Source organism: Salvelinus alpinus, chromosome 4, assembly GCF_045679555.1.
Source record: "Salvelinus alpinus chromosome 4, SLU_Salpinus.1, whole genome shotgun sequence".
Classification (NCBI taxonomy): domain Eukaryota; kingdom Metazoa; phylum Chordata; class Actinopteri; order Salmoniformes; family Salmonidae; genus Salvelinus; species Salvelinus alpinus.
Window position 1 is genome coordinate 70,792,487 of NC_092089.1, and position 144,179 is coordinate 70,936,665.

Below are 144,179 nucleotides of genomic sequence, written 5' to 3' on the forward strand. Positions count from 1 at the left end.
GCTCCACCCTCTCATCTGCTCTCACACTCTCTTTATCCCTCCCTCCCTCCCTCCCTCCCTCCCTGGGGCTGGGGTAGGTCTGTCTGTCACACACAGGGATTACCCCACATAAGGAGGCTGTCTGTCTCTGAGCAAAAAGCATTGGCCATTATTACAATGAAATAAACACACAGAAACGCACTCACACAAACACACAAGCGTCTGCACACACATACCTTACTGTCACGTTCCTGACCTGTTTTCTCTTGTTTTGTATGTCTTTATTGGTCAGGGCGTGAGTGTTGGGTGGGCAGTCTATGTTTTCTATTTCTATGTTGGGTTTTGTGTTCGGCCTGGTATGATTCTCAATTAGAGACAGGTGTGTATCGTTTGTCTCTGATTGAGAGTCATACTAAGGCAGCCAGGGTTTCACTGGTGTTTTGTGGGTGTTTGTTTCCTGTGTTAGCGTTTGGGCCACACAGGACTGTTGCAGGTTAGTCACGTTTGTTGTTTTGTTAATTTGTAGTGTTTGTTGGTTTGTCATTAAAATCATGAATACCTCCTACTCCGCATCTTGGTCCGATCCATGCTCCTCCTCGTCTGAGGAGGAGAACGACAATGACAGCCGTTACACTTACGACACACACACACACACACACACACGCCAAGTCTTATATTCATCAGATGATCTGTGATTTTACGATTATCCGTATCAGTAAAACTGCCCTTTATTACTCTTTATTACTTTATTACTCTTTATTGCTTTATTACTCTTTATTACTCATTATTGCTTTATTACTCTTTATTACTCGTTATTACTTTATTACTCTTTATTACTCAAAATTCCCTCCTTCTCAATCTCTCTCTCTCTCTCTTTCTCTGCCCCTCTCCCCATCTCCCCCCTCTCTCTCTTTTGCTATCTCCCATCTGTCTTCATCTCCCCCTCTCTTTTTCTCTATCCCCATTCCTTCCCACCTTTCTTTCTTTCTCTCCCCTCTCCCTCTTTACATCTTTCTCATGCATCATCTGTGGTGTTGGGGAGGGAGGGAGGGAGTAAATCTTAAGATACAACACATTCTGTCATTTGGCTGGTAAACCCTCCACCACTCATAAACACAGAGCCTTTAAAACACTTTTAAAACATCATCCATATCTGTCTTACACACACACACCACAAACACACGGACACACATGGGCACACAAACACAGTCATAAACACACACAATCCTCTACAATGAAATGATCAGTGATGGTGATTTTGGAACACAAAGATCAACGGTATACACAGAGTATTTCCTATAAACTTAGAGGCTTGGCATATAATACACTCTAATGACTGGGCCTAGAATTGCTGGACAGTCACATCAACTTCTCTAAACATACTGTATACGGCCATGGCTGAAATTGTCTTTCAGTTCTCGGCTATCGATAAGCCCTCTCAGCTCGCTAAGCTACTTTATACGGCATTTATACGGTATTACCATTAGAGGGCTGCTAAGCTTTGAACCATTTAAGTGGTTTGAATAGACAAAAACCTGAAAGGTCCATGAATATCTCCAATAGTGCAGAACCTAACTTTAACAGAACTGGGCCAAATAGAACAGATTGGAGTTGCACAGAGGTAGAACAGAACCAAGGTGATGTCAGAGGTCATAGAAATAGAGCGGACAGAAAAAGCACAGTGGATCAGGATGTTGTTGCATATATAATACTGAGAAATGTTGTGCTGATCCATCATAGGGTTACTGTGTGAGCTTTGATGAACCGCACAGCCATGGCATAGGCGACCACAGGGTTCACACATCTCAAACTGCCGTTTTCATCTCCATAGACTTCACTCAGTTTGCATTTCGAGATCTGAGCAGTGAGGCCTTGCATTTCAAGTGGAACAATTACGCCCTCCCTCTCATGTCCATGCTCTCGCCCTCCACTCTGATGCTGTAGTAATTAATCAGAGGGACAGTGTAGATGGTAGAAGCCAGCAACTCTAGAGAGGAGAGCCCCACGTGCGTAGCTGTCCCAGTGCTCGTTGCACTATTGTGCCCTCAGAAGCACCCTGAAGGCTGACATTCACACCAACAACACAAAGACGGGCCGCAACCCCAGGGGGTAAACTTACCATGCATGTTCAACTTGTCATCACTTCTCACTCGTTCTATCTTCCCCCTCTCTTGTGAAGAAGCTGTGTCACGTTATGGACTCTGAACTCATATACTGCCTTCCACATAGTCCCTCTCTCCCACCATCCTCTCTCTCTTTACCCCTTTCACTGTCTCAGCCAAAGAACATCTCACTCTTACCATTTTGCTTAAATATTCTATTTATCTTGAAGATGGATCAGCAGAACTAAGTGCAACAGAAGTATTGGTATTGGTGAACGTGTTGCAAGACACACGGATGGTCAGGTAGCAGCCAGAGTACAATGTAGAGAGCCCTTGGACATATCATATTTCAGTGGTCTAAGAAGTAACCTTTGGGTCCCTTCTGCTTACGGGGTTGGGGTGCAGCCAGGTCAGATGTCAAAGTCAGCTAAACCCCTCCCGTTACCAACCTCCACGTCCCCTCTTAATAATGGCAGTCAGCACATTCCAATCGTCTGCAGGGACCTCATGATGACAAATTCAGAGTGCTAAAAACGAATTCTAAAAACAGACAGGCACTCTGCCCTGAGCGTTCCTTCTAAAATAAACACAAACACCTTGTGGCTAATATTTCCCCTCACTAAGAGTTATCAAATAGGATTCGGCCAATGTTCCACTTTTATAAGTATTAACAGAACAGCATTTCTTATCTCTTTATCTCTTTCCTGGCTATAAGCCTTGAATGGGGGTTGAATGATAAAATATCAATGAACAAACCTGTGAGATACCAAGATCACTGACAAAATACTTATTTCATCCCAATTCTCTGGGACCCAAAACAGTAATCTAACTCACCCCCATATACACCCAGTCAGCCCATATACACCCAGTCAGCCCATATACACCCAGTCAGCCCATATACACCCAGTCAGAGCATATACACCCAATTAGCCCATATACACCCAATTAGCCCATAAACACCCAGTCAGCCCATATCCACCCAGTCAGCCCATATACACCCAGTCAGCCCATATCCACCCAGTCAGACCATATACACCCAATTAGCCCATAAACACCCAGTCAGCCCATATCCACCCAGTCAGCCCATATACACCCAGTCAGCCCATATACACCCAGTCAGCCCATATACACCCAGTCAGACCATATACACCCAATTAGCCCATATACACCCAATTAGCCCATAAACACCCAGTCAGCCCATATCCACCCAGTCAGCCCATATCCACCCAGTCAGCCCATATACACCCAGTCAGACCATATACACCCAATTAGCCCATATACACCCAGTCAACCCATATACACCCAGTCAGCCCATATACACCCAGTCAGCCCATATACACCCAGTCAGCCCATATACACCCAGTCAACCCATATACACCCAGTCAGCCCATATACACCCAGTCAGCCTATATCCACCCAGTCAACCCATATCCACCCAGTCAGCCCATATCCACCCAGTCAGCCCATATACACCCAGTCAGACCATATACACCCAATTAGCCCATATACACCCAGTCAGCCCATATACACCCAATTAGCCCATATACACCCAATTAGCCCATAAACACCCAGTCAGCCCATATCCACCCAGTCAGCCCATATCCACCCAGTCAGCCCATATACACCCAGTCAACCCATATCCACCCAGTCAGCCCATATCCACCCAGTCAGCCCATATACACCCAGTCAGCCCATATCCACCCAGTCAGACCATATACACCCAATTAGCCCATAAACACCCAGTCAGCCCATATCCACCCAGTCAGCCCATATACACCCAGTCAGCCCATATACACCCAGTCAGCCCATATACACCCAGTCAGACCATATACACTCAATTAGCCCATATACACCCAATTAGCCCATAAACACCCAGTCTGCCCATATCCACCCAGTCAGCCCATATCCACCCAGTCAGCCCATATACACCCAGTCAGCCCATATACACCCAGTCAGCCCATATCCACCCAGTCAGCCCATATACACCCAGTCAGCCCATATACACCCAGTCAGCCCATATACACCCAGTCAGCCCATATACACCCAGTCAACCCATATACACCCAGTCAGCCCATATACACCCAGTCAGCCCATATACACCCAGTCAGCCCATATCCACCCAGTCAACCCATATCCACCCAGTCAGCCCATATACACCCAGTCAGACCATATACACCCAATTAGCCCATATACACCCAGTCAGCCCATATACACCCAGTCAGACCATATACACCCAATTAGCCCATATACACCCAATTAGCCCATAAACACCCAGTCAGCCCATATCCACCCAGTCAGCCCATATCCACCCAGTCAGCCCATATACACCCAGTCAACCCATATCCACCCAGTCAGCCCATATCCACCCAGTCAGCCCATATACACCCAGTCAGCCCATATACACCCAGTCAGCCCATATCCACCCAGTCAGCCCATATCCACCCAGTCAGCCCATATCCACCCAGTCAGCCCATATACACCCAGTCAGCCCATATACACCCAGTCAGTCCATATACACCCAGTCAGCCCATAAACACCCAGTCAGCCCATATCCACCCAGTCAACCCATATCCACCCAGTCAGCCCATGTCCACCCAGTCAGCCCATATACACCCAGTCAGCCCCTCTCCTATCCAATTCATGTCCATATGAGTAGTCCAGGTTGATCTTATCTTAGGCTATATGGGATATTTATTAGGTAAGAGCAAAAAAATCACAGGAAGAAGAGGACAGCAGTGTGACAACAACAGCTACAACAGAGGAGGACTCTGACTGTGGGGTGGGGGGGGTATGTTCAGTATACAGTAACAATGATAATTCATAGAAAAACATAGATGCACGGACTAACTCTCTAACATGACAGGCAGTTTAGTTCAGTTACTTACAATATCGACTGTCTGGCCTGAGGGCTTCCATATACCATGGTCTTTATGCCTAATTAGTAAAACCACATTATGTTTCAATCAATATCAACAGGAAGAATATCTTGATCTTTAGTCATAATAACCTCCCTGGGGTTGTTGTGTTCTCCATGTAACCTTTACATTTAGGTTAGATATCATCACAACAGACAGACACAGAGATCCTCCATGTTAATGTAACACCACCATATCCATTCCCCTATATGCAGCACAGATACATTTATGTCATATAAACTGATTACACCTACTAATGATAACAGATGGATAATGGATCAATAATGGATCTACAGTAATTCTCCAATATATGGTGGGATTACGTGTCCATATTAGCACAGGCCCAGTCTCAGCAGGAGTTGTTTCAGGCTAGCAGCCAGTGCAGTTCTTCAGTATCCACTTGTCCAGTTGCTTGTTTCAATAGCTCTTGTTGTTTCAGGTTGTTGCAGGCCGATTCCTCTTCTAACGTGCAGGTGAGTCTTACATGACGATGTCACTATTCTGTCTATGAATCATTCCAGGTTTTCACAGTGGCACCGTCAACGTCAAGCAGTTACTACCGTGACAACAATGTCAACTGGGACCAAGAGAACACATCACTTCTACAACCGTGACAGAGTTAGATGCTATTTAGCTTCGACCATCAAAAAGTAAACGGTGTGTACATACAAACTTACAATACAGTGAAAGTAAAACAGTCAAAAAACAATAAGAAGCTCATAAAGTCACAGTGAAACATCTCTGTATATAGACAGTTACCTTAACCACACTACATAATGCTGACAACAGTCCAGAACGTCCAAGACAGTTCAAAGTTCTAAAGGTCGTGGATTGGAGGTCCAGGAATCCAAAGTTCAAACGGCGAGTTGATATTATAATGAGATATCTGGATGGCAAGGCAACACACAGGAACAACCTCAGTTAAGCTGGATCTAAGGAGAGGAAAGGGACTATGGACAACCCTTGCATTGATACATCTACAGTATACATCTATTTACATGAAATCAATTTTTCTCAAATATACTCCAGAGTAATCTGGATAGAACATAAGGTTGGTTTCCCATACACAGAGAAAGCCTAGTCGTGTACTAAAAAGCATGGTAAGTGGTTCTTAGTCCGGGCCTAGGCTTAATCTGTGTCCGGGAAACTGGCATATATGGTTGAACATATTGACACTATTTCTTTAAATAGTCCTTGGTGACGGCCTCTAAGAAGTTGGGAGCAGACATGAGAATGGTGAAGGTGCCGACGATGGAGAAGAGAGTGAAGGCCACCAGACACAGTCTGTCCACCACGGCAGCAGCAAACTTCCACTCGCTGCAGATCGCCACTTCCTCATCCTGGTCCCTGAAGCGCTGGGCAATATACGACACCTCCTCCAGGATCTGAAGGACCTCCGGAGGAGGAGTAAAGATCAACCCCCTTCCTCCTCCTCCAGCACCTCCCCCTGGGGGCTCAGCCTCCTCGCAGGGGGTCCCTTGGGCCCGCCCCCCCAACGCCACGCCTGAATCACTGGAGGGGGGGCAACGGGGGCTCTCCATGGCATGGTAGCTGAAGTAGAGGCTCATGCTGCCGTTGGAGGTGCCGGTGGGGCATGTGGCGCAGGGGGCCTGGGAGAGGGGCGTGGTGAGGCCCGTCATGGTGCCCATGGGTCCCATCTCGATGGAGCTGGCGCTGGAGTGGTGCTGTGGAGTGTGGCGGTATTTGTAGCCTGCTGGTTTACGCTCCTCGCCTGGCTGTTTCATACGCAGGAACCAAGCACACCAGTTCAACAGCACTACCCTGACCTAGAGAGAGAGAGAGAGGGATGGAGAGGGGATTGAGACTGCAACACACATATACACACAATATGTGATGGTTGATGAGTGATGTGAATGACAATGATGACGACGACAACGATGATGACAACAATGATTACGACAATGATGTGGACGAAGACGACGATGATGACAACAATGATGAGGATGAAGATGACGATGATGATGACAACAATGTGATTACGAAGACGACAATAATGAGGACGAAGACAACGATGATGACAACAACGATGAGGATGAAGACGACGATGATGATGACAACAATGATGAAGATGAAGACGACGATGATGACAACGATGATGACAACAATAATGAGGATGAAGACGACGATGATGACAACGATGATGACAACAATAATGAGGATGAAGACGACGATGATGACAACGATGATGACAACAATAATGAGGATGAAGACGACGATGATGACAGCAACGATGAGGGTGAAGACGACGATGAGAACGAATACGACGATGATAACAACAATGATGATGACGATGATGACAACAATGATGAGGACGAAGACGATGATGACGATGTGGACGAAGACGACGATGATAACAACAACAAGAATGATGAGGGATATGATGAAGATTGGGAGCGGGACTCACCCATCTGGGCATTTTTCCGCCCTGAGGGTCATGGTGATGAAACTGCAGGACCAGAACAGTCACCACTACAGACAGACCCACTATCATCATGGTGCTGGCAAAGTACTGAGCTACAAAACACAAACCACAAACAGATCAAACATTAACACCGTGACATCATACATCACACAGACACTGACCAACAGAAGGGAGAGACGGTGCATCCAAAATGGCACTGGGCAGGGTCTGTTCAAAAGCAGCAAACTAAAGAGGGAATAGGTTGCCATTAGGACACAGCCAGAGTCTTGTCTTCGTAGTTGTAGTGTGGTTTCAGTTGAATGTGTCTTTGTATATCAGTGGAAAATCAAGCAGCCCGATAATATAACACTTTGGTAAAACACCGCCGAGGGTGGGGGCAAACACCGCCGAGGGTGGAGGCAAACACCACCGAGGGTGGAGGCAAACACCACTGAGCTTAAGAGCACATCATGGATGTGTTCTCTCAGGGGAGGGACTGAAGGAAGGAAGGGAAGAAGGGAGAGAGGGAAGGGAGCTCCACTCCACTCGAGCGTTAACTCAACACTGCTCTTTCCCAAATATCTCAGCTATGTAACTGTCTCACAGGCCAGACACACCCCTTCCCTCTCTCTGTTAGCAAACAACCGCTAAATGCTTCAGACATGAACAAACGCTAGCAGGAGGCTAGCAGGGCAAAGGGCACATGACCCACTGTGCGATCAGGGGTACGGATGATCCCTGGTCGGCTTATGAGGAGGAGGCTGGGAAGGAGTAGGGATTCATATTTTCCAGAAAATCTACCAAGTTTCAATACTGGGAATACTTCATATTTATCACGGGAATCCCAGGAAATACCGCAAAAATCAGAAGTGGCCATTCAAAGCATTTTTTTTTTTTTCAATTTAAAGTTTTATTAAGTTTTCAATCAACCAACCAAACACATTCCACATTCACAGATGTGACAGACTTAAAAAAAAATATATATATATTAATAATAATAATTTAAAAAAAAAATGTATATATACATATATACATACATACATATACATACATACACACATACACACAAATAATAATTATAACAAAATTTAAAATATAGAACTTGCAGCAGCACTATCAAGGTTCTTATTAGCTATTTCCAGCCTTAGCTGAGATGACGAGCCAATGATTAGTTTTTAGATTTTACAGCACCTTACACAACACGCATCTGCTCACCTCCCCGATCCCCCCCATTCACTCTGTCCAATTTGAGATATAGTGGAGTAGTGGAGACCAGAGTCTATCAAACTTGGGCTGTCTCTTGTGGAGGTCATAAGTGAGTTTTTCAAGAGGGAGAAAGTCAACAATCTGGTCAATCCACATTTTAAATGTAGGAGAGGTACTAGAGGCCCACAATAGAAGGATACATTTCTTAGCAAAGTATGTAATGGTCATGAGCAAATTTTCTCTGTCAGGATCAAGAACAAAGTCCTGCTGGGCATTAAGAAGATAGAGACACGGGGTCATATCAAACTGTACATCTAGTATTTTCTGTGCAGCAGTATGTATAGATTGCCAAAATCTGGCAATCTCTCTACAGCTCCAAAATACATGCATATAGGTTCCACTTTCAGAGGTACATCTTTTACAGTTAGGAGAAATGTCTGTTTTCATTTTATGGAGTCTCAAGGGAGTGTAATAAAATTTGTACAAAAATTTGTAATTCGATTCTTTCATTTTTACATTAGTAGAGGAGCAGTATACCCTGTCGCAAACCTCCGCCCATAACTCATCACTGATAGTCAGACCAAGGTCCTTTTCCCAGATTATTTTCAAAGGAGTAAAGGAGGAGCCTCCTTTCTCAGAAAGGAGTCTATAGATATAGGATATTTTGCCTTTAATGGATTGTGCTGTGACAAGAAGGGTTTCAACTTCGTTCAACTGAGTTCTAAACCTCCTCTTGGAAGTAAATGAGGAGATGACATGTCTAATTTGAAGATATTTAAAAAAATGGGATCTTGGCACATTGAATTCACTGCAGAGCTCTTGAAAGGATTTCAGTGTAGTGGTCTTCTGATGAAATAGGTCTGAAAAGGTCCTGATTCCTAGAGTATGCCAAAGATTAAAGTTGGCATCCCTCAGGGCTTTTGGCAAGTCTGGGTTGCCTACTATAGGCGAGTGAGAGCATATTTGGGAGGAGATGCCCAGGTATTTCTTACAGTCCCTCCACGCTAGTAGGGTGCTGTAAATCACAAATGTTTTGGCTATGTTGCCCACTTCACTAAAGTTATTAATGAATATAGTTGAGCTTAGTGGCAATGAACCACAGGATTGGGCTTCTATCTGGATCCACGTTGACTCTTGTCTGTTTGTGATCCATGTTAGCATGTTGCGGATTTGGGCAGACCAGTAGTACAATTGAAGGGAGGGAAGGGCAAGACCGCCCTTAGATTCAGGTTTCGATAGAGTGGAGAGCTTGATCCTAGGTTTTTTATTGCCCCATATAAATTTGGTGATGCTTTGGTTAATTGTTTTGAAAAAGGAAGCTGGGAGATAGCATGGGAGCATCTGAAATAAATAGTTCAGTCTAGGGAGGATGTTCATACAGATTACATTAATTCTTCCTACTAAGCTAATTGGGGGGAGATCCAGGTTTGGAGGTTGTTTTTGATTCGATCCAGGAGTGGAAGATAATTTTCCTTGAAAAGCCTATTCAGATCTGGTGTTATGAATATCCCAAGGTATTGAAACCCCTGTGTCTTCCATTGGAATGGGCATAGTGTCTTCATAGAACTGGTGAGTGTAATATTGAGAGGGCAGACAGTGGATTTGTTAAAATTAATCTTATAACCTGAAAACGTGCCATACTGAGCAATTGTGTCTAAAATGGGAGGAAGGGATTTCTCAGGGTTGGATATGTAGAGCAAGACATCATCCGCGTAAAGCGAAATCTTGTGCTGCAGGCCGCCTGCAGGAACACCTGTAATACTTGGATTGCTCCTTATCAACTCTGCCAGAGGCTCCGCCCCCAACAAGTAGAGCAGGGGGGATAGCGAGCACCCTTGTCTTGTGCCCCGTCCCAAAGGGAATCTGTCAGAGTTCAGTCCGTTAGTAGTCACCATGGCATTTGGATGAGAGTATAGTGATTTGATCCATTTAATAAAGTTTGGGCCCATATTGAACTTTTCTAAGACTGAGAACAGAAAGCTCCACTCCATCCTGTCGAACGCCTTCTCAGCATCCAGTGAAGCCAGCAGGACAGGGGTCTTCTGTGCGTTTACTTGATCAATAATATCAAAAAGACGGCGAATGTTATCAGAAGAGTATCTGTCTCTAATAAATCCAGTTTGGTCCGCTTTTATTATTTTGGGAAGAAGAGTGTTTAGTCTTTTGGCCAGCAATTTGGTAATTATTTTGTAGTCGAAATCCAACAAGCTTATGGGCCGGAAGGAGGAGCAGGATAGGGGGTCCTTGTCTTTTTTGAGCAACACTGTAATGCGAGCTGTGTGCATTGAGTCTGGGAGAACTCCGTTTTTGCAAAAATCCTCCAGCATTGGCATGAAAATAGGGCTAAGCTGGGGCCAAAAAGCTTTGTAGAACTCTCTGGGGAATCCATCTGGGCCTGGGGACTTGTTAGGTGGCATGGAGGTAATTGCCTCCAGGATCTCCTCAGGAGTGAAGGGGGAGTTGAGATCTTCTTGGTCGGTCTCTGATAGTTTAGGTAGCGAGATTCCCTCTAGGAAGGACTGGAGTTCTGCCTCCGTGTGTTTTCTCTCAGAGGTATATAGTTTGCAGTAAAAATCATGAAAAGTTAAATTGATCTTTTTTGGGTCATATGTGACCTCGTCCTCTGCTGTTCGGATAGCCATAATTGTACGCTCTGACTGCTCTTTTTTTAATTGATAAGCAAGCAATCTACTAGGCCTATTGCTATACTCATGGTATTTCTGTTTAGTAAAGAAAACTTTTTTTTTAATCTCCCGAGTATAGTCCAAATTCAGTTTGGCTTTGGCTGCTTTAAGTTGACTCCAGGAGGTGCTGTCTGGGGATTGTTTATGTACTTTTTCACAGCGTTCCAGCTCCCTCTCCAGATCTAGCCTGTGTGCTTCCATTACTTTTTTCTTAGAGGAAGCATATGCAATTAGCTGCCCTCTTAGTGTGGCTTTAGCAGCGTCCCACATTGTGGCCGGAGAAACAGGAGAATCTTTGTTGTCTTGTGTGTAGTTGTCTATCCATGTAGTTACCAATGTATGGAATGCTTCGTTTGATAGCATGGAGGTGTTGAATTTCCAGCTCTTTGACCTCGGGATGTTTTTGCAGAGGTCAAAGCGGAGGTGGACAAAGGCGTGATCCGAAAGCGCTATGGGTCCGATTCTACACGTGGCTGAATTTATGAAACTCTTTGGGATAAAAATGTAATCTATACGGGAGTAGGTGTTATGGACATTAGAGTAGTATGTATAGTCCATAGATGAGCTATTAGTCTCTCTCCAGATATCTATCAGTCCCATCTCTTTAGTAAGAGAGTTCAACATCTTTGCAGATCTAGGATTTGTGGTGGGGACTTGAGATGATTTGTCTAGGGTTGGGTTCAGGGTACAATTAAAATCTCCGGCCAACACTCCAAAGGAAACACAATGCTCATTGAACAGGGTTATCATTTTCGACATAAAAGCAGGAGTATCTGTGTTAGGGGCGTATATGTTTAAGATAGTAATTGGTTGCCCATACAGTGACCCAGTTATCAAAATAAATCTCCCCTCCGGATCAGATATGTTTTTGTCAATTATGAATGGAACATTCTTATGGATAAGTATGGCTGTGCCTCTACTGTTGGATTTGAAAGATGAGAAATACACCTGTCCCACCCAAGCTCTGCGGAGTTTGGCATGTTCAGCATCACAGAGGTGTGTCTCTTGCAATAGCGCGATGTCTGCTTTTTCCTTTTTTAGAGCACATAGTATCTTTTTCCGTTTTATTGCATGACCTAGACCATGGCAGTTCCATGTCAATAGATTTAAGGTACTAGTCATCGTCATCGAACAGTAATCGAACTTTAGTGCAAGTCATCTCTGGGTAAAGGTGGATAGTAGTTACAGCTGCGTTCACATAAAAGGAAAATACATGGTTTACATAAAATAACAGTCTCTGAACACCCCAGCCGAGTTCCCAAACAACTCGACATATCCCGTTGGATCTATTACCTCCCCGCTCAGTCACAATTCTGTGTTCCAACAACAACAAAAAAACCGGGAACAGTTAGCAACGCACAACGTCTCCCCCTCCCCACCAAAGAAATGCCTCATCCTCTCCGCCCCGCATTGGGTAAATGACAACGTAGCCCCCGTCCAGACCACATTAAAAATGGGAGAAAATAAAATCAATATGCCAGCCTACATATAGTAGGCCTAGGTTATGATATGGAGCCTATCCCTCTCAGTTAAAGGAACATAAATATAGATTAGACGGCTATAATGACATTTAGCAGGGCGGGTGGGTCTTTGGATATCGGCTATATGTTGTCTTACCTCCTTTAGTAATAATAGTAATCGTATTTAGTCATTGGTCCATTTCTCATTGACCGGGGTTGTCTTTCAAAAAACGTTTTGCCTCTTCGGGAGTTTTGAAGTGTCGCAGGGCTCCTTGGTGAAGAATCCTGAGCTCGTTTGGGTATTTGAATCCCCTAAAGATGCCTCGGTCAATGGAGCATTTCTTCACCTCGTCAAACTCTCGGCGCTTTCGGCGTATTCCAGCTGACAGGTCCTGGAGTAAGGTGAGTTTGGCGTTTCCCACTGTAATGGTGTTGGTTTTCGCCGCCTGTAGGACTCGTTCCTTGTCGGTGAATCTCAAGAAACGTATGGTGATTGGGCGCGGTGGTTGTCTGGCTGCTGGTGGGGGCCTCAGTGCTCGGTGAGCTCTCTCGAGTTCTATGGGTCTGTCGGTGGACAGGTGGAGCCACTCGGGAAGTTTGTCTTGCAGGTAGCGGATCAGTGGCATGTTTCCCTCTTCTTTTTCGCCCAGATTTAATAGAACACAATTATTCCTTCGCCCCCTGTTTTCCAGGTCCTCTGTTTTCTCTTCCAGCTGCTCTATTTTTTTTTAGCATATGCTATTGTTTCCATGGCGTTTGTCAATAAGTTTTCCGTGGATAGGATTCGCCCCTCTGCCTCGTCCAGGCGCCCCGCGTTTATGGTTATCTTGTTGTTTATGTCAGGCAAAGCATTTTCCAGGATTGTCACCTTGCCCCTTATCGCACTGAGCTGAGCGTTAATGGCATCTAGTTTAGTGTTGAGTTCTGTACGTTGGGATCTCAGCTCAGAAAAGATGTCTTCGACAGAGTGCGAGGTTGGCCTTCGTTGGGCCTCGGGGGGGAACGGGTCCTCTTGCTCCTGGCTAATGGCGCTAGCTTTTTCTGAAGCTAGCTGCTTCTTGGAGGCTTTTTCCGTCGCTAGTGCTCCAGTCCGGGTAAAAATGTCACCTGTAGTGTCGCCTTTTGTAGCCGCCATGACTTTTTGACTAAAGCTAAATGAGTTTAAACTTGAAGTGGAGGTAAGATTAGGAATTGGAAACTACTTGTGCGGAGCTCCTAGTTCATGCGGCCATCTCGTTCAGGGGTCACGTGATCCCCTCCATTCAAAGCATTTTTTAAAAATGATATGGTCACTGTGCCAGGGTTCTCCCCAAATAAGAGGGGCGCTGCACCACATTGCCGGCTTGGCTGCGCCACTATGTAAAGATTTCAGAGCAAATGAAACTGATATTTAGTAATGATAAAGTAACTATCGCCAATGGCATTGTTATGAATTGCGAAACAGGCCGTTCATAAATGCAGAGCATTATCATGTTCCTCAATTAATTCAGCCCATTTCAGCAGTAGGCTGAACACAGAGCGCGCTCAGGGCACCCGGAGCACACAACGAGTATAGCGTTGTCGAATTATACAAATTTTGTAACGGCAGTCAAACAAAAGTCAAAGGACCAAAGTTGCTAAGCTTTCGAGATAACATACTTCAACGAATGACAAAATATCTCCTATATTTGGCAAAACCTAGTTGATGATTATACAGATAGATATCTACAGATAGATAGATATACAGGTAGAGTCCATGGTAGAGTCCATGCCCACGAGTAATTGAGGCTGTTCTGAGGGCAAGGGGGGGAGGGGTGGAACTCAATATTAGGAAGGTGTTCCTAATGTTTTGTATACTCAGTGTAGTTTAAATATCAAGGTATCTTAAAGGGGGACTAGCTGCTCTATGTAAAGCTGAAGGATTACAGATTCCGCGATATAAATCTTAGTGGTGTGAAGTACTTAAGTAAAAATACTTGAAAGTACTACTTAAGTCGTTTTTTGGGGTACCTGTACTTTACTTTACTATTTATATTTTTGAAAACTTTTACTTTTACTTCACCACATTCCTAAAGAAAATGCTGTACTTTTTCCTCCATACACTTACCCTGACACCCAAAAGTACTCGTTACATTTTGATTGCTTAGCAGGACAGGAAAATGGTCTAATTCACACACTTATCAAGAGAACATCCCTGGTCATCCCTACTGCCTCTGACCTAGCGGACTCACTAAACCCACATGCTTAGTTTGTAAATGATGTCTGAGTGTTGGAACGTGCCCCTGGCTATCAGTAAATAAACAAAAAAACAAGAAAATGGTGTCGTATGGTTTGCTTAATATAAGGAATTTAATACTTTTACTTTTACTTTTGATACTTAAGTATATTTTAGCAATTACATTTACTTTTGATACTTAAGTATATTTAAAACCAAATACTTTTTGACTTTTACTCAAGTAGGAATTTTACTGGGTGACTTTCACTTTTACTTGAGTCATTTTCTATTAAGGTATCTTTACTTTTACTCAAGTATGACAATTGGGCACTTTTTCCACCACTGAGAAATGTAAAGGTCATTTGCGATTGAGCCGACATATGCAGCGTCTACCATGAATGCAGTCTCCGTGAATGCAGTCTCCGTGAATGCAGTCTCCTTATACTGTTTGCTGATCACACATTCCCTACCGAAGCTCTCATATGGGCACCAAGTACGAGACAGCGCAGACAAGCCCGGGAAATGTTACAGCGGTATTTTGACATGCATAGGCGAGAGATGTGCTTTGATAATTCAACCTATGGATTACAGAATAGAGTTAGGAAATGTCATGTGAGACAGGAGTCAGGATTTAGGGTTTCAGTGGGATTGGGACTGGATAGGAAAATAGCCTAGGATTTAGGACAGGAGATACCTATGTAGTGAACTGTTCATAGGCCTATCAAATTTGAAGGGTCACAGTGACAGCTCAAAGAGGCTCTGGTTATTTTAGATAAAGGCTTCCATAAAACAACCTGTTTGGATAATGTGCTATTTTATTTTTCGTTAATCTTCTGCTGCGCATGTTGTGTATTTTGTGGAATTGCATTAGTGCCACATTGGAGAATATTAGCACCGCATCCCGGGATCCCGGTTTCCCGTGTTAATCCCTAGGAAGGAGTATTGAAGAAGAGGAGGAAATGGAGAAGACAGAGGAAGAGTATGGTGAAGAGGAGGAGGAAGAGGAGGAAAATACTGAAGTAGAACAAAAATTAAGATGATAAGTACGAGAAAGAGGAGGTCGAGACAGGAGAAGAGTGGGATTCTAATTAGGAGGAAGAGTTGGATGAAGAAACCAGATAGGAGCACTGCCAGAGGGTGTAATCCAGCAGAGTGGAGGTGGGAAGTGCAGAGATGACCCTACATAGTGCTGACTAACACTGCCCTTTCACTTATAATTCTACACAGCCCATGCCCATCTGAGCCTGTCAGCATCTTCACACACACACACACACACACACACACACACACACACACACACACACACACACACACACACACACACACGAAAATGAGATGAAGCAGAGACAGAGAGACGAGAGACAAGAGAGAGAGAGATGAGAGAGAGACGAGAGATGAGAGTGATGAGAGACGAGAGAGACATACGAGAGAGACGATAGAGACGAGAGAGAGAGAGAGAGACGAGAGACAGAGACGAGAGAGACGAGAGAGAGATGAGATATGAGAGCGAGACGAGAGAGAGAGAGAGAGATGAGAGATGAGAGATGAGAGAAAGACGAGAGAGAGAGAGACAGAGACGAGAGAGAGACGAGAGAGAGAGAGACAGAGACGAGAGAGAGACGAGAGACGAGAGCGATGAGAGAGACAAGAGAGACATACGAGAGAGACGATAGAGACGAGAGAGAGAGAGACGAGAGACAAAAACGAGAGAGAGAGACGAGAGAGAGATGAGATATGAGAGAGAGACGAGAGAGAGAGATGAGATATGAGAGAGAGACGAGAGAGAGAGAGAGACAGAGACGAGAGAGAGAGAGACGAGAGAGAGAGAGAGAGACAGAGACGAGAGAGAGACGAGAGACGAGAGCGATGAGAGAGACGAGAGAGACATACGAGAGAGACGATAGAGACGAGAGAGAGAGAGGGAGACGAGAGACAGAGACGAGAGAGAGAGAGAGACGAGAGAGAGATGAGATATGAGAGAGAGACGAGAGAGAGAGATGAGATATGAGAGAGAGACGAGAGAGTGAGATGAGAGACAGACACACACACACACTCCTCCCAGGCCTCCACTCCATGAAAGTGATGTGATGGGCTGAACTTGTGAGCACTATCATGAGTGTCTCATCACAGCAGCGGAAGCCTTTAAACTTCTCTCTCTCAGAACGTTACCCACTAAAGGTTACTCATCTCACGCCATCCATCCATTTATCAATCCTGCCTTCTGTTCTGCTCGTCTTCCTCTCCTCACAGGGAGCCTGGCTTGTCACGACCCACTAATAATGTTGCCAGTATCATCCTCAATGTCAGCCTGTTCCGACACCACCCTGCTCAAACATGACATTAGGGTATTGAGACTGACATTAAAGACATGTACAGTGAATTTGGAAAGTCATTCATAGCCCTTGACTTTTTCCACAGCCTCATTTTGAAATGGATTAAATCGTTTTTCCCCCCTCATCAATCAACACACTATACCCCATAATGACAAAGCAAAAATTGTTTTTTGAGAAATATTAGCTAATTTATAAAAATAAAAAATATATATATTTACATAAGTATTTAGACCCTTTACTCAGTACTTTGTTGAAGCACCTTCGGCAGTGATTACAGCCTCGAGTCTTCTTGGATATGACGCTACACGCTTGGCACACCTGTATTTGGGGAGTTTCTCCCATTATTCTCTGCAGATCCTCTCAAGCTCTGTCAGGTTGGATGGAAAGCGTCTCTGCACAGCTATTTTCAGTTCTAGGAGCAGGTTTTCATCAAGGATCTCTCTGTACTTTGCTCCATTCATCTTTCCCTCGATCCTGACTAGTCTCCCAGTCCCTGCCGCTGAAAAACATCCCCACAGCATGATGCTGTCACCACCATGCTTCACTGTAAGGTTGGTGCCAGGTTTTCTCCAGACGTGACGCTTGGCATTCAGGCCAACGAGTTCATTCTTGGTTTCATCAGACTAGAGAATCTTGTTCCTCATGGTCTGAGTGTCCTTTAGGTACCTTTTGGCAAACTCCAAGCGGCTGTGATGTGCCTTTTACTGAGGAGTGTCTTCCGTCTGGCTACTCTACCATAAAGGCCTGATTGGTGGAGTGCTGCAGAGATGGTTGTCCTTCTGAAAGGTTCTCTCATCTCCACAGAGGAACTCTGGAGCTCTGTCAGAGTGACCATCAGGTTCCTGGTCACCCTGACCTAGGCCCTTCTCCCCCGATTGCTCAGTTTGGCTGGGCAGCCAGCTTTAGGAAGAGTCTTGATGGTTCCAAAATTCTTCCATTTAAGAATGATGGAAACCACTGGGTTCTTGGGGACCTTTTTTTGCTACCTTTCTCCAAGTCTGTGCCTCGACACACTTCTGTCTTGGAGCTCTACGTACAATTCCTTCGACATCATGGCTTGGTTTTTGCTCTGACATGCACTGTCAACTGTGGGACCTTACATAGACAAGTGTGTGCCTTTCCAAATCATGTCCAATCAATTGAATTTACCACAGGTGGACAATCAAGTTGTAGAAACATCTCAAGGATGATCAATGGAAACAGGATGCACCTGAGCTCAATTTAGTCTCATAGCAAAGGGTCTGAATACTTATGTAAATAAGGTATTTCTGTTTTTATTTTTTTTATAAATTTGCAAAAATGTCTAAAAACCTGTCTTCGCTTTGTCATTATGGGGTATTGTGTGTAGATTGATGAGGGTAAAAAATTATTTCATCAATTTTAAAATAAGGCTGTAATACACTGCTCAAAAAAATAAAGGGAACACTTAAACAACACAATGTAACTCCAATTCAATCACACTTCTGTGAAATCAAACTGTCCACTTAGGAAGCAATACTGATTGACAATAAATTTCACATGCTGTTGTGCAAATGGAATAGACAAAAGGTGGAAATTATAGGCAATTAGCAAGACACCCCCAATAAAGGAGTGGTTCTGCAGGTGGTGACCACAGACCACTTCTCAGTTCCTATGCTTCCTGGCTGATGTTTTGGTCACTTTTGAATGCTGGCGGTGCTTTCACTCTAGTGGTAGCATGAGACGGAGTCTACAACCCACACAAGTGGCTCAGGTAGTGCAGCTCATATAGGATGGCACATCAATGCGAGCTGTGGCAAGAAGGTTTGCTGTGTCTGTCAGCGTAGTGTCCAAAGCATGGAGGCGCTACCAGGAGACAGGCCAGTACATCAGGAGACGTGGAGGAGGCCGTAGGAGGGCAACAACCCAGCAGCAGGACCGCTACCTCCGCCTTTGTGCAAGGAGGAGCAGGAGGAGCACTGCCAGAGCCCTGTAAAATGACCTCCAGCAGGCCACAAATGTGCATGTGTCTGCTCAAACGGTCAGAAACAGACTCCATGAGGGTGGTATGAGGGCCCGACGTCCACAGGTGGGGGTTGTGCTTACAGCCCAACACCGTGCAGGACGTTTGGCATTTGCCAGAGAACACCAAGATTGGCAAATTCGCCACTGGCGCCCTGTGCTCTTCACAGATGAAAGCAGGTTCACACGCACATGTGACAGACGTGACAGAGTCCGGAGACGCCGTGGAGAACGTTCTGCTGCCTGCAACATCCTCCAGCATGACCGGTTTGGCGGTGGGTCAGTCATGGTGTGGGGTGGCATTTCTTTGGGGGGCCGCACAGCCCTCCATGTGCTCGCCAGAGGTAGCCTGACTGCCATTAGGTACCGAGATGAGATCCTCAGACCCCTTGTGAGACCATATGCTGGTGCGGTTGGCCCTGGGTTCCTCCTAATGCAAGACAATGCTAGACCTCATGTGGCTGGAGTGTGTCAGCAGTTCCTGCAAGAAGAAGGCATTGATGCTATGGACTGGCCCGCCCGTTCCCCAGACCTGAATCCAATTGAGCACATCTGGGACATCATGTCTCGCTCTATCCACCACCGCCACGTTGCACCACAGACTGTCCAGGAGTTGGCGGATGCTTTAGTCCAGGTCTGGGAGGAGATCCCTCAGGAGACCATCCGCCACCTCATCAGGAGCATGCCCATGCGTTGTAGGGAGGTCATACAGGCACGTGGAGGCCACACACACTACTGAGCCTCATTTTGACTTGTTTTAAGGACATTACATCAAAGTTGGATCAGCCTGTAGTGTGGTTTTCCACTTTAATTTTGAGTGTGACTCCAAATCCAGACCTCCATGGGTTGATAAATTTGATTTCCATTGATCATTTTTGTGTGATTTTGTTGTCAGCACATTCAACTATGTAAAGAAAAAAGTATTTAATAAGAATATTTAATTCATTCAGATCTAGGATGTGTTATTTTAGTGTTCCCTTTATTTCTTTGAGCAGTGTATAACAAAATGTGGAAAAAGTCAAGGGGTCTGAATACTTTCCGAATGCACTGTATACAGCTAGTCAAACCAAACCTAGCCAGGCCATGAGAGGATAACAGACTGTACTGACATACACATTAACACAAGGTTTACACACACACACACACACACACACACACACACACACACACACACTCACACTCACACGCACTCTCTCTGGCTTAACATTCACTAACGCACAGCCAATCAAACCAAACCATAAGAGGAAAGAAGATCATGTATAATAAACACGTGCACGTATACACACACACATACACACACACACACAGAACCCACCGATGAGAGGCACAGAGTCTGAGGTGGCAGGCATGATCTCAGCAACCAGTAGCATGAAGACCGTTAGAGAGAGCAGGACTGTGATACCTGGAGAGAGAGAGAGAGAGAGAGAGAGAGAGAGAGAGAGAGAGAGAGAGAGAGAGAGAGAGAGAGAGAGAGAGAGAGAGAGAGAGAGAGAGAGAGAGAGAGAGAGAGAGAGAGAGAGAGAGAGAGAGAGAGAGAGAGAGAGAGAGAGAGAGAGAGAGAGAGAGAGAGAGAGAGAGAGAGAGAGAGAGAGTCATCTGAAATTATTCGTTACGTTACGCTAGTGATCAGTTATAACCTCTTGGCTAAACCAATTTGTTACACTGGTGGTTTCTCTGACATGTCCGAGGCAAGTTACCAATTGGAAGCAATTACAGTTAACTGCTCCCCCTTTGATATCTATTAATCAAGCCTAATATCCCTGACCGAATTTCAGGAAGGAGAGGATTCCAGAATGTGTGTTCAGACGTTCCCATCTGAACACAGCAGGAAGATAACCCATCATCCCAAGACATCCATCAATCAACCCAAATAATACACACGTTTGGTATGGATAGAATTCCATAATGGACGGACTTTCCAAGACGGCTTCCCAGCGTTCCTTCCTTACCCAGGGAGATCTTCTCTCCAGAGTCGGCGGGCAGCAGGAAGACCAGCAGGGCCAGGCCAGAGATGAGGACACAGGGGATGAGAAGGTTGAGACCGTAGTAGAGGGTTCGTCTTCGCATGGTGACCGTGAAGGTGACGTCAGGGTAGGGCTCCTTACAGCAGTCATAGTACAGCTCATTACGCTTGGCTGGGACTCCTAGGAGACACACACACACGCACACACACGATGAAACACTGTTAGGGGTAATTCCAAATCAATGCATTTACATTGATTCATCGATGACCTGTTCACATGTTCTTTGACATACACACACACACACACACACACACACACACACACACACACACGAGTAGGAACCACACACTTCAAAAGACGGTCTTACACACGCCGAAGATCTACACACTCTCAAACACTTGTTCCTCTCACTGTGCAGAGTTTATCAAGTAACATGCCCCCTCTGGCAGTGTGGAGTGAACATGAAATGTAGTCTGACACCCCCCATACCCAGACACCCCCCTCAGGGACCCTCCAATGGCCCAGGTGGGTCACTGGGTCATAACTGGCTGGGGTGACACCCCCACCCCCCCTCCCACAAAACCATTCCCACCTACCTCTGTAGCGATAGAGACATGGACACACTTGCTTGTACAGAGACAGAGGGACAAGCAGATAGATTAAGAGAGACAGGGTAGAGAAAGAGATGGAGACACAGAGAGACATAGAGCCAGAGAGATAGAGAAACACAAGCACATAGCAAAATGCAGTGCTATCTGGCCCTAAATCGACAGTACACCGTGGCTAACTATTTGACCATGGTTACTGATCAAAACCTTAGAAAAACCTTGTACAGGCTCAGTGAGCACAGCCTTGCCATTGAGAAGGGTAGACACAGGAAAACCTGGCTCCCTGTAGAGGAAAGGCTGTGCAACCACTGCACAACAGCAGAACCTGAGACAGAGCTGCATTTCCTGACAAAATGTAAAAAATATAAAACAATTAGAGAGTGTCATTTCCCGAAATTTGAAACCATTATTCAAGGTTTCAAAGACCTCTCTGATGAGAATAGGCTACCCATCCTGTTGGGGGAGGACGCAGAGAGCTGTGGGTTGGCAGCGCACTACATTGCTGCCTGTCATAAGATGAGGGACAGTGTCTGACAGACCAATCAACCTGCACATGTCCTCTACTGTATGCTTATTGTTATTGTTCAATGTATGGTTATTTTGACCCTTGGTTATTGTTGTTACTGTTGTCCCGTTGACAATTTTGATTATTATTATTTTAATATTGTAAATATCCAAAGTAAGCTTTGGCAATATGTACATTGTTACGTCATGCCAATAAAGCAAATGTAATTTAATTGAGACAGTCGAGAGAGAGAGAGAGAGAGAGAGAGAGAGAGAGAGAGAGAGAGAGAGAGAGAGAGAGAGAGAGAGAGAGAGAGAGAGAGAGAGAGAGAGAGAGAGAGAGAGAGAGGGAGAAATCGTACCCACGAGGTCCCACTCCCCGTTGGGTATATAGGTAGACGTGTCCACGTCCAGCATCTGGAGGTCCAGCAGCCAGCCGTTGTGGGTCCAAGAGCCAAACTTCAGGTCACACTTCTGGACGTCGAAGGGGAACCAGCGCACGTCAATATAGCAGGTACTCTTCAGGATGCCCGGGGGGATGTACTGGCAGTAACCTGACGCATTCACCAGCACGTTAGTGTGGAAGGTAGCATCAAACCTTTCATCAGCACTAAAGGGAGAGTGAGGTAGAGAAAGGTAGAGGTAGAGAGAGAGAGAGAGAGAGAGAGAGAGAGAGAGAGAGAGAGAGAGAGAGAGAGAGAGAGAGAGAGAGAGAGAGAGAGAGAGAGAGAGAGAGAGAGAGAGAGAGAGAGAGAGAGAGAGAGAGAGAGAAAGAAAGAAAGAAAGAAAGAAAGAAAGAAAGAAAGAAAGAAAGAAAGAAAGAAAGAAAGAAAGAAAAACATCTTTAACAACCTATAAGACTTCTCAATACATTCATGTCAATATGTAGACAGACACATGTATTTTTCTGATCCTAGTTAGTTCAATGTCAATAATAGGATGGAATTTGGTTATATGTCAATCTTAGTGTACGTATTGCTAAACTTTACTGACTGTAAAGAGCCAGACAAGCGCAGATACATTGCATAAGTGACGCATTAATTATACATATCAGCGAATACAAGGATATATATTGTGTTTAAAGGAGAACAAAAACACGAGAGAGAGAAAGAGAAAGAGAGAATCTGAAGTCAAGTCAAATGTCTACTGATGATATGGTGCTTCTGTCACGAACCAAGGAGGGCCTACAGCAGCACCTAGATCTTCTGCACAGACCTGGGCCCTGACAGTAAATCTCAGGAAGACCAAAATAATGGTGTTCCCAAAAAGGTCCAGTCGCCAGGACCACAAATACAAATTCCATCCAGACACCGTTGCCCTAGAGCATACAAAAACTATACATACCTTGGCCTAAACATCAGCGCCACAGGTAACTTCCACAAAGCTGTGAACGATCGGAGAGACAAGGCAAGAAGGCCCTTCTATGCCATCAAAAGGAACATAAAATTCAACATATCAATTAGGTTCTGGCTAAAAAGACTTGAATCAGTTATAGAACCCATTGCCCTTTACGGTTGGGTGAGGTCTGGGTCAGCTCACCAACCAAGAATTCACAAAATGGGACAAACACCAAATTGAGACTCGGCAAAAATATCCTCCGTATACAACAAAAAACAACAAATAAAGCATGCAGAGCAGAATTAGGCTGATACCCGGTAATTATCCAAATCTAGAAAAGAGCAGTTAAATTTTACAACCACCTAAAAGGAAGCGATTCACATACCTTCCATAACAAAGCCATCACCTACAGAGAGATCCCTAAGCAAGCTGGTCCTGGGGCTCTGTTCACAAACACAAACAGGCCTCACAGAGCCCCAGGACAGCAACACAATTAGACCCAACCAAATCACGAGAAAACAAAAAGCTAATTACTTGACACATAGGAAAGAATTCACAAAAAAACTGAGCAAACTAGAATGCTATTAGGCCCTAAACAGAGAGTACACAGGATATTGTAAATATACCTGACCACTGTGACTGACCCAAACTTAAGAAAAGCTTTGACTATATATAGTCTCAGTGAGCATAACCTTGCTATTAAGAAAGGCCACCATAGGCAGAACTGGCTCTCAAGAGAAGACAAGCTATGTGCACACTGCCCACAAAATGATGTAGAAACTGAGCTGCACTTCTTAACCTCCTGCCAAATGTATGACCATTTTAGAGACACATTTTTCCCTCAGATTACACAGACCCGCAAAGAATTTGAAAACAAACCCAATTTTGATAAACTCCCATATCTACTGGGTGAAATACCAGTGTTCAATCACAGCAGCAAGATTTGTGACCTGTTGCCACAAGAAAAGGGAAACCGGTGAAGAACAAACATCATCGTAAATACAACACGTTTATTTATTTTCGCTTTTGTACTTTAACCATTTGCACATCGTTACAACACTATATATACATAATATGACATTTGAAATGTCTTTATTCTTTTGGAACTTCTGTAAGTGTAATGTTTACTGTTAATTTTGATTGTTTATTATCTACTTCACTTGCTTTGGCAATGTTAACATATGTTTCCCATGCCAATAAAGCCCCTTGAACTGAATTGAATTGAGAGCGAGTGAGTGTGAGAGAGAGAGAGAGAGAGAGAGAGCAAATGAGTCATTTTACCTGTTTATAGATAGCATGATAAAAGACAAGCCGCTCTAGAGCAACGGGTGGTGTGGGGCCGTGTGAGTGTGTGTTTGTGTGTTTTGCATATCAGATACTGTTTTCTACTGTGTGCGGGTGTGTGTGTGCATCTCTCTGCTGCCTCAGCTCAACCTGTCACAGTAATGCTCAGTGAAGCGCTATGCATGGCTAGCTGTGGACCGACCAACCAGCACAGGGCCAGACAGGTGATGCCCAGGTGAGCTGATAATGTCATGAGATGTTAAACATGCAGCGACAGACAGGGAATAAACAAACCACTGTCCTCCTTCATAACTCAGCTGCTTACCTGCTGTGCCTGCAAACGTCTGTTACACTGGGGTGCAAACACACATTTCTATGGTAAAACAAATATATACTCTTTGAGGTCAACTAAAGCCTGAGTTAAAGAGTTAAAGACAGCCAGACAACCTGTCCTGTGCTAACACACACAACCACACACACACAACCACACGAACACACACACACACTCCGTCAGATCATGAGATGAAACCTGACCAGCGTATGCGGGAGGTCCACAGAAACCCTCTCAGTATAATTCTCATTGGTGACGTTCCTCTGCCAATGTTCACCCACCCAAACACGCACGCACACACGCAGGCACACACACACACACACACAGGAGATGTCTGAAGATGTCATCAGACAGAGAGAGTTTCATTGGAGTGATTGCCGATGGGTTTGTGCACTGTGAGTCGTGAACGGTGAGCCCTAACAATCTCCCTACCTCCACCCCTGCCTACCTCCCTCTCTTCAGGCCCAAGAGAACACACTGGATGATGATAGATAAAGAGATTAAACCAGAGAGGAGAGGGATATGTTCCGTAATGATGAGGCATTGTGACACAATGGAGATAATAAGGAAATTATATGATCTACTTGGTCTAGTGGGTCTACTTGGTCTAGAGGGTCTCTAGAGGGTCTAGTGGGTCTACTGGGTCTAGAGGGTCTAGTGGGTCTAGTGGGTCTACTTGGTCTAGTGGGTCTAGAGGGTCTACTGGGTCTAGTGGGTCTACTTGGTCTAGTGGGTCTACTTGGTCTACTGGGTCTAGTGGGTCTACTTGGTCTAGTGGGTCTAGAGGGTCTACTGGGTCTAGTGAGTCTAGTGGGTCTAGACTCTAGAGGGTCTCGTGGGTCTACTTGGTCTAGTCGGTCTAGAGGGTCTAGTGAGTCTAGAGGGTCTACTGGGTCTAGTAGGTCTACTTGGTCTACTGGGTCTAGTGGGTCTACTTGGTCTAGAGGGTCTAGTGGGTCTACTGGGTCTAGTGGGTCTACTTGGTCTAGTGGGTCTAGAGGGTCTATTGGGTCTACTGGGTCTAGAGGGTCTACTTGATCTAGTGGGTCTAGAGGGTCTACTTGGTCTAGTGGTTCTAGTGGGTCGAGAAGGTCTATTGGGTCTAGAGGGGCTACTTGGTCTTGTGGTTCTAGTGGGTCTAGAGGGTCTAGTGGGTCTACTTGGTCTAGTGGGTCTACTTGGTCTAGTGGTTCTAGTGGGTCTAGAGGGTCTAGTGGGTCTAGAGGGTCTACTTGGTCTAGTGGGTCTAGAGGGTCTAATGGGTCTAGTGGGTCTAGAGGGTCTACTGGGTCTAGTGGGTCTACTGGATCTAGTGGGTCTAGTTGGTCTACTAGGTCTAGAGGGTCTACTTGGTCTAGTGGGTCTAGTGGGTCTAGTGGGTCTACTTGGTCTAGTGGGTCTACTTGGTCTAGTGGGTCTAGTGGGTCTACTTGGTCTAGTGGGTCTAGAGGGTCTACTTGGTCTAGTGGGTCTACTGGGTCTAGTGGGTCTAGTGGGTCTAGAGGGTCTACTGGGTCTAGTGGGTCTACTTGGTCTAGTGGGTCTAGTGGGTCTATTGGGTCTACTGGGTCTAGTTGGTCTAGAGGGTCTACTTGGTCTAGTGGTTCTACTGGGTCTAGTGGGTTTAGAGGGTCTAGTGGTTCTACTGGGTCTAGATGGTCGAGAAGGTCTACTGGGTCTACTTGGTCTAGTGGGTCTACTTGGTCTAGAGGGTCTAGTGGTTCTAGTGGGTCTACTGGGTCTAGAGGGTCTAGTGGGTCTACTGGGTCTAGCGGGTCTACTTGGTCTAGTGGGTCTAGTGGGTCTAGAGGGTCTACTGGGTCTAGAGGGTCTAAAGGGTCTACTGGGTCTAGAGGGACTACTGGGTCTAGAGGGTCTACTGCATCTAGTGGGACTACTGGGTCTACTGGGTCTTGTGGGTCTACTTGGTCTAGTGGGTCTAGAGGGTCTAGTGGGTCTACTTGGTCTAGTGGGTCTACTGGGTCTAGTGGGTCTACTGGGTCTACTGGGTCTAGTGGGTCTAGTGGGTCTACTGGGTCTAGAGGGTCTATTGGGTCTAGAGGGTCTACTGGGTCTAGAGGGTCTACTGGGTCTTGTGGGTCTACTTGGTCTAGTGGGTCTAGATGGTCTACTGGGTCTAGTGGGTCTACTTGGTTTACTGGGTCTAGTGTGTCTACTTGGTCTAGAGGGTCTACTGGGTCTAGAGGGTCTACTTGGTCTAGTGGGTCTAGATGGTCTACTGGGTCTAGTGGGTCTAGATGGTCTAGTGGGTCTACTTGGTCTACTGCGTCTAGTGGGTCTACTTGGTCTAGAGGGTCTACTGGGTCTAGAGGATCTGTGGGTTGCAGGCTATCTCATGACTCAACTCACATTGCATACGCTTGTACTGGAAAGGACGATGAGGCTAGTGGTGATGTGGGGGGCTAGGGCTATGGGGATGGTTCTAGGGCTTAGTTCCGACTGGGATTGGGGTTGAAGTTATAGTTGGAGCGATTGGGTGAAGAATCGTAACTCTGTGAATGATCCAGGATCAGATATAATATTCACGCATGCAAACACATAACCACAATGTAACTAGCACAGGTAGCACCAAGCAGCACAGTTCCAGAGACGAAACACACACACACACACACACACACACACACACACACACACACACACACACACACACACACACACACACACACACACACACACACACACACACACACACACACCCACACACACACACACACAGCGGGTCCTATCGGGCAGACCATACCTTCCCCTTTTATCCGTGGTCCATCCCCAACAGTGGAAACCCATTAAGGCACCTGACAGTTCTATTCAGACCCCTATCAACGACCACTTATCCCCCCCGACAACCGCGAGACACCCCAAGCGATAACGTAGCCACGCCTGGGAACACAATCCCCCGGGTTACACACATTCAGCGCGGTGACAAAAGAGTGGCCCGAGCCTTAGAGAGGATTTGCTGATTTATCTATTTTCTCCATCTCTTCTTCCTGTTCGACTCAGTGGATCGAATGATCTACCTTTTCAGAGTTTAGTCATTTATATCTACTTGGTGTGGGTGTGCGATCTGTGCTGGTCGGGCAGGATGAGATGTGAGCACACGCCTGTGTCTGTGTGTGTGCGTGCCTGTAAGAGTGTGTTTGTGTGCAATGTGCACATGTGCGTGCAGGATGAGTGTATCTGTGCTGGCTGGGCAAGGGGAGATGTATGCATGGGCAGGGCTTTATTCAGAGCTCTGCGTTATTGTATCAGCTAGTGCGTAGCCAGAGAGTGCATATACACACTCACACACGTACATGCAATCTGAACACAGAGACACATGCAGAGCACACACCGAGCTCAGAACAGGGCACATCACAAAGCAGAGGAAACAAAACACAAACGACAGAGAACACACACACAATTCACATGAGTCCACTCTCACTCAAACAATAAAAGCACAGACGCATGATAGGACAGGTGATAGGTGATATCCCTGGGAGAGGGGACAGAGAGAGGGGGCAGAGTTCAAATCACACGCACATGGTGGAAAGAGTAAAGTCTTAAACATGTGGGGACAGTGAAAGGGGGCAACGGGCTCTGGCAACACACAGAAACCAGACAAACAATAGAGGTGGTGACAGGTTCCTGCACCAGGGGACGTGACACCTTACTGTCTTCTCTACTCACTCAATGCCTCCTGCTGCACCTCCACTCACGCACGCACGCACGCACACACACACACGCAAAAATGAGATGAAGCAGATCAACTGGGTACCCAAACAGGGAGTGAGAAAGAGAGACGAGAGAGAGACTAGAGAGAGAGAGAGACGAGAGAGAGACGAGAGAGAGACGATAGAGACAAGAGAGATGAGAGAGAGAAACGAGAGACAGTGAGAGAGAGAGAGAGAGAGAGAGAGAGAGAGAGAGAGAGACGAGAGAGAGAGACGAGAGATGAGAGAAAGATACCGGAGAGTGAGACGAGAGGCAGATCGATAGAACCCAATGAAAGACACAGAGAGAAAGCAAGAGAGAAGTCAAATATATGAAGGAAACATCCAACCAGGGCAGAAGAGACAGTCCGTCCAGTCTACCCTGAGAGGAAGAGAGAAGAAGAGAATGTTCCCTGTGTGGGGGGGGGGGGGGGGGGGGTCCAGGGTTCTATCATATCATTCCCCATGTGCCTTCACTGCCCTCAGATCACTAGGATCAGGCATAGACTGTACAGTGAGACCGCCCCAGGGGCCTGATGAGTGGGAGTGGGGACAGAACATATGTCCCTCTCTCTGTCTCTGCATGCCTCTCACACTGAGCATCAGTGTAATGACAACAGACAACGTCTACGTGAGCCTCGGCACCATGTGTTCCCAGTACAAATACACATATAAACCATATTCAGTGCAGAGAAGGAGGGAGGAAGAGAGAGAGTGAAGATCTTACTTGTTTTTTAAACTGAACGTGTCCATTCACAACACTGTCACAGTGACGTCGGTCCTAATTGAGAGTACGATATGCCAAGGCTAGAGAAACGCACACACAGGGGCTTGTGCAGTTGATACACTCTATATTGACAGACAGACGAGAGCGAACACTTCCCAGTCCGTCAGGGAAACCCTGTGGATGGCTGCCTGTCTGTTTAATATGAGATCTGGACAGACAGGCACATTCCCTCAGACAGCATGGGAGACGTGCACACACAGCCACACCAAATTAGAATGGCAATTTGTCAACTCACACCCCTGATATATGATTGTAATAGGCAGCACTGCTCAATGCCCTGTCGTGTAACTGTGTTATAGTATGTCTGGGCTATACGTACACTATAGTTGATTGCTAGTGTATTATTCTGATCTGTACTGTGCTATCCTATGTTCTGTCACCCGGATGTCCATGGTCTGTTCGGTCAGCACAGCAATAAAAACATTGACTTCCTCAATCTAGACACTCTAATGTACGATAAGTAAGCAAGTACTCTTGCTCAGTTGTGCACCGGGGCCTCCCACTCCTCTTTCTATTCTGGTTACAGGCAGTTTGCGCTGTTCTGTGAAGGGAGTAGTACACAGCGTTGTGCGAGATCTTCAGTTTCTTGGCAATTTCTTGCATGGAATAGCCTTCATTTCTCAGAACAAGAGTAGACTGACGAGTTTCAGAAGAAAGTTTTTGTTTCTGGCCATTTTGAGCCTGTAATCGAACCCACAAATGCTGATGCTCCAGATACTCAACTAGTCTAAAGAAGGACAGTTTTATTGCTTCTTTAATCAGAACAACAGTTTTCAGTTGTGCTACCATAATTTGAAAGGGTTTTCTAATGATCAATTAGCCTTTTAAAATTATAAACTTGGATTAGCTAACACAACGTGCCATTGGAACACAGGAGTGATGGTTGCTGATAATGGGCCTCTGTACGCCTATGTAGATATTCCATAAAAAATCTGCCGTTTCCAGCTACGATAGTCATTTACAACATTAACTATGTCTACACTGTATTTCTGATCAATTTGATGTTATTTTAATGGACAACAAATTTGCTTTTCTTTCAAAAACAAGGACATTTCTAAGTGACCGAAACTTTTGAAAGGTGGTGTGTATGTGTCATGTTTGAGTTGTTTTTGTATCATACAGTAATGTATAGCATTTAACACCCCCATGCTATATATTCAGCACATATTCTTTAGGGAAACACATGTTGCTATTCAGGATTCATTCACAACTAACTCAATGCTGCCGACAGTTTACCAATGCAATCAACAATGTTTTGTAGTCTAATCCTGCTATGTGTTGAGTCACAAACAAACAGAAATCAGACGTGTTCAACATCCCTTTCATCCCCCGGCCCTCGGCGGCTGAATACCAGGCAGACTGAGATGTGACAGGATCTTTCAGAGGGGGAATGAATGAAATGGAATGCAGAAAAACAATGCATAATCTGTCACATGTTGTTGATCCTTCTTTTGTGTGTACTTATAAAGCATTCAATAATGAAATGGTCTTTTTAGATCAAAACACTAATGATGTATTAAACTGAGTCAATCACCTCCCATTGAATTACAATAGAAGTGAATAAATGAATATTTACAATCTCTCATCTATGAAGCATACTGATGAGCCTGGGTGCCTCAGCTATATACACTGCTGCCAGACCAGCATGTTATTGGTTGCACATTCATGACGAACGGTTTAATGGTGTGTGTGTCATTAAAGGGTGTTGCTTTGGTGTGTGTGTGTGTGTGTGTGTGTGTGTGTGTGTGTGTGTGTGTGTGTGTGTGTGTGTGTGTGTGTGTGTGTGTGTGTGTGTGTGTGTGTGTGTGTGTGTGTGTGTGTGTGTGTGTGTGTGTGTGTGTGTGTGTGTGTGTGTGTTTGCGTGTGTGTGTGTGTGTGCATGCCGTTTGAGCGCGCGGTGTGTGTGAGTCTCAAAGTACTGTGTTTAGCCGTGCATGGGTGTGTGTCAATGGTGCATATCATTGCAGGAGACTGTAAATGTAAGGTTCCCATTGGGGCAGCTAAACCTCAGCAGCACTGCTATAAAACTGATTATATTTTGCAGCACCATGATATTAGAAGGTCTACAAGGTTAACCCAGCTCTTACGGTAAAATTCATCAACATCTGTGATGTTTACTTCAAAATGACCCAAACCAATGACCCTAACCATCATTTAACTTTTATAGTGTCATAAATGTATGCACACCAAAAATACTAGAAGCATGTTCATTTTATATGAAGAATATAATATGATAGAATAGCATAGAACAGGATAGAATAGAATATAATAGAATACAACATACTATAATAGAATAGAACAGGATATAATATAATAGAACATAATAGAATATAACATAATAGAATAGAATAGAACAGGATAGAATAGAACGTAATATAATAGAACATAATAGAATAGAATAGAACAGGATAGAAAAGAATGTAATATAATAGAACATAATATAATAGGACAGAACAGGACAGAATATAACGTAATATAATAGAATATAATAGAATAGAATAGAATAGAACAGGATAGAATATAACGTAATATAATAGAACATAATAGAATAGAACAGAACATGATAGAATAGAACATAATAGAATAGAACATAATAGAATAGAACAGAACAGGATAGAATAGAACATAATAGAATAGAACAGGATAGAATAGAACATAATAGAATAGAATAGAACAGAAAAGGATAGAATATAACATAATAGAATATAACATAATAGAATATAACATAATAGAATAGAATAGAATAGAACAGAACAGGATATAATAGAATAGGCACCTTTTACAGGAATGAGAAGGAAATCTCCTGCACTAGTTACCCTTTTGGACAAAGCGAGGCAGGGAGAGGGGGGAAGCAGGTTAGGTAAAGAGAGGCGTGAGAGGTTAGGAGAGGAGTAATCCCTATTCTAAATCCAGCAGGGCTTTTAAAATCAGGATGAAATACTTTTTGTTTTTTCTCCTTAATCCTGTGATCCTGTGATGCTGTGGTGTGTGTGTGGTGATTAAATGCATGGAGATTGTAATTATGTGTCTCTACCTCACTCTACCTCTACCTCATGCATTTCTCTTTCTCACTTGTCTAACCAGTGCATTTGCTTGTGTTCTGCCCTACATAGCTAAGTGAAGAGGGGTAGATACAATCTCTGTAAATTTGCCACTAACAGGAGGGGGGGGTGATGAAGGGAGAGATGAGACAAGACGACACAAACCCCACGTGAATCCCAAACACTGTGCACGTCTAAAAACATGCTTACCCAACTGCCTTTCAATGCTAACACGTGCGCGCACACACACACACACACACACACACAATCTGAGGGAGTTCTGCACTAAACACGTCTGTAAACATATTTCCTATTCAAACCCTGTCCCTCCAGGCAGGGTGATGCCAGATCACAGACGCTCCGATGCTGTTGGTTTATAGACAATGTCAGCTCGAAATTCATCCCAAGAAAGGATCAATCATAAATGACTGCATCACAAAGTTGTCATTTAACAGGGGATGGACGTTCCACCTCTTGTAAAGCGAGAGCTCATCTGTAGAAGGGGAGGATCATGGCAGGAGATCAGGATGATGGGAGGAGAGGGGGGTTGTGGGAGGAGAGAGGAGGATGATGGGAGCAGAGGAGGAATGTGGGAGCTCACCTGTTGTAGAGGAGGATGTCAGGGGTCCAGATCTGGCTGGAGGGGAAACGTAGGTTCTGAACCCCAGGGTATTTCTCTGGGTTCCAGCTCAGGTACACATCAGTCCAGTACTGAGGACAGAACACAGAGACACATCAGTCCAGTACTAAGGACAGAACACAGAGACACATCAGTCCAGTACTGAGAACAGAACACAGAAACACATCAGTCCAGTACTGAGGACAGAACACAGAAACACATCAGTTCACTACTGAGGACAGAACACAGAGACACATCAGTCCACACTGAGGACAGAACACAGAGAGACACATATTCAGGTCCACCTGTACCTGAATACCTGAGACCCTGAGAATTCGTAATGATCTCACGAGTCTAGGTTGGATCTGATTTGATTCTAACCGGTCTCGTTGTGTATGTGTAATTATAACTGATTTGCCAGTAAGAGCCCGTACAGACGGGCCTGCTGCAGTAGAAAGAAAGAAGTATAGAATTTTGCTGCTGCTCAGGCTTTTCACAAGATTGGCACGTATAGCTTGTTGTTGTTGTTGTCAGCCAAACACAAACCATCAAAGAGGCACTGCAGTCATCGAGCCGCCATGTGTGACAAGCATGTTAGGAGATCAAATGGAAGATAGAATTAAAATGACGGAATTCAAAGTTAAAGTGAGAAGGATAGGCTACAACGACCAAGAGCCAACATGTAGGCTGCCACTGTATTATCCGAATAGAGTCGAGTCGTTGTTGTAGAAAGACAGGGAAAAGCGCAGTAGCCTATATGCCTAGCTAATGAGCTAGCTAGCTTAACATGCTTATTTTCTCGGTTTGATGCAGTTAAGACAGGAACTATATAATCAGCTAGAAGTTAGCCTTTCTAGGACACACGTTCCGCTAGCGGAACCCTCGACAACATTCCGCTGAGAAGGCAGCGCAGGAAATTCAATTATTATTTTTTTTTTTAAATATGTAACTTTCACACATTAACAAGTCCAATACAGCAGATGAAAGATAAACATCTTGTCAATCTACCCATCGTGTCCGATTTAAAAAATGCTTTACAGCGAAAACACAACATATGATTAAGTTAGATCACCACCAAGTCCAAAAAACACACAGCCATTTTCCCAGCCAAAGATAGGAGTCACAAAAACCAGAAATAGAGATAAAATGAATCACTAACCTTTGATGATCTTCATCAGATGACACTCATAGGACATCATGTTACACATAACATGTATGTTTTGTTCGATGCATATTTATATCCAAAAGTCTCAGTTTACATTGGCGCCATGTTCAGAAATGAATTTCTTCTCTCTGTTCTTGGCCTGTCTGCTCCTCCCCCATCTTCTCCGCGCAAAGCAAGCAGGGCCGTTGCCCTACCACCTCAAGACAGACATGGTGTGTACACATGCTGCTTCAGAGCAGACAAGCATGCGTCAAAACTTTGTTCATTTCCACAGTCTCTTGTTCATATTCACTTCTAAATGTCCAAACTCACCAAAAATGACATTTGGTAGCTCCTACCTATTCATGTATAACTTTATGAGCTGGATTGCCCATCTTTGCAATTAGTTTATTTTCATTTGCGCTCGTTAGCATATTTAGCTAGCAGCCTCCATGGAAATTCACTATTACCTTTGCTAATTTTGTTAGCATTCTGGTAACAGATGCCCAATAATCTTCATAGATTTCTTTGCCGCCCCCTTGTGTACTAAGCCGGTAATACCGTAAATCCTGGAATGAGAGAAGGGCGGTATGACAATATGAACATCTGGAAACCGCCCAAGCCTAGGAGCTCAATACAGAAGTGGTCCGATGAAGCAGATACTAAACTACAGGACTGTTTCGCTAGCACTGGAATATGTTCCGAGACTCATACGATGGCATTGAGGAGTTTACCACATCAGTCTCCGGCTTCATTAATAAGTGCATCGACAACGTCATCCCCACAGTGACCGTACATATCCCAACCAGAAGCCATGGATTAAAAGGCAACATCCGCACTGAGCTAAAGAGCTGCCACTTTCAAGGAGCGGGACACTAATCCGGACACTTATAACAAATCCTTCTATGCTTGCTTCGAGGCAAGCAACACTGAACAATGCATGAGAGCACCAGCTGTTCCCGAATGACTGTGTGATCACGCTCGCCTTAGCCGATGTGAGTACGAACTTTAAACAGGTTAACATTCACAAGGCAGCAGGGCCAGACGGATTACCAGGACGCGTACTCAGAGCATGCACTGACCAGCTGTCAGGTGTCTTCACTGACATTTTAAACCTCTCCCTGGCCCAGTCTGTAATATCTACGTGTTTCAAGTAGACCACCATAGTCCATGTGCCCAAGAAACCTGTGCAAAGTAACCTGTCTAAATGATTATCACCCAAGATCACTCTCATCTGTAGCCATGAAATACATTGAAAGGCTGGTCATGGCTCACATCAACACCATCATCCCAGACACCCTGGACCCACTCCAATTTGCATACCGCCCCAACAGCTCCACAGATGATGCAATCTCTATTGCACTCTACACAGCCCTTTCCCACTTGGACAAAAGGAACATCAGAGGGAGCACCCCCCCTATCCACATCAACGGGACCGCAGTGGAGGTGAAAAACTTCCAAGTTCCTCGGCGTACATATCACTGACAAACTGAAATGGTCCACTCACACAGACAGTGTGGTGAAGAAGGCGCAACCGCGGGCTGTATCACCTCCTGGTACGGCAACTACACTGCCCGCAACCGCAAGGCTCTCTAGAGGGCGGTGCGGTCTGCCCAATGCATCACCGGGGGCAAACTACCTGCCCTCCAGGACACCTACAGCAACTCCCTCCACTTTTCAACTCCCTCCAAAGATTTTCTATGGGCATGAGATCTGGAGACTGGCTAGGCCACTCCAGGACCTTGAAATGCTTCTTACGAAGCCACTCCTTCATTGCCCGGGCGGTGTGTTTGGGATCATTGTCATGCTGAAAGACCCAGCCACGTTTCATCTCCAATGCCCTTGCTGATGGAAGGAGGTTTTCACTCAAAATCTCACAATACATGGCCCCATTCATTCTTTCCTTTACACGGATCAGTCGTCCTGGTCCCTTTCAGAAAAACAGCCCCAAAGCATGATGTTTTCACCCCCATGCTTCACAGTAGGTATGGTGTTCTATGGATGCAACTCAGCATTCTTTGTCCTCCAAACACGACGAGTTGAGTTTTTACCAAAAAGTTCTATTTTGGTTTCATCTGACCATATGACATTCTCCCAATCTTCTTCTGGATCATCCAAATGCTCTCTAGCAAACTTCAGACGGGCCTGGACATGTACTGGCTTAAGCAGGGTGACACGTCTGGCACTGCAGGATTTGAGTCCCTGGTGGCGTAGTGTGTTACTGATGGTAGGCTTTGTTACTTTGGTCCCAGCTCTCTGCAGGTCATTCACTAGGTCCCCCCCGTGTGGTTCTGGGATTTTTGCTCACCGTTCTTGTGATCATTTTGACCCCACGGGGTGAGATCTTGCATGGAGCCCCAGATCGAGGGAGATTATCAGTGGTCTTGTATGTCTTCCATTTCCTAATAATTGCTCCCACAGTTGATTTCTTCAAACCAAGCTGCTTACCTATTGCAGTTACAGTCTTCCCAGCCTGGTGCAGGTCTACAATTTTGTTTCTGGTGTCCTTTGACAGCTCTTTGGTCTTGGCCATAGTGAAGTTTGGAGTGTGACTGTTTGAGGTTGTGGAAAGGTGTCTTTTATACTGATAACAAGTTCAAACAGGTGCCATTAATACAGGTAACGAGTGGAGGACAGAGGAGCCTCTTAAAGAAGAAGTAACAGGTCTGTGAGAGCCAGAAATCTTGCTTGTTTGTAGGTGACCAAATACTTATTTTCCACCATAATTTGCAAATAAATTCATTAAAAATCCTACAATGTGATTTTCTGGATTTTTTTTCTCATTTTGTCTGTCATAGTTGAAGTGTACCTATGATGCAAATTACAGGCCTCTCTCATCTTTTTAAGTGGGAGAACTTGCACAATTGGTGGCTGACTAAATACTTTTTTGCCCCACTGTACATAGACTAGAAATTACTGGACACTTTAATAATGGAACACTAGTCATTTTAATAATGTGTACATATTTTGCATTACTCTTCTCATATGTATATACTGTATTCTATCCTATTCTACTGTGTCTTAGTCTATGCCGCTCTGACACTCCATTCCTTTACTTTAGATTTGTGTGTATTGCTTGTATTGTTGTGAAATTGTTAGATATTACTTGTTAGATCTTACTGCACTGTCGGAGCTAGAAACACAAGCATTTCACTACACCCGCAATAACATATGCTAAACATGTGTATGTGGCAAATAAAATGAGATTTTATTTTATTTGATTACCTATTTAAGAATGCTGTTCAGTGACTACAGCTCAGCATTCAACACTGACCGCAAGGCACTACAAAGGGTAGTGCGCACAGCCCAATACATCACTGGGGCCAAGCTCCCTTCCATCCAAGACCTCTATACCAGGCGGTGTCAGCGTTAAGTTTAGAGGGAGGCCCTGAAAATTGTCAAAGACTCCTGCCACCAAAGGCATAGACTGTTCTCTCTGCTACCACACCACAAGCGGTACTGATGCACCAAGTCTAGAACCTGGACCCTGAACAGCTTCTACCCCCAAGTCATAAGACTGCTAAATAGTTAGTTAAATAGTTACCCGGACTATCGGCATTGACCCTTTTTGCACTAACTTTTTTGACTCATCACATACACTGCTGCTAGTGTTTACTATCTGTCACTATTTTCCTAGTTATATGTATCTACCACATTTACCTCGTACACCTGCACATCGACTGGTACCAGTGTATACAGCCATGTTAACATTAGTTATTGTGTATCTATTATTATATATATTTTCCGTATTTTACTTTTCTATTCTTTCTCTCTGCATTGTTGGGAAGGGCCCGTAAGCATTTCACTGTTAGTCCACACCTGTTGTTTACAAAGCATGTGACGAATACAATTGTACAATTTTATGCATGAGAAAATAATAGGTAATTGTGTGTCATTCAGTCCTCAACCATTTACTCACCAGCTGTAGCCATGCATTGGTCATCAAGACCTGGTTCTTCTCATCCTGATGAAAGACAGAAGGTAAGAACAATTCAATTCAATGGCTACAACAGGACGTCATTACAGTAAACAGAAAAGGGTAAGGTTTTGATGATTGTCTGCTTTTGGTTTGGCATGGGTACAAAACAACTGGACTGTGAAACCTCGCATTTATGTAACCACAGTGTTTTATACGCACTGGGTTCAGTGGAGGCACGTATCATATAGTCGGCGCCTCGTTTCAATCTTAAACAACAAGCCCCATGAACCTAAACAACACAGCAGAGAGACAGACCTCAGACTGCTTGATCTGAGTAAATAAGTGATTAGCCAGATATAAGTTTCCTCCTATGTTGTTCTTTCTCTCTCTCACTCTCTCTCTCTACAGGACGTCTCTTAGTCTATCTCAGTTTTGTCGGTTTCTGCCTCTCTTCCACTCTATCAATCACTAACACTCACTTCTAAAACGTAGGGCTGAGAGTGGAGGCTATGTGACAATATATTCCATCAAATGACCCCGATGATGAAGACAGTGCCATTCTTTCTAAAGGGAATGTGTACTTGTGTGTGTAGCGACAGCTTGCAGATCCCCCTCTCCTCAATGTGTGTGTTCTGATCCTGCAGTAATTGTGTCTGACTAGCAGATGGGAGCGGGCTTGGTGGGTGTTGAAGGCTGTTAGGGTCAAATTTATGAAGAGAAAATATCAACCCTCCACCAACTCAAGGTCACCGACTGTACAGCCCTGCATCGCTCAGCTGTGAGGGTCACTGGACATCCCAGGTGGCTGGTTGCAACATCACTCCCTTTCTATTATGAGCCGTCCTCCCCTCAGCAGCCTCCTGTGCTGGATATGGCATCCCTTACCATGGGAACCTCCCAACCACACAAACACACGCAAATTCACTGTCTTCCTCATTAGTCCAATAGAAAGTTTCACAAAAAATGGAAGTCACATCTTTGAAATTTCAGACATAGGCACTTTAAACAATATTTCCCATCTGAATGTTTTAAGATTGTTATCATATCATTATCCCTTCAAGATGAACTCCAGGATCTTAAGCACAACAAATTCTTAAAGGTAAATTCCACCACTTTTCAACCTCATATTCATCATCTCCAGCACCAAACCAGTGTCTAGATATGTGAAAACAACGTGTTTCTATGATCTACGGTTAAAAAGATAAGAAAGGTCCTAAAAGGTCCTCTCTGTGACATCACACCGTAGTATTAAAAGTTTAAAAAGCATGATGAGATGTCATCGGGTAGAACTTTTTTACTTTTTACAACACGTAGAAATGCGCTGTTTCCCATACGTTGACAATGGTATAATGCTGAAGATAATGAAAATGTGGTGGAGTTTCCCTTTAATATATTGCACAAATTGGATTTGTAGCATATCACACAAATTGCAAAATTCGTATCTTATCACACGAAATGGATGACGTAATACACAAAAAATGGGAATCAGTTTTAGCTCGTGAGCACCACTTTCAAACTACTGGCTGAAATTATACAACAGTTCCAGAGTGTCGCTTTAAGTCTAACAACGTGTCTGGGCTGGTGTCTGATGCTTGTCTAATTGGAGTCTATGGGGAGCCAGAAGCCAATCAAAACTAACTGGCTCCCCGACACAAGCAGGAAATAGACACCCACAGATTGGAATTTAATTTGCAATATAATTAGCTAGCACAATGTAGAAAACTATTAACAAGACTTTGTGGAATGTGAAAAGTAATTCTCACTCTCTCCCGCTCTCTCTCATTTCTCTCTCTCCCACAAACAAACACAAACACCACAGCCCATCAAATGCAGCATTATCTTAAGTGCCAAAGTATAAATAGCATAAAAGAGTGTTTCCCCCCCCCTTACTGCCCTTTGCACTCCCTGTAATCATACTCACAAGAAATGACTTGCAGCAACAACATCAATGTGTGATGTATTCAGTGTGTGTGAGTGAGTGTGTCAGGGGGGAATGGGGACCTGACCTAAAATGTTGTCTTCGCAAAGGTAGTAAATAAACGATTAACTCCACAGTTAGCAAATCACCAACTTACAGTATCCTGGCTAATATCCACTGTGCTATGCTAACAGAAGCAGGCTCTGAGAACATTTGGACTATGTTAAGCTTATACTCTATCTGCTAGGTTAATACAAGCTGTGTCGCTAACAATTGAAGCCTAGCTTGTTGGTTTGCAGTGGCATGACCTAATCAATGACCATCGTGTCAGAAAGGCTAAATTGACTTTGCTAATCAGCTACTGTAATACCAGTTTATGACTGTTGATCTAGAGACATTACTGACAGTGATTAAACCATTACACCTAATCAAGCAGTCCTGTTATTGTCTCAAAGCTGTATACAGTGAACCATGTGTAGAGCTGTGCTGTAGCTATGGCGACAGGTAGGCTAGTTTGAAAGGTAAAATATGACGTGTTGACACCAGGGAGATTTCATGCTTAAAGTAGCTATTCCTTTGAAATTTCCCCAAAATCATGTGGCGCATTCTCCTCTACTCGTTGTTTTTATGCATCAAATCAAATCATCATCCAGAAGGTCAAAGTTGGGCCACATTCAGTGTTCAACATGACTGAAAAACTAACTAAAGACGTCTCTGCATGATGCACCACCCACACACACACACACACACACACACACACACACACACACACACACACACACACACACACACACACACACACACACACACACACACACACACACACACACACACATCAATACACACATTAACAACACACACACACCCATGCCCAGTGGAGCGTTGGCAGCTGTGCTCGTCCCGTTAACCAATCACGTTAAATCATGCATTGAGCCTTTCCCAGACAGGACCCATGGGCCCCCCTCACCATCTGAGTCTCACTGCCCTGCCCTGAGTCACAACACTGGACCAGACCCCAACTAGACTAGACCCCAGGACTGGACCAGACCTCAACGAGATCTGACCAACTGACTGGACCAGACCTCAACTAGACCTGACCAACAGACTGGACCAGACCCCAACTAGACTAGACCCCAGGACTGGACCAGACCTCAACGAGACCTGACCAACAGACTGGACCAGACCTCAACGAGACCTGACAAACTGACTGGACCAGACCTCAACTAGACCTGACCAACAGACTGGACCAGACCTCAACTAGACCTGACCAACAGACTGGACCAGACCTCAACTAGACTAGACCCCAGGACTGGACCAGACCTCAACGAGACCTGACCAACTGACTGGACCAAACCTCAACTAGACTAGACCCCAGGACTGGACCAGACCTCAACTAGACTTGACCAACTGACTGGACCAGACCTCAACTAGACCTGACCAACAGACTGGACCAGACCTCAACTAGACCTGACCAACAGACTGGACCAGACCTCAACTAGACTAGACCCCAGGACTGGACCAGACCTCAACGAGACCTGACCAACTGACTGGACCAAACTTCAACTAGACTAGACCCCAGGACTGGACCAGACCTCAACGAGACCTGACCAACAGACTGGACCAGACCTCAACGAGACCTGACCAACAGACTGGACCAGACCTCAACTAGACTAGACCCCAGGACTGGACCAGACCTCAACTAGACCTGACCAACAGACTGGACCAGACCTCAACTAGACTAGACCCCAGGACTGGACCAGACCTCAACGAGACCTGACCAACTGACTGGACCAGACCTCAACTAGACCTGACCAACAGACTGGACCAGACCTCAACTAGACTAGACCCCAGGACTGGACCTGACCTCAACGAGACCTGACCAACAGACTGGACCAGACCTCAACTAGACTAGACCCCAGGACTGGACCAGACCTCAACGAGACCTGACCAACTGACTGGACCAGACCTCAACTAGACCTGACCAACAGACTGGACCAGACCTCAACTAGACCTGACCAACAGACTGGACCAGACCTCAACTAGACCTGACCAACAGACTGGACCAGACCTCAACTACACCTGACCAACAGACTGGACCAGACCTCAACTAGACCTGACCAACAGACTGGACCAGACCTCAACTAGACCTGACCAACAGACTGGACCAGACCTCAACTAGACCTGACCAACAGACTGGACCAGACCTCAACTAGACTAGACCCCAGGACTGGACCAGACCTCAACTAGACTTGGCCAACAGACTGGACCAGATCTCAACTAGACAAGACCCCAGGACTGGACCAGACCTCAACTAGACTTGGCCAACAGACTGGACCAGACCTCAACTAGACCTGACCAACAGACTGGACCAAGAGAAAGGACCACACCAGCATACACACCACAGTTCCGGCCTGAGCCTGAACTAGATCACACCAAAGGAACCATAGCACATAGCACATAGCATCTCAGTGCAAGAGGCATCACTACAGTCCCTGGTTCAAATCCAGGCTGTATCACATCTGGCTGTGATTGGGAGTCCCATAGAGCGGCGCAAATTGGCCCAGTGCCGGTTTGGCCGGGTTAGGCTGTCATTGTAGATAAGAATTTGTTCTTAACTGACTTGCCTAGTTAATTAAATGAAGGTTACATTATTTTACATTTTTAAAGCTACAACCAGACCACAGAGCCAAAGCCAATACACACAACAACAAACATTTCAGAGCAAATGTAAAATCTCCCCTAGCCCTGAGGGGAACTGTGCATGCTCTCCTGGGCTACGCACGGCTCTATGCCCTCTCTGTTTCCTCTTCCTCTTTCCTCAGAGTCTGGTTGACGAATGGGATCAGAGATCTGGCTTTTGTAACAGCTATATTTAAAACACAAACAGTTTTGTTCTCTCTGTGTGTTTTACAGACTCTGGTTTCTACAGCTCTGAACAACTGACTGGCAGCCAAGGTGAAAAACACCACTGCCCCAGGGCCCGGGACAGAGAACAGAATATGGAGAAGGGAGAACACAAGCACACTCCTAATCTGCTAACACACCCGACACACTTTTAAGACTATATTTTGTACAATAACATGCTGAACACTTTTAATACTCCTTACACACTCCTAACACTCTTAACCATTGTCTTGACGCTGTTAACATGTGCACACAGATTCATTTAGATTTCAAAGATTATTAAATGAGCTGATGTGGCTGGAGAAGGTTGACTGAGAGTGGTGATGGGGCTGGAGCTGGTTGACTGAGAGTGGTGATGGGGATGGAGCAGGTTGACTGAGAGTGGTGATGGGGATGGAGCAGGTTGACTGAGAGTGGTGATAGGGAGGGGCTGGTTGACTGAGAGTGGTGATGGGGATGGAGCAGGTTGACTGAGAGTGGTGATGGGGTTGGAGCAGGTTGACTGAGAGTGGTGATGGGGATGGAGCAGGTTGACTGAGAGTGGTGATGGTGTTGGAGCAGGTTGACTGAGAGTGGTGATGGGGATGGAGCAGGTTGACTGAGAGTGGTGATGGGGATGGAGCAGGTTGACTGAGAGTGGTGATGGGGATGGAGCAGGTTGACTGAGATGGTGATGGGGATGGAGCAGGTTGACTGAAGGTGGTGATGGGGATGGAGCAGGTTGACTGAGGGAGCTGATGGGATGGAGCAGGTTGACTGAGAGTGGTGATGGGGATGGAGCAGGTTGACTGAGAGAGCTGATGTGGCTGGAGAAGGTTGACTGAGAGTGGTGATGGGGATGGAGCAGGTTGACTGAGAGTGGTGATGGGGTTGGAGCAGGTTGACTGAGAGTGGTGATGGGGATGGAGCAGGTTGACTGAGAGTGGTGATGGGGATGGAGCAGGTTGACTGAGAGTGGTGATGGGGATGGAGCAGGTTGACTGAGATGGTGATGGGGATGGAGCAGGTTGACTGAGAGTGGTGATGGGGATGGAGCAGGTTGACTGAGGGAGCTGATGGGATGGAGCAGGTTGACTGAGAGTGGTGATGGGGATGGAGCAGGTTGACTAAGAGAGCTGATGTGGCTGGAGCAGGTTGACTGAGAGTGGTGATGGGATGGAGCAGGTTGACTGAGAGTGGTGATGGGGATGGAGCAGGTTGACTGAGAGAGGTGATGGGGATGGAGCAGGTTGACCGAGAGAGGTGATGGGGATGAAGCAGGTTGACTGAGAGAGCTGATGGGATGGAGTAGGTTGACTGAGAGTGGTGATGGGATGGAGCAGGTTGACTGAGAGTGGTGATGGGGATGGAGCAGGTTGACTGAGAGTGGTGATGGGGATGGAGAAGGTTGACTGAGTGTGGTGATGGGATGGAGCAGGTTGACCGAGAGAGGTGATGGGGATGAAGCAGGTTGACTGAGAGAGCTGATGGGATGGAGCAGGTTGACAGAGATAGCTGATGGGATGGAGCAGGTTGACTGAGAGTGGTGATGGGGATGAAGCAGGTTGACTGAGAGAGCTGATGGGATGGAGTAAGTTGACTGAGAGTGGTGATGGCGATGGAGCTGGTTGACTGAGACAGAAGGAGATAAAGAGAGAGCGAGAGGAGTGGCTGTGTCCTGTTTAAATGAGAGAAACCCTCTCTGCATCATTAAACAGCATGGTAGAACAGAGGATTTGGCTACTGACCTTCTCCTAGAGATGTACTGTAACAAATATGCCTGGTGATTAAATGGACATTATAAAAATATGATTATATACCCTTCACAGGTCAATGTAGTCTCTCTCTCTCTGTGTGTGTGTGTGTGTGTGTGTGTGTGTGTGTGTGTGTGTGTGTGTGTGTGTGTGTGTGTGTGTGTGTGTGTGTGTGTTGGTGTTGGTGTTGGTGTGTGTGTGTGTGTGTGTGTGTGTGTGGTGTTGGTGTTGGTGTGTGTGTGTGTGTGTGTGTGTGTGTGTGTGTGTGTGTGTGTGTGTGTGTGTGTGTGTGTGTGTGTGTGTAAACGTCTGTCTGTCTATCCGCCTGTCTGGATATGAATGATAGGGATATTGAGGACCTAATGACCAGAACATATGGATTAGACAGCCTACTATAGGGTGGTGATGTGTCCATGTGTCAGTCTCAGCATGGGTCTGTTCTGACTGTGAGAGGATGTAATGGTGGTGCAATATTCCATCAGTGTTTCTCTGCACAGTACACACGCACGCACGCACACACACACACACGCGCGCGCACACACACACACACACACACACACACACACATATACACACACACACAGCAAAGGGGAAAGTGTGACAGAGTTTCGAGATCCTTGCTAAAGCAAAAAATATGCTGCATTAGCATCCCTCTGGTGAGACTCTCTTTCTCGCACACACCAGGGTTTTTGTTAGCCGGTAATAGCTGGCTTTTGGCCAATACCAAAAATTAAAAGCCGATAAATAAAATTGTCACCGGCCAATTGTCTAAATTAAAAAATGTAAAAATCCTATTCACTGATGGAAATACCAGTTGATGGAAATACATTTCACCAATCATGCTTATCGGTCTATAGTTTAAATTGCATAATTTAGTGGAATTAAATTGGTGCGTGTATATTCGTTATTGATTGTACTTGCGCATGCGCACAGCATACAGATGCAGAGCATACAGAAAATCCGCGCATTTATAAGCCATTGCCCTACAATTCTAAATGCAATTGTGAGTTAAATAAAGTTTTTGGGCCACGATTAAAAATAGATACTATTTTTATTTCTCAACTGGTAATTGAAGCGCACTTCCCATTTGCCATTTAAATGCATAGGCAATGAAGGCAGGCTTCATCAACGCATCACAAACCAATTTGAAATGAGCTGGAGGCAGTATGCATTTTGAAAATATATACTTAAGTGTTTGAAACCCTGAACACTTTACTACATATTATGAGGCATGTTTTACCTTGCTTCAAAGTAGCCTAGGCAAAATCCCACCATATCCGTGGAGGCAATAACTTTATAAAGACTTCCATATGCCATTGAAACCAGTAACCTATTTCTCTATTGGTTTTCAACTTTCTTTCATTGTCCGGTAGCCAAAAGCACTTTCGCCTGTCCCCTACTGCCTTGAGCGCATTTTTGTGCTAATAATGTTAATAAATAATAGTTTATCTACATTTTAAGCTAAACATTGTGATTTGTTGCATCAAACTCATTACTTTTTAAAAATGTTCTTTATGTAGCCTAGGACAGAGGACAGACGCACTACTGAGGAAGAGCTACACACTTCAGCACTCGGCGAACCCGTTCTGTGAGCTTGTGTGGCCTACCACTTCACGGCTGAGCTGTTGTTGCTCCAAGATGCTCCACAATAACAGCAGTTACAGTTGACTGGGGCAGCTCTAGCAAGACAGAAATTTGACGAACTGACTTGTTGGAAAGGTGGTATCCTATGACAGTGCCACGTTGAAAGTTACTGAGCTCTTCAGTAAGGCCGTTTTACTGCCAATGTTTGTCTACGGAGATTGCATGGCTCTGTGCAAAATTTGATACACCTGTCAGCAACGGGTGTGGCTGAAATAGCTGACGCCACTAATTTGAAGGGGTGTCCACATACTCTTCTATATACAGTACAGTGTACTTCCATTCATTGTTCAACTGGTACTGGGGGACCTTCAGATGAGTCTTGTGAGGCCTGTTGGCAAAACAACCAACATGTACGTGTTCGTGAGAGTCTCACCTTTCCACAGAGGGGTCATATTAGTATGAGTCCCAAGACGCTTGTGAGAAGATACAATCTCGGGATGTCTCATGGTCTGACAAACACCGCTCTATCTCTGTCACCTTTCACCGCAGATGCGGAAGTGCAACATCCCCGGATGTGGTGGATTGAGACGCATCCGACGCAAAAAAACAGATGTATCGATTTTTATAAGATTTGTGTAATTATGCTAATTGAATTTCCTTAATTCTCAACTCAATTGAGCGAACAACAGTAGGCCTATAGTTTATTGGCACCAGCGGAGTGCATCGGCCATATTCCCGATGAGTGTGCACTGAGCATATTCACTCTTTATCATTGTTGGCCCAGTGCCACTTCAAAGTTTGTTTTGGGACAATAATTTCCTCCTCCAGTGGACGTCGTTTTCTATTTGTGTCTCCCCTTCTCGCAGGCCTATTATATGGACAGCTTCGTTTTCATATGTCTGTTTGTCAGTGTCAGCAGAGTAGGCTACCCTGTAATTTCTCAAAATATAAAAAGATTCTGCTAATATCTCCAGTCATATAAAGTGTAGTAGAATTGCATGAAATGTGTTTATAAAAGGCCACATTTTTCCCCTTGCAAAGAAGGAAGCAACGTATCTGATATAGCCTATATATAGCCTAGGCCTCTACGGCTATACTCGTTCAGCCATGCACTGAACAGTCTTTTTAGCAAACAGTGATTGAGTTACAGTATATTAACAGCCTAAATTATGACTATCCAATCTACTCATCACATTACGAATAGTAGCCTATCTTACAGTAGTCTGCAAATGGCTGGAAATGCGATGATGCATGGAATGCTTTATTATAAAGGTTCGTTTTTATGGTGAAAATTAGCTTCCTCAAACTTCAATTAGAGTTGTTAGCATAATAACAGTCATTTTTATATAATGCAACACTTTATTTGACCATATTGTTATTGTCTTCATCATTTATAGTAATAGCAGTTTGTAATGTTGGTAGATAAGCAGTAGCAGTAAAAATAATAATTTCTGTTTGTACCTACTTCATTATTCATGACGTAGTCAATGGAGGGCTTCCTATGACTTTCAACTGCAGCCTGTTGTAATGTCGCTTAGATGTCAACAGTTTCCCTTCCTATCAGAGGCTAGTGAGCGGTGCTGTTGCTATCTTTAGCACCATTCTATTTTCAGAGCAGGCAGAGAGGCGGCAATACAACTCTGCACACTCATAGCACACCTTGAAATATCATCAAGCCTGGGGAAAACCTTGTCAGTCCTAGCCTGTGTCACTTTGCAATAGTGTATTGTCACCAGGAACAAGGTTGAGGTAGAGGAACCTCAGAATGAGATGGAGGCCTCCCGAAGCCAGGGACTCGAAAGAGCTGCCGAAGCCCAAAGTGAGAGCCCCAAGCTGGGGGAGGGAGTGCAGCAGGCAGGCTTTCTGAGGATAAGGGTGGAGGGGAGCGTTTTAACTGTGGACCGGGCTTTGCTGGAGCAGTGCAGTGAGTACTTCCGCGCGCTCTTCCGGTCTGGCATGAGGGAGAGCCAGGAGGATGAGCTGCATCTAAAAGGAGGAGTGCATGCACGGGGTTTCCTGATCGCTTTGGCAGTGTGCAGGGGCGAGAAACTTTCTCTACAGGACCCGGATGAACTAATAGAGGCCGTGGAATGTGCTGCCTTTCTCCAGGTGGCGTCACTGTCCCAGCACCTCTGTGATATCATTGACTCTGACAACTGCCTCCTGCTCTACCATGCGGCGACCATCTTTGGTCTACCCAACCTGTTCCACTGTGCTGCCCTGTTCCTCTGCGACGCCTATAGTGACCTGAAGGGGGAGGCAACAAGCACGCTACCAGAGGAGTTGGTACGGTATGCAGAGTCTTTGTCGCCAGCATCTTTCGTCGCTTTGGGAACCCACTCACCCTCTATGGAGCTGCTGAAGGACTCCTTTAGGAACGTGTGTTACCTGGACGAGGTGGAGGGAGAGTGGAGGCACCTAACAGACCTCCCCACTCACGCCAGCACCTCCATGGCGGGCGTCGCCGTCCTGGACAACCGGCTGTATGTGGTGGGGGGTATTTACGGCTATGGCAAAGGCACGGTGGACGGCGGCTTCTGCTACGACCCAGGGACGAGTACGTGGAGCGTGCTTCCTGGACCCCAACAGCCCCGTGCCGACTTCACCCTTCTGGGGCACGAGGGGAAGTTGTACGCCATCGGTGGTGAGCACCAGAAAATAACCATGTCCTCCGCCGAGGCTTATGATGTAGCCACAGGAGAATGGGCGTTCGTGCAGTCCGCACCACGGCCTGTGGCAGCTGTGGCATGCGCCATCGCCCGAAGGCGGATGTTTGTGTGTTTCTGGAGGCCGCCAGACACCACGGATATCTACGAGTACATCCCGGCGAAGGACGAGTGGATGTTAGCCACCACGATGATTAGGCCGCAGAGCTACGGACACTGTATGGTGGCCCACAGGGACAATTTGTATGTGATGCGCAATGGGCCCTCGGACGACTTCCTACGCTGCCTCATGGACCGTTACAACATCACCACGGGACAGTGGACCGCCATACCAGGAAGTTACATCAACACTAAGGGAGCGCTGTTTACCGCCATGGTCAGGGGTGACTCTGTGTTCACGGTCAAACACATGCTAACTCTGGAGTATACCATTGCTGGGGACACATGGAAACCCCGTAGGGAGACGAAGAAAGGCTTTCCCAAGAGTGGCTCACTATGGACATGCTTACTGAGGCTTCCCAAGGCTGGCCTGTAATGGTGTACACTGATAGAGCTGTACTACGGTGCTTGGGGGGGTGGGTGTTACTGTATTAAAGTACAGGTTAACTTCAGCCACCTCTCCCCTGTCTCTGTTCAGTCACAACACACAACATTGTTGCATGGTGTCAGAAGTGAACAGTAGCACGGCCCAGTTAAACCCCAGGAGGTAGATGGAGGAAAAACGACAGAGAAAAGAGAATTAAGTAATTTGTGGAAAACCTCTTAGAACCCTGAAATACCCTTAAAAAAATGTATGAGAGAAAACAAGCATAGAATATTGTACTAGAAAACAAGCCCAGAATATTGTGCTCAAAAGTATGCATAATAAAGAGAAAATTAATAGATTTCATTCAGTCTAGTCAAATTACAAATCAGAACCACAGGTGCTGCATCTGTATGAATATACAGTATGGTCTAGGTCCAGGACAAGTATTTTCACATGGCTAGCAACTACAGCAATAAGGTGAAGACATGCACATACACACTCACACACATAGACTAATACTCACACACCCACACACACACACACACACACACACACACACACACACACACACACACACACACACACACACACACACACACACACACACACACACACACACACACACACACACACACACACACACACACACACACTCTCCATAGAGGCCATCCAGCCACCAAAACAGCTCCAAAACCACAGCAGCAGCAGCTGTTGCTAATCAGAAACCGTGCTCTGTGTGTGTGTGTGTCTGTCTGTCTGGGACAGACACACACACACACAAATTTTGTGCACAAATATGTTTACATCCCTGTTAGTGAGCATTTTATCCTTTGTCAAGTTAATCCATCCACCTGACAGGTGTGACATATCAAGAAGCTGATTAAACAGCATGATCATTATTACACAGCTGCACCCTGTGCTGGGGACCGTAAAATGCCACTCTAAAATCTGCAGTTTTGTCACACAATTCCACCGATGTCTCAAGTATTAAGGGAGCGTGCAATTGGAATGCTGACTGCAGGAATATCCACCAGAGCTGTTGCCAGATAATTGAATGTTCATTTCTCTACCATAAGCCAACATCATTTTAAAGAATTTGGCAGTATGTCCAACTGGCATCACAACCGCAGACCACGTGTAACCACACTAGCCCAGGATCTCCACATCCGGCTTCTTCACCTGCGGGATCGCTGGCTCCCAAGTGGGTGGGCCTATGCCCTCCCAGGCCCACTCATGGCTGCACCCCTGCCCATTCATGGGAAACCCATAGATTAGGGCCTAATGAATTTATTTAAATTGACTGATTTCCTTATATTAACTGTAACTCAAATCTTTGAAATTGTTGCATGTTGCATCTTATATTTTTGTTCAGTATAGTTTAGCCTACTCAAACACGCGGGTCAAACAAAGAGGGATGCTATATTAGATAACTGGCTATGACTAACCAACACTGGACCTCTTCCAAGTAAATGTAAGCTTTTGGTTTTATAAATGTATTGCCACCGGGGCCCACTGGTGTAACTGCTAAACTGATTGCTGCTGACTACAGTCTACTGCATGATTGTAGCGGGTTTAATAACACGTTAGTTCTAGTAGCTATGTTGACTATGACATGACAAGTCTGTGGGCTGTGTGAAACGGTTAGCAGTCATGATAAGGTTTGGCTTGGAAAGGTTTTCTCGCCTGATGTGTTGTGCACCGAAGTCCACAAGCGAAGGGAAAAGGTGAGAGGAGAGAACGTAGATAGATGTGAGAAGGAAATATATATACAACGAGCTGTTTGTACAGTATGTGTCTGGTATGAAAGTGAACTGTGTTTGCGTGTGATCAGGGATGTATTTATTGCGCTGATTCTGTTGAAAAACATTTCTTAAACGGAAGAAAACGGAACGAAACGGTGATAAACATACCTGAATTTGTCCAATAGAAACTCTCTGTTGGACTAATGATTACACCCTTGATCGGCTAGATGCAGGAAAGAATGTGTAAGGCGGTATTGAATGTGTCACTGTCTGTCACCTTGATTACTCAAAATTCTCCCGACCTGTGCACCTACGTTATACATTTTAATTCGTAAGTCTAGGTTGGAGCAACCTCATGATGGGTACAGGGCAAATTCTAGTATCATGTAGTATCCTAAACCTATCAATGTTACATTGAGCTGGGTGAATGGAATATGTATGGAAGTCATCCAATATGCTGTAATAGAAATAAGGCCATGCTCATTAAAAAAATGATCATCCTACATCCTACCTCATCTTAAACAGCAACGACCGCCATTGCTCCACACACATAAACAAGTAGCTAACACAGTGATGCCCCCCCGCCCCCCTCACGCACACACACACACACTCCCTCCCTCACCACGTCTATGATCTGCAGCAGAGTCATTCCCAGCTCCACCAGAAGAGGAGAGGAGTCGTTGATCACTGGTCTCTCCAGACGATTGTAGTTGGCCATCAGCTCCTTGTACAGTCTGCGCTGGTGCTCCCCCTGTAGGGACCCTGGGGTACAGCAAGTCAGCGTTCATGTTAGTAAAGAGAGAGAAAATGTCTCTTCTGTAGCTATTATTCTCTCAGTCAGTTAGCTGGGTGGGAGGGGGTCAGTGGTGATTAAGATAATGTGTTTGCTGGCCCATCTCTCATCCCCTTATCTCTTCTCCTCTCTTCTCTCATCCTTTCCTCCTTCTCTCCCACTGATCCTATTAAGATCCAGCACTAAAGCTGAGGCCAGAGGAGAGAAGATACACCACTGATCAGTTAAGGACGAGGGACATTAAACACACAGACATCACAGTTGTGTTAGTCTATAGCCAACTGGCACCAGAACAGACTGTTCCTTAATTGATCCTAAAAGTGGGTTTGTTCAGAGCTACGGCTGAACAGATGCATGACCTAAATGTGTTCTCTTCATACGTGAGGAAGAAAGCAATACATAAATGTTCACACAGTGGTTATAAGAAAATACTCAGTCCAGTCCTAAAAAAGGGTTCCAAAAGGGTTATTCGGCTGTCCCCATAGGAGAACCCGTTTTGGCTCCAGGTAGAACCCTTTTGGGTTAAATGTGGAAACCTTTTGGGTTAAATGTAGAACCCTTTTGGGTTAAATGTAGAACCATTTTGGGTTAAATGTTGAACCCTCTTTGGAAAGGGTTTTACATGAAATTCAAAAGGGTTCTACCTGCAACAAAAAAAGGTTCTTCAAAGGGTTCTCTTTTGGGGACAACCAAAGAACCCTTTTAGGTTCTAGATAGCACTTTTTTCTAAGTCTATAGCCACTGTTATGGGTTTGTTTCATAGAGGACTGTATAGAATACAGATAGAGACAAGCAGATGTAGTCTACAGTACATGTTGGTTTGGTATTCAAACATCTCGCCCCCTTGCACAGCCAACCCCAGACGGGGAAAACTGTGGAAGACAAGCACTGCTGTTCACATCATTCACACACACACAGACAGACAGACAGACAGACAGACAGACACAGACAGACAGACAGACAGACAGACAGACAGACAGCACTAACAGACAGACAGACAGCACTGACAGACAGACAGACACCACTGACAGACACCACTGACAGACACCACTGACAGACACCACTGACAGTCTCATATGCATATAAAAGAGAAACAGAGAAAGCAGGGAGGGTTAGCAAGGGAATGCAGGGAGACAGGTACAGTGCATGGAAAAGAGCAAGAATAGAGAGAGAAAGAAGATAGAGACGTATCTCTGTAGCAGTGTGTTGCTGATGAGGTCCATTAGGGCCATAATGAGGTGAGTTATAGCAGGACAGGACTCTACTGGAGGTCAGAAAGAGAGAGAGACAGAGAGAGAGAGAGAGAGAGAGAGAGAGAGAGAGAGAGAGAGAGAGAGAGAGAGAGAGAGAGAGAGAGAGAGAGAGAGAGAGAGAGAGAGAGAGAGAGAGAGAGAGAGAGAGTGAGAGAGAGAGAGAGAGAGAGAGAGAGAGAGAGAGAGAGAGAGAGAGAGAGAGAGAGAGGGAGAGAGAGAGAGAGAGAGAGAGAGAAAGGGAGAGAGAGAGAGAGAGAAAGGGAGAGATGTATCTCTGTCCCAGCGTGTTGCTGACGAGGTCCATTAGGGCCATAATGAGGTGAGTTATAGCTGGTCATGACTCTACTGGAGGTTAGAGAAAGAGAGAGAGGAGAAGGAGAGAGAGAGAGAGAAGGAGAGAGAGAGAGGAGAAGGAGAGAGAGTGAGAGAGGAGAAGGAGGAGAAGGAGAGAGAGAGAGAGAGGAGAAGGAGAGAGAGAGAGAGAGAGGAGAAGGAGAGAGAGAGAGAGAGAGGAGAAGGAGAGAGAGAGAGAGAGAGAGAGGAGAAGGAGAGAGAGAGAGAGGAGAAGGAGAGAGAGCGAGAGAGAGAGAGGAGAAGGAGAGAGAGAGAGGAGAAGGAGAGAGAGAGAGAGGAGAAGGAGAGAGAGAGAGAGGAGAAGGAGAGAGAGCGAGAGAGAGAGAGGAGAAGGAGAGAGAGAGAGAGGAGAAGGAGAGAGAGAGAGGAGAAGGAGAGAGAGAGAGAGAGAGAGAGAGAGGAGGAGAGAGAGAGAGGAGAGAAGGAGAGAGAGCGAGAGGATAAACCTGAATGCTGCAGCACTTAGCCACTTATTCATCGAGACATTAATCTATACAACACACGTGTACTATATTAAAACATATATAGTACTGTCACGGATCCCTCCGGAACTTTCAATACGCACACCTGTCCCCTATTCCCACTGATTGTATTTGTATATATATGTGCCCTTTGGTTTCCATTGGGTGGCCGATTATTGTTTGTGTGAGTACCTGTGAGTACCTGTGCTGTGTGTTTTGGGCTTTCATGCCCTTGTGGTTTGAGCAGATGAATCCGGGTCTCGTCCCGTGTGTTATTTATTCGAGGTACTCCTCGCTCTTTTGTTTGGGTTTCAATCCTGTGTTTTTGTATAGTGTTTGTTTGGTCTTTGTCCCCGTGCCCTTACACGGCACGCCGTAATTTGGGTGAAATAAAACCCATATTATGCATTCCTGCGTCTGTCTCCCGAATCTCTTCATACCAATGTGACGAGTACATACATACAGTGCATTCGGAAAGTATTCAGACCCCTTCCCTTTTTACACATTTTGTAACATTGCAGCCTTATTCTAAAATGGATTTATAAAAAATCATTAACCTTCAAAGCTAAAACAGTTTAAGACATTTCTGCAAATTTATGAAAAATAATAACAAACAGAACTACCTTACTTACATAAGTATTTAGACTCTTTGCTATGAGACTCGAAATTGAGCTCAGGTGCATCCTGTTTCCACTGATCATCCTTGAGATGTTTCTACAACTTGATTGGAGTCCACCTGTGGTAAATTAAATTGATTGGACATGATTTGGAAAGGCACACACCTATCTATATAAGGTCCCACAGTTGAAAGTGCATGTCAGAGCAAAAACCAAGCCATGAGGTCGAAGGAATTGTCCGTAGAGCTCAGAGACAGGATTGTGTCGAGGCACAGATCTGGGGAAGAGTAGCAAAATATTTCTGCAGCATTGAAGGTCCCCATGAACACAGTGGCCTCCATCATTCTTAAATGGAAGAAGTTTGGAACCACCAAGACTCTTCCTAGATCTGGTTGCCCGGCCAAACTGAGCAATCGGGGGCCAAGAACCCAATGGTCACTCTGACAGACCTCTGGAGTTCCTCAGTGGAGATGGGAGAACCTTCCAGAAGGACAACCATCTCTGCAGCACTCTGCCAATCAGGCCTTTATGGTAGAGTGGCCATACGGAAGCCACTCCTCAGTAAAAGGCACATGATAGCCTGCTTGGAGTTTGCCAAAAGGCACCTAAGGACTCATACCATAAGAAACAAGATTCTCTGGTCTGATGAAACCAAGATTGAACACTTTGGCCTGAATGCCAAGCGTCACATCTGGGGGAAACTGGCACCATCCATACGGTGAAGCATCGTGGTGGTAGCATCATGCTGTGGGGATGTTTTTCAGCAGCAGGGACTGGGAGACTAGTCAGGATCGAGGGAAAGATGAATGGAGCAATGTACAGAGAAATCCTTGATGAAAACCTGCTCCAGAGCACTCAGGACTTCAGACTGGGGCGAAGCTTCACCTTCCAACTGGACAACGACCCTAAGCACACAACCAAGACAACACAGGAGTGGCTTCTGGACAAGTCTCTGAATGTCCTTGAATAGCCCAGCCAGAGCCCGGACTTGAACCCGATTTAACATCTCTGGAGAGACCTGGAAATAGCTCTGCTATAGCTGGGCTATCCATATTCACATCAATGCATACAACGTGTGTACTTATATACAGTAACTATTAGCAATACAGCACCTAATGTATAACACATAGGCCTATGGGTTCTGAAAAGGTGTTGAGATGTCATCTACATACTGTACATCCACATTTGTCCACAATGCACATCAATGTATCTGCATGTCTCCTGCACACTCTGCAGCCATGCAGAAACTAGAGCCTTCACTTTCCCTCTTTCATGTTTTATTCCTCTCTGATATGCAAAGCGGGGAATATATACACTAGAGGTGTATCGGCATGGCCGATTAATTAGGGCCGATTTCAAGTTTTCATAACAATTGGTAATCAGCATTTTTGGATGCCGATTATGGACAATTATATTGCATTCCACGAGGAGACTGTGTGGCAGGCTGACTACCTGTTACGTAAATGCAGCAAGGAACCAAGGTAAGTTGCTAGCTAGCATTAAACTTATCTTATAAAAAACAATCAATCTTAACATAATCCCTAGTTAACTACACATGGTTGATGATATTACTAGTTTAACTAGCTTGTCCTGTGTTGCAAATAATCAATGCGGTGCCTGTTAATTTATCATCGAATCACATACCTTCTCTGCTATGCAATCTGGTTTCAGAGCTGGTCATGGGTGCCCCCCCGCCACGCTCAAGGTCCTAAACGATATCATAACCGCCATCGATAAGAGACATTACTGTGCAGCCGTATTCATCGACCTGGCTAAGGCTTTCTACTCTGTCAATCACAACATTCTTATTGGCAGACTCAACAGCCTTGGTTTCTCAAATGATTGCCTCGCTTGGTTCACCAACTACTTCTCTGATAGAGTTCAGCGTGTCAAATCGGAGGGCCTGTTGTCCGGACCTCTGGCAGTCTCTATGGGGGTACCACAGGGTTAAATTCTCGGGCAGACTCTTTTCTAAGTATACATCAATGACGTCGCTCTTGATGCTGGTGATTCTTTGATCCACCTCTACGCAGATGACACCATTCTGTATACTTCTGGCCCTTCTTTGGACACTGTGTTAACTAACCTCCAGACGAGCTTCAATGCCATACAACTCTCCTTCCGTGGCCTCCAACTGCTCTTAAAGTAAAACTAAATGCATGCTCTTCAACCGATCGCTGCCCACACCTGCCCGCCCGTCCAGCATCACTGCTCTGGACGGTTCTGACTTAGAATATGTAGACAACTACAAATACCTAGGTATCTGGTTAGACAGTAAACTCTCCTTCCAGACTCCAATCCAATCCAAAATTAAATCTAGAATCGGCATCCTATTTCGCAACAAAGCATCATTCACTCATGCTGCCAAACATACCCTTGTAAAACTGACCATCCTACCGATCCTCGACTTCGGCGATGTCATTTACAAAATAGCCTCCAACACTCTACTCAACAAATTGGATGCAGTCTATCACAGTGCCATCCATTTTGTCACCAAAGCCCCATATACTACCCACCACTGCGACCTGTACGCTCTCGTTGGCTGGACCTCGCTTCATACTCGTCGCCAAACCCACTGGCTCACTGGTCACCATAGCAGCACCCATCCGTAGCACACGCTCCAGCAGGTATATCTCACTGGTCACCCCCAAAGCCAATTCTTCCTTTGGCCGCCTCTCCTTCCAGTTCTCTGCTGCCAATGACTGGAACGAACTGCAAAAATCACTACAGTTGGAGACTCTTACCTCCCTCACTAGCTTTAAGCACCAGCTGTCAGAACAGTTCACAGATCACTGCACCTGTACATAGCCCATCTGTAAATAGCCCATCCAATCTACCTCATCCCCATACTGTAGTTATTTATTTATCTTGCTCCTTTGCACCCCAGTATCTCTACTTGCACATTAATCTTCTGCACATTCTACCATTCCAGTGTTTAATTGCTATATTGTAATTACTTAGCCACCATGGCCTATTTATTGCCTTACCTCCCGTATCCTACCTCATTTGCACATGCTGTATATAGACTTTTCTACTGTATTATTGATTGTATGTTTGTTTATTCCATGTGTAACTCTGTGTCGTTGTATGTGTCGAACTGCTTCGCTTTATCTTGGCCAGGTCACAGTTGCAAATGAGAACTTGTTCTCACCTAGTCTACCTGGTTACATAAAGGTGAAATTTAAAAAAAATTAAACTTTGCCAAATGATGTTTTAACAAAAGCGCATTCGCAAAAAAGCACAATCATTGTACGAATGTACCTAACCATAAACACCAATGCCTTTCTTAAAATCTTCTTAAAATCAATGCCTTTCAATACACAGAAGTATAGTTTTTGAAACCTGCATACAGTGGGGAGAACAAGTATTTGATACACTGCCGATTTTGCAGGTTTTCCTACTTACAAAGCATGTAGAGGTCTGTAATTTTTATCATAGGTACACTTCAACTGTGAGAGACGGAATCTAAAACAAAAATCCAGAAAATCACATTGTATGATTTTTAAGTAATTAATTTGCATTTTATTGCATGACATAAGTATTTCATACATCAGAAAAGCAGAACTTAATATTTGGTACAGAAACCTTTGTTTGCAATTACAGAGATCATACGTTTCCTGTAGTTCTTGACCAGGTTTGCACACACTGCAGCAGGGATTTTGGCCCACTCCTCCATACAGACCTTCTCCAGATCCTTCAGGTTTCGGGGATGTCACTGGGCAATACGGACTTTCAGCTCCCTCCAAAGATGTTCTATTGGGTTCAGGTCTGGAGACTGGCTAGGCCACTCCAGGACCTTGAGATGCTTCTTACGGAGCCACTCCTTAGTTGCCCTGGCTGTGTGTTTCGGGTCGTTGTCATGCTGGAAGACCCAGCCACGACCCATCTTCAATGCTCTTACTGAGGGAAGGAGGTTGTTGGCCAAGATCTCGCGATACATGGCCCCATCCATCCTCCCCTCAATACGGTGCAGTCGTCCTGTCCCCTTTGCAGAAAAGCATCCCCAAAGAATGATGTTTCCACCTCCATGCTTCACGGTTGGGATGGTGTTCTTGGGGTTGTACTCCTCCTTCTTCTTCTTCCAAACACGGCAAGTGGAGTTTAGACCAAAAAGCTCTATTTTTGTCTCATCAGACCACATGACCTTCTCCCATTCCTCCTCTGAATCATCCAGATGGTCATTGGCAAACTTCAGACGGGCCTGGACATGAGCTGGCTTGGGCAGGAGACCTTGCGTGCGCTGCAGGATTTTAATCCATGACGGCGTAGTGTGTTACTAATGGTTTTCTTTGAGACTGTGGTCCCAGCTCTCTTCAGGTCATTGACCAGGTCCTGCCGTGTAGTTCTGGGCTGATCCCTCACCTTCCTCATGATCATTGATGCCCCACGAGGTGAGATCTTGCATGGAGCCCCAGACCGAGGGTGATTGACCGTCATCTTGAACTTCTTCCATTTTCTAATAATTGCGCCAACAGTTGTTGCCTTCTCACCAAGCTGCTTGCCTATTGTCCTGTAGCCCATCCCAGCCTTGTGCAGGTCTACAATTCTATCCCTGATGTCCTTACACAGCTCTCTGGTCTTGGCCATTGTGGAGAGGTTGGAGTCTGTTTGATTGAGTGTGTGGACAGGTGTCTTTTATACAGGTAACGAGTTCAAACAGGTGCAGTTAATACAGGTAATGAGTGGAGAACAGGAGGGCTTCTTAAAGAAAAACTAACAGGTCTGTGAGAGCCGGAATTCTTACTGGTTGGTAGGTGATCAAATACTTATGTCATGCAATAAAATGCAAATTAATTACTTAAAAATCATACAATGTGATTTTCTGGATTTTTGTTTTAGATTCCGTCTCTCACAGTTGAAGTGTACCTATGATAAAAATTACAGACCTCTACATGCTTTGTAAGTAGGAAAACCTGCAAAATCGGCAGTGTATCAAATACTTGTTCTCCCCACTGTATTTAGTGAAAATAAATTAATGTTAGCAGGCAATATTAACTAGGGAAATTGTGTCACTTCTCTTGCATTCATTGCATGCAGAGTCAGGGTATATGGAACAGTTTGAACCGCCTGGCTCATTGCGAACTAATTTGACAGAATTTTACATAATTATGACATAGCATTGAAGGTTGTGCAATGTAACAGCAATATTTAGACTTAGGGTTGCCACCCGTTCGATAAAATACGGAACGGTTCCGTATTTCACTGAAAGAATAAACGTTTCCAGATTTGACCATATTAATGACCAGAGGCTCATATTTCTGTGTTTATTATATTATAATTAAGTCTATGATTTGATATTTGATTGAGTGGTGGTAGGCAGCAGCAGGCTCATAAGCATTCATTCAAACTTTACTGCGTTTGCCAGCAGCTCTTAGCAATGCTTGATTCACAGCGCTGTTTATGACTTCAAGCCTATCAACACCTGAGATTAAACTGGCAATACTAAAAGTGCCTATTAGAATATCCAATAGTCGAAGGTATATGAAATACAAATGGTATAGAGAGAAATAATCGACGCGTCATAATTCCTATAATAACTACAACCTAAAACTATATATATATATATATATATATATATATATATATATATATATATATATATATAAAAATCGTCCGATTAATCGTTATCAGCTTTTTTTGGCCCTCCAATAATCTGTATTGGTGTTGAAAAATCATAATCGGTCAACCTCTAATATACACACACCTAAACTAATAAGGTGAAAAACTCACTCTGTGTGCGTCCAAAATGGCACCCTAGTTATTCCTTATATAGTGCGCTACTTTTGATCAGAGCCCTTTGTGTGTTTATGGAGTCACCATGGGCCCTGGTAAAATAGGGAATAGGGCGACATTTGAGACGCACCCTCTCACACTCCAAGATCTCACAGAGGAAAGCCTTGTGAAGATGTGGTTATATGACTTACAGGCTGGGATGTGGTAATCTAATGAAACATATTACACAAACTTGAATTCCCAAACAAAATATCAGTATGGTGTAACACAGTTTACACCAGAAATCTGTAAGGCTACTCTATGAGCTTGTTTTCTTTAAAGAGCCATGAGAAGCAGAGAGGCTGAGGCTTCATCTAGCAGACACCGCATGGTACCCAATCAAACACAAAGAGATGAAAGGAAGGAACACAGAAAGTCATGTCTCAGATAACATCTGTGAGGATCTCTCTCTGCATCTTCTCAATCTCTCCATTTTTTACCTCACCCCCCCACTCTCTCACCATCTCCCTCTTTCTCTTCATCTCTCCCTCTCCATCCCCCAATAAAACAGTGTGATAACATAAGCTACTCATTAAAGCTCTTCTGTTACATGACTGCCGGGAGGATTGTAGCGGCTCCTTGACTGACAAAGAGATAGTCATCTCTGATTGGTTCTGGTTGGTTTTGAAGTGAGTTTGTGTGTTTATGGAGTCACAATCGACATACAACACACACTCACAAAACACACACACACTCTCCTGATATGCATCTTCTCTTCATTCCATTAGAAAACCGGCATCTCTGTGGTCTCAGTGTCTGTCACACACGCTCACACACACACTCACACACGGGAGGAGATTTAAATGGCAAAGACCTTTCCTGTTATTAACCAGGGATTCGATAGACCTCCCTTAAACCTCTCTTGAGCCTACCGAAGGAAAGGTGGGGAGGAGTGTTTTAACGGATAGAGTATCTCTCTGCCTCTTTCTATCAGTCTCTGTTTGTGAGACCACCTGCAACTAACCGTGAGACAAACTTCTGTGTTTAACAATTAAAACAGTCAATTTAAGCTACAAAGCGTAAAAATACCTACTTTGTTTTCCCTCTTAATTGTAGAGTATTTATTCATGTTGTGACTGGTAAACAGGGAGTGCAGTGTTTAAACTGTGTTGTGGTTCATGCGAACCTATTTGATTGTCCCGGGGAGGATAATTGGTAACATTGGAATGTGTAACTTAAGGCACGGTTTAGCACCTTGATTGAGATGTTTTCATACAGTAATATGTATGTTTATGGCCTGAAAATGCGTGTCGTGTTATTCATGCCTTTATGAGGTTAATTAATAAATAGGTATAATGTAACGTTCTATTGGTGAAGTGCATTATTGGTAAAACCAGGCACGTGCACAGATAGAGCACTAGAAGAAGCAGAGAAAGATGGTGGACGCGGATGTTCTGCTTGAAACTGATGGCATGTCGGGTGGAGATGAGAACACAGAGAGTGAGATTAAAAGTGGGATACAGCGGTGAAAAAGAAAGGAAACGTGAAGTAAAGTTGTGGTGGAAACTAGGAAACCCAAGCCTAGTCTAGACTCGTTTTTAGTCGGAGTGAGGGACCAATGTTATCTGGGACATCCATTCGACGTCTTGAGTAAAATATGGGATGGGTTGGAGGATAATGTCGGTGTCACGAATCCCGCCGTAGATGGTGCCTCTTCCTGTTTGGGCGGCGCTCGGCGGTCGTCATCGCCGGCCTACTAGCTGCCACCGATCCCCTTTTCTGTTTCAGTTAGTTTTGTCTGATTAGTTTCACCTGTTTCTTGTTTGGGTTTTGTTTTGGGCTATTTAAACCCGGTAGGCCCGCCGGCTTTTGTGCGGGCTTGTTTTTCTGTTCATGGTGTGTGGATTATTGTGGATTCCGTTTTCCTGGACAGTTTCGTCCTATTTGTTGGACTGGGTATTTTATGCGCCCTTGTGTTTGGCGTGACCGTTACTCTGTTCTTGGAATAAAGATCCACGTTTTGAACTACCCTGCTCTCTACGCCTGACTCCTCCACCCACTACTCCTAGAAGCCATTACAGTCGGTCAGAGTCACATATGGTCTTATTTAGATTTTGTTGTGTGTCCGTGGCGCAGAAGACAAGATGCGCCTCAAAGAGATAGAGTGGAATGTTTTGTGTACAGCTCTTCGAAGCAGAGCGCCTATCAAGGGGGTTATCTCTGGGGTAGTGCATGCGTGGTTGGTGCACATCGACTGACCCGTATGGTGGATGGAGTGATTTCTTCACTCCATACTTTTGTCCTTTGATGAAGAGTCTATTCCGTCTCATGTCTGCATCATTGTGAGTGCAGATGTACTTTGTTTGGGACTCAGTGATTTTACAGATGAGGCCTTGCAAGGAATTCTGTCGAAGAATGTTCCACCCTCACAGGCCCCTGGGGCTTCATGTATAGACCGTGCTTACGTACAAAATACATCCAAAAAACATGCGTGCGCCAGCTTTCACACAAACGTTGGCATTTATAAAAACTGACTAAGGTGGTGAGAATGTGCTCACCTTCCCGTACGCACAGTTTCTAGTGGTTGAAGTATTGCATTGTAAGGAGACAAGTAGCCTAGTATTTTGTCTACATGGGGGATAAGATGGACATGTTTGTTCATAACAAAAAAAACGGTTAACAACAAGATGCAATTGTTTGCTGTTAGTGAGAAGAGAGAACATACATTTTGTTTATAATGAGACAACATATCCACAGGAAAGTATAAAAAGTTGATGTAATTATGTGGGTATGTTGTCTCACATTCCTACCTGCAAAATGACCAACAGCACTGACAACCGGTAAAGTACGGGGGGGCACCAACGGTCTGTGTATGGCCCTGGGTAAAACTCTTAATTTCCTGTTGTGGCCAGGAAATTTGTAAATATCGTAAGTAAGTTTTGCGCTTACCCTATTTTATCAACGGCCTACCTCACAATGGGTAAGTAGGCCTATTCGCTTTCCTCAGGGTAACAACTGCTCCTTCTTCCATATTCATTTAACTGGCCTTCAGATACATCCTTTAGTTACAAAATGACTATTCAAACAGTGAATTACCACCGCTGCACTCTATGTCTAAAGTGAACTTTTCAATCTATCGTAAATCATGAAACATTCCTCTTTGGGGACGTTAAGGTCCATTGTTCTCGGATCGAATCAAATCAAACTTTATTTGTCACATGCGCCGAATACAAAAAGTGTAGACTTTACCGTGAAATGCTTACTTACAAGCCCTTAACCAACAGTGCAGTTCAAGAAGAGTTTATTTACCAAGTAGACTAAAATAAAAAGTGATAATAAAGAGTAACATAATAAGAATAACAATAACGAGGCTATATACAGAGTGCACGGGTACCGAGTCAGTGTCCGGGGGTACAGGTTAGTTGAGGTAATTTGTACATGTAGGTGGGGGTGAAGTGACTATGTATAGATAATAAACAGTGAGTAGCAGCAGTGTACAAAAGGGAGGGGGGGAGGGGTCAATGTAAATTGTCCGGTGGCGATTTTATTAATTGTTCAGCAGTCTTATGGCTTGGGGGTAGAAGCTGTTGAGGAGCCTTTTGGTCCTAGACTTGGCGCTCCGGTACCGCTTGCCGTGCGGTAGCAGAGAAAACAGTCTATAACTTGGGTGACTGGAGTCTCTGACAATTTTATGGGCTTTCCTCTGACACCGCCTATTGTATAGGTCCTGGATGGCAGGAAGTTTTGCCCCAGTGATGTACTGGGCCCTTCGCACTACCCTCTGTAGCGCCTTACGGTCAGATGCCGAGCAGTTGCCATACCAGGCTGTGATGCAACCGGTCAGGATGCTCTCGATGGTGCAGCTGTAGAACCTTTTGAGGATCTGGGGACCCATGCCAAATCTTTTCAGTCTCCTGAGAGGGAAAATGTTTTGTCGTGCCCTCTTCACAAATAACTTGGTATGTTTGGACCATGATAGTTCGTTGGTGATGTGGACACCAAGGAACTTGAAACTCTCGACCCGCTCCACTACAGCCCTGTCGATGTTAATGAGGGCCTGTTCGGCCCACCTTTTCCTGTAATCTACGAACAGTTCCTTTGTCTTGCTCACATTGAGGGAGAGGTTGTTGTCCTGGCACCACACTGCCAGTTCTCTGACCTCCCTATTGGCCATCTCATCGTTTTTTGGTGATCAGCCCTACCACTGTTGTGTCGTCAGCAAACTTAATGATGGTGTTGGAGTCATGTTTGGTCACGCAATCGTGGGTGAACAGGGAATACAGGAGGGGACTAAGTACACACCCCTGAGGGGCCCCAGTGTTAAGGAGCAGCGTGGCAGACGTGTTGTTGCCTACTCTTACTCTTACAGCCCATCATCAACAGCCATCATTGATACGGCCAGGTCCTAATGTCCAGGTATTGGTGCCATTAGAGAGGTGAAAGGTCAGTCATGGCCAGTCAGGTCCTGATCGATCAGTAGTGATCACTTCTGATGTGACCTCATTCATTAGGCATTGTTAGGGTGATGATGACAATAGCCCATTGAATTACATTATACTAGAGATAGCGTCCCAAAAACATTTTAGAAATGTCTATTAATATATAATGAGCAAAAGTCACGCCTACAGTATTTTCTAGAATATCAAAGTATCACAAATGTCAATATCAAATACTACAGGAAATGTGTTATACAAACACTTATCAGACCTGATGCATACTGAATCAATTAATTGCAGTGGACTGACATGTGGATAGATTTTTGAATTACAGATATATGGGTATCTAGTATAGAAATGAGATGGATATATTCCATCCTTGGCTCTGATTGGAGAGAGACAGATTGTGAAAAGAGCCCTGTGAAAGACAGATTTAGAGATGAGGGAGTGTGAAAGAAAGAGAAACACTTCCCTGAAATGGTGATGGTCAATATTTACATTTGAACCTATCAAGGGGATGAACAGAGGAAGGCAGAGAAATTGAGAGAAGAAGCTATACGGAAGTGAGTGCCAAGTAAAGCAGTGTCTCCTAATCCCGCTCTAACTCACCCTGACACTTTTTATGACCCTCTCTCTCTCTCTCAATTCAATTCAATTCAATTCAAGGGCCTTTATTGGCATGGGAAACATATGTTTACATTGCCAAAGCAAGTGAAATGGATAAACAAAAGTGAATTAAACAATAACAAAAACTATGAACAGTAAATATTACACTCACACAAGTTCCAAAATAATAGAGACATATCAAATTTCATATTATGTCTATATACAGTGTTGTAACAATGTGCAAAATAGTTCAAGTACAAAAGGGGAAATTAATAAACATATAGGTTGTATTTACAATGGTGTTTGTTCTTCACTGGCTGCCCTTTTCTTGTGGCAACAGGTCACAAATCTTGCTGCTGTGATGGCACACTGTGGTATTTCACCCAGTACATATGGGAGTTTATCAAAATTGGATTTGCTTTCGTATTTTTTGTGGGTATGTGTAATCTGAGGGAAATAAGTGTCTCTAAAATGGTCATACATTTGGCAGGAGGTTAAGAAGTGCAGCTCAGTTTCCACCTAATTTTGTGGGCAGTGTGCACATAGCTTGTCTTCTCTTGAGAGCCAGTTCTGCCTACGGCGACATTTCTCAATAGCAAGGCTATGCTCACTAAGACTGTACAGTTAAATATTTCCTTAATTTTGGGTCAGTCACAGTGATCAGGTCTCTGTCTCTCTCTCTGTCTCTCTCTCTGTCTCTCTCTCTCTCTCTCTCTCTCTCTCTCTCTCTCTCTCTCTCTCTCTCTCTCTCTCTCTCTCTCTCTCTCTCTCTCTCTCTCTGTCTCTGTCTCTGTCTCTGTCTCCCTCTCTGTCTCTCTCTCTCTCTCGTCGGAGTGCATGCTGGGAGTGAGTCGTCAAGCAGGAGTGATTGTGAGAGCGAATGGAATTTCTTTTCACTCTATTGAGTTTTGGTATGTATATATATATATATTGATTAGTTTAGTTGGTTTAAGGGTATCTTGTTTAACTATCACTAAGCACGTATAGGGGTGGTGGGATCGTTGAGATTGGTTTTTCGCGAGGGCACAACCAGCGGGTGGGGCTGGTTGCAATGGCCACTCGCGGAAGTGTGGAGTTTGAAAAACTTAGTCGGAGGCATGGAGTAAAGATTCCTGCTGCGGCCGGGTGTTCAGTGGAAGAATGTAGCTTGGCTGTGGGTGCTATCATTGGGTATGATAGCATCAAATCAGCCTCAAGGATGAATAGCGCTGTAGTGATATTCTTAGATTCCATTGAAAAGGTGAATAAGATAGTTGAGAGGGGTGTTGTGTTGCGGGAGACACAGACGCCGGTATTTCCGCTTATGAATCCGGCGAAGAAAGTTATACTTTCTAACGTGCCACCATTTGTTAGAGATGAAGTGTTGGAGCGAGAGTTATCTCGCCATGGTCAAATCGTATCTACAATAAAGAAGGTTCTTTTTGGATGCAAATCTCCGTTGCTGAAACATGTCGTGTCTCATAGGAGACAAGTGCATATGATCTTAAAAAAGGACGGAGATGAACTGAATTTAGCGTTCAGTTTTAAGATTGATGGATTTGATTATGTCTTCTACGCTTCTACTGAATCAATGAAATGCTTTGGCTGTGGAAGAGAGGGGCATTTGGTGCGTAGTTGTCCCGAGAATGAGCGCGCTGAGCCCGGTAGTAGCTCTAGTGCTGGTGCAACTAACGCACCACCGCGAAGGGATGAACATGCTAAGGGTGCAGGGGAAGGGAGAAGGTGGGCAGATGTGGTTGGAAAAGTAGGAGAGGAAGGCATTGTGGATACGGGGGCAATTGTGGTAGATCAGAACAAAGAGGGAGGGGAAACAGTCGGTGAGATTGCGACTGCCGTCGCTGAGGTGGTGCTGGAACATGAAATTGGAGGTCAAGAGGAGATTGAAATAACGGAAAAAGAAGCAGCTGTTTTCAAAATACCGAGGAGTAAGAGGAAGAATTTAAGGGGTGGTGAAGGGTCTAATTCTAAGAGAAAGGTAGAGATTGATAAATCAGTTGAAGATGAACAAGTTGTAGAGATGGTGGAGTTTTCTTCTGGGGAGGATAGCGAGAGTGAGTCATCTGACGCGTCACAACAAAATAGCGAGATAAATGGGGTGGAAGGGAGGTATGGGATTGAGAAGATACGTCAATTTCTGAAGTTGACAAAAGGGAAGAAATATATGCAGGATTACAATGTAACTGATTTTTTCCCTGAAAGTGAATTGTTTATTGAATCAGCAAAGTTTCTGATGTCAAAAATTACAGGGGGAGGTTTGAAAAGCCCTGAAATTGCTAGACTCAAGAAAGTGGTCACGAGAGTGATAAGTGATGTAAATTCTAAAGAAAATGAAAGAGTTCAGTTGCAGTTTTAACTCTGTAAAGAGATGTGGTGGCTGTATCTTCCTCTGTATATTTTTTTCATCCATGAGCAGTTTTAAGATTTCTTCTTTAAACGTAAATGGGGCAAGAGATGGTAAAAAAAGAGCCATAGTGTATGAGTTAATTAGGGGAAAGGGAAGTGACATAAATTTTCTACAAGAAACACATAGTAATTTGGAAAATGAAGTTATGTGGCAACAGGAGTGGGGGGGGGGGGCAGTGGTGTGTAGTCATAAAAACTCAAAAAGTGGGGGTGTGGCTATCTTGTTCTCAAAAGGGTTTTTGCCTTTGTCATATGAGGTTGAAGAGGTAGTTGAGGGGAGGTTATTAAAAGTTAGAGCAAGGTATGAAAACATCACTATGTGTCTGATAAATGTATATGCCCCAGTGGTGACAGTTGAGAGGGTATGTTTTTTAGAGACATTATCAAATACCATTGAGAAATGTAACAAAGAAGATTATTTATTTATTGCTGGGGATTTTAACTGCACAGTCAGCGATTTAGATATAAATCACCAAGAACCTCATATAGCCTCAAGGACTTTTTTAAAACGCCTAATTGTAACACATGAACTGTGTGATATTTGGCGGAGTCAACATGGAGGAACAAGGCAGTACACCTGGGCGCATGTGAGAGAGAACATCATCTCTATGGCCAGGTTAGATAGGTTTTATTGTTTTGAGCATCAATCTCAGGTCTGTAAATCAAGTGTGATAACCCCAGTGGGATTTTCTGATCATTGTTTAATAACAGAGGTGGTGTTCATTAACGATGTAAAACCCAAAAGCGCATACTGGCATTTTAATATAACTTTATTGAGTGATGATCACTTCAGGAAATGTTTTAGTTTTTTCTGGGAGAGGTGGAGGTCTCAAAAGGCCAGTTTTGTATCCCTTCAACAGTGGTGGGATATAGGGAAAATCCAGATTCAACAATTCTGTAATCAATACACGAGGAATGTCACCAAGGATATCACCAGATCAATGAAAGCCCTAGAGTTTGAAATAGTGGAACTCATGACGTTGGTTGAGACCACAGGAGATCGAGGCCATACTCAGGCCCTCAAGAGGAGAAAAGCTGCATTGGCAGACCTGCTGGGTATCAGAGCACAGGGGGCATTGGTGAGAAGTAAGTTTCAGGGAATATCTGAAATGGATGCCTCATCCAAATTTTTCTTTGGTTTAGAGAAAAAGAATGGACAAAGAAAAATTATTCATTGTCTCAAATCAGCTGTTGGACAAGAGCTCACTAGCCCTAGTGAAATTAGAAAGAGGGCAGTAGAGTTCTATGCTGAGCTCTACAAGTGTGAGTACAAAGCGGATAAAACAGTGATACAGCAGTTCTTTGATGGGCTCCCAAAGGTGGCTGCAGAAGCTCAGGTTGAGCTTGAGCAACCATTGTCTTTGCAGGATTTATACACTGCATTAAAAGGCATGGAAAATGGAAGGGCACCAGGCATTGATGGGCTTCCCGTTGACTTTTTTAAGTCTTTTTGGGCTATGTTGGGAGAGGATTGGCGAGCAGTAGTTATTGATAGTTTAACCGGAGGGTTACTACCAATAAGCTGCAGAAGGGCTGTCCTCACCCTACTGCCCAAAAAGGGTGACCCTAGGGAGGTGAAGAACTGGAGGCCGGTGGCTTTATTGTGCACTGATTATAAGATATTGTCAAAGGCTTTGTCCAACAGGCTGAGGGAGGTGATGGGGCAAATCATACGGACCAGTCCTACTGTGTTCCTGGCAGGCAGATAGGGGATAACATTTCTCTGATTCGTGATTTTTTTGGACGTCTCTAGGGCTATTGGGTTGGATGCTGGTCTAATTTCAATTGATCAGGAAAAGGCATTTGACCGAGTTGAACATCAATATTTATGGCACACATTTGAGGCGTTTGGGTTCAGCTCTGGTTTTATTGCCATGATAAAGGTGATATATGGTGACATTGAAAGTGTGTTGAAAGTTAACGGTGGTTTGAGTGCTCCTTTTAACCCTTTCATGCGTGAGTTCCAAATATCTCTAACGGTCGCCCCAGCGTGAGTTTTTTTATGCACGTGATATTAGAACGTTCTCTCCATTCCAGAATGTGTTTGTTATGTAACAGTACATTTAATCCGCGCTGCCCTCAAACAAAAGCACGCAGCCTGTTTTTATTTGTCAATTTTAAATTATTTCTAACAAGTTTTTTATTTTCTAATAACAGTTTGAAATGAGGTGTGTTCCGCCTCATTCATTCACATAAAAGTAGTCATTTTTACTTTTGCGGACCAATTAATTTTTTTGACATTTCTGACCCGGACAAAATTCCCCAAACACTTCTCAATTGTTTGTGCAGGACATTTACTCATCTGCCGTCCTGCATACACGTGTTCATATTATTCCACCTGTCGCCTGCATCGAAATCAAAGTTGTTTTCGTTACCAATAATACCTTTGGAAATGTGTGCGTTTCTATCAAAGTGCCTTATTACGTTATAATAGTTTCTGCATGTCGTGTTATGTCGTTTCTACTGTAGCATCATGTTTTTGTGTATATTCCTTATAACCGCGGACACGCGATGTAACGTTACTCATTTCATAACATTTATGGTGTTATACTCAATGCTTAGGTAGCTAGCTACATTCTCCTATTAGCTCTGGAAAACAATGCTAATTGCGTCAGGGAAGTATTAGCATGTGTTGTATTTTGAAGCTACCCTGGCCTTATGACTCCCAAGTGGCACAGCGTCTCAGTGCTAGAGGCGTCACTCCAGACACCCATCTTCAAATCAAGACTGCGTTTCTATCAAAGTAAGTGCCTAATTACGTTATTGTGTCGTGTTATACCGTTTCTACTATAGCTCACTGTGTGAATGGAGCATAATATATTTGTATATATTCCTTATAACCGCGGACACGCGAGGTAACGTTACTCACCTTTTATGGTGTTATATTCAATCGTGCTTATGTAGCTAGTTACATTATTCTATTAGTTCTGTAAAACAATGCTAAATGCGTCAGAAGTATTGGCATGTTGTATTTTGACGCTACCCTGGAAAAATTGAAAAATATCTTATACCACATGGTCGTTTTCTGAGTGCATTCCACAAAGCTGTTTATCATCCACTGCCCCCATTTTGAGGTAATAGTCAAGCACGCAGTCTGGTTTCATGTTTCTCTGTCTGGTTTGTTTCTCTCTCCAGTCAGGTGGTCCACCTTCCCTGTGGCCGACATGGTTGCTGTATGGACAGTGGAGAGGACATGGACGTCTCGTTTGTCATGCCACTTTACTGCCAGCTGTTAACATTTCTTATTTTGTATAACGGGTCATTTAGGATGGTAGTAGCGTTGATGAAATGCAGTCATAGCAGCAGAACTAGAAAGCAGTCTTTACTGTCACCAGGAATGTATACATTTCACTAATTGTGGTTGTCCCCCACTCCTGGCTCTCTCTTATCCTGTAGCTCCAAGGCATAGCGATTGGTCTCTACTATGTCTCCCACCAGCTCCTCTGTCAGAAACAACTTGAAGCACTCTGCCTCAGTTGGAAATGGCAAGGGGCGTTGCACTCCAGACTGGGACTCATCAAAGCAAACACCAGGGCCAGGAGGGGTGAAACAGCAGGGCCAGGAGGGGTGAAATGACTGGTGGCCTTCCAGCTACCACAGAACTCCTGTACTTCATCCACTGTTGGTATGCCTCCATCACCACCAGCATCTTCAAAGGGAACTGGGACTTTGTCAGTGGACAAGGGAAATTCAGATTCAGGGTTCTCAATGGCTACAAGGTTGGGGGGCAGCTCCTCACTGTCACTGTCAGAATCTGATTCCTGACTTTCATACTCAGACTCATTGTCAGAATTTTAAAAAATCTCCAGAATTTCCACAGTTGTTTGTTGTCTCCTTTTGAAAGACATTGCTAATGCTTCAGCTCACTAGCTACATACATAAACAACAACACTGAATGGTTTAGAGAGGGTACGTGGTTGACTGCCGGCACGCGCCACTTGTATCAATAAATCACTATCAGAAAATGTTTTGTGTGGCAATTATTTGTGTATTTACGGTTTTATTCACATGTTTTCAAATCTAGGTGACAAATCATGCATTCCGATTCTTGCACAGATTGTAATGGGCACATATTATGTGTGTAAAATACTTTTTTGAAGGTTGTACTGATTATGATGAGCTAAGCTAATTCCAGCTGTGTAGTCATGTTTGTTGACGTTCAATGCATTCTGGGTTCACGTAATCGTCTGTTTGACCAAAGATGTTATAACAAAATGAGGTGAGTAAGAGTTCACTCGTTTTTTGAGGACTTCCGGAAATGAATGGTGGGATGTGAACGACGGTAGACGACACACCCCTTCAACATGCATACTATAAACAGACCAAACTCATCTCGTCTTCTCTTATTATCTTCGGTTTCTGTGAGGAAAAAAAATGCATGGCTGCGCGCTGAAACTAACCGTCGGATTACTTTCGATTTCTAAAAAGTGCTTTATCTAATTATTTCGATCAATGGTGTGCTCACCCGTGATGTGATTAATTATACATAATAATTGCTATTAGCTAATTCATATTGTAGTTTGTCAGCCGAGAGTTAGAAAATATGACTGCTTGTGTTGGGTCAATCTTTCCTCAGCGCTAGGACAAATGTAGCCTACATTTTTCCGGTTAGGATGATTGTGTTATGCTATATATTCTTCTGTGAATATCTGAACATTGAATCCAAAAATAAACTGCTCACATTCTGGACATAACTTTGTAAGGACTGTGTTTGTGTAAATAGTTTCTGAAAAAAGTGTGGCCAGCTCAAACGCTGATTGTTGCGTCATTCGAAACTGGCCGTTCTAAACGAGCGTTCTAAATGAGTGTTCTAATCACACGGGTGTGATCGTACGCTTCAGGGACGACTGTAGAACGATCACACCCGTGTGATGGTACGTGTGAAAGGGAGTGTGTAGAGGTATTAGGCAGGGATGTTCTTTGTCAGGAATGTTATATGCCATTGCTATAGAGCCACTACTAAATAGCATTAGAAGTCGCATTGCAGGGGTGTACCTTTCAGAGGATATTCCTCCTATTCGTCTCTCAGCCTATGCTGATGATGTAGTTGTGTTAGTGAAAAATCAAGCGGAGGTGGATAGTTTGAGTCTAATGGTTGATCGTTTTAGGGGAATATCCTCTGCAAAGGTAAATTGTGAAAAGAGTTGTGCTTTACAGATTGGAGAATGGTCTGGAGGGATCATGGCTTTGCCAGGGGGGCTAGAATGGTGTAAGGGAGGTTTTAAGTATCTTGGAGTGTACCTAGGAGATGAGGGGACTATGGAAAAAAATTGGAGTGGGGTGGTTGAAATGGTGGAAGGGAGGATGAGGAGATGGCGTTGGTTACTATCTCGTATGTCATATAGGGGGCGCACTATTATAGTTAACAATGTGATTGCCTCTGCACTGTGGCATCGGTTGTCAGTTTTAGAACCACCATCTGGCCTTCTGGCTAAGATACAGGCAATTATTGTGGATTTCTTTTGGGATAAATATCACTGGGTTCCACAAAGTGTTTTGTATTTGTCAAAAGAGGAGGGGGAACAAGGTCTTGTACATCTTGCTAGTAGGGCTGCTGCTTTCCGGTTTCAGTTTATTCAAAGGTTGCTTTATGGACCGGAAAATGTGGTGTGGAGAGGGGTGGCAGGTCTGGTATTACAGAGGGTTGGAGGATTAGGTTTAAAGAAGGCTTTATTTCTGGTTGATAGTAGCCAGATTTCTAGGGAGGGAGTACCTCCGTTTTACAGAGGCCTTCTCAGAGTGTGGAGCATAATGAAGGTGTCCAGACGAACTTCAGCGGAGTCAGTGCATTGGCTGTTGGAGGAACCTCTGGTGTATGGGGCAAGACTGGATTGTACAACTGCAGCTATTCCACATTTCTCCAAGATTCTGGTGAAGGGCAAAATCATCACCTTAAAACAGTTAATGGCCATGGCTGGGCCCGCCTTAATGGATGGAAGACGGGTGGCTGAACATTTGGGGATGAGGTCGGAAAGGATTGTCGGACAAATGCTGGGGAGCTGCAGGAAGGCTCTGTCAGCGGAAGAGTGGGGTATGCTTAGTAGCCACAAGAAGAAGGTACAAGATGAAGACGTCTCATTTCCAAGACTAGGGATTACACCAAATATCCCAGAGTCAGAAAGAAAGGCGTTATTGCTGGATTTGAGAGGGTTGGAGGAGGTGGGTTTGGATGAGGTGAATGGGAAGGACTTGTATAGGGGGTGTGTCAAGGTGTTGAATAAAGATAAATTGAAAAATAGAAAAGACACTCCATGGAGGGTAAAATTGGGCATTGATGACAAGGTAAAGTCAGAATGGAGAGCACTGTACAAGCCACCGTTACAAAAGGGTACTGGTGATATGCAATGGAGGGTTTTACATGGCATCATTGCAGTTAATGCTTTTGTATCTGTTATTAACTCAGATGTTAGAGATGGATGTCCTTTTTGTAATATAAGAGAAACCATTTTTCACTGTTTTATGGAGTGTGAGAGGATAAAACCTCTATTGGAAATGCTGGAATCTTTGTTTAAAGCTGTAGGGGAGTTTTTCAATAACACTGTTTTTATTTTGGGGTTTCAATATAGGAAGCAACAGAAAAGAAAATGTCAAATGTTAAATTTTATTTTGGGACAAGCTAAGATGTCAATTTTTCTGAGTAGGAAACATAAGATAGAAACGGGATATGGGCAGGATGTAAGATGTGTTTTTAAAGGATTAGTGAAAGCAAGAATAAAAGTAGATTTGGAGTTCTTCTCAGCTGTAAAAGATCTCCTATTGTTTGAGGAGAAGTGGGCCTACGAAGGAGCGCTTTGTTTTGTAGAGGAGGGGAAATTATTTTTTGCTGATGAAATAAGTTGAATGTATATGTTATGTATTTATTTTTGTTTAGGAATTACATTTGTTGTTTCATTTCTGAAAAGGCAGTGTGTCATTATTTATGTTAACACTTGAGTATAAAATAAAGGTTTTATAAAAACTCTCTCTCTCTCTCTCTCTCTCTCTCTCTCTCTCTCTCTCTCTCTCTCTCTCTCTCTCTCTCTCTCTCTCTCTCTCTCTCTCTCTCTCTCTCTCTCTCTCTCTCTCTCTCTCTCTCTCTCTCTCTCTCTCTCTCTCTCTCTCTCTCTCTCTCTCTCTCTCTCTCTCTCTCTCTCTCTCTCTCTCTCTCTCTCTCTCTCTCTCTCTCTCTCTCTCTCTCTCTCTCTCTCACACACACACACACACGTTATCACGCTAATACGTGTCTTTTTATCCCAGATTATTGTCCAGACAGGGCACAAAAACCCCAAAGCAACTTCCAGACACATACACGCATACATGTTCCAGCTAAAACACACCTTTTACATTAATATGGACATTAACCTTATAACTTACTTTAGCTTAGTAAAATACATAAAATCCTAATGGTGTGATTAATCTATTTCTTAGTATGGGGAATTCCTAAAGAGGAATTCCTTGTTACTTTGTTACAAATACAGTCATTCCTAGTCTGGACAGGTGAGAGGAGTGTCTCACTGTTCTCTGACAGCAGGCTTCTCTCTGAGGTACTGGAGTTCTCACAGTCACAGGACAGAGTGAAAGAACTGAAAAGAACAGAGGAAGGGAACGAGAGAGAGAATGGCAGGCAAGTGTGTGGGTGTTAGAGTGGCGAGAGTGGGAGGGGATATGAGGGGAGGGGAGGGTTAGGTAAAGTGGTATACTTAAGAGTCAGTCATAACTCCACAGTTAGACTTGGAGCTGCACAGCCCACACACTAACACGTAATTCATTTACACCCTCAGCAAGAATGACAGACAGTAAACAACCATCTCTCTCCATCTGTCATTCTCCATATCCCCTTCCCCTCTCCCCCCTCTCTCTCTGTCTACCTGTCACTTCCTTTATCTCTCTTTCCTCTCCCTCTCTCAATCTAGGCATGAATATTAGAGCTCTTTTTGGTTCAGCTGTCCTGTCACCCAAACCTTACTGATTCACTGAGTCTCTGTTTAACCGTCCTAATAGTGAGTAACATTTGTTCACCATAGCATGCAGAAAATACTTCATGCAGTTCTGTGTTGTTATTTTTAAACAGCTCCAAATAGGACATGCTTACTGGCATGGAGTGTGTGCTGTGCAAGTGAAGTGTTCAGGAATCTTTTTAAAATATTTTTTGCTGTATTTTACCCCCTTTTTCTCCGAATTTCAATGATGACCTTGTCTCATTGTTGCAACTTCCCAACGGGCTCGGGAGATGCAAAGGTCAAGTCATGTGTCCTCCGATACATGACCCGTGCTCCTTAACACCCGCCCGCTTAACCCGGAAGCCAGCCGCACCAATGTATCAGAGGAAACACTGTTCAACTGACGACCAAAGTCAGCCTGCAGGCACCCAGACCACCACAAGGAGTCGCTAGAGTGCGAGGAGGCAAGTAAAGCCCCCCCCGGCCAAACCCTCCCCTAACAAGGACGACGCTGGGCCAATTGTGTGCCGCCCTATGGGATTCCCAGTCACGGCCGGTTGTGACACAGCCTGGGATCGAAAGGATTAGCTTTAAAAGAGATCTGAGCTGGTATAGTCTTGAAAATCTGACCCTAGGCAACAATGACTAGGGTCTGGTTTCAATGACGGACTCTTTAGGCATAGAGGAACTACTTCACTGTCTATGTTACTACCTTATCTGCTTCAATAAAATACAGAATAGTAGCTAGAAAGATGGATATCATGGGAGTTATTTTAAATTCGTGCATTTCGCAAGGGGCTAGTTTGCATTAACTTCACTAAAACCACTGCAAAGGTTTTGCCTGCAAACTTTGGTTTCGAATCGCAACGTTCTGGTATGTGTCTGCCTCATGATTTGTTGGGGAGTTGTCTGTCTGAAGAAGAGCCTCCCCAGATTTTTTTTCTTTATCGAAGTTGCCAATAGAGTCCGTCATTGAAAACCCGACCCTACTCACTACTGCCTAGGGTCAGGTTTTTGAGTCTATAACTGGTAGGCTGAGAAAGCCTGAAGAGGAAGTGTCCTAATAGATGATCTAGTGATGATGGTTCCCCGCCTTGTAGACGTATAAAGAGCGTTGTCTGTGTACTAATGTGTTCTTCCTTGTGGGCTGATTTACCCTGAACACATGAATCAGGAAGTAAGCCTCTGTTCTGGTGAGCATCTGCAAACAGAAGCTGAGACAAGACAACCTCCCTCCCCCATCAAACACTCACACACACACACACCACACACCACACACACACACACACACACACACACACACACATACACACACACAGATAAGACTGGCAGACACTCTCATACCCTCCCTTCTTCCATTCCTCCTTCCCTCCCTACTCAGTGATCATGCCCCATCTGAGACTCTTTACTGGGTCAGTACACTCAGATGTGCATCCCGCATTCAGCTCCAAACACAAGGCACAGGCTGAAGCCTAGAATTAAGAGTTCCTCCTACTGCACCAATACAGACAGACAGACAGACAGACAGAGAGTGTAATGCTTGGGCAGACTGGTCCATATAGGCAGAACTGAACTACTGTTGATGACTAGGCTAATTATACCAATTCATAATCACTTAACTACTGTGTCACTGTAGCTAAAATAAGGGTACATAACAAGGGTCCGTCCCTAAGGAGACTTGCCAGGCACACAGAACAAGTGTCCCTACGGAGAGTCCCTAGAGTCAGATTAGTCCCAATGGACATGGAGTCGGGAGACCAGTATATGTAGGTTAGTAGTTAAAGCTCGACCAATATTTAGATTTTTTTGGTCCGATACCGATTCCGATTTTCGGGGGGACAAAACTTACTGCCGATTTACTGTTAAACAGCAGGGAAATTAAAAAGTGTAATTTTCCACACTGAATTCTCATAAATTGCCATTGAAAAGTGCAATTTGATTTAATTTTTATTTAACCTTTATTTAATCGGGGAGTCATACTAAAACCAAGGTCTCTTTTACAGATGAGCCCTAAATTACAGAAGTTACAGAAAATACACAAATCAGAATATAAATACAAAGTGCAAGCAGGAAGAAAAACACTGTGATAAAAAACAAACTCATTCATCAGTAATAAGGTCCTGAATCAGCTGTCTGAATGGCCCTGGAGGCACCAGAACGTCACATTTAACAACATTTTGAAGGCTGTTCCACAAATAACGTGCAAGAACTAAAAGCTGATTAACCTAACTCAAAATTTCCAGAGTTAGCCATCCCTGAGACCGGGTGTGGTAACTCGTATGTCCAAAATTTAGTAAAGATGTTAGGTACAGTGTAGAGGTCGACCAATTAATCGGAAAGGCCGATTAATTAGGGCCGATTTCAAGTTTTCACAACAATCGGTAATCAGCATTTTTGGACACCGATCATGGCCGATTACATTGCACTCCACAAGGAGACTGCGTGGCAGGCTGACTACCTGCTAGGCAAGTGCAGCAAGGAGCCAGGTAAGGTGCTAGCTAGCATTAAACGTATCTTATAAAAAACAACCAATCTTAACATAATCACTAGTTAACTACACATGGTTGATGATATTACTAGTTTATCTAGCTTGTCCTGCGTTGCATATAATCGATGCGGTGCCTGTTAATTTATCATTGAATCACAGGCTACTTTGCCAAACGGGTGATTTAACAAGCGCATTCGCGAAAAAAGCACTGTCGTTGCACCAATGTGCACCTAACCATAAACATCAACGCTTTTCTTAAAATCAATACACAAGTATATATTTTTAAACCTGCATATTTAGTTAATATTGCCTGCTAACATGTGCTAACATGAATTTCTTTTAACTAGGGAAATTGTGTCACTTATCTTGCGTTCTGTGCAACAGAGTCAGGGTATATGCAGCAGTTTGGGCCGCCTGGCTCGTTGCCAACTATGTGAAGACTATTTCTTCCTAACAAAGACAGCCAACTTCGGCAAACGGGGGATGATTTAACAAAAGCGCATTTGTGAAAAAAGCACAATCGTTGCACGAATGTACCTAACCATAAACATCAATGCCTTTCTTAAAATCAATACAAAGAAGTATATTTTTTTAAACCTGCAAATTTAGTTAAACGAAATTAATGTTAGCAGGCAATATTAAACTAGGGAAATTGTGTCACTTCTCTTGCGTTCATTGCATGCAGTGTCAGGGTATATGCAACAGTTTGGGACGCCTGGCTCGTTGCGAACTAATTTGCCAGAATTTTACGTAATTATGACATAACATTGAAGGTTGTGCAATGTAACAGCAATATTTAGACTTATGGATGCCACCCGTTAGATAAAATACGGAACGGTTCCGTATTTCACTGAAAGAATAAACGTCTTGTTTTCGAAATGATTGTTTCCGGATTTGACCATATTAATGACCTAAGGCTCGTATTTTTGTGTGTTATTATATTATAATTAAGTCTATGATTTGATAGAGCAGTCTGACTGAGCGGTGGTAGGCAGCAGCAGGCTCGTAAGCATTCATTCAAACAGCACTTTACTGCATTTGCCAGCAGCTCTTCACAATGCGTAAAAGCATTGCGCTGTTTATGACTTCAAGCCTATCAACTCCCGAGATTAGGCTGGCAATACCAAAGTACCTATTAGAACATCCAATAGTCAAAGGTATATGAAATACAAATGGTATAGAGAGAAATAGTCCTATAATAACTACAACCTAAAACTTCTTACCTGGGAATATTGAAGACTCATGTTAAAAGGAACCACCAGCTTTCATATGTTCTCATGTTCTGAGCAAGGAACTTAAACGTTAGCTTTTTTACATGGCACATATTGCACTTTTACTTTCTTCTCCAACACTTTGTTTTTGCATTATTTAAACCAAATTGAACATGTTTCATTATTTATTTGAGACCTAATAGATTTTATTGATGTATTATATTAAGTTAAAATAAGAGTGTTCATTGTTCCTTCAGTATTGTTGTAATTGTCATTATTACAAATATATGTATAATAATTTACCGATTAATCGGTATCGGCTTTTTTTGGTCCTCCAATAATCGGTATCGGTATCGGCGTTGAAAAATCATAATTGGTCGACCTCTAGTACAGTGATTTCTTTAGTAATTGTCCAATAACTATGCTTCAAATGTGGATTTCATACATTGTGACAATTATGGCACAGCATGAGAATGGCCACAAATGTTCAGATAAGCATTAGATTCACTTTTTTCATCCTATACATTGAATATTGATTACCGATGGAGCGGTAAAAGGCCAATATCGGCCAATAATGTCAGTGAACTAATGTATCGGTCGGGCTCTATTAGGGAACCTATAGAGCCGTGGTCATCAGGCCAGAAGCCAACAAACACATAGGGACAGACCACAGGGATATAAAGAAAAATCACAATATATAACTTCATAATATGGAACATTAGATTGTATGGAACACAAGATCTAAGAACACAAGAACAGAGTATCGGAATTGAGAACACATGAGCTCAGAGCATCATGTACGGAACAAAACATATTGCCTGCAAAGCTAATGTACATTCTACTCATTCTTAGTCTATACATCAGAGGGACAGTTAGGAACACAAGGTCTCAAAAAGACCAGCAGAATATAGAACAGTAGGGGCCATAAGCCTATGTTGTAAACTTTCATTCATCGGTTGCAGCAACATCATGATGGGGGAAAATTTGTAGTAGCCTAAACCTATAGCTGTTACATTGAACTGGGTGTATGGAATATGCATGACAGTCATCCAATTTGATGTAATAGAAATAAGGCCATGCTCGTGAACAGTACTGACTTGAATGGGAACTGCTATCTATGGATTATATTTCTATGGTTGGTTGCGGTTCTCAGTTTGCCTTTCGCAAATTTCCAAAATACAAATCGCAAGAAAAACGTAGAATTTGGAAAGCAAATGCCTACTCCTGAAAAGAGAAGACTAATCTCTCATTTGAATGTATTAAAAAAGATTCTGCTAATGTCAGCTAGCATGTAAAGAACAGGGAATTGCATGAAATGTGTTTCTAAAAGGCCACCCAGAAATCCAGACCCTGCTAAAAAAAATCCCCATGTGTGGTAAACCTAACAACGCATATGCTCAACTGTATGCCACTACGGAAATGTGATTATAGATGCATGCAATGATTTATTCGAAAAATGGGATTGCTCCCCAACTCAAAACATCTACCCGCGGCTATGCAAACATTCACACACACACACACACACACGCAAACACACACACAGTAACCCCTGTGGGAGGTGAAGAGAAGCAGACAGACAGATATAACTCATTGTTAGAGCTGGGACGATAATCGCAAAATGATTGACACCGACCATACCGATCATCTATCGTAGGGCTTTTAGCTGATATCATTCATTACGATAAGTAGCTGTATACTAGAGAAATGTGAAGTTGATGGCTACAAGCATCAAACTAACAGTAGTACTATAAATCTTTCTTCTTTTTTTTACTCTGGTGCACATTAATGTTATAATGTTAGTGTTCTATGTATCATTATCGCATCAATTCGGGCAATTTATCGCAATATGTATTTTGGTCCATACAGTGCCTTCGGAAAGTATTCAGACCCCTTGACTTTTTCCACATTTTGTTACGTTACAGCCAGAATTGAAAATGGATGAAATAAAAAAAATTGGCAGCAATCTACACACAATATACCATAATGACAAAGCAAAAACTGGTTTTTACACATTTCTGCACATTTATTAAAAGTAAAGAACAGAAATACCTTATTTTACATAAGTATTCTGAACCTTTCCTATGAGACTCGAAATTGAGCTCAGGTGCATCCTGTTTCCATTGATCATCCTTGAGATGTTTATACAACTTGATTGGAGTCCACCTGTGGTAAATTCAATTGATTAGACATGATTTGGAAAGGCACACATCTGTCTATATAAGGTTCCACAGTTGACAGTGCATGTCAGAGCAAAAACCAAGTCATGAGGTCGAAGGAATTTTCTGTAGAGCACCGAGACAGGATTGTGTCGAGGCACAGATCTGGGAAGGGAACCAAAACATTTATGCAGCATTGAAGGTCCCCAAGAACACGGTGGCCTCCGTCATTCTTAAATGGAAGAAGTTTGGAACCACCAAGACTCCGAGATCTGGTTGCCCGGCCAAACTGAGCAATCGGGGGAGAAGGGCCTTGGTCAGGGAGGGGACCAAGAACCCGATTAGTTACTCTGACAAAGCTCTAGAGTTCCTCTGTGGAGATGGGAGAACCTTCCAGAAGGACAACCATCTCTGCAGCACTACACCAATCAGGCCTTTATGGTAGAGTGGCCAGAAAGAAGCCACTCCTCAGTAAAAGGCACATGACTGTCCGCTTGGAGTTTGCCAAAAGGCACCTAAACACTCTCAGACCATGTGAAACAGGATTTTCTGGTCGGATGAAACCAAGATTGAACTCGTTGGCCTGAATGTCAAGCGTCATGTCTGGAGGATACCTAGTACCATCCCTACAGTGGTGGTGCATGGTGCTGGCAGCATCATGCAGTGGGGATGTTCTTCAGCGGCAGGGACTGGGAGACTAGTCAGGATCGAGGCAAATATGATTGGAGCAAAGTACAGAGAGATCCTTGATGAAAACCTGCTCAGGACCTCAGACTGGGGTGAAGGTTCACCTTCTAACTATACAATGACCCTAAGCACACAGCCAAGACAACTCAGGAGTGGCTTCGGGACAAGTCTCTGAATGCCCTTGAGTGGCCCAGCCAGAGCCCGGACTTGAACCCGATCAAACATCTCTGGATAGCTGTGCAGCAACGCTCCCCTTCCAACCTGACAGAGCTTGAGAGGATCTGCAGAGAAGAATGGGAGAAACTCCGCAAATACAGTTGTGTCAAGCTTGTAGCGTCATACCCAAGAAGACTCGAGGCTGTAATCGATGACAAAGGTGCATCAACAAAGTACTGAGTAAAGGGTCTGAATACTTATGCTGATATGATATTTCAGTTTAAAAAATTACACATTTGCAAAAATGCCAGAAATTCTGTTTTTGCTTTGTCATTATGGGGTATTGTGTGTAGATTGATTAGGGAAAACATTATTTAATCAACTTTAGGAAAGGCTGTAGCCTAATAAAATGTGGAAAAAATAAAGGGCTCTGAATACTTTCCAAAGGCACTGTATCTACTAATTGTGCCCATCTATCTCTTCTAAAGTTTAGGACTCAGACTTTCACACGTGTTCTTTTAACTGCCTGTCAGAAAGCCATTCCAAGGTGGAGAAATAAAGGATAGATTCGTTTTAAACAGCTATAAGTAATACATGTGTGCTGTTCTGTAACTCTAAAGAAGTGATGTGTTCTTTAGAAGTGTTTTAGAATCCAGAGGGAATACCCCAAAACCCATTGTGAAGACAGAGAATGCATCCCAGAGGCACCCTATCCTCTATATAGTGCACTACTTTTGAGCAGTAAGGTGCCATTTGTGACGCAGATAGAACTAATTTTACCACAAGAAGGTGGTTTCACCATTTCAAGCACATTTTTCTATATTGTGTTCAAAGCCAGTTTAATCTAGAGTTATCCTATAGTGTTTTTACTATAAAAAATAATATCCAGTTGAGTAGTGGAGGGTCCAGACAGCTGTTTTGTCTTCACACATCAAAGTAAAGGTGTGCATATTCACTGACCTATTTCAGCCCTCAGCACAAGAGAGGAGGGAGGGAGCGAGGGAAAGCAGAGCTAGTGAGTGGGAGAGAGGAAGTAGTGGAGAAAGACAGTAGAGAGAGTTCAGACATAAAAACAATGCCGCAAGAAATTATACATTTTACATGAGGGAGTTCAAATGTGACCATGATTTTCTAAGGCTGACTAGATTAGAGTCAAGTCAGTGTGTGTGAACACAGTGTGAATGTTCCCCATCTATTGCGACTGTACTCCTTGCACATGCATTTGCCTGCACTCTGAAATTAAACCAGCTGACAATGCCAGGCTTTCGCCTTTTAACGCACCAGCTCTCCACCATCATGTGACTGGGGTTGTAACCCTTTCTCCCACCCTGCATCACTGGGCTCAGAGAGTGGGTGGGGGTGGAGTAGGGTGGGATAGGGTAACATAGCATGGTCATGGCAAGATAGGGTCTGGGGTGAGATGATGTGAGTGGTTGATAATCTACAGTCATGGCCAAAAGTTTTGAGAATGACACAAATGTTAATTTTCCCAAAGTCTGCTGCCTCAGTTTGCATGATGGCAATTGGCATACACTGCAGAATGTTATGAGGAGTGATCAGATGAATTGCAATTAATTGCAAAGTCCCTATTTGCCATGCAAATTAACTGAATCCCCAAAAAACATTTCCACCGCATTTCAGCCCTGCCACAAAAGGACCAGCTGACATGGCAGCAGGCAGGTATGGCAGCAGGCAGGTATGAGTGCATCTGCACGCACAGTGAGACAAAGACTTTTGGAGGATGGCCTGGTGTCAAGAAGGGCAGCAAAGAAGCCACTTCTCTCCAGGAAAAACATCAGGGACAGACTGATATTCTGCAAAAGGTACAGTGATTGGACTGCTGAGGACTGGGGTAAAGTAATTTTCTCTGATGAATCCCCTTTCCGATTGTTTGGGGCATCCGGAAAAAAGCTTGTCCGGAGAAGACAAGGTGAGCGCTACCATCAGTCCTGTGTTGTGCCAACAGTAAAGCATCCTGAGACCATTCATGTGTGGGGTTGCTTCTCAGCCAAGGGAGTGGGCTCACTCACAATTTTGCCTTTGAACACAGCCATGAATAAAGAATGGTACCAACACATCCTCCGAGAGCACCTTTTCCAAACCATCCAGGAAAGGTTTGGTGACAAACAATGCCCTTTCCAGCATGATGGAGCACCTTGCCATAAGGCAAAAGTGATAACTAAGTGGCTCGGGGAACAAAACATCGATATTTTGGGTCCATCGCCAGGAAACTCCCCAGACCTTAATCCCATTGAGAACTTGTGGTCAATCCTCAGGAGGTGGGTGGACAAACAAAAACCCACAAATTCTGACAAACTCCAAGCATTGATTATGCTAGAATGGGCTGCCATCAGTCAGGATGTGGCCCAGAAGTTAATTGACAGCATGCCAGGGCGGATTGCAGAGGTCTTGAAAAAGAAAGGTCAACACTGCAAATATTGACTCTTTGCATCAACTTCATGCAATTGTCAATAAAAGCCTTTGACACTTATGAAATGCTTGTAATCATACTTCACTATTCCATAGTAACATCTGACAAGAATATCTAAACACACTGAAGCAGCAAACTTTGTGAAAATGTATATTTGTGTCATTCTCAAAACTTTTGGCCACGACTGTATACTCCTGTGGTCAGAACACCAGGAAACTAACTTTCTTCCAAATGGTCTTCAGTACATCTCCCACAGACACACTCCCCTTGAGAAAAATAATTTTCCTTTACGTCCTGACAAATGTTGTCGCTCCTGAACACCAAAAGCTGAGTACAACATTAACGATAATGATATAGGGTCTAATCTCAGGGCTCCAGTCATAGTCCTAATCTAATCCAATGGCTAAAACTCTATGTCACGCCACAATGGAATACTCTATACAAAAGTAATTTTACTGCTGCTACACATGAATGTGTATTCATATATATTATGATTGACTTCTTACACAGATTGATTATGTAAATCCATATCTTCATCAGTGTCTTTTGGCTCAAAGGAAACAGAAATATACACTGAGTGAAATAAACCTGCTCTTTCCATGACAGACTGACCAGGTGAATCCAGGTGAAAGCTATGATCCCTTATTTATGTCACTTCAATCAGTGTAAATGAAGGGGAGGAGACAGGTTAAAGAAGGACTTTTAAGCCTTGAGACAATTGAGACATGGATTGTGTATGTGTGCCATTCAGAGGGTGAATGGGTAAGACAAAATATTTACGTGCCTTTGAACGGGGTATGGTAGTAGGTGCCAGGCACACCGGTTTGTGTCAAGAACAGCAACACTGCTGGGTTTTTCACACTCAACAGTTTCCCGTGTGTATCAAGAATGGTCCACCCCCAGTGGAGGCTGCTGAGGGGAGGATGGCTCATAATAATGGCTAGAATGGAGTCAATGGAATGTTAGCAAACACATAAAACACATGGTTTCCATGTGGCTGATACCATACCATTGACTCCATTCCAGCCATTATTATGAGCTGTCGTCCCCTCAGCAGCCTCCACTGTCACCACCCAAAGGACATCCAGACAATTTGACACAACGGTGGGAAGCATTGGAGTCAACATGTGCCAGCATCCCTGTGGAACGCTTTCTACACCTTCTACTAGAGGTCGACCAATTATGATTTTTCAACACCGATACCGATTATTGGAGGACCAAAAAAGCCGATACCGATTAATCGGTCGATTTTTTAAATGTATTTGTAATAATGACAATTACAACAATACTGAATGAACACTTATTTTAACTTAATATAATACATCAATAAAATCTATTTAGCCTCAAATAAATGATGAAACATGTTCAATTTGGTTTAAATAATGCAAAAACAAAGTGTTGGAGAAGAAAGTAAAAGTGCAATATGTGCCATGTAAAAAAAGCTAACGTTTAAGTTCCTTGCTCAGAACATGAGAACATATGAAAGCTGGTGGTTCCTTTTAACATGAGTCTTCAATATTCCCAGGTAAGAAGTTTTAGGTTGTAATTAATATAGGAATTATAGGACTATTTCTCTCTATACCATTTGTATTTCATTAACCTTTGACTATTGGATGTTCTTTTAGGCACTTTAGTATTGCCAGTGTAACAGTATAGCTTCCATCCCTCTCCTCGCTCCTACCTAGGCTCGAACCAGGAACACAACGACAACAGCCACCCTCGAAGCAGCGTTACCCATGCAGAGCAAGGGGAATAACTACTCCCAAGTCTCAGAGCGAGTGACGTTTGAAACGCTATTAGCGCGCACCCAGCTAACTAGCTAGCCATTTCACATCGGTTACACCAGCCTAATCTCGGGAGTTGATAGGCTTGAAGCACAGCGAAGAGCTTCTGGCAAAACGCAGGAAAGTGCTGTTTGAATGAATGCTTACGAGCCTGCTGCTGCCTACCACCGCTCAGTCAGACTGCTCTATCAAATCATAGACTTAGTTATAACATAATAACACACAGAAATACGAGCCTTAAGTCATTAATATGGTCGAATCCGGAAACTATCATCTCGAAAACAGGACGTTTATTCTTTCAGTGAAATACGGAACCGTTCCGTATTTTATCTAACGGGTGGCATCCATAAGTCTAAATATTCCTGTTACATTGCACAACCTTCAATGTTATGTCATAATTACGTAAAATTCTGGCAAATTAGGCGACCCAAACTGTTGCAAATACACTGACTCTGCGTGCAATGAACGCAAGAGAAGTGACACAATTTCACCTGGTTAATATTTCCTGCTAACCTGGATTTCTTTTAGCTAAATATGCAGGTTTAAAAATATATACTTCTGTGTATTGATTTTAAGAAAGGCATTGATGTTTATGGTTAGGTACACATTGGAGCAACGATACGCACCGCATCGATTATATGCAACGCCGGACACGCTACATAAACTAGTAATATCATCAACCATGTGTAGTTAACTAGTGATTATGATTGATTGATTGTTTTTTATAAGATAAGTTTAATGCTAGCTAGCAACTTACCTTGGCTTCTACTGCATTCACGTAACAGGCAGGCTCCTCGTGGAGTGCAATGTAATCAGGTGGTTAGAGCGTTGGACTAGTTTTTTTAATGTATTTTTATTTCACCTTTATTTACCCAGGTAGGCAAGTTGAGAACAAGTTCTCATTTACAATTGCGACCTGGCCAAGATAAAGCAAAGCAGTTCGACACATACAACAACACAGAGTTACACATGGAGTAAAACAAACATACAGTCAATAATACAGAAGAAAAATACTTCTATATACAATGTAAGCAAATGAGGTGAGATAAGGGGGGTAAAGGCAGAAAAAGGCCATGGTGGCGAAGTAAATACAATATAGCAAGTAAAACACTGGAATGGTAGATTTGCAGTGGAAGAATGTGCAAAGTAGAGATAGAAATAATGGGGTGCAAAGGAGCAAAATAAATAAATAAATACAGTAGGGGGAGACGTAGTTATTTGGGCTAAATTATAGATGGGCTATGTACAGGTGCAGTAATCTGTGAGCTGCTCTGACAGCTGGTGCTTAAAGCTAGTGAGGGAGATAAGTGTTTCCAGTTTCAGAGATTTTTGTAGTTCGTTCCAGTCATTGGCAGCAGAGAACTGGAAGGAGAGGCGGCCAAAGGAAGAATTCGTTTTGGGGGTGACCAGAGAGATATACCTGCTGGAGCACGTGCTACAGGTGGGTGCTGCTATGGTGACCAGCGAGCTGAGATAAGGAGGGACTTTTCCTAGCAGGGTCTTGTAGATGACCTGGAGCCAGTGGGTTTGGCGACGAGTATGAAGCGAGGGCCAGCCAACGAGAGCGTACAGGTCGCAGTGGTGGGTAGTATATGGGGCTTTAGTGACAAAACGGATGACACTGTGATAGACTGCATCCAATTTATTGAGTAGGGTATTGGAGGCTATTTTGTAAATGACATCGCCGAAGTCGAGGATCGGTAGGATGGTCAGTTTTACAAGGGTATGTTTGGCAGCATGAGTGAAGGATGCTTTGTTGCGAAATAGGAAGCTAATTCTAGATTTTACTTTGGATTAGAGATGTTTGACGTGAGTCTGGAAGGAGAGTTTACAGTCTAACCAGACACCTAGGTATTTGTAGTTGTCCACATATTCTAAGTCAGAACCGTCCAGAGTAGTGATGTTGGACGGGCGGGCAGGTGCAGGCAGCGATCGGTTGAAGAGCATGCATTTAGTTTTACTTGTATTTAAGAGCAATTGGAGGCCACGGAAGGAGAGTTGTATGGCATTGAAGCTCGTCTGGAGAGTTGTTAACACAGTGTCCCAAGAAGGGCCAGAAGTATACAGAATGGTGTCGTCTGCGTAGAGGTGGATCAGAGACTCACAAGCAGCAAGAGCGACATCATTGATGTATACAGAGAAGAGAGTCGGCCCGAGGATTGAACCCTGTGGGACCCCCATAGAGACTGCCAGAGGCCTGGACAACAGGCCCTCCGATTTGACACACTGAACTCTATCAGAGAAGTAGTTGGTGAACCAGGCGAGGCAATCATTTGAGAAACCAAGGCTATCGAGTCTGCCGATGAGGATGTGGTGATTGACAGTCGAAAGCCTTGGCCAGGTCAATGAATACGGCTGCACAGTATTGTTTCTTATCGATGGCGGTTAGGATATCGTTTAGGACCTTGAGCGTGGCTGAGGTGCACCCATGACCAGCTCTGAAACCAGATTCCATAGCGGAGAAGGTATGGTGGGATTCGAAATGGTCGATAATCTGTTTGTTGACTTGGCTTCCGAAGACCTTAGAAAGGCAGGGTAGGATAGATATAGGTCTGTAGCAGTTTGGGTCAAGAGTGTCCCCCCCTTTGAAGAGGGGGATGACCGCAGCTGCTTTCCAATCTTTGGGAATCTCTGACAACACGAAAGAGAGGTTGAACAGGCTAGTAATAGGGGTTGCAACAATTTCGGCAGATCATTTTAGAAAGAAAGGGTCCAGATTGTCTATCCCGGCTGATTTATAGGGGTCCAGATTTTGCAGCTCTTTCAGAACATCAGCTGACTGGATTTGGGAGAAGGAGAAATGGGGAAGGCTTGGGTGAGTTGCTGTGGGGGGTGCAGTGCTGTTGAACGGGGTAGGGGTAGCCAGGTGGAAAGCATGGCCAGTCGTAGAAAAATGCTTATTGAAATTCTCAATTATAGTGGATTTATCGGTGGTGACAGTGTTTCCTGTCCTCAGTGCAGTGGGCAGCTGGGAGGAGGTGTTCTTGTTCTCCATGGACTTTACAGTGTCCCAGAACTTTTTTGAGTCTGTGTTGCAGGAAGCAAATTTCTGCTTGAAAAAGCTAGCCTTTGCTTTTCTAACTGCCTGTGTATATTGGTTTCTAGCTTCCCTGAAAAGTTGCATATCACGGGGCCTGTTCGATGCTAATGCAGAACGCCATAGGATGTTTTTGTGTTGGTTAAGGGCAGTCAGGTCTGGAGAGAACCAAGGGCTATATCTGTTCCTGGTTCTAAATTTCTTGAATGGGGCATGCTTATTTAAGATGGCGAGGAAGGCATTTTGTAAAAATAACCAGGCATCCTCTACTGACGGGATGAGATCAATATCCTTCCAGGATACTCCGGCCAGGTCGATTAGAAAGGCCTGCTCGCTGAAGTGTTTCAGGGAGCGTTTGACAGTGATGAGTGGAGGTCGTTTGACCGCTGACCCATTACGGATGCAGGCAATGAGGCAGTGATCGCTGAGATCTTGGTTGAAAACAGCAGAGGTGTATTTAGAGGGCAAGTTGGTTAGGATGATATCTTTGAGGGTGCCCGTGTTTACGGCTTTGGGGTGGTACCTGGTAGGTTCATTGATCATTTGTGTGAGATTGAGGTTATCAAGCTTAGATTGTAGGATGGCTGGGGTGTTAAGCATGTTCCAGTTTAGGTCGCCTAGCAGCACGAGCTCTGAAGATAGATGGGGGGCAATCAGATCACATATGGTGTCCAGAGCACAGCTGGGAGCAGAGGGTGGTCTATAGCAGGCGCCAACGGTGAGAGACTTGTTTTTAGAGAGGTGGATTTTTAAAAGTAAAAGTTCAAATTGCTTGGGTACAGACCTGGATAGTAGGACAGAACTCTGCAAGCTATCTTCGCAGTAGATTGCAACACCGCCCCCTTTGGCTGTTCTATCTTGCCTGAAAATGGTGTAGTTAGGAATGGAGATTTCAGAATTTTTGGTGGTCTTCCTAAGCCAGGATTCAGACACGGCTAGAACATCCGAGTTGGCAGAGTGTGCTAAAACAGTGAATAAAACAAACTTAGGGAGGAGGCTTCTAATGTTAACATGCATGAAACCAAGGCTATTACGGTTACAGAAGTCATCAAAAGAGAGCGCCTGGAGAATAGGAGTGGAGCTAGGCACTGCAGGGCATGGATTCACCTCTACATCACCAGCGGAACAGAGGAGGAGTAGGATAAGGGTAGTTAACTGTAAGGTTGCAAGATTGAATCCCCCGAGCTGACAAGGTAAAAATCTGTCGTTCTGCCCCTGAACGAGGCAGTTAACCCACCACCGTTCCTAGGCCGTCATTGAAAATAAGAATGTGTTCTTAACTGACTTGCCTAGTTAAATAAAGATTAAATAAAGGTGTAAAAAAAAAAAAGAACGGCCAAAAATACCGATTTCCCATTGTTAGGAAAACTTGAAATCGGCCCTAATTAATCGGCCATTCCGATTAATCGGTCGACCTCTACCTTCTACAGTCCATGCCCCGACGAATTGAAGCTGTTCTGAGGGGAAAAGTGAGGATATAACTCAATATTTGGAAGGTGTTCTTAGTGTTTTGTACACTCAGTGTATGTTCTCCCTCATAGAGTTGTAGAGTAGTGCACATACAGTACCTTATGTACATGGATGTATACCATGCCATGGAAAGGTAACTGCTACCATGCTGCTACTGGACGGAACTGTATGTCTTCCTCCTGTAGATGCCCATCACATGTATAAGCATAATTTAGTTGAAGACACAAAAATACCCAAATCAATAATGCACAGGATGAAGCAGGAGAGTTTGAATTGACATAAACTAGAGATTAAAGAAAGTGGGAGGCTAGAAAGTCTCTCATGAGTTACTGCTGACCATGGGGGAAAGAGAGAGGGAAGAGAAGGGGAAGAGTGAGGTGTTGCATTGGAATCAGAAAGATCTCATTTATGGACAGATGCCATGCAACTCTTCATACCGTATCGAGAGAGGTTCTGGAACAAAGGTTAGAGGGAAACAATAAAACCAGAATTTCATTGGAAAAAGTTAAGATGTCTTTATTGCGCCACAGTTACTCTTACTCTTCAGATGCATCTCATAGAATTTTTTTTTAAAGTATTGTAAACTAAGATTGATTGAAAGTAGATCTGTGGTGCTGAAAGACATTATTGAAAGTTGATGTGTAAATGATTTGATCACCAACACTTGCCTGTATGCGTTACATGGCCTCATGCACAAGCGTGCTAGTCTGGCTGACACCTAACTTGAAGTCTTCCTGACTTCAGAGTCTGGAAAGGCTCCATGATGTTTTAGGCAAGATGCGCAGATAATGAAGGAGGCTGTGCTTTATTACCGATTGGTTTACCTCTGTGTCTTTCTCACTCAAACACTCACATGGACAGCCACACACACAGCCCCCGAGTACCACCCCCTTCCAATACAAGTGTAGGATTTTCAAATGAGTGGTCTAAAAAAATAACATTTGAGAGAACCAAGCTCAAGCCAACTTATGTGTGAATACTGCACTTACAACAGGGCCCTGTCCAGAACGGTTTGTCACAGCTCTCCACCTGAGTCGCGTCAGTCAGGCTACAACAGTGCCCCATCAGACTGGGAATAAGGGATTTAATGGCTAGAAAAAGATAGTCTGCTTCAACTATCAATCAAATGGTTATAAAGACCAGTCTGTCTATCAGACGTTGGCAATCATAGGACAAGTCTGCCTGAGACCAAAGCCCTGTCTGACCAAAGCACTGTCTCTCCCTCCATCCATCCCTGGCCAGTGATGTGAGTGGAGTAGGTAGTTGAGGACAGGGAGAGTGTCTGTGTGCTGGACACACACAAAGAGACAGAGAAACAATGCACAGAGACAGTAACACGCAACACACTGGAGAGATGCCTCTATGCCAATAAACCTCTGTAAACCCTGTGCTGTGCTGCGTCACAGTATATAAAGTAGACCCAGATGTCAGGGATGATTGGGGGGGAGTGGAATGAGGGGGGGGGGGGGGGGGGCTTTAAGAACAAATGCATTATCCCTATGAATAAGCACAACACACTGTGCACATACACTTTTAACTATTTTAAATGAACCCCAACAGCATGCGACCTGCATATGCATTAGGTAATATGGTATATTATGCCTAGTGTATAGAATAGATTACATAATCCTACTGTAGATTGCCACAGCACATGAATGAAACTGACTGCACTGTGAAATGAAAGGAAAATACACTTAAACCTAGGCTATTTAGAATTATCTATCAAAATACAAATCGGCCTACTCTATTCCCAAAACCCATCACTATGTTGGATCACAACTGTATATGTGTTTCAATCAAATATTACAGGTAACGTTAACTGTTATTTTGAGAAGAAAAAAATCACTTTCCTCTCATATCAATTTCCCCTCTCTCTGTGCTTTTATTTCAAACGTCAAAATCGTGCCCAGAATTACCTGGAAACCGGAAACCTACTTTGTTGTGTATACCCAAAACTCAAATCAGAGTATGTAGCCTATCACTGAGGGTTAGCATTCACACCACATTCTCTCTAAACAGACATGAAACACCTTTCAACAGAGAGAAGTGGACTCGGAGCCAGCCATACCTTTGAAAAGGACCGCCATCCATAGATAGATCCCAACCAAACCTTGTCCAAAAAACTTGCGGCACCGCATCCTTTCGTTCACAGGAATCCGACGACCCTCGAGCCTTCACTGGCGGCTAGAGATTAGGCGCTTGTTCAGCCAGGGTATGAGCATTGGGCTGGGGAGTGATGGGCTGAGGAGAGGTGGAGAGTGATGGGCTGAGGAGAGATGGAGAGTGATGGGCTGGGGAGAGGTGGAGAGTGATGGGCTGGGGAGAGGTGGAGAGTGAATGAGTGAGATAGAGATAGTGAACAACATTTGCGCTTGCACGATGGTTAAAAAAACATTCTCATACACCCGGGCGCATTCTCGGAGCATAGGCTGCTGAAGGGAAAATAACTTTTACGCATAACAAAATACTACTCGGTGTTGTTACATGAATAGTCGGACATGGTGAATCTTACACGGATAAACTTGTGGCTGTGGTTGCGCTGTCTCTCTTCGCGCGCTCACCCGTTTCCCGCCTCGTCTGTTCCTTTGGTCTGCTCGAGCGCATTCTCGTGACACTTTTTTTAAATCGACGAGTGGCGGGGATGACGTCAGGCGCACCGCTAAGAGCTTCCAGAGAGGTCTGAGCCTCTGTGTCTCCGTCAGTCTGAGAAAAATATCAACATTTCTATTTTTTTTTAATCACGCAGACACAAAAGTTCACTATGAACTGTGTAAATAGTTAAAACTTTACATTGATCATAAATGTTGTTCTGAAATGTGTATTACAATGTGATGATATTTTACGCAAATGCCTAATAGGCATAAATATGTTACAAAACTAAATTAAAAAACTTGAGACTGACTCCAATAACTGTATACATTATGTGCAATTGCGCGAGTCGGCTATATTCAAAATTCTCAGATATTTAATCTAAAATTAAATCAAAACATTTATTACATTTGATTGTTTTCCTGCAGGTGTATACAACCTACTCCGTATAGAACATGTTCCCAATTTAGAAAATAAAAAACGAAGATGTCTTCATTGCACACTGTATATCTTCACACCCCAGAGTTAATATGATACGATATACTTTATTGTCCCGAGGGGAAATTTGACTTGGACAATAGAGAGTGCTGCTGCTTTCTACATACTGTAAATACATAAATACATAGAATCATCATACACTCCCCTCCCCACCCACACAAAAGTTTAATAAATGAATGTCAGGTGGCAGGTAACCTATAAGAGCATTGGGCCAGTAACTGAAAGGTTGATGGTTCGAATCCTAGAGTTGACTAGGTGAGAAATCTGCCGATGTGCCCTTGAGCAAGGTACTTAACCCTAATTGATCTGGATAAGAGCACCTGATAAATAACTAAAATGTCAATGTAAAAAATGTCTAGGTGGCAGTTCCACATGATGAAGGCCAGGCTCCAGTCTGTCATTGAGTCTGCCTCCCCTGCTGTAAAGCAGTTTTATTGACAGGGGGATAAATAAAGGTTTATATCTGTTCAGCCACCTTATAACACCTCCTTGATGGCATCAGCAGGAACTCTAAGTTCAGTGCATGTATGGGGTCTGACATGACCTTTCTGGCCTGTCTGATGATGGTCTCCTGGAGAGAGGAAGGAAGTGTCATGCCTATTCCCTGCTGTCTTGGTCAGTCTCAAGATTTGGGCTTTGAGCTGCACGATCAGGTTACCAAACCATGTAACAATGCCTTAGCACACGTGTCAAACTCATTCCACAGAGGGCTGAGTGTCTGCTGGTTTTCGCTCCTCCCTTGTACTTGACTATGGTCACTAATTAGTAAATAACTCCCCTCACCTGGTTATCTAGGTCTTAATTGAAAGGGAAATCTGTGACAAGCATTGAACATTGTTCCTCAATAATTCCCAACCAAAGTTATTGAGCATGAGTAATTTTGACCTGGATAATTTGCCCTAAGAGTTGTGCAAGGATAGTAGAATCTTATTCAAAATGATTCACAGCTATAATGGCTGCCAAAGGTGCTTCCACCAAGTATTACCTCTGGGATGTGAAGACATACATTTTCATTTCAAATGTTTTCATAAATTTGTCAAATTTTTCTAAAATATTTCTTTCACTTTGAAAAAGAGGAGTACGTTCCATTTTTAGATGTCATTATCATATAATTTTTTATTTAAAAAATGCAATAATCAATATAAACAATTATAATTATTGATATCAATGATTTATATTTTTAATAGGCTATATAAAAACATCACATTTTTGATATCGATAATTAAAATGTTGATATAAAAAATTTAATTATTTATCGGAAACATTTAATTGTTGATATAAAACAATATATATTGATGTAAAAAAAAGAATATGAATGTATGTTAAAACAGCTGGTAAACTCATAGGCCTACGCTCGCTTTGGCTGACCTGGTATTGTGCAATAATTTTTATGTTAATTTAGAATGTTCTATCAACTAATGCTAGATTGCCATGCACTGTAAACCCCAAGGCATTTTAACTTAAGTACTTCTACTTAGTTAAACTCAAAGTCAATGAAAAATCCTTATTCCTCAAATGTTTATGTGGTACTGACTCAAAACTAAATGAGAAGTCACATCAACTCTATTTGTTTAAGTTATGATAACAAATTAACTTTTTCCCAGCATGCTCTACTGCAGGTAGATTTTGTGGATAGTTTATATATGTGTGTGTTTTTGCAGGTACATTAGGCGAGTTCACACTGCACCATAGCCCAGGGCTAAGAGCCTCCTTAGCCTGGGGCTAAGCGAGTGTTCACACTTGCACATTCTACATTATAGTTCATACATTTTAGTTGTTCGCAAACTAAATTGCTTCTTGATTGCTTTGTGAAATACCCCCTTGCAAATAATAATCAACACATCTGCAACTTGGTTGCATCCAGTTGAAGCTTTTCAACTTTGTGCAACTAGTTGGAAACAACAGCCAATCAAAACAAACACTTTTGTCACATGATCCATTCGAAGGTTCAGAATTCAAACACAGTTGTCATGTCAACACAGCTGTCTGTGCTGCTCAGCACAACCCACAATCAGCATTGAAAGAACAGAGACTAGCACAACAGGAGATGTATGCAAATGATTGTACATGGTTTAGCAGTCAATAAGCTAGCAAGCTAGGCAACTTTAGCCAGTTAGCTTTTGTGCTTGACTCCCGTTGAGGTGAGAATGCTCAGATCAACCCCACTCCTCAGCCAGAGCATCCAGTGTGCGCTCTGAACACAGAGTGAAACACTCTGAATTTACGAACGGACAATCCGACAACGTTCTGAATTTACAAACGACCCAGAGTGCACTCTGACACACTGGAGGCAATTTACGAACGCACCCAGTGTGGTAATGTAGAATATTCATCCATATTATGCTAACTGGTGTGGCTCATGGAATGGAATGTATTTTTTGTAATGCCAGTTGAGTTGACTCAACTAATCACAGCACAGATTGAAGAGTACACTTCCTGCTTTTACTTCCTGGCATATGTAAACCCAACATGGCTGCCAGTCCACCCATTATGCCATCATTGACTTGAATGGGGACGGACATTCTATTCATTCTATTTCTGTGGTTGTGGTACATGGCTTCAACTCTTTACAGAGCATGGGACTGAAGGCCTTAAGGGTCAACTGCAGATCTCTGAAGACCTCCTCAATGACATATATGTAGAATTGGACAAATGTGTACAGGTGCTGCCCAAGCCCGTCCAGAGACTTCAAACCACCACCTTCCACCACGCCTACCAAGCCCATCCAGACTGAACAACCACCCTCCAGCATGCCTACCACTATCACGGGAGTCTCCTTGCAAACCACTAGAGACACTGTGGATCCGTGAACTTTACATAAACCTTTCAAGAAAGCCCGGAGTAGTGCCCAAAAGTGTATGGAAGTGGATAATCGAGGCATGCAGAGCTGATTTGATGCCAAATAAAGCTCATTCCCCCATTCACTTCTTCTCTCGGGCGGACTCTTTTCTCTGTATATATCAATGATGTCGCTCTTCCTGCGGGTGATTCTTTGATCCACCTCTATGCAGACGACACCATTCTGTATACATCTGGCCCTTCTTCGGACACTGTGTTAACAAACCTCCAAACGAGCTTCAACGCCATACAACACTCCTTCCGTGGCCTTCAACTGCTCTTAAATGCTAGAGCAGTTGAAGGCTGCTCCCGCGCGCCCGACTAGCATCACTACCCTGGACAGTTCTGACTTAGAATATGTGGACAACTATAAATACCTAGGTGTCTAGACTGTAAACTCTCCTTCCAGACTCACATTAAGCATCTCCAATCCTCCAATCTAGAATTGGCTTCCTATTTCACAACAAAGCCTCCCTCAATCATGCTGCCAAACATACCCTCGTAAAACTGACTATCCTACCGATCCTTGACTTCGGCGATGTCATTTACAAAATAGCCTCCAACACTCTACTCAGCAAATTGGATGCAGTCTATCACAGTGCCATCCGTTTTGTCACCAAACCCCCATATACTACCCATCACTGCGACCTGTATGCTCTCGTTGGCTGGTCCTCACTGCATATTCGTCGCCAAACCCACTGGCTCCAGGTCATCTATAGGTCTTTGCTAGGTAAAGCTCTGCCTTATCTCAGCTCACTGGTCACCATAGCAACACCCACCCGTAGCACGCATTCCAGCAGGTATATTTCACTGGTCATCCCCAAAGCCAACACCTGCTTTGGCCGCCTTTCCTTCCAGTTCTCTGCTGCCAATGACTGGAACGAATTGCAAAAATCACTGAAGTTGGAGACTTATATCTCCCTCACTAACTTTAAGCACCAGCTGTCAGAGCAGCTTACCGATCACTGCACCTGTACACAGCCCCTCTGTAAATAGCCCATCCTACAACTACCTACCTCATCCCCATATTTGTTCTTGTTTTTCTGCTCTTTTGCACACCAGTATTTTTTCTTACACATCCTCATCTGCACATATCACTCCAGTGTAAATTGCTAAATTGTAATTACTTTGCCACTATTGGCCTTACCTCCTTACTTCATTTGCACACACTGTATACAGATTTTTCTATTGTTATTGACTGTACGTTTGTTTATCCCATGTGTAACTCTGTGTTGTTGTTTTTGTCGCACTGCTTTGCTTTGGCTGCCAGGTCACAGTTGTAAATGAGAACTTGTTCTCAACTAGCTTACCTGGTTAAATAAAGGTGAAATAAAAAAAAATTAAAAGCCGCCTTTGCCGTAGAGAACAGAGAAAAAGCTGCAGATGCACAATTTAGCTGTCTGTTTTGAACTTTGACGCCAGCCATTAAAGAACAAACGTATGTCCAGCTATCTTTCGGGTCCATTATACACGGCTGGTCAGCAGGACTGATTTAGGACACTTTGGCCAAAGGAGACATCTCTGAGACCTTCATTGCTCCTGATGGATTCTACCGCATTGGTCTGAATAGTCTGGGACAAGTTTTTATCAATGGAACACATCAGGATCCTTGAGTACAAAAAAAGTCACTGATATTCGAGTCTGTGCCCATCTAGTGCATAACATTCTGAAACCCATATGTTTCTTAGAGCTTGGTGAGAGCGTCATTGTCCTATTTTGCATACAACTTTCCCACAACATTCTGGGAATGGTGCAGGATACCCAGCTAGCACATACCATTCTGAGAGCCATATGATTCTTAGGTGGGAATTTCAGTACTTCAGCATAACATTTCCTACAGATGGTTCTATATAAACTAATGTTCTAAAACTGTTCCGAGAATGTTAAGAAACTAAATCCTTCTGTGGAAATTTCAGTACTTCAGCATAGTGTTTTTACAGGTTTCATCATGGTTCTATAGTCATGTACTCCAAACGTTCAGAGAACGGTAAGAAACAACGTTCATCTGTTTGAATTTCAGCACCTCAGCATAATGTTTTCTGCAGGTTTCCTCGTGGTTCTATTTAAAGTCATTTTCTTAGAACATTAAGAAAACTTTCCATAAAAACCCCAAGAAAAATTTGTAACATTCAAAGAAAGTTCTAAAAATGTTATTTAAAAACATATGCATTCCATTCTCAACGTCAACAAAACTCTCTGTAACCTCTATTTTTAAGAGTGCTTGTTTCCTTTTAAATGGGGTCTGTTTGAATAGATTAAAATGCTTTGCATTAGTTAAAAAAACATGGCATGCTAGCTCTATCCTGGTGGCGCAGTGGACTAATTCCATGGATCGAGAACAGAAGATCATAGATTAATGCCTAAGCAAATTAATTTCCATTTGTCCCATCTGCGCTTGACGTTCAGAAAGAATGAACCCAAACCAAGCCAGCAGTGTTATTAGAAGTCTTATCGAAACATTCAGTGAACGTTTTAAAGAAGTTATTCAAAAACCTCCAAATAACCTATAATTTCCATTCTTAGAACGTTAATAAAATCTCCCAGGAAAACGTTCAGGGAACCATAGCAAAACGTTCTCAGAACCTCCCTGCAACATAAAAATATGGTTCCCAGAAAAGGCAGAATTTACACCTCCATGCTCAAAACATTTAAAGAACGTTACATTTTACATGTTAGGAAACTTATGGCTTCATTCGCAAAATCAATGGGAAACCAAAAATGTATGTTCCAAGGAACCAAATGTACTAGCTGGGTGTGGACCCTCCCCATCATGGTCAGATGTCTTTCCATGATCTCATTGTTTGAAGCTTCTTGTTGATTAAACAGTTGATTGCATAGGAGTCATTTGGGCAATTTTTTTACAAGAAAGGTTTCTAGGTCTACTACTTCACTAACCATACATCATGTGGGTCTTTCTGTAAATTAGGTTGCCAGTGATGATTTGTTGTGGTGGACAACTGTTTCGAGCTGTTACAAAGTCATTAGGATATAAAGGGGGGAACCTGGGTAGGCCTAATATTTTCAAAGCTGAACAAATTTGTAGCCTAAAGAACTTTTGTAGCCTAGGCTAATGAAAAACTGAGGAATGGAGTAAATAGACTGGGGCACCTAGGCCTATAGGTTTTTTTGTAATACTAACAACCTTTGGCCAATGTAGCATCTTATGGCAACATGTATCAAAGTGATTTTTTTTGCCATCCTGGTATTAATCAACTTAATTTAGGTCTGTTTATCTTATTTTTGCCTCAGCAGGGCTTGTACAGTAATCAACTGACCTATTTATGCTGTACCATAAATAATTTCATCAGGAATAGAATCCGATAAGCGGTGAGAGGGAAACACTGCGCAATATACCAAATGTGCTCTCTCTCTTTCTTCCTCTCAGGCTGGAGTTGCCCTGTGTACTATATTTTGTGTAATCATAGATTTTCTAGAGAAAAACGAAAATGACATGTTTCTTCTTGCTATTTTCCAGTTTGGTTGTCTTGATATCAGCAGGGTGGCTTGTTTTTGTGTGCACACTGACAGACAAGCACCATGATAACGGTGCACACAGACAGTAGTAGTCTAACAATTGGGGGGAGTAGGAGCCAGATTGAGTAGGAGCCAGATGTGACGAGAGCGCTGCGCAACTGACTGGTGCAACGAAGTCTGGAGTTGATAGATAAATTATGAGTTCTCTCTTTGTCTCTGTCTGCGTCCTGTCTGTCCTGTCTGAATCTAGACCTCTTTTGCAGGTCTAAATTGCTCTGTCTTTTCACCACTTGGGATGTGGCAATGTGTGTGTGTGTGTGTGTGTGTGTGTGTGTGTGTGTGTGTGTGTGTGTGTGTGTGTGTGTGTGTGTGTGTGTGTGTGTGTGTGTGTGTGTGTGTGTGTGTGTGTGTGTGTGTGTGTGTGTGTGTGTGTGTGTGTGTGTGTGTGTGTGTGTGTGTGTGTGTGTGTGTGTGTGTGTGTGTGTGTGTGTGTGTGTGTGTGTGTGTGTGTGTGTGTGTGTGTGTGTGTGTGTGTGTGTGTGCCTGTTTCCTCTTTTAGTGTCACTAACGCACTAAACACCAGGAGAATTTGTCCCAATTTGCTCCCTCCTCCACCCACGCCTTATCCCTTACATTTACACTAGGGGGACTTTTCTTTCACTGAGAGCAGTAAACACATAAGGCACAATAACACACACACACATTTGGATAAGCAATAACACACACACACAGTCACACATTCTGCTCAGAGCAGACAGATCTGTCACAGGAGAACTCTTCTGAACTCTGGTCTGATGGTGAGACAGAGTTTGAGTGCCAAGCGTCCAGAACATGAACCCAGGGCTCTATTCAATCAGATCCGCTTTAGCCGACAAGCGCATAGCTGAAATGCGTTACAGCTATCAAATCCACAAGCAGCTCCTGGTATTATATCTAAAGGGGACATTGTGAGAGTCGCATTGAGAAATCCCATGCAGCCCTGTTTACAAGTTCAGACACTGGAATGTGAGATCTCTCTCTCTCTCGCACACACACACACACACACACACACACACACACAAACACACACACACACACACACACACACACACACACACACACTCTCTGAGAATGAGCAAGGTGGAGGAAGGGAAGAGCCTAGTGTGTGGTCCACTTTCCATTAGATTAGTATGTTGTCCACTCTCCAGTAGCCTAGCGTGTAGTTTACTCTCCAGTATCCTAGTGTGTAGTCCACTCTCCAGTATCCTAGTGTGTAGTCCACTCTCCAGTATCCTAGTGTGTAGTTAACTCTCCAGTATCCCAGTGTGTAGTCCACTCTCCAGTACCCTAGTGTGTAGTCCACTCTCCAGTAGCCTGGTGTGTAGTCCACTCTCCAGTATCCTAGTGTGTAGTTAACTCTCCAGTATCCCAGTGTGTAGTCCACTCTCCAGTAGCCTGGTGAGTAGTCCACTCTCCAGTATCCTAGTGTGTAGTTTACTCTCCAGTATCCTACTGTGTAGTCCACTCTCCAGTATCCTAGTGTGTACTGTAGTTTACTCTCCAGTATCCTAGTGTGTAGTTTACTCTCCAGTATTCTAGTGTGTAGTTCACTCTCCAGTAGCTTAGTGTGTTGTCTACTCTCCAGTAGATGAGTGTGTAGTCCACTCTCCAGTATTCTAGTGTGTAGTCCACTCTCCAGTATCCTAGTGTGTAGTCTACTCTCCAGTATCCCAGTGTGTAGTCCACTCTCCAGTAGCCTGGTGTGTAGTCCACTCTCCAGTATCCTAGTGTGTTGTTTACTCTCCAGTATCCTAGTGTGTAGTCTACTCTCCAGTATCCTAGTGTGTAGTCTACTCTCCAGTATCCTAGTGTGTAGTTTACTCTCCAGTATCCTAGTGTGGTAGTCTACTCTCCAGTAGCCTAGTGTGTGGTCCACTGTCCATTAGATTAGTGTGTTGTCCACTCTCCAGTAGCCTAGTGTGTAGTCCTCTCTCCAGTATCCTAGTGTGTTGTTTACTCTCCAGTATCCTAGTGTGTAGTCTACTCTCCAGTATCCTAGTGTGTAGTCTACTCTCCAGTAGCCTAGTGTGTAGTCCTCTCTCCAGTATCCTAGTGTGTTGTTTACTCTCCAGTATCCTAGTGTGTAGTCTACTCTCCAGTATCCTAGTGTGTAGTCTACTCTCCAGTAGCCTAGTGTGTAGTCCTCTCTCCAGTATCCTAGTGTGTTGTTTACTCTCCAGTATCCTAGTGTGTTGTCTACTCTCCAGTATCCTAGTGTGTAGTCTACTCTCCAGTATCCTAGTGTGTAGTTTACTCTCCAGTATCCTAGTGTGGTAGTCTACTCTCCAGTAGCCTAGTGTGTTGTCTACTCTCCAGTAGCATTGAGTGTAGTCTACTCTCCAGTAGCCTAGTGTGTTGTGCACTCTCTAGTATCCTTGTGTGTAGTCTACTCTCCAGTAGCCTAGTGTGTTGTCTACTCTCCAGTAGCATAGAGTGTAGTCTACTCTCCAGTAGCCTAGTGTGTTGTCCACTTTCTAGTATCCTTGTGTGTAGTCTACTCTCCAGTAGCCTAGTGTGTTGTCCACTCTCCAGTAGATGAGTGTGTAGTCCACTCTCCAGTATCCTAGTGTGTAGTCTACTCCCCAGTATCCTAGTGTGTAGTCTACTCCCCAGTATCCTAGTGTGTAGTCTACTCTCCAGTATCCTTGTGTGTAGTCCACTCTCCAGTAGACTAGTGTGTAGTCCACTCTCCAGTAGCCTAGTGTTTTGCCTTTCTCCACTATCTCCAGCCTGCATGAGAGGTTTACTTACTTTTAACAGACTGACCAGGACAGTCACACAGATAATCTTCACACACACACACACACACACACACACACACACACACACACACACACACACACACACACACACACACACACACACACACACACACACACACACACACACACACACACACACACACACACACACACACACACACACACACACACACACACACACACACACACACACACACACACACAGAGAGAGCACGGGCGATACCCCTGGACAGGGACAACCAGGCAGGATATAATGCCACCCACTTTGCCAAAGCACAGCCCCCACACCACCAGAGGGATATCAACAGACCACCAACCTACTACCCTGAGAAAAGGCTGAGTATAGCCCAGGAAGATCTCCTCCACTGCATGAGCCCGAGGGGGCGACAAACACACACACGCACACACACATACACGCGCACCGACATTATGTACATACACACACAGCACACACACGCACACACACACAAACTAAGCTGCACCTGATCTATGTCCACACGCAAACATACAGACACCTAAGACAGCCCTGGCTTTAACATGGCCTGGGCGCATCCCTCATAACCTAGGGATGTGATGGAATGAGGTCAGGTGAGTTTTGATGTGTGTGTTTGAGGCTCTTTGACTTTGATGCTTGGGACTGGGGGTTTCACTGGTTCCGTGGGTGAATGTATCAAGCCTGTCAGAGTAGGAGTGCTTATCTAGGGGCAGGTCTCCCGTGTCCATGTCATCTTATTCATTGTGATCTAAAAGGCACAACTGATCCCAAATCAGCACTCAGTGAAAAAACAGATGAAATACACCCACACATGGTTCTGAAACAAGCCCATGTTGATCTGCACTGACTGCCATGACATAACCAGGCCAAGGAGTTATGAACTCCGTTTGAGTCTTTGCGTGTCAAAAAAAACTATTTCACACGTCAAATAAGCTTGTTGACCAATCAGGACATGAATATAACTGCACGTCAAATAATAATTTAACACGTTCATTAATTGTTTACGCAGTTATTACACATTGATTACACTATCACTAGTATTTCATACATCATAGCGATTCACTGATACTTAGACTATGATGCTGGGAATGTTGTCTCGCACACCTGCCGCACGAGGCAGACACACACCTCCCCAAGCTCTGGGACAGTACTGGTAAAACACTCACTTCCCCAAGCTCTGGGACAGTACTAGTCAAACGCACACTTCCCCAAGCTCTGGGACAGTACTGGTCAAACACACACTTCCCCCAGCTCTGGGACAGTACTGGTCAAACACACACTTCCCCAAGCTCTGGGACAGTACTGGTCAAACACACACTTCCCCAAGCTCTGGGACAGTACTGGTCAAACACACACTTCCCATAGCTCTGGGACAGTACTGGTCAGACACACACTTCCCCAACCTCTGGGACAGTACTGGTAAAACACACACTTCCCAAAGCTTTGGGACAGTACTGGTCAAACACACACTTCCCCAACCGGATATCATAAAGTGAATGCACCAATTTGTAAGTCGCTCTGGATAAGAGCGTCTGCTAAATGACTTAAATGTAATGTAAATGGACAGTACTGGTCAAACACACACTTCCCCAAGCTCTGGGACAGTACTGGTCAGACACACACAGCCACCCTCCAGTTTCCAAACTGTCATCAATATTGCCAAAATGCTTGCTTATTTTTCTGTATTTTGACTAGCTAGGATGAATCAGGTGCAACTGCTTGGAATATGGCTGGCTAGCTGGCTGGCAGAAGCAGCAGGATCACCATCCTTTCTCCCCTGTCTCTGGGATGGTTGCATGTCGGGGAGAATGTTGGACTACCTAGCTAACATTTTTGAACCTGCTCTTTTGATCCTGATCTCATTTCAAATGCTCTCACCAACATTTTCCCATTTGGTCGAACAAATATTGGCTTATTACCAATGCATCATTGTACACATCGTGGCCGCCGTGTGTACAGCGCATCTTCACAGATTTTTTTATATATTTTTTTACAGTTTTGAAGTGCTACTGAGTGTAGTGGTGGCGCTTGGCTATCTTCATATTTGAAACAGAGTTATTATGAGGTGTCTGGGAAAGGTTAGACCTCTCACACACTCAGAGTGAGAAGGTCAAGGTAACGTGTGGAGGAGAGGGAAGAGAGAGAGGGGGAGGAAGCGAAAGAAAGAAAAATAGCTCAAAATGTGATTTACCTGTGTGTTGTATACAATGTCAGAATAGCGTTGGACCTGGGAGCTTTACACTTTGCTGAGAATATGTTCAATGCATGTTACAAGATCAAATAAATGACTGAATTGAAGGGTGTACAGTACAGGTTTTCTAAGACACATATACAGAGAGCTAAAAAGAAGCATCCTACATCATTTATGAGTTTTTTCCTTTTCATTGACTTTGTCTTGATTGCACCCTGGCAAGGTGTATACTTTTTAGAATATAGTGGCTGTGCATAGTGTATGCGTGTGTTTCTGCATGAGTGTGTGCATGAGTGTGTGCATGTGTGGGGACATGTCTGGGGACATCCCATAGGAAAGGAAAATCAAGGATGAGATCTCTTTTCTATGATCTTCATGTCTCCTAGACAAAACAGGGTATTATTCAACACCGAAGAGAGATTCAAAGCATTTTCGCAAATACTGTATCTCAAATGTTGCTCCTGAGAAACAACCATGGAATAGTCTCACATTGATCAATGTATAAGTTCTCTTAAAACCTGTCCGGGAACGGGGTTCCGCTAGTGGCAATGAAATTGCAGGGCGCCAAATTCAATCAACAGAAATCTCATAATTCAAAATTCTCAAAAATACAAGTATTAGACACCATTTTAAAGATAAAATTCTCGTTAATCCAACCACAGTGTCCGATTTTTAAAAGGCTTTTCGGCGAAAGCAGAACCTATCATTATGTTAGGTCAGCAACTAGTCACAGAAAGCATACAGCAATTTTCCAACCAAAGAGAGGAGTCACAAAAATCAGAAATAGAGATAAGATTAGTCACTAACCTTTGATATTCTTCATCAGATGACACTCCCGGGACAACATGTTACACAATACATGTATGTTTTGTTCGATCAAGTTCATATTTATATCCAAAAACCTCAGTTTACATTTGGCTTTGCCTCCAAAACATCCCGTGAATTTGCACAGAGCCACCTCAATTTACAGAAATACTTATAATAAACATTGATAAAAGATACAAGTGTTACTCACAGAATTAAATATATACTTCTCCTTAATGCAACCGCTGTGTCAGATTACAAAAAACTTAATGGAAAAAGCAAACCATGCAATAATCTGAGTACGGCGGTCAGACAACAAATCAACCCAAACAGATATCCGCCATGTTGGAGTCAACAGAAGTCAGAAATAGCATTATAAATATTCACTTACCTTTGATGATCTTCATCAGAATGCATTCCCAGGAATCCCAGTTCCACAATAAATGTTGGATTTGCTCGATAAAGTTCATCTTTATGTCCAAATACCTCCTTTTTGTTTGCGCGTTTAGCCCAGTATTCAAAATTCATGACGCGCGATCACTAGGAGCAGACGAAAAGTAAAAAAGTTCCATTACAGTTCGTAGAAACATGTCAAACGAAGCATAGAATCAATCTTTAGGATGTTTTTAACATAAATCTTCAATAATGTTCCAACCGGAGAATTCCTTTGTCTTCAGAAATGCAATGGAACTCAAGCTAACTCTCACGTGAACGCGCATGGTCAGCTCATGGCACTCTGGGAGAGACCTTGCTCAATCCCCTCTCATTCAGCCCCACTTCACAGTAGAAGCATCAAACAAGGTTCTAAAGACTGTTGACATCTAGTGGAAGCCTTAGGAAGTGCAATATGACCCCATAGACACTGTGTATTCGATAGGCCAAGAGTTGAAAAACTACAAACCTCAGATTTCCCACTTCCTGGTTGGATTTTTCTCAGGTTTTCGCCTGCCATATGAGTTCTGTTATACTCACAGACATCATTCAAACAGTTTTAGAAACTTCAGAGTGTTTTCTATCCAAATCTACTAATAATATGCATATATTAGCAACTGGGACTGAGTAGCAGGCAGTTTACTCTGGGCTTTTCATCCAAACGTGAAAATACTGCCCCCTAGCCCAAACAGGTTTTAAATGTGTCTCCTTTCAACTCCCTCAATTCATGAAAAAAGAAAAGAAGAACAAGATCTCACTGACAAACTTCAGCAAGTTGTCAAGCTTATTAGTCTTTAAATCTGACCAAATGATGTAGATGTTGGAGGATGTCAAAACATTTCACTGCTTTTGCTCACTTTAAACTGAGTCTGCTAAACAAACTCTAGGAGGCAGGGCACAGCCTGGTTGCAAAATAACTGTGTAGCTACATACTGTATGGGACTGGGGGTAAACCATGGCTGCATGTTAACACGTTTCAACATTTGGATTTGGCTAACCAGGCCATGGTACGGGGTAAACTGTTGCTAGCATAGCTAGCTACTTTCTTAAGAAGCCTGTTTTGTTATGTTTTGGTCCCTCTGATTAAATCAAATTAATCATCAACCAATGTGTTACAGTTTCCTTTAGTTTTAGTTATCCCAAGTGTTTTGGTTGCAGTTGAAAAGCAACTATGTTAGCAACAAGATCACAAGCTTTTAAAAAAATGTTTTACCTATTCTAGCTAGCTAGCTAATGTTACCCACTATCCTGTATTCCACTAATTAGGTTTGCAAGTGATCAAAGTATGTCAAACAGTTCAAACTTACCGTTGACAGTGGTGGTACAGTGGCATCGTGCCACATTGTGCTTGATCAGGTGTAATATCAAAGAAGACTCCTTTCTTAGAAGAGTTAGTTAATATGACTTCTCAGTGACCACTACTGTCTCTTGCTTCTTCTCTTGAGGTCATGTGGTAGCCTGTTTTACTTTGTGATTGGCTGGAAGGGAGTTAGATGTATATTTTTTTGTAATCATTGTTCCTCTAATTTTCCTGGCTGGCAAAGTACCAGATGTTGTTGAGAGCAGTTTTGAATCTCAATTTAGAAACTGAAACTGTGCATAGGTTGCATTCACAAGATAATAGTCTGTAAACCGAGGCCTATGAGGATACTTGAAGTGTGAATAAAACACCTTGCCATTAGGTTACACACAGATTTCTAAATGAATCTTTCATTTCCACATATAGGCTGCTGGCCTATCTGTTAGAAAAAGATACTATGCAAGGTGTTGGCATATGCAGGGGTTTGCGGATAACATTATATATAGCGAAGGGCAGCCTGACAAGGACTGATAAGCAACTCCATGTCTTTTCACAGTCAGTGATAGTAGGCTACCAAGACTGTCATCGGTGTCCTGACAACGCACCATGGCTGTTAGAATGCTAGCCTGTAAAGCATTGCTTTGGGGATACCGTGTGTGTGTGTGTGTGTGTGTGTGTGTGTGTGTGTGTGTGTGTGTGTGTGTGTGTGTGTGTGTGTGTGTGTGTGTGTGTGTGTGTGTGTGTGTGTGTGTGTGTGTGTGTGTGTGTGTGTGTGTGTGTGTGTGTGTGTGTGTGTGTGTGTGACTTCACCTCCTAGAGGACCACATTAACTTAGCCTACCCCTTTACAGTGTATAGTATTGGCAACGCTAATCTCCCCTGCACCGAAGAGGTAGTGTCCACTTGAACCTCAGACTTTTAGAAATCCCCCGTTTTCCCAGCCACACTAATATTTTTACAGACATTTTTCAAATGAAAAAAGGTAGATTAGAAAATTGGAAACACAATATCAAAATAGAAATTTTACACGGTAGAAAAAATATATATTGAAAAATGTACACCTATTTTCTATTAGGCCTATTCAATTTGAACACGTGTATCAGAAAATGTTGAAATGTAAACATTTTTAAAAAACTAGATGGTAATTTACCATGAAGAAGAATTGTGTGACTTGCTTCAGCTCTTTGAAAGTATTTTGGAGCAGTAGATAGGATAGCCTAAAAGTTGGTTTGGTGTCTCTAGCTTGAACAGTTCAAGGGTTACTGTTGGTGGGTTATTTTAGGCAAATTTATGCAAATTTATATAGTTATAGTTTATAAAAGTTTTAAAGAATTTGAAGTTGGGAAATGGTCAAAGTAGCTGATTTGTGTCAAAAGTTACATTGTTTACAGTGAATAGAATAGAATGTTGGGAATGATGATCCCATGAAAGTGGATGGTGGACAAAAAAAGGTACAAAAGTTAGCAAATTATTAGCACACTATTCCTGACCATTCTACATGTTTTAAAGTTTGAAGGGCTCTGCTTGCTTAAACAGTGTAAGAGGATTAGCATTGTAATTAATAATGATAATAACTATAGGTCAGCAATATCTATTGGACAAAACATAATCCGAAAACACAACCAAAACAAGCTGTAGATGCATCCAACAAGTTTGTAGCGTCACTAGCTTGATGAAGTCTGTGTGTAAGGAATGTGGGACCAAATACTAAACATTTCAGTACTTAAATACACTGTCATGATGTTGCCCTGTTGGGTGAGGTTTATGACACCCCCATAACTACCTTTCTCCTGTTTCTCTCCACTCTACAGAATGGACTCTTGGAAAGCCCGTTGTTAACATATGGTAACACAAAAGGTTGGGGAATGGAACAATATTTCCCTTTCTCAACCAGTTGAAAGTGTCCGTTGGTATTTAAAGAATATGATGTCAGATCAGTTGGTGTCTGGGACAGATCTGATAATAGGATGACATAAATTGTATCTTGGAAAGTCTACACAATCTAGTTATCAGATTCACGTGGAATTGTTGTGCAATTTAAATGTTTAAATATGAAACTATTTGTGAAAAGATTAAATGTAATTTTAGCTTCTAAATGAGAGAATTGTTTTCATAAGTAAACTTATGCTCACTCAGTGGCCACATCCAAGTGAACAGACATTGGTTGAGAACTATGAAACACGCCCTTCTCTTTTTCAACGTGGAGGGGATGATCACCACGCTGGAATGGTGAATTTCAACTTGACCAGCCAGAATGCAGCACAAGTTGATTATGGCAACTTGGTATGAACTTTGAATGATTATTCACTAAAGGAGTGATACATCCTAGACGTCGAAATATCTGCTGCAGCTGTACGTGGCCTAGGAAAGGACAGACAATCTCCGAAAAACGACAGGGTACTTTAACGTATCCGTTCTACAACACTACGACCAGAAAAATTCTTCAAAGGACAATGGCGATCTCTGCTGGGTAAACCAGTCTTCCATCTTCGACCCATCTATCGAAGCGCAGCTCAGAGTAAATATATATCTTGCCTTTTCCTTTTCTGAATGGGCGGTTATTAGAATGCATAAGATTCTGTATTTACAGTAGCATAGCTTCTCAAGGTCCAATAGAGACCAAAACTCTTTGTCCCTCAGTCTTCCCGCTCTTTCATTCAAACCCAACCACCTTCCTTTATGTAACCAGTCGTCATATCGGGTTAGCCCACTAGGGGCTTTTCATGACATGATTAGTAATCGATGTGTGATCTATTCTGGGTATATATTTGTAATTCTGTGTGATTATTTAGGTATTTAGTAAATATATAATTAAGCCAATTTGTGTATTGCTGATTCAACTTATTATCTAGTGTTCGTGCCAAGTACTTATGACAATCAGAATGAGACCGATCGAGGTGGCGATTAAACGGTTAAAGACCTGGAGAATAAACCATCCTCCTCACAGCTGTCAATGTCCCTTAATGTAATGACGTGGCTGTTACTGACAAGAAGCACATGGCTGAGCTCTTTAATCACCCCTTCATTAAGTCAGGATTCCTATTTGACTCAGCCATGTCTCCTTGCCCGGCTAACATTTCCTCACCCCTTCCTCACCCTGTCTAATGCGACTATCCCCGATGCTTCTCCCTCTTTTTCCCCTGCCCCGCTACAAAGTTTCTCCCTGTAGGCAATCACTGAGTCTGAGGTGCTAAAGGAGCTCCTTAATCTTGACCCCAAAAAATCATCTTGGTCATGGTTTAGACCCTTTCTTTTTTAGGGTCGCTGCCCCTATCATCACCAAGCCTATCTCCAACCTTTTTAACCTGGCTCTTTCTGGGGAGGTTCCCATTACTTGGAAGGCAGCCACGGTTCGCCCTTTATTTAAAGGGGGACATCAAGCTGATCCTAACTGTTATAGGCCTATTTCTATTTTGCCCTGTTTATCAAAAGTGGAAAAACTTGGAAAAACGTGTCAATAATCAACTGACTGGCTTTCTTGATGTCTATAGTATTCTCTCAGGTATGCAATCTGGTTTCCGCCCAGGTTATGGATGTGTCTCTGCAACCTTAAAGGTGCTCAATGATGTCACCATTGCCCTTGATTCTAAGCAATATTGTGCTGCTATTTTTATTGACTCGGCCGAAGCTTTTCATACGGTAGACCATTCCATTCTTGTGGGCCAGCTAAGGAGTATTGGTGTCTCTGAAGGGTCTTTGGCCTGGTTTGCTAACTACATCTCTTAAAGAGTGCAGTGTATAAAGTCAGAAAATCTGCTGTCTCAGCCACTGCCTGTCACGAAGGCAGTACCTCAAGGCTCGATCCTAAGCCCCACACTCTTCTCAATTTACATCAACAACATAGCTCAGGCAGTAGGAAGGTCTCTCATCCCTTTATATCCAGATGAAACAGTCTTATACTCAGCTGGCCCCTCCCCGGACTTTGTGTTAAATGCTCTACAACAAAGCTTTCTTAGAGTCCAACAAGCTTTCTATACCCTTAACCTTGTTCTGAACACCTCCAAAACAAAGGTCATGTGGTTTGGTAAGAAGAATGCCCCTCTTCCCACAGGTGTTATTACTACCTTTGGGGGTTTAGAGCTTGAGGTAGTCACCTCATACAAGTACTTGGGAGTATTGCTAGATGGTGCACTGTCCTTTTCTCAGCACATATCAAAGCTGCAGCCTAAAGTTAAATCTAGACTTGGTTTCCTCTATCGTAATTGCTCCTCTTTCATCCCAGCTGCCAAACTAACCCTGATTCAGATGACCATCCTACCCATGCTAGACTACGGAGACAGAATTTATAGATCGGCAGGTAAGGGTGCTCTTGAGTGGCTAGATGTGCTTTACCATTCGGCCATCAGATTTGCCACCAATGGATTCAATTAATGTTTTTCCTCATCAGTCTACACACAATACCCCATTATGACAAAGTGAAAACTGTTTTTTAGACATTTATGAAAATGTATTAAAAATCTAAAACTGAAATACCTAATTTACATAAGTATTCAGACCCTTTTCTATGAGACTCGAAATTGAGCTCATGTTTCCATTGATCATCCTTGAGACGTTTCTACAACTTGATTGGAGTCCACCTGTGGTAAATTCAATTGATTGGACATGATTTGGAAAAGCACACACCTGTCTATGTAAGGTCCCACAGTTGACAGTGCATGTCAGAGCAAAAACCAAGCCATGAGGTCGAAGGAATTGTCTGCAGAGATCCGAGACAGGATTGTGTTAAGGCACATATTTGGGGAAGTTTCTCAAACATTTCTGCAGCATTGAAGGTCCCCAAGAACACAGTTCGTTCATCATTTTTAAATGGAAGATGTTTGGAACCACCAAGACTCTTCCTAGAGCTGGCCTCCCGGCTCCCTCAGGGAGGTGACCAAGAACCCAATGGTCACTCTGATAGAGCTCCAGAGTTCCTCTGTGGAGATGGAAGAACCTTCCAGAAGGACAACCATCTCTGCAGCACTCCACCAATCAGGAATTTATGGTAGAGTGGCAAGACGGAAGCCACTCCTCAGTAAAAGGGACAGCCCGCTTGGAGTTTGCCAAAAGGAATCTAAAGACTCTCAGACCATGAGAAACAAGATTCTCTGGTCTGATGAAACCAAGATTGAACTCTTTGGCCTGAATGTCAAGCGTCACGTCTGGAAGAAACTTGGCATCATCCCTACGGTGAAGTATGGTGGTGGCAGCATCATGCTGTGTTTTTCAGCATCAGGGACTGAGAGACTAGTAAGGATCGAGGCAAAGATGATCGGAGCAAAGCACAGCGAGAACTTTGATGAAAACCTGCTCAGGACCTCAGACTGGGGTGAAGTTTCACCTTCCAACAGGACAATGACCCTAAGTACACAGCCAAGACAACGCAGGAGTGGCTTCAGGACAAGTCTCTGAATGTCCTTGAGTGGACCAGCCAGAGCCCGGACTTGAACCAGATCGAACATCTCTGGAGAGACCTGAAAATAGCTGTGCAGCAACGCTCCCCATGCAACCTGACAGAGTTTGAGAGGGTCTGCAGAGAAGAATGGGAGAAACTCCCCAAATACAGTTGTGCCAAGATTCTAGTGTCAGTTGAGTAAACTCTTACTGACAGTTGTGGCTGCTTTGCGTGATTTATTGTTCTCACCCTTCTTGCCCTTTGTGCAGTTGTCTGGGCCCGATAATGTTTGTAATCTGTGCTGCTGCCATGTTGTGTTGCTACCATGTTGTCATGTTGTGTTGCTACCATTCTATGTTGTTGTCTTAGGTATTTCTTTGTATTGTGTTGTCTCTCTTGTCGTGATGTATGCTTTGCCTTATATTTTTTATTTATTTACATTTTTAATCCCAGCCCCCGCAGAAGGCCTTTTGCCTTTTGGTAGGCCGTCATAAATAAGAATTTGTTCTTAACTGACTTGTCTAGTTAAATAAAGGTTAAGTAAATAAAATAGTGTCATATCCAAGACGATTCAAGGCTGTAATCGCTGTCAAAGGTGCTTCAACAAAGTACTGAGTAAAGGGTCTGAATACTTATGTAAATGTAATATTTCAGTTTTTTTATTTTTTAATAAATAAGCAAACATGTCTAAAAAAAATGTGCTTTGTCATTGTGGGGTGTTGTGTAGATTGATGAGGGAATTTTAGAATAAGACTCCAACGTAATAAAATGTGGGAAAAGTCTGAATACTTTCCGAAGGGACTGTGCATTCATAGAAGCCACAATTTGCAATATTAAAGATGATCTACCCCCTAAAAAAATGTGAAATACAAATAAACTGGGACGCCACAAATCTCACCAAAGGGACAGGAATTATACCCAAATAGTGGCCTGTACCTGTTCCCATTTCGCTTGGTAGCGATGCACCATGCCTCCAAACACAGCTGCCTTCGCCAGTTTCAAATCCTTTCTCGACCACTTCTTCTGAGGAAGAATGCACCAATGTGGTGGCATTTGGGAAGAAAAGAGGGAATATATGTGTGAGAGACAGCAACATGTATTACATATTGTGAAGATTCAGGACCAAAGGATTGACAGACAAAATAAATATCTCCCATATTTAGGCCTACAGCAAAAACTTAGCTGGGTAGGAGACACCTGACAATCATTGTCATACCAAGGTTGCCCCCTAGTGGAATAAAATAATGCTACACTTAAAACTATCACGTTCATCTTGTCTGTAACATCCGCATCACGCTGTGCGTTCTAAACAGTTCCAAGCTAATCCAAATTAAGGGATTTAGACATTCAATACTGCATGATGAAAAACAAACTTCTATTATTCAAAATATCTTTATTCTGATTTGACGTACATCCGGAACAATTGTTTGTAGAGTTGATTCACTGTGTTGCTCTCATACTCATTAACAGTAATCACATACGTGACCTCAGTGGGGGGGGGGGGGGGGAAGTTGTCTATACATTGTACTTGAATAATAACTTATTATAATTAACTAGTTGCTAAAGTGCTCAAACTAGTATGAAATAAAAGTCAAAGGACACAAAACCCAAATCAAACAAACAAAAAAACAGAACCCAAACAATCCCTTGCTAATGAGGTCCCTCGACGAACACAAATAGAACACTGATCGTCCAATCAGAGTGGCCTGGATGCCGCCGCCATTCTACTCACAGACGAACCAAGTTACACTAACTAAGACCACAATAGTTGGGTCACAAGCTGATAATGGTTTTGAGGAGTCTATTGAGAAGAAGTCAGGCAGAACTATGTAAAATGTTGTTGGTACATACAGTAACTACAAAGAATATATTGTAAATATTACACTAATTCAAAGTATTTCAGTCAAAGTTTGTGCTTAAGAATTTGTGGCTTTGAGACAAGCTAATATTTGTAATTCATTGTCTGTGCAGTGAGTGAACTCTGTCAGTGTAATATGTAAATGTGAGTAAAGGCTCTATAGCAAGGTGATGTGCTATTCTGACTCAAAGTGTGGCAGGGGAAGGCAGGGCATAGCTCAACAGTATGGGGTTGGCGTCTAACCATAGCAAGTTGGCTGAAAAGTTCAGGAGAAACTGGAGACGGAGGGGCTATAGATCCAGGCTGGAGGTCAGGGTTAAATTGTTGGTAGGGTGTCCTGGCCTCAGTTTCAGTTTGGGGAATTAGCATCAGAGGGTGAATCGGCAGGGGGTGCTGAGTTAGTGGTGGTGGGGGGGGGGGGGGGGGGGGGGTCCGGACTGGGGAGGGAAATTAGTTAGAGGGGGGGTGCTGGTTTCCCAACGAGGGAGGGGTGATGATTTAAAGTGGGGTGCTGGGTCCGGACTGGGGAGGGGTACTAAGGAATATATGCAGGGTAAAAATGAGGATGGTCCCCAGGATCGACACGGTGAGGAAGGCCCACAGAAATATCCTGTTCAGAACCTGAGCAAAAAACTTCCAGTCCCGCACAACCTGGAATGAGGAGAACAGGAAAAGCAGGAAAACTCAGCTGATGATTATATAATTATTTACATGGCATTACACTACATATCTTGTTGATTCAAACATATAGCATTGTGACCCACCTCGCTGATAAAGTGTTTCTTGCGGAAATGGCGGCTGATGTAGCGCACTGAATACGTAGCTCTCTCCAGCACGGTGACCCAGGCCTGACTCTCATCCTCTTTCCCCTCCAGAAGACTCTGTACATGGGTCTACCCGCTCTCCCTCTGATCCCCTCTCCAGCCCCCAGACCAGGGCTTCAGCTCTGGGCTCTCCGGTGCCAGCTCTGGATAGTGGTACCTATCAGTGTGGCCCACATGCACAGCATTCTGGGTAGCCTCTGAAGGAAGAGGGAGCGAACCCAGGGGGACATGGGGTGGTAGGAGGTTGAGGAGCGGTGGTGCACGTTGATGACCAACACCGTGACGATGATGGAGAGATACGAAGATCATAATGAAGAGGAGATACTCCCTGATGAGAGGGATGACCTTGGAGGAAGATGGGATGATCTCTTCTATGACAAGGAGGAACACAGTGAGCGACACAAGGACGGAGGTGGAGAGAGAGAGAGAGAGAGAGAGCTTCTCCCCTTCATCCGACAGAAGATAGAACACCAGCACGGTCAGGAACGACAGACCGAGACACAGAATAATAAGAGAGTGTATAGAACAGCGGGAGACGTTTCAGAATGAACGAGTACGTTATAAAGGGGAAGGAATACCTCGCGTCCCGCCGGTTTACTCTGGCCCCCGTGGCGTTCAGGATCTCCCTCTCTCCGTTGTCGAAGAAGTCCTTCCTGTCTACATAATCACCTAACAGGATCATGTCCACCATGTTACCATCGTATGTCCAGGATCCAAACTTCATGGAGCGGTTTTGTCTGTCGAAGGGGAAGAAGGTGACGTCCATAGTGCAGGCTGACTTGTAGCTGGCCGGAGGGGTCCACGTGATCCTACGGTTAGACTTAGCGATGGCTTTGGTCATCAGGGAGCCCTCAAACCGCCCGTCAGCACTGGGGGACGGGAGTAATAAGAGTTAGGGTTATTGTGCATATAAATAAATACATATAAATAAATAAATTTTAGGAAAACATCAAACAAAACGGTCTATTAATGTGAACCATTAGTGGGAAAATAGGTGGATGTAACTCTGTCTTGTCTGAAGACATTATGCTTAATGGTGCTCATCATAATATGTGACATATCATAGAGCTTACTTCTCATAGAGCACGATGTCGGGCAGTCGGATTGTCTCAGACGGAACTCCGATCGATGTGATCCCACCATAGTCCTCAGGGTTCCATCGTAGTTTATCATCTAGCCACTCCTGTTGAGGGACATATTACTATCTATCCTCATCTATGGAAAACAGGCTGCAACCTCTTTTCCTCCTCACCTGCCACAGCCACACATTAGTAGTCATCAGCTGGTTCTTCTCATCCTGAGACAGACAGAGACCAAGATATCATGTAGAGTAGACATCCAGGTCAGAATCATGTCTGTTTGAGGCCAAATTGCTTAAATTCCTTGTTCATTATTCCATCTCATTTGAATGGAGCGCACACACACGCACACCAATAGCGTGCACAAAATCATGCTATTGTAATATTCAATTAAATGTAAGAAAAGGACCACACTGGTAAGCAAGACTTTGACAGAAGGAGAGAAAATGAGAGGGAGCGTGGAAGAAAAGTGTATAAGTAGCAGGGATCAGCTGTCTGATTGAGTTTGAGGTTGTGGGGATCACATAGTCCAGAGGTGAACTGTAACCTAATACAGGACAGACACCTAGCAACACTGGTACCACTCATCAGCCTGGCGCAGAGCACTTCTCTCACTAGCTCACCATACCTCTTTCTCCTGTGTTTCACCTCTCGCTCTTTCCCCATCCTCCTTGTTCTATTAAATTTTCCAACCTCATCTCTCCTCCTTTCATTCTCTTTCTCTATGGTGTGATAACATCAGTTCGTATTCACAACAACCCTTTTTGATAATTACATACCACAGGCCTCTCCCCCTATACCCTCAGAGAGACAGAGACGAATACATAGCCTGCTGTCATGATCGTCTTGACTTTGAATGGAGGACCAAAACGCAGCGTGTGAAAAATAAGACATCTTCTTTTAATGAAGGAAAAAACAAACACTTACAAAATGAACAAAACAACCGATCGTGAAGCTAAGAAGAACTAAGTGCACACATGCAACATAGAACATAGACATAGACAATTACCCACAAACGCATGATGCCTATGGCTGCCTTAAATATGGCTCCCAATCAGTGACAAATGAAAGACATCTGTCTCTGATTGAGAACCACTCAGGCAACCATAGACTTACATAGACAACTACACTAGACACTGCCCCATACACATACAACAACCCTTAGACACTACAAAAACACATACATACCCCATGTCACACCCTGACCTAACTAAAATAATAATGAAAACAAAGATAACTAAGGCCAGGGTGTGACACCTGCTGTGTGTGTAGGTGAGGATAATATTTAACACCATGACTGGGACTGTTCCATTAGCTGCTTGTGTTCTCTGACAGAATAGCTAACCCATCTCAGCCTATCACATCTGGCCCTGAAAAAGAGCGTGTTCTGTGAGGTCTATAAAAGGAGAGAAAAAGCTAGATGGAAGTTCTATGGAGGCCAACAGCTTTACGTCAGGACCTTGGACAGCTCAGCAGAATGGGGCTGTTTCACTGGCAGTGCTCGTTTTGTTTCAGCAACATGAACAGAATTATAATTCTGGCTTAAAAAGTACATGGCTCAAGCCATTCAGACAAGATATTTAGAATCCTTTGTGTCTTTCATTGTTTGTTTGTACGGTACGGTCTTTCGTCACTGTGTGTGGGGGCGTTTAGCATGCGAGTGGCGTGTGTGTGCGTTTCGCTTCAATTCCTTGCTTGTGTGTGCTGTGTGTAGTGTAGTGTGCATCCTCACCACGTCCACCAGCTGTGAGATCTTGAGTCCGAAGCGTACTGTGACCGTGTCGTTGGCATGCTGGATGGGCCGGACCCAGCGCTGGTACCCCTGGAACAGGGGAGAAGAGAGGAAGAGGTGGCGTAGAATAGAATCTTCACTTTAAGTTATGTATAAGATCTTAATAAGAAACAATCATTTTATCACCAGCTGTCAATTAAACAATTATTTCCAATATAAATTCTTAAGCGCCATAGACTAATGGTCTCTAACTTTAATTTAGCATGTAGATAGTGTTTACTGTGGTTGCATAAGAAGGGGTTGTGGAATATGAATCTGATTACAAACAGTTGAACAATGGGGGTGGGCGCCACAGAGACAGGCTAGAGAGCTGGCTACTCAACTGAAACCCCTCATGAAGAGATGTGTATAGCTGAAAAAAGTATGTGTCTTTTGGTGGTCTCTGTCTGTCTCTCCTGCACTTTAAATATTGTGTGTGTGTGTGTGTGTGTGTGTGTGTGTGTGTGTGTGTGTGTGTGTGTGTGTGTGTGTGTGTGTGTGTGTGTGTGTGTGTGTGTGTGTGTGTGTGTGTGTGTGTGTGTGTGTGTGTGTGTGTGTGTGTGTGTGTGACCCTTAACCTGCAGCTAGAGTTGATTCACCCTCTGGCTCCCCATCTGTCAGCCCTAACTTCCTCTCCATCCAGGAATCAAAACGATGTATACATATTTATGTATAGAACTGTATTTTGTTTACTTAACGTTAGAACTTAAATGCAACCCTTTACTAAGATTTTGCCATCTTCAACATAACCACAGGATCCTAAACCAATCAGAGGAACGTCTACGGATCCACAGCACTGGGCAGATTACCAGGCGAGGGTGCGCACCTGTGAGGAAACTGTAGACTAAAACTGTAGTCTACCTGTTGTTGTGATAATATTCTGAGATACCGGGAGTTAGCTTGGTAGTCTGATAAAGCTAGGCTATATTATTTGCCACTATGGGAAAGATAAGGAGGAATTGGAAATAGTTCAGAAAACAGTATGATATAACTTTAGCATATATAGGTTATCCAACAGTCATGCGTATAGTGAACATGAACTTCTGACATTTCTCACCAAGAAAATCACATTTTGACGCTTAGCAGCTGCTGGGGTGAGATGTATTTTCTCTGCAGTTCGCTTGTCTGCTTCTCGCCGTGGTTCTCCACATGCAGGTCACAGACCGTCCACTAGGGCTCGCTAAAAGCAGTGAAGTCTGGCTGGATGTCATTCTCTGTAGCTTTCATTTGATAAAATATATGACACACGTCTACCAGTTCTTCCTCCTAAGGGATGCCGATAAAAGGTTAAGGGTCAGCCTGTCCTCCAAGAGAAGAGTGAGTGGTGCTAGAGCCTTATCTCGTTCTTTATTGATTGACAGCTGCATGTAGCCTACTTAGAGAGGAAGTTCTTTACTATGGGACAAGGGGCTTCAGGGGGAAGAGGGAAGGATGGCTGACTCTGTGCTTTGGGAATCTCACAGCAGACTGAACTTAAACCTCTTCTGACCTTTTTTCTGACACGGCAGAGAGAGGGAGTATTATTATTGTTGCATTATTTATGTTGGTCCCACCATTCTTTGTTATATGCATACTTTGACAATGTAATTCATTTAACTTGCCATGTCAATAAAGTCTACTGAATTGAATTGAATTCAGAGAGAGAGAGTTTGTGCATGCCTGTGCCTGGGTGTGTTTTTTCTGTTTAATCTTTACCCCCTCCCTCCTCTCACCATCAATCCATCTCTCCTCTGTCTCTCTCTCTCTCTGTCTGTCTAAGACTGATCTTCTATGTTGATGTTCACCCTGTCACGTTCCATCAGTTAGTCAACCTCAGTGTTCTGACTCTATGATGTGTCACTACACACAGACTCTGAGAGCCCCTGACAGGGACTGCCTGACATGTCCCACCCAAACACACTGCAGCCCAGCAGTCCCCCATGGGCTTTACTCTAAGGCCACACCACACTCTGGGAAACACATACAGTCTCTCTCTCTCTCTCTCTCTCTCTCTCTCTCTCTCTCTCTCTGTTCCCATGGTCACTCACTTCTCTAATGTACCGTGGCCAGTGAGTGTGAGCGGCACCATGACTGACAGTGTTTCACAGTGTGAGAGAACAACCAACAGAGACACAGAGTGACCACCAGGTGGGAGAACTGGGAACTGTCTCAATTGTGTGTGTGTTTGCATGGGCGTGTGTGTGTGTGTGTGTGTGTGTGCACCCGCTCATGCATACGTGTAGCAGGTGAGAGAACCGGGCACAGCATCAGGATTAGTGTGGCATAACTGGGTTTGCAGCAGAGCAGAGAGCCCAGACGCAGCGCCAACCTCAGCTCCTACTTGTGGCACCCCAAGGGGCACAGCGAGGTGCCAACCTCCTCAAAGAGAGATAGGGAGTATTATTATTTAGTATTTTATTAAGATCCCCTTCCTGGGGTCCAAACAGGAAACAATAAATGCACTACATAACACTACATAACATTACATAATACTACAGAACACTACATAACAATACATAATCTCCTGCCTCTGCCTCACGCTTCAGAAACAGGAGATGGCTCTTTCCCTATTAGCCATTCCGTCTCGAACAAGCCAAGGCTCGGGCAAGGCCACCCACCTATATAATACAATACATAATATAGTGCAAATTACAATACCGAATATTTAAACATGACTGTGTCTCTTCACAGTCCCCGTTGTGCCGTAATGTGTTCTTTAATCAGTTTTTTTATTTAGTTTTATTGCTAGCTAGCAGAGAGTTCCATGTAGACATGGCTCTATTTAATACTGTGCGTTTCCCAGCCTGTGTTCCGGACTTGGGGACTGTGAAGGGACTTCTGATTGCATGTCTTGTGTTGTACCCGATGACTGTCTAAACTGTGTGCCAACTGCTTGAAGAGACAGTTTGGTACCTTTAACACATCAACACCTCGCACAAAGACCAATAATGATGCAGTCAATCTCTCCTCAGCTTTGAGCCAAGAGAACATCTAAGTGCAATTCGTGCTGCTCTGTTCTGGACCAACTGGAATTGACCTACAGTACCAGTCAAAAGTTTGGACACACCTACTCGTTCAAGGATATTTTTTTTTTTTTACTATTTTCGACATTGTAGAATAATAGTGAAGACATCGAAACTATAAAATAGCACACATGGAAACATGTAGTAACCAAAAAAGTGTTCAACAAATCAAAATATATTTTAGATTCTTCAAAGTAGCCACCCTTTGCCTTGATGACAGCTTTGCACACTCTTGGCATTCTCTCAACCAGCTTCATGAGGTAGTCACCTGGAATGCATTTCAATTAACAGGTGTGCCTTGTTAAAAGTTAATTTGTGGAATTTCTTTCTTTCTTAATGCATTTGAGCCAATCAGTTGTGTTGTGAAAAGGTAGGGGTGGTATACAGAAGATAGCCCTGTTTGGTAAAAGACCAAGTCCATATCAAATCAAATCAAAGTTTATTTGTCACGTGCGCCGAATACAACAGTTAAATGCTTACTTACAAGCTCTAATCATGGCAATAACAGCTCAAATAAGCAAAGAGAAACGACAGTCCATCATTACTTTAAGTTTCTTCAAGTGCAGTCGCAAAAACAATCAAGCGCTACGATGAAACTGGCTCTCATGAAGACCGCCACAGGAAAAGAAGACCCAGAGTTACCTCTGCTGCAGAGTGCTATTTCATAGTTTTGATGTCTTCACTGTTATTCTACATTGTAGAAAACAGTAAAGATAAAGAAAAACCCTTGAATGTGTCCAAACTTTTGACTGGTACTGTATGTCCCTCTTTGCCACACATGACCATACACCAGGTCAGTAGTCCAGCTGAGACAAAACTACGACCTGTAGGTTGACTGAGATGTCAAGAAAGCAGAGCAATGCCTTATCATGGACAGACCTCTTCCCATTTACGAAACCATTGAGTCTACATGTTTTGACCATGACAGCTTGTTATCTAGGGTTACACCCAGCAGTCTTGCCTCCTCAACTTGCTCAGTCACCACATTATTCAATAATAGATCTAAATGAGGTTTAGCGTTGAGTGAGTGATTTGTCCCAAAAACAATGCTTTTAGTTTGAGATATTTAGCACCAGCCTATTGCTAGTTACCCATTCTAAAACTGACTGGAGCTCTATGTTAATGGTGTCAGTTATTTATACTGTGTACTGTTCAGCGTACATAGACACATAGGCTTTATTCAAGGTCAGTGGACGGTCATTTGTAAAAACAGAAAACAATAATGCCCCTAGCCGGCTGACCTGCGGTACACCACACTCAACTGCATTAGCGTTAGAGAGGCTTCCATTAAAGAAAACCCTCTGTGTTCTATTAGATAGGTAACTCTCAATCCATTATAAGGCAGAGGATGCAAATCCATAACACCTACGTTTTTTTTGCAATAGGTTATAATCAATGATATCAAAAGTTGCACTGAAGTCTAACAAAACAGCTCCCACAAACTTCATACTATCAATTTCTTTCAGCCAATCATCAGTCATTTGTGTCAGTGCGAGCATGTTGAGTGCCCTTCCCTATAAGCATGCAAAAAATCTGTTGTTTAATTTGTTTTCTGCAAAATAACTTTGTATTTGGTCAAATATATATTTTTTTACAATGGTAACCGGCTGATTGGTTGGCTGTTTGAACCATTAAAGGGTGCTCTGCTATTCTTGGACAGTGGAATAACCTTGTCCTTTCTCCAGGCCTGATGGCACACACCATCTTCTAGGCTTCATATGAAGTCAAAATGTATTCCGCTACCAACCTCAGCACTTTACCGTCCATGTTGTCGGTACCAGGTGGCTTGTCCTTATTTATAGATGTAACGACAAAGAATTCACCTCTTTCACACCCACTTTGCGAAACTCAAAACTACAGTGCTTGTCTTTCATTATTTGGTATGTTGTGCAAGAATATGAAGGCTCAGCATTTGATGTTTGCTATCATACCTAAGTTTGCTAATCTTGTCAACAAAAAAAGTTATTAAAGTGGTTGGCAATATCAAAAGCTTTTGTTATGAACAAGCCATCTGCCTCAATGAAGAATGGAGCTGAGTTCGCTTTTTTGCCTATAATTTTTTTTAAGTACTCCAGATTGCTCTTTATATCATCTTTGTTCCATAGCACAGTTTCTTCTTCTTTTTGTTGAGTTTAGTTTCCTGATTTCTCAATTTACTGTATGTTTGCCAGTGTGCTGTGTTGTCAGAATGATTTGCTATTCCCTTTGCCTCATCCTTCTCAGCCATACAGTTTTTCAATTCACCATCTATTCATGGGGATTTGGCAGTTCTAACAGTCCGTTTCTTGTTGGGTGCATCCCTATCTGTAACAGGAAGATGCAGTTTCAAAAATGCTTCAAGTGCAGCGTCAGGTTGTTCCTCAACATACATCAGACCAACAAATATTTTTCACATCTTTGTCATAGGAATCATTGCAAAACCTCTTGTATGATCGCTTATACACAATTTTAGGTCCAGTCTTGGGAGCTTTGTTTTTTCTAGATATGGCTAAATTATTATCAATGTGGTGTGGATAGTGCTTTAGAGCAGATTTCTGCAGCATTAGTAAAGATGTGATCAATACGCATGGATGATTTACTTCCTGTTCTTTTTGTAAGTACCCTGGTAGGTTGACTGATAACCTGAACCATGTTGCAGGCATCGGTTACAGTTTGACGCTTATTTTTGAGTGGACAGCTTGATGACAACTAGTCAATTTTTAGGTCACCTAGAAAATACACCTCTCTGTTGAAATCACATGCACATGCAAATCACACGAGCATTTCACACATATAGTCCAAATACTGACTTTTAGCACTTGGTGGTCAATAGCATCTTCTGTGCGAGAATAAGCTTTAGGTGAGGCAGATGAATCTGTAGCCATGTTACTTCTACGTCATCTGACATGAGATCCTCTCTCAGCCTAACAGGAATATGACTCTGGACATACTTGGCAACACTGCCTCCATTTGCATTTCTATCTTCTCTTTACAGTTGAAGTCAGAAGTTTACATACACTTCGGTTGGAGTCATTAAAACTCCTTTTTCAACCACTCCACAGATTTATTGTTAACAAACTATAGTTTTGGCAAGTCGGTTAGGACATCTACTATGTGCATGATGCAAGTAATTTTTCCAACAATTGTTTACAGACAGATTATTTCACTTATAATTCACTGTATCCCAATTCCAGTGGGACAGAAGTTTACATGCACTAAGTTGACTGTGCCTTTAAACAGCTTGGAAAATTTCAGACAATTATGTCTTGGCTTTAGAAGCTTCTGATAGGCTAACTGACATCATTTGAGTCGATTGGAGGTGTACCTGTGGATGTATTTCAAGGCCTACCTTCAAACACAGTGCCTCTTTGCTTGACATTATGGGAAAATGTAAAGAAATCAGCCAAGACCTCAGAAAAAAATTGTACACCTCCACAAGTCTGGTTCATCCTTGGGAGCAATTTCCAAACGCCTGAAGGTACCACGTTCATCTGTACAAACAATAGTACGCAAGTATAAACACCATGGGACCATGCAGCCGTCATACCGCTCAGGAAGTAGACGCGTTCTGTCTCTTAGAGATTAAAGTACTTTGGTGAGAAAAGTGCAAATCAATCCCAGAACAACAGCAAAGGACCGTGTGAAGATGTTGGAGGAAACAGGTACAAAAGTATCTATATCCACAGTAAAACGAGTCCTATATCGACATAACCTGAAAGGCCACTCAGCAAGGAAGAAGCCACTGCTCCAAACCCGCCATAAAAAGCCAGACTACGGTTTGACCTCAATCCCATAGAAAATGTGTGGGCAGAACTAAAAATTGTGTGCAAGCAAGGAGGCCTACAAACCTGACTCAGTTACACCAGCTCTGTCAGGAGGAATGGGCAAAAATTCACCCAACTTATTGTGGGAAGCTTGTGGAAGGCTACCTGAAATGTTTGACCCAAGTTAAACAAATTAAAGTCAATGCTACCAAATACTAATTGACTCTATGTAAACGTATGACCCACTGGGAATGTGATGAAAGAAATAAAAGCTGAAATAAATCCTTCTCTCTACTTTTATTCTGACATTTCACATTCTTAAAATAAAGTGCTTGGAATTGTGGGAATTGTGAAAAACTGAGTTTAAATGTATTTGGCTAAGGTGTATGTAAACTTCCAACTTCAACTATAACCATGTATAGCTCCTACTGAATCATCTAATGAATTATCTAAGTGTGTTTCAGAGATGGTCAGAATATTAATGTTTTCTGACGTTAGAAAGTTGTTAATTTAATTAACCTTGTTTCTCAGGCCTCTAAAAAAAGGCTCAGTGCATACAGATACAGATCGCTTCAGTGCATACAGTGAAATTCAATTCTATGGGCATATAATTATTGCAGACAATACCCTCAGAGCTAACAGTTAAAGGAACATAGATTAGGTTACTTACATTGACTGCACTTGTATTCCCCTGTTGCTTGTTATGACAGGGAGGACTGGAGGGCTACCAAACCCAGACCGTCAGTCTCTTAAGTAGTGTGTTGTGTTGATGGACATAATCCTGGAACCCCTGCAGTTGGGGTGAATCCCGTTTCTTTTAAAGAGGTTGGCTGCTCCCACAGCAAGTCAAAATTGTCACAAAAGGAGACATTTCTGACAGACATAGAGACGCAGACACAGAGAGAGTGAGAGACAGAGGAAGAATAAATGATTTATCTCCCAGAGAACACAGAATCACATGAAAACACACAAATCAACTCCTCCCAGATCACACTGATGGATGTGTGTGTATGTGTGTGTGTGTGTTGTGCTTTCTATGCACAAGGAGGTTAAACCATTGAAGGGAAAGAGTTAATCTGATAATGGATTATGGCATTTACTCTTAGCTAGAGCAACCATACATGCTTCATGGGTGACAGACACAGTTACTGTTAAGAATAACAGTGTGCCTTAAATTAGAGAGTCACAGAGAGAGAGCGAGCTACTGTGGGAAACCATGTCTAAAGTGCACATTCTTTCTTTTGTATTTTTATTCCTTTCTTCTCCGCTCTTCGTTCCGTGGAAGTGGTCGGGAAAGGGGAGGCTGATTATCACAATGAAATTATATGGATTTTCCGCTCCACTTGGTGCCATGGGCCAGACAGCTGCTGCCTCTGAGAGGCTCCCGTTCACTCTAATGACTTGGAAAAGGGAAGTCTCGCGGGATAAAATACCTGCATGCCGGTTCCCTTCCCAGCCTATGGGGGGCAGCTGCTGTGTGTGTGTGTGTGTGTGTGTGTGTGTGTGTGTGTGTGTGTGTGTGTGTGTGTGTGTGTGTGTGTGTGTGTGTGTGTGTGTGTGTGTGTGTGTGTGTGTGTGTGTGTGTGTGTGTGTTTACCCTATTTGCTTCTCTTGTTCTCTGGTTGTTTGCTGCTGCTATTGTTGATGTTGCTGCTGTTCTTGTTTGTCCCATAATTAGTAAATGCTGAATTTGACTGAGTAAAGGAGGATAAATAAGTAAAACAGTCTTCTTCCCCTCTTTCCCCTGCGGGTTAATCTTAATCTGTTTGTTATTTGAAGGATTAGACACGAGAGGCTAACGAGGGCCATCGAAGCTCAAATCACCCAGCTTCAAAGGAAATGCACAGAATATTGTCTCACTCAAAGTTGTACTCTAACAGTAGCTGTTATAGGCTATACGTCCACTAATTAATACAGCAAGGCTACGCTAATGGTACAGTGTTACTACAACACTGTGATATGTGGTTGTCTCACCTAGTTAACTTAAGACGAATGCATTAACCTTCAGTTGCACTGTATAAGAGTGTTTGCTAAATGACTAAAATGTAAAAAATTATCATGAATAAATAAATAATTCCCCTGTTCTGGTGTTTGAAGATGTCTTTGTATGGTGCCTTGGTGCTCTGATGAACTGAGATCTCTCAACTATGAAAGGCTACACTCATCAGAGACGATGTGCTTGAAAACCTTCAAACTGGGTTGGTGCTGGGCTTCAATGGTTAATGGTTAACTGGGTTTAAGTGGCTACAGTACTTAGCTAGAGGCCCACATCCTGATCAGAGAAAACTGTCTCAGTGACTCAAAGCTGATCAAAGCAGGTGTATCAGAGGGAGAAAAATGTATGAGAGAAGAGGATTATGGGAAAATGGCCACTCAGCGTCGACATGGTGCATTCTGGGATGGAGGACTTGAGGGGTCATAGGTTAACTGACTGAGTTGAGAAGAAAGTCGTGACAGAAAAATAATAGAAATTCCTCATCTGACCCCAATCTCAAACATGCTCTCTCTCTCTATCTCTCTCTCTCTCATACACACAAGACATGTCCACATTCATGGCATGTCTGTCAAAATGATCTAGAAGAGGATGGCATATTCCCCTTAACATAATCAGTGACCTGCATTTGCGTCACGCAGCCTATAGAATCCAGCCAACAATTGGCACGTGATGTCACAGCCCATAGGACAAGATTGACAAATGATGTCATCGCATCTGGGCGATGACAGCTGATATTAGGAGAAAAAGAGTTGACATCGGATGGACTAAAACGCTAGCATGCAAACCACCACTACAACATCTCATACCTTCGTCCTTATCAGAGGGATGGGCTGTTCAAAAAGTTTGTGACTATGGTGTTTCTACCCCCAAATAGGTCTGATTAGTTATTAACGAACCACTTCACCATCACAGCAATTGATACTGTAGAGAAGTGCGGCAGGCTGCCATAATCGACATCCACGTCTTCGGCATCCAGAGAACAGTGGGTTAACTGCCTTGCTCAGGGACAGAATGACAGTTTTTTACCTTCTCAGCTCGGGGATTCGATCCAGCAACCTTTTGGTTACTAGCCCAACGCTCTAACCACTAGGCTACCTGCCCCCCAATAGCCTACCAATACCCCAATAATGACAAAGCAAAAACAGGTTTCTATAATTGTTTGCAAATGTATAAAAAATGAAAAGATTTAATATTACATGTACATAATATTCAGACCCTTTATTCAGGACTTTGTTGAAGGACCATTGGCAGCGATTACAGCCTTGAGTCTTATAGAGTTTGACGCTACAAGCTTGGTAAACCTGTATTTAGGAAGTTTCTCCCATTCTTCTCTGCAGATCCTCTCAAGCTCTGTCAGGTTAGAGGGGGAGTGTCGCTGCATAGCTATTTTCAGGTCTCTCCAGAGATGTTTGATATAGTTCAAGTCCGGGCTCTGGTTGGGCCACTCAAGGACATTCAGAGACTTGTCCCGAAGCCACTCCTGCGTTGTCTTGGCTGTGTGCTTAGGGTTGTTGTCCTGTTGGAAGGTGAACCTTTGCCCCAGTCTGAGGTCCTGAGTGCTCTGGAGCAGGTTTTCATCACCACCCTACGGTTGTGCGGTGGTGCCACCATCCCTACGGTGGCACCACCGTAGGGATGGTGCCAGGTTTCCTCCAGACGTGACGCTTAGCATTCAGGCCAAAGTGTTCAATCTTGGTTTCCTTAGACCAGATAATCTTGTTTCTCATGGTCTGAGAGTCCTTTAGGTGCCTTTTTGGCAAACTCCAAGTGGGCTGTCATGTGCCTTTAACTGCAGAGTGGCTTCCATCTGGTTGTCCTTCTGGAAGGTTCTCCCATCTTCACAGACATACTCTGGAACTCTGTCAGAGTGACCATCGGGTTCTTGGTCATCTCCCTGACCAAGGCCGTTCTCCCCCGATTGCTCAGTTTGGCCGGACGGACAGCTCTTGGAGGAGTCTTGGTGGTTCCAAACTTCTTCCATTTCAGAATAACGGAGGCCACTGTGTTCTTGGGGACCTTCAAGGCTGCAGACATTCATTGGTATCCTTCCCCAGATCTGTGCCTCAACCCAATCCTGTCTCAGAGCTGTACAGACAATTCCTTCAACCTCATGGCTTGGTTTTTGCTCTGACAAGCACTGTCAATTGTGGGACCTTACATAGACAGGCGTGTGCCTTTCCAAATCACATCCAATCAATTGAATTTACCACAGGTGGACTCCAATCAAGTTGTAGAAACATCTCAATGATGATCAATGGAAACAGGATGCACCTGAGCTCAATTTCTGGCCTCATAGCAAAGGGTCTGAATACTTGTGTAAATAAGGTATTTCTGTTTGTACTTTGTCATTGTAGGGTACTGTGTGTAGATAGTTGGGGAAATTCATTAATTCAATACATTTTAGGATAAGGCTGTAACGTAACCAAATGTAGAAAATGTCAAGGGGTCTGAAGACCTTCAAATGCACTGTAAGTAGGAGGATAGGAGATTTGGGTTGTGCCACAGGGCATATGTGTTGAGTTGATCACGTTCTAGGTAAATGGTTGAACTAATTCCTGTCTCCCTCCTCATCAGTATTGAATTGGACGAGATAGAACACTCAGTGTGCTTAGTGTCACAAACCAAATCATTCCATCTTCAACATAGTGTAGTTATGAAACTGTTCCAACCTTAACTGATGCTATCATCAACAGCCTCGAACCACACACACACACACACACACACACACACACACACACACACACACACACACACACACACACACACACACACACACACACACACACACACACACACACACACACACACACACACACACACACACACACAGTAGGGCTTGCCCTGTCTTCTCCATCTCTTCAGTGATGTCTCCCAACAGATTTAGCTGTGGTTTCCCCCCCCCCCCTTCCTCTCCCCTCTCCTTCACAGGCACCCCTATAAGTACTACTGTGATTTTCACCCTGACATTGGAGAGGTGCTTCCCTGTCAAACACACACACATTTCTATCAGTTCCTGTGTTAGTGGTGGTCAATAATATTTCAGAGGTGAAATAAAGTCATTGGGCTGCCATACCTATTAGAGAATGGGGGTTTGGGGGTCACAAAGCGAAATTGATTCATACATGATAATAAAATTGTATTTCTACATGATATTACTATTAACATGGACCATCAAGCTATTTGACTCTCTGATTCTCTATTTTTGGACACCTGGGTTATCAGAAACAAATGTGTGAAATAGTTTGATGAATCTTAAGAATCTGACCTCATTGCCATTATCTCAATAAGTTGTAGCACAAGGTATGTCAAATCAGATAATGGGAAATGTCAGTCTGTAGTGGGAAGTATGCTTTGGAGTGATTGAAATACATCCAAAAGGTATTGGACAGTTCAGGAAAACATCAGTGATGACCACCAAACAATCTTATGTATGATGGTTTGTGGAGAATCAATTCATTTCCCTCAGGTATTCTGTGCAGATTCATCATTCTCCCTTCTAGTGATTCCTGCACGGCTTGTGTCGTAGGTGGAAACCTAAGATACGTACGTGTTCCTGAGAGTGTTAGTTTTCAGGGATGGGGTAGTACCAGTCATATTCAGTAATAGTTCCCACTGTTCAAAATCTAGAACCAAATTTGTAGGACGAAAATTATTTCAAGATGCGTTTGTCCCAGCCACTATGTGCTTAGGGTCTTGTCAAAAGCACATTCTGTTGTTTATCCAAAACTAACATGCTGTTCTTTTTCAAATTCACTGACAATGTCTCTCTGTCCTGCCATGAATATTCAACAGCAGTAAGTAAAATAAGACAGACAACACACCCAGTGTGTGGGGGTGTTTGTGTGTACTAATGTGAGCGGGAATGTGTGTGCATGCACAAGTTTGTGTGTGTGTTTGTGTGTACTGTATGCACACAAGTTTGTGTGTGTGTTTGTGTGTACTCTATGCACACAAGTTTGTGTGTGTGTTTTGGTGTGCATGTGCACACAGCTTACCATTGTAATGAATAATTTCGCTCAGAGTCTCCTCCACTTAGCCACGGTCGTCTGGCCCCTGGCTTCCCTCGCTCAACGCGGGAGAACACCCCACCTTACCGTTAGTCTACTGCGGTACTGTCAGTCAACCATGCCCTTATACCACACATCTCCCTCACTGCAACCTGTATGTCCTTATGGCAGCCCTGTCACCTACAACAGCTGTGGCCCTTTACCTACAAACAGAAGGTCCAGGAAGAGGGCTCCAGGGGGAAATAGGGAGAACAGAGAGAAAGAGGGGAAAGAGGGAGAACAGAGAGAGCAGGGATGAGGTCAGAGCAGACGGAGAGGCACGGAGAGGGAGAGAGGGAAATAGAGAGAGAGCTAGGGCAAACACGAGGCCGAATGGAAGAATTTGAGCGAAGGAGAGGAGACGGAGGGGAGAAGGAGAAGGAGAGAGATGGGAGAGAAGCAGCAGAGTGGTGGAAACAGGAAACAGGTATTGATATGGACTGAGAGAAGAGAAGAGAGTGAAAGGGAGGTAGAGTGGGAAGGAGAAGACATTTAGAGATGGAGCAGGAGGAAGTGGGAGGAGGAGGGGTTACAGGGAAGAAGAGATGAAGCGAAGGAAATAGAGAGGGGGCCCAAAGGAGGAGAAGGGCACAGGAGCACAGGAAGCTTCCTGTCTCAAACATTGTTGTCAGACTCTGGAAGTTTCTAAAAGTTTGATGACAAAAACACAGACCATACTACTGCCTGAACACACGCACACACACACACACACACAAACACTCAGACAATGCAAACACACACACACTTTGCGTTGAGTCTGATATGCTATCCAGGAGCTGGATGAGTGCCGTCACACTGTGAGCATGAAGAGAATAATGTACAATATTCACCCTGTGCCAGTCTTAATAATGCATTACTCTGCCACTTATGGTACGGATGTGCCGCGCCTCCTACAAGCTAGCCACGCTGTGAAAATACATCAGGCATTTCTGCTCCTGACACATCCCAGAGACGCATGAAGGAGTTGTTGGCTAAGCTTGGAGGTTGACTATATGCTTTGAGTTTTGCCACATCATCTGGGCCAATCATGTGTCAGAAGGCTAAAGTCTGGTGTGGATCATGATAATTTGAGGAAACAGCTATGTGACCAAGTCAGGATCAAAGATGAGGGAGGAGACAAAAAGAGAGGGATGAAGACAACAGCAGGGAGGGAGGGAGGGAGGGAGGTGGTGATGACAGGGGGAATGAGATGTAGACACAGAAGTAGCCTCTCTCACTCTATCCATAAATCCCACTCTTACATCCCTCCGCCTCGCACTCTGCCACACTCTCTCTCATCCTTCTCTTTCATGCCTCTCTCTCTCTCTCTGGCTGATCTTCAGGCCACATTATGAACAGCTCATGACAATGTCAGGTTGCTCTTTGGTATGGGTGGATGAGGGCAGGCAGGCAGACAGACATCTCCATATTAATGACTGGATGACTCTTCACCATTTCCTAATCCCACAGCTCCAATGTGGGACAGGGATTACATACCACCACGGGAGGGGTGTTATGAGCCAACCACAGTGTAGTCAGACCCACACTAGGTCTTAGACAGGCTCAGGCTCTAGTCTAACTGGGAGATGAACTTTAGAAGCACCACGTGACTCAGTCAGACACAGTGTGTGAGTGAGTGGTGTGATATACAATTGAAGTCGGAAGTTTACATACACTTAGGTTGGAGTCATTAAAACTCATTTTTCAACCACACACAAATTCCTTGTTAACAAACTAAAGTTGTGTAAAGTTGGTTAGGACATCTACTTTGTGCATGACACAAGTCATTTTTCCAACAATTGTTTACAGACCGATTACTTCACTTATAATTCACTGTATCACAATTCCAGTGGGTCAGAAGTTTACATACACTAAGTTGACTGTGCCTTTAAACAGCTTGGAAAATTCCAGAAACTTATGTCATGGCTTTAGAAGTTTCTGATAGACTAATTGACATAATTTGAGTCAATTGGGGGTGTACCTGTGGATGTATTTCAAAGCCTACCTTCAAACTGAGTGCCTCTTTGCTTGACATCATGGACAAATCTAAAGAAATCAGCCAAGACTCCAGAAAAAAAATTGTACACCTCCACAAGTCTGGTTCATCCTTGGGAGCAATTTCCAAACGCCTGAAGGTACCACATTCATCTGTACAAACAATAGTACGCAAGTTTAAACACCATGGGACCACATAGCCGTCATACCGCTCAGGAAGTAGACGCGTTCTGTCTCTTAGAGATGAAAGTACTTTGGTGAGAAAGGTGCAAATCAATCCCAGAACAACAGCAAAGGACCGTGTGAAGATGCTGGAGGAAACAGGTACAAAAGTATCTATATCCACAGTAAAAGTCCTATTATCGACATAACCTGAAATGCCACTCAGCAAGGAAGAAGCTATTGCTCCAAAACCACCATAATAAGCCAGACTACGGTTTGCAACTGCACATGGGGACAAAGATCGTACTTTGGAGAAATGTCCTTTGGTCTGATGAAACAAAAATAGAACTGTTTGGCCATAATGACCATTGTTATGTTTGGAGGAAAAAGGGGGAGGTTTGCAAGCCGAAGAACACCATCCCAACCGTGAAGCACGGGGGTGGCAGCATCATGTTGTGGGGGTGCTTTGCAGCAGGAGGGACTGGTGCACTTCACAAAAGGAAGGGAAATTATGTGAATAATTTTGGTCGCAAATGGGTCTTCCAAATGGACAATGACCCCAAGCATACTTCCAAAGCTGTGGCAAAATGGCTTAAGGACAACAAAGTCAAGGTATTGGAGTGGCCATCACAAAGCTCTGACCTCAATCCTATAGAAGATTTGTGGGCAGAACTGAAAAAGCGTGTGTGAGCAAGGAGGCCTACAAACCTGACACAGTTACACCAGCTCTGTCAGGAAGAATGGGCCAAAATTCACCCAACTTATTGTGGGAAGCTTGTGGAAGGCTACCTGAAACATTTGACCCAAGTGAAACAATTTAAAGGCATTGCTACCAAATACTAATTGAGTGTATGTAAACTTCTGACACACTGGGGATGTGATGAAAGAAATAAAAGCTGAAATAAATGTATCATTCTCTCTACTATTATTCTGACATTTCACATTCTTAAAATAAAGTGGTGATCCTAACTGACCTAAGAAAGGGAATTTCTACTAGGATTAAATGTCAGGAATTGTGAAAAACAGTTTAAATGTATTTGGCTAAGGTGTATGCAAATTTCTGACTTCAACTGTACAAGACTGTGTGTGTGTGTGTGTGTGTGTGTGTGTGTGTGTGTGTGTGTGTGTGTGTGTGTGTGTGTGTGTGTGACATTGAAGCACTATCAGGGGTCATATTGATGTAATTCAAGTGGCTGCTCTACCTAGTGTCTCTCGGACAGGGACTTGATGTAATTCAAGTGGCTGCTCTGCCCAGGGTCTCTCAGACAGGGACACAGAGAGACATCACGCATTAAAGCCAGCATGACATTAACAAGCCCCCAGTAATTCCTAGACGACTGTAGTTAACTCCCCACATCATCTAGCCTTCACAGTCTCCTCTTCCTTGATCCCTCTATCCCCTACCTTCAACTGGATCTACATCTATACAAGAGGTGTCCAAACCCTGGCTTGTGGGCCAACTGTAGCCCCTGAATACTGTAGATATTTTATGAAATGTGGACCGCAATAGGAAAAAAAACATACAAGAAACTTGTGTCTGATAAAATGGAACATAACATTGGAATGGCTAGGGCTATTAGCTCAGTAATACTCTCCCCCTCTTTCATCTAGTTTTCCCTTCCCTGCCATTTCTCCCTGCCTCTCCTCTCCATTTATTCACCCCCGTCCACTAAACGCTCCTCCATCCATGAGCTCACTTGTCCTCTCCCCCTCCATCTGCCTATGGGACTTATTGACCCCAATAAGGATCCCATGGTTTATATAACATCATTATGGCATGATTAACCCCTTTCATCCCGCCATTAACCCTCTCTGTCCCCAGAGCAGACACTGCCTGTGGACAACAACACAAGCAACACACACACATAACACAAAACATCAGAGCCCGCCGGCCCTGTACCCATACACATGAAAAGCCCACTTGATTCCAGAAAAGCAAAGGGTGATTTTCCACCTATCCCCAGTCATAGATCGTATAACAGTCACGTTGCAACACGTATACACCTTGTCAATGAAAGAAACCAGACAGGATGGGTTTTCACATCTTTCTACAGAGAGGTTTTAATCTACAACGTGCATTTCAAAGTGTCTTTACAGTTTGTACATTTACATTGAGTGGTTAGTCGACCCCAGTGTGAAATGCAAACATGCTATCATGATATATTAAAGTCATAAAACCATGTCTGTACAGAAATCATATTTAAAGTCAGCATCTTTAATCATGCATAATCTATATATTTTCTACAGTACCAGTCAAAAGCTTGGACACAAACTATTTTGTGTGCGTATGTGTGTGTTTTGTGTGTGTGTGTGTGTGTGTGTTCTACAGCAAAGCTGTCATGAAGGCAAAGGGTGGCTACTTTGAAGAATCTCAAATATGAAATAGATTTAGATTTGTTTAACACTTTTTTGGTTACTACATGATTCCATATGTGTTATTTCATAGTGTTGATGTCTTCGCTATTATTCTACAATGTAGAAAATAGTAAAAATAAAGAAAAACCCTGGATTGATTAGGTGTCCAAATGTTTGACTGGTACTGTATTTAAAGTATAACTTGGGCCAGGAGTATTTCCATAGAGTTGTTCCTGGAGTGAAGATGGGTAAAGAAGCTAGAGATATAACAGACAGTAGACTACAGTATCATAACATGAACAGTATGCCATTAAGAGAGGCATCGTGTGGTTACTCCTTCAGTCAGCCACTGACTACATACGGCACAGAGCTACATATTCTAGATCCGTTTGGCATCATGTTTAGAACAAGAACTAACTTCTCTACTGGCATAATACAGGGGTAGTAACAGAGATGGTAACACATCAGTGAGAATGTAGTTGTCCTAAGAAAAGGGTTACACAGTAAATCACTGGTTATAATGAGGCAATGGCATTTAAAAAATAAAAATAAATGTATTGGACCATTGTCTTTTGTATTGTTTTTCCTGCTTTTGGACAGGAAGATAATAGATGCCGGTAGAAAGAGGAAATAAATAATGGGAGTGTGAGAGAGAGAATTGAAAAATTGAAGATTGGAGAGAATGAGAGGACAACGGAAACAGAAAGACAACAAAGAAAGGAGAAAAGAGTAGTGTCATGGTTCATGTGAAGAAGCCGATGAGAGGCTGTAGGAACAGTCCCAGAGTTCCAGTGATACACACCGTCACAAACACCCACAGGAAGATCCTGTCAATCACCATGGCTACATACTTCCAGTCATCCTCCACCTGGGGAAGGGGGGGGGGGGGGGGGACAGAGCTCGTCAGAGGACAGGGAATCACAGATCATTAAAGGCAATTGGAAATACTGTAAGACAAAGAGGGAAAGGGATGTGAAAGGGTTAAGCAGGGATTTAAAAGTTCAAAAGGGAAGTAATATAAATCTCCCTCCCTCCCTCCCTCCCTCCCTCCCTCCCTCCCTCCCTCCCTCTCTCTCTCACTCTCTTGGACTGCCGTAAGAAACAGCAAGAGAACAAGACAGACCGAAAGAGACAGAGAGAAAAAAAAATACCAGTTTTCCTTGAGCCCTATAGCGTATATCAGGATTGGGTCAGGCCAGGTGTGTGTTTTCCTGAAGCAGCCTGCTGTGATCCACTACTTCAGGTTGAAGTAATGCCATTGTCTCCTGAGATCAGGCCTTACTAAGAAAAGACTACGAAAAGACTGAGCAACAACAAGCGTATCAGCCAGATGCAGAGAGAGAGAGAGAGAGAGAGAGAGAGAGAGGGAGAGTGAAGCTTACTAAAGCTCTCTCACAAACAGCTTTGCAGATTAAACCAGGTAGAAAGCAGGAATGAAATCCCATGGAGTTAGGCTCTCTATCAGAGAATACCCTGCCTCAGTTGGGTCTGTTTGGGTCTGGGTGTGTAAGAATAATTGTGTGTGGGAATGTGTGTATGAAATTGTGTTTGCATGAATTAATGTGAATCTCTGTGTGTAAGAATGTACCGTGTGTGTGTGTGTGTGTGTGTGTGTGTGTGTGTGTGTGTGTGTGTGTGTGTGTGTGTGTGTGTGTGTGTGTGTGTGTGTGTGTGTGTGTGTGTGTGTGCATGGCCCAGCACATTTGCCAATTCCATTTTTCTGAAGTCCAATTACAGCTTGTATTTTATATACCACTTCCACCGGACAAGCTGCAAGAGGGAGAATGACCAGGGAATGCTTCTGCTCTCTTCAGTTCACTATTAGAGATGTGATCCGAAACCTCACCTCACAGAGAACTACACTGCAGAGCATTTATCTGTGGTTACTGACAAACAACTATGTAATAACCCAAAGTGTCCTACCTCTTTGGCCTTGTTGCGTGTCCTCATGTTCTCAGCGATGTACTTGACACTCTCGATGGCCTGTTTGATCTCTGGTGACACCACGGAGAAGGCCACCACTGTGTTGACGTTGGGCGGGGCGTTGAGTGCTCGGGGCTGTTTGGGTAGGTCCGGCTCAGAAGGGGGAACCACTGGGGGCACGGTGGGGATGGGCACCTCTTTCCCCTTACAGGGGAACTTCGACTTGTTTTGCACTTCACCGTACTCCACACAGTTCATCGCCCCCACCTGCCCCCTTTCGGCTGCGACCGCACCCCCGTCCACTTGCACACACCCTCCCCCTATCCCTCCCCCTATTCGTCCTCCAATGCTGTTTTTCCTCTTCTTCCCCGTTCCCCTTGCTCCTCCTCCTCCCACACCTCCACCTCCAATACTCCCCCCTCCTGTTCCATCTCCTCTCCCACTCCCCACAGAGGAGGGGCAGCCCTGGTCTACAGGCCTCCTCATGAGCATCACCTTGGGCAGCAACCCCAGGAACACAGACCTGACCCAGGCCGGCATGGTGTGAGTCATGGGCGTACGGTAGTGGACGTTCAGCACGAACACGGTGATGACGATGGAGAGGGTGACGAAGATCATGGTGAAGAGGAGGTACTCCCCGATGAGGGGGATGACCAGAGATGTAGACGGGATGGTCTCAGTGATGACCAGGAGGAACACAGTGAGGGACAGGAGGACAGAGATACAGAGGGTCACCTTCTCTCCACAGTCAGAGGGGAGGTAGAAGACGAGGACGGTGAGGAAGGAGATGAGGAGACAGGGGATGATGAGGTTGATGGTGTAGAAGAGAGGGAGGCGTCTGATGTAGAAGGAGTAGGTAATGTCTGGGTAGATCTCCTCACAGCAGTTATACTTGATGTCGTGTTTGTAGCCCGGTGCGTCGATGATCTCCCACTCGCCGCTCTCCCAGAAGTCTTTGAGGTTCACCTACGGAGAGACAGTAGTATGTTAGCAGTGAAGCAGAGCCTAGGGAGTTCTCTCCTAGAAGGAGATAAAGCGCATTTCGACTGAGATTACATCATAAAAAAGACCAGGAAGTACTTCCTGTTGAAATTTACTAAGTAAACAATAAACCCAGCCACATTGAATTAGCCAAAAAACACAGCCCATTTTCTTAATGTGGAGTTAGCTAACTAGCTAGCAAATGAGTTAGTAAACTAGCTAACCAGTGTGATTACTGACCTTTGACCCTATGAGCACCAGGTCGATCTTGGCCTTGTCGTAGGTCCAGGAGCCAAACTTCATGGAGCAGTTCTGGTAGTCGAAGGGGAAGTAGGTGATGTCCATGGGGCAGGAGGATTTAAAGATGGCGGGGGGGATCCAGGTGATGGTGCCGTCAAACTTCAGCAGAGCTTTGGTTTTGTCCTCAACCAGAAAATCTCCCACAGCACTGAAGAGAGGGGAGATATGATAGTTAGCATATCATGTATCACTGATGGCAACAAAAAAACACCCACAGAACTGGAGAAGAGACAATGGGTGATGGTTAGCGTAGCATTTAGCACTGATGGCTAAAAAGCAACAAGAGAACATCGCTATATTAAGATATTGAGCTCACTTGTTGTAGAGGACGATGTCCGGCCTCCATATCTTATTGGAGGGCACACGAATAAACTCAAGTCCGTCATACTCAACGGGAAACCATTTCAGCTTGTAGTCATTCCAGACCTGCAACAAAGAGAGGAGAAAACAGATCTTAGACCAGATTTTAACAGTGCATACTATACTAACTGCTGTACTACGATTCAGACTTCAGTTCTTAGATCAGATGAGAACTTGACTTACATGTCTCAGCCAAAGATTGGTCTCCATAATCTGATTGACTTCGTCCTGAGAAGAGATGGAAATAAAATGAACATGACGTCATGGCCTGTACATAATCAAGTCTATCCTTATTTGCTCCAGTGATGATGCAGGTGAGTCTCACCACTTTGATCAGTTGGGATATGGAGACCTCAAACTCCACGGTGACAGGGTCAGAGACATTCTCCACTGGTCTGATGAACTGGTTGTATCTCCTGAATAACTTCCTGAACAGCCTGTCCTCCCCCTTAGATGACAAACAGCCTGAGAGAAGAGAGAGAGAATCTTCACTTGGTGGGGTGCTTTTACAAAATAGTTGGGTGGCTTTTTAAATTATTACCATGTCAGGCTTTAAATGAAGGCGACTTAGAGGAGAAGTTAAGCTTTTCTAATGATTCGACCTTTCGCATTTTATCACTTTGTCCACATTAAGGTTTTAACTTGTTATGGCTGCAGGGGGCGTATTGAAAAACTGGAAAATATGTGCCCATTTTCAAATGGCCTCTTACTAAATTTTTGCTCGTACAATATGCATATTATTATTAGTATTGGATAGAAAACACTGTCTAGTTTCTAAAACAGGTTTAATTATTTCTCTAAGTGAAACATAACTCTTTTTACAGCCCATTTTCTATCCGGAAGTGAAATTTCCAAGAAGCTATGTCTCTCTTCAAGATACTCTCTATAAAAGGCCTTGGCACTTAGGACTGTAGAAACACGTCACACGCCTTCCCCTGTGTGTCATGCGGAAGTGAGAGAAGAAATGACTTGATTACCTCTGTCAGGGACTGAAAACAACATCTTGGAGTCAGAAGTGCGCACTTAATTTTTTTTTCTGGGCGCGAAGTAGGAACTGGACTGCGCTCCTGGAAAACCCTCGTTATAGGTGAATATGACCTCCGGCTTCGATTTTATTTGATACATGTCACAATATCATCCTAAAGTATGTTTTTTCAATATACTTTAATTATATTATTGAAATTTATTCTGGACTTTAGACGTGATGCGACGCAAGAATTTTGTCAAGACGGAGAGGTTAGCACGGCATGGCCAGTGTGCATGCTAATTCAAGAGGGACATCGTTCGTTCTGGGTCCAAATGAAGATGGTTCTGAACAAAGGACCCTTTGGAGAACATTCTGATGGAAAATCAACAAAGATAAGGACCCAATTTGGGATGCTTTTTCATATATCTGTCGAACTGTGCTATCGCTAGCGTTTGACTAGAATCAATGCTGCTGTGTGTTAGCTATTGTAGTAAGCTAATATAACGATATATTGTGTTTTCGCTGTAAAACACTTCAGAAATCGGAAATATTGTCTGTATTCACAAGATCTTTCTCTTTCATTAGCTATCCACCATATATTTTTCTGAAATGATTTATGATGAGTAATAAGGTAGTTGACGTTGGTGTCTATTTTCTCTGGCTACTCCCGTGCGATTTCTGACTGTAGCTATGATGGTAGCAGTAATGTAAAACTGATTTATAGCTAAAATATGCAATTTTTCTGAACAAAACATAGATTTATTGTGTAACATGTTATAGGACTGTCATCTGAGGTAGTTTTTTCTAGGTTATTTAGGTTGGTTCTAGGTTAGTTAGGTTGGCTTGTGCATGCTACTTGCATCCTACTTGTGCTGTGAAAAATGTCTGTCCTCTTTTTTATTTGGTGGTGAGCTAACATAAATATATGTGGTGTTTTCTCTGTAAAACATTTAAAAAATCGGACATGTTGGCTGGATTGACAAGATGTTTATCTTTCAAATGCTGTATTGGACTTGTTAATGTGTGAAAGTTAAATATTTTAAAAAAATAGATTTTGAATTTCGTGCCCTGCATTTGAGCTGGATGTTGTCATAGGTGTACCGGTGTCGGGCTGCAGCCATAACAGGTTTTAATCAATAGCTCTTTGCTGTGGATGGATGGAAAGTTGTGTCTCATCGAAGTACGGTGTGTGAGGAGTCACACATAGGAGCTGTTTCTACAGAGGAAGCCAAGTGGAAGCTTTTAGTAAATCCCCACAGACTGGAACGCAATGTCAGTTGTGTGTGTGTGTGTGTGTGTGTGTGTGTGTGTGTGTGTGTGTGTGTGTGTGTGTGTGTGTGTGTGTGTGTGTGTGTGTGTGTGTGTGTGTGTGTGTGTGTGTGTGTGTGTGTGTGTGTGTGTGTGTGTGTGTGTGTGTGTGTGTGTGTGTGTGTGTGTGTGTGTGTGTGTGTGTGTGTGCGTGCGTGTGTGTGTGTGTGTGTGTGTGTGTGTGTGTGTGTGTGTGTGTGTGTGTGTGTCCGAACCTGTTAAATTCTGAGTATACCTGGCATAGTAGAGATGAAGGTCATTTCGTGACGTGCAAAAAACCTACCCCGCTGGTGACTTGGTTGCCGGGGACAACGCGTGAAACCCACGCCTGTCCGAGCAGAAAATCGTGCCTCACTTGGGACATCCCTCCACCCCTTCTCCACCCCCGCCTCGGCCATGGCTTCAAAGGACACCAATCTCTTAATTCCCCTCCTCTCCCTCTAACCTTCATTCTCCCTTTCTTCCTTCATCATTTTCCCCTCCCTCTCTCTCCCTCCATCTCTCTCATGGTTAATTGAACACAGCCTTTAAAAGACCACCAGTCTCTCGTCTCTCTCCCCAGCCTGCATGCTCCAAAGTCAGCTGTCTGTCTGTCAGCCGTCTGTCTGTCTGTCTGTCTGTCTGTCTGTCTGTCTGTCTGTCTGTCTGTCTGTCTGTCTGTCTGTCTGTCTGTCTGTCTGTCTGTCTGTCTGTCTGTCTGTCTGTCTGTCTGTCTGTCTGTCTGTCTGTCTGTCTGTCTGTCTGTATGTCTGTCAGCAGTCTTTCTGTCTGTTTGTCTGTCTGCCTGTCTGTCAGCCGTCTGTTTGTCAGTATGTCTGTCAGAAGTCTGTTTGTCTGTCAGCGGTCTTTCTGCCTGTTTGTCTGTCTGCCTCTGCACCAGTAGACAACTAACACCAGTGCAGCCTAGATACTGGGACCAGTGGATTTGAGCATCAGTGCATCACCCCTCCATTCTGTGACCAGAGAGTAGAGTGGCTGAAAGCATTTAGTGACTAAAAGTGCAAACAGGGCCAAAACAACACAAAAACATTTCCTGGTAATAATGAATGAATAAAATATGTTATTTTTGGGGACTCTTTTATCCAAGTGACTTCCAGTTAACAAAAAATCATGTGTGTTCTGTAGGTTATATGTGGTCCAGACAGGTATTGAATCAACAACCCTCCAGTTGGATGTTTAGATTACTCTTGAAAAACATGGATCCTATTTAACTCAGAAACGTATTGACTAAGAACTCAGTGCAAACTTCCACTCAATACAATTGGTTTGAGAGGTGAGGTCAGGAAGAGAACTGCTAGATAACCAACACATACACCCGCAAACACACACACACACACACACACACCCGCAAACACACACACACACACACAGTCCTGTACTCTCCTAACTGGTAACAGAATAAAGGCACAAACAGCACAAACTGTCATTCTGTTACCAAACTTTGTTCATTTTCTCTTAATCAAAAAGGCACAACCTAGATCAATGTCTTAAGAAGTTGAACATGTTATTACTCCAACCTCGTGAAAGCGACAAACTGACACATTTTCATCTTCATCAAAAAATGTACCTTCATTTAACTAGGCAAGTCAGTTAAGAACAAAATCTTATTTACAATGAGTGTATCCTCTGTTCGGACCACCACCCAGGACAATGGAGCTAATTCCAGT

The 144,179-nt window shown here is 43.7% G+C and overlaps 3 protein-coding genes, 1 long non-coding RNA gene and 1 pseudogene across 4 annotated transcripts in view; 2 read left to right on the top strand and 3 right to left on the bottom strand.

Moving 5' to 3' along the window:
* Positions 1-4,749: 4,749 nt before the first annotated feature.
* Positions 4,750-94,177, bottom strand: LOC139574316 (neuronal acetylcholine receptor subunit alpha-7-like). The gene is made up of 10 exons (XM_071398787.1): positions 94,081-94,177; positions 93,637-93,884; positions 52,217-52,356; positions 38,522-38,566; positions 33,441-33,550; positions 22,714-22,961; positions 21,225-21,419; positions 20,591-20,677; positions 7,422-7,531; positions 4,750-6,783 (listed from the first exon to the last, which is right to left on the bottom strand). Exons 2-10 carry the CDS (start codon positions 93,704-93,706, stop codon positions 6,172-6,174), a joined length of 1,617 nt encoding a protein of 538 aa, XP_071254888.1. The 5' UTR covers positions 93,707-93,884; positions 94,081-94,177; the 3' UTR covers positions 4,750-6,171.
* On the top strand, positions 48,294-49,937 carry LOC139574318 (kelch repeat and BTB domain-containing protein 13). The gene has a single exon (XM_071398789.1). It carries the CDS (start codon positions 48,431-48,433, stop codon positions 49,859-49,861), a length of 1,431 nt encoding a protein of 476 aa, XP_071254890.1. The 5' UTR covers positions 48,294-48,430; the 3' UTR covers positions 49,862-49,937.
* LOC139574315 (uncharacterized) lies at positions 70,176-72,923 on the top strand. Its single transcript, XR_011674751.1, has 2 exons — positions 70,176-70,972; positions 71,369-72,923. It is a non-coding gene; the product is annotated as an uncharacterized lncRNA (long non-coding RNA).
* Positions 94,178-116,440: 22,263 nt separating the features above from the next.
* On the bottom strand, positions 116,441-124,164 carry LOC139572646 (neuronal acetylcholine receptor subunit non-alpha-2-like; annotated as a pseudogene).
* Positions 124,165-136,349: 12,185 nt separating this feature from the next.
* The window catches only part of LOC139574319 (neuronal acetylcholine receptor subunit alpha-3-like), an 18,292-nt gene continuing 10,462 nt past the window's right edge, over positions 136,350-144,179 (bottom strand). The window contains exons 2-7 of the mRNA XM_071398790.1: positions 140,563-140,702; positions 140,421-140,465; positions 140,194-140,303; positions 139,818-140,025; positions 138,597-139,562; positions 136,350-137,541 (exon numbers count right to left, since the gene is read on the bottom strand). Coding sequence (XP_071254891.1) covers positions 137,416-137,541; positions 138,597-139,562; positions 139,818-140,025; positions 140,194-140,303; positions 140,421-140,465; positions 140,563-140,702 — 1,595 coding nt within the window. The 3' untranslated portion in view covers positions 136,350-137,415. The remainder of the gene's footprint in view (positions 137,542-138,596; positions 139,563-139,817; positions 140,026-140,193; positions 140,304-140,420; positions 140,466-140,562; positions 140,703-144,179) is intronic.

Excerpts from the sequence above, each read along its gene's own strand:
- LOC139574316 (XM_071398787.1), bottom strand. The coding sequence starts at position 93,706 with ATGCGGTGCCGCAAGTTTTTTGGACAAGGTTTGGTTGGGATCTATCTA. Across the intron at positions 38,567-52,216 it reads TGCTGCAGATCATAGACGTG|GATGAGAAGAACCAGGTCTT; the intron begins GTGAGGGAGGGA and ends GTCTTTCATCAG. Across the intron at positions 33,551-38,521 it reads CCAATGCATGGCTACAGCTG|TACTGGACTGATGTGTACCT; the intron begins GTGAGTAAATGG and ends TTCTGTCCTCAG.
- LOC139574318 (XM_071398789.1), top strand. The coding sequence starts at position 48,431 with ATGGAGGCCTCCCGAAGCCAGGGACTCGAAAGAGCTGCCGAAGCCCAA.